At 36.6% G+C, this 144,179-nt stretch overlaps 2 protein-coding genes, 1 long non-coding RNA gene and 3 pseudogenes across 3 annotated transcripts in view; 5 read left to right on the top strand and 1 right to left on the bottom strand.

Moving 5' to 3' along the window:
* The window catches only part of LOC148120692 (uncharacterized), a 10,223-nt gene extending 6,119 nt beyond the window's left edge, over positions 1-4,104 (top strand). The window contains 3 exon segments of the mRNA XM_087910884.1: positions 863-1,000; positions 2,980-3,044; positions 4,001-4,104. Coding sequence (XP_087767010.1) covers positions 863-1,000; positions 2,980-3,044; positions 4,001-4,104 — 307 coding nt within the window.
* A 14,431-nt stretch (positions 4,105-18,535) lies between these two features.
* LOC148120693 (uncharacterized) lies at positions 18,536-41,999 on the top strand. Its single transcript, XR_015739151.1, has 10 exons — positions 18,536-21,083; positions 21,660-21,688; positions 21,783-21,855; positions 24,552-24,621; positions 25,991-26,019; positions 26,102-26,187; positions 26,562-26,629; positions 33,011-33,081; positions 34,277-34,370; positions 41,896-41,999. It is a non-coding gene; the product is annotated as an uncharacterized LOC148120693 (long non-coding RNA).
* LOC148120694 (profilin-1 pseudogene) lies at positions 27,173-27,762 on the bottom strand (annotated as a pseudogene).
* A 4,541-nt stretch (positions 42,000-46,540) lies between the features above and the next one.
* On the top strand, positions 46,541-47,059 carry LOC148120695 (small ribosomal subunit protein uS15 pseudogene; annotated as a pseudogene).
* Positions 47,060-59,117: 12,058 nt separating this feature from the next.
* LOC148120696 (uncharacterized) lies at positions 59,118-113,835 on the top strand. Its single transcript, XM_087910885.1, has 21 exons — positions 59,118-59,174; positions 59,975-60,068; positions 63,511-63,566; positions 65,328-65,708; positions 65,959-66,287; positions 67,941-67,989; positions 68,383-68,455; positions 71,815-71,989; positions 74,032-74,212; positions 81,182-81,231; positions 81,875-81,992; positions 84,986-85,098; positions 86,907-87,033; positions 93,403-93,515; positions 95,330-95,456; positions 97,142-97,356; positions 99,062-99,203; positions 106,921-107,135; positions 108,846-108,987; positions 110,666-110,711; positions 113,510-113,835. Exons 1-21 carry the CDS (start codon positions 59,118-59,120, stop codon positions 113,536-113,538), a joined length of 2,832 nt encoding a protein of 943 aa, XP_087767011.1. The 3' UTR covers positions 113,539-113,835.
* Positions 101,052-101,581, top strand: LOC148120697 (endothelial differentiation-related factor 1 pseudogene; annotated as a pseudogene).
* Positions 113,836-144,179: the final 30,344 nt, after the last annotated feature.

The raw sequence follows: 144,179 nt of genomic DNA on the forward strand, positions 1-144,179 counted from the left end.
ATCAAAAAAGTTGACAATCATAGTCTAATGTATGACTCTAATGTATGATTTTGAAGAATAATGAGGTCAGATTACCTTTTGATGACTAAGAGTTATTATTGCAGAATGCCGCTCAACTCCACCCTCTTTTTCCCTGTGCAATTGGCATTGATATGTTTATATTTCCATAGTACCAGAAAAGGAAAGCAAATTCATTTTACTAGGAAAATGACATGAAGCTAAGTCATTGGTGTAGATTGTGTATTGGTGCTGTAAAGGAGATGCAGATTCATACCTGACTTCATTACAAGTCAGATACCTACTCGCTAGGTATGTAATCTGCTAGTGTTAGATATCACCAAATATGAAAAGGAGGATAATTCCATGGAGAAGTTTTCATGAGATCATTTATGGAGCACTTCGGGCAGTGCACAGCACATGATATTATCATTACCAACTGTAGCTACAATGAGTTTTATTATTAACAGAATATTTTATAATGCTATAGTTGCTTAAATAACGAAAAGAGTTTTCAATTATCTTGTTGGTTATGTTACACTAAACTAGAGAAAATGGAACCAGCTTAATTTACATCCTTATCTACTTAAGAAGAATAACTTTTATAGTGTTACATTCTATCAAAAGTGATGAGTCTAAGAATTCTACTGAGAATATGTGAAACAGTACCAGAGGCTTCTCATCCATTTTCTTCTTTTGTCTTTGGACACAGTGTACAGAGATGAATCCCTGTAACCATAAAATGTATGTGTGTAAAAAGGAAAATTACAAAAGCAAACAAGATACCAAATTTGTAAAATATAACAAGGTATTAACAGTTTTAATTGAAGTTCCTAATAATAAAGCTATTTCTGTGGTATTTCAGAAATACACTCTTATATGCCATAAGATGGGATGCAAAAGATATGGTCAGTCTCCTTCTGAAAGAAGGAATTGACTTTTCCTTTAAAGTTATATTCGGATGGACTGCATTACGTTTTGCTATTGAAGGCACAAGTAAAGGGTAGGTGTTTGCATAAGAATGCTAGTAAATACTAACTTGTAGTACAAATTACTACACAATTTGTAGTAAAATCACAAAGTCTTTATATTCCATTACATAATATGTCATTTCTTACTCTACATTGTCTTGGAATAGCAGTGCCTAGCCAATATGCAAAATGCATTAGAAGACTTTCTTTGTCCCATGACTTGGTTTGGTAATGCTGTAGATTGAACCAAGTAGCCCATTTATGCTGGGCAATTCTGTCACTGAACTACATTTCTGTGTAGAACTGCACCTTAAAAATTGTGGACTATAACACTTTTCCATTTCATCCAACTACAACTCTATAAGTTATATTTATACATATATTTATATATGTATATGTATATAGTGTCAGATACTTGATTTTCTAATTAGCATGGTTCTCCTGAACAGAGTCTATTTCTCTGGTGGGCTTTTTTTCTATATATTACTCTTTGAATCTTGAAGAAGATGAAGTTTCAGGGTTTCCTAAGTGCCAGGAAAGAAGTGGAGCAAAAAGAGGGCATTCTAGTCCCTCTTTTATTTCTACTGATTCTGTTCTGCAGTGTTGCTATTCACATTGTCCCAGAGACTGTAGGGGTTGACCTTGCTATCCAGGCTGCCTTTGTTGGATCAGTTCTCTGATGACTGAAGGCAGTTCACAGTGCACACTTACGTTGAAAAGTTACAATATTTTAATTGAATGGTTAGTCCCAAAGTTACATTGGTTTTCTTTGCCTTCTGGACTTTTAGTTTGTGCTACACTCTTTGTTGGTGATTAGACCATTCTCATTTATTCAGAACCTTATATGGAGCCCACCTTTTATTTTAATAATAGACCTTCATGTTTTGATAACTGTGAAGAATTTATCTGGTAGACAATATGACATGGGATCATGGTAAGCTGTCATGATTGTTCAAGTCACGTTGCAGGGAACATCACAAGTCTTTATTCATTACTGCCAGAATTTGGCCTACAGACCCCTTTGCATTCTGTGCAGCATCCTTTTCTAAGTGCTATAAGATGTGTGTCAACAGCATCCTTCTCTGAGTAGGTGTCAGTCTTAGTCTGTGTTTAAAAGAACTCATTCACATTATGCTTCATTGGAATCCATGTATCAAACAGGACAATTCATCATTCTAACAGGGATCTTCAGGTTTAGAGCTTAGTTGTACAGAGGAGGACTAATAGTAACTAAGTGAGGTTTTAGAAACTCAGTTTTCAGGTTTGGGTCATTAAGAGTTTGGTAGTGCACAATCATCATTTTATTTAATGGAAATAAATACACATTAAAAAGGGTTTATTTTCAAGTTGTTAAATAGCTCATTTGTTTCCTAAATTATAAGCCATAAAATTAGAGTGGCTAGCATTGAAATTTAGGGCTGGTGGTGGTTAATTCTAATCATCAAGTGATACAGTTTAGAGTCACCTGGAGGAGGAGTGTCAGTGAGTGATCCTCCAGACTGACCTGTAAAATGGTCAGAAGGTAACTGTCTTGATTCTTGATAGATGTGGGAAGATCCAGCCTACTCTGAGTAGCAGCATCCCCTAGGCAGGTGTCCTGACTCAGATAAGGAAAGAGTATGTGAGGAGCATGCAGGGCATTCATTTCTTTATGTTCTTGATGGTGAGCATGATGCAACTGCCTACTTCAGGTTCCTGCTGTCTCGACCTTCCTGCAATAATGATATATCATGGTGGGCAAAAGTAAGTCCTTCTTTCCCTAATTCCCTTTTGCAAGATGATTTTACCACAGCAACAGAACTGAAATTAGAAAAAGATTTCATGCTTTCTGGATAGGTACAATAACTGAATGCAAAACTGTAAAAGGAAAGAATTCATTGGGTTTTACTTGAATATGATAATTCCTTTGATATTGTCTACAAATTCTAGAAAATACAACATAATATAAAATGTTTTTCATATCAATTTTAAAATAGTAATTTTGCATTTTTCTCTTTTCATATGTCATCAGTAGTCGGAAAATTCTTATGGACTACGAGGAAAAGTTACATATTAAAAATAAAGATGGCAGTCTAGGTAAGGCTTATGAAAATGTTAAGTGAATATTAAAATCACGATTAGATCAGTGCCAAAATATACTAGCACTTTTAAAATTTGTTTTATAAGCATGTACAATTGAAACTGCTTCCCATATTTTCAATATTTTAATTTAGGCAATAATACTCATATTCTGTTGCCATAATTTTTAGTTATTTCAAATTAAAATTGTCTCTTATAGTAATTTCAATGAATATTTTTTGTCTATGTTGAGGCATTATTTCAACTATCCTATATGGCATCCATCTTACTGTGTAGTTGAGATTGGCTTTGAACTCTTGATCTAAGTTGCCATAATTTCTCAGTTGTTGAGGTTTGGGGTATGCAGCTTTCTTTATTAAAATCAATAATTTTTGAGGCTATGGATTGAACCTAGAAACTCATACCTTGAAAGCAAACTCTGCAGCCATCACCTTCTCTCTTAGCTCATTTCTGCCTCTCGTTCCTGATCAAAAGCATAAAATATTTTGGAAAAAACTTTATTTTTCTAGCAATTTTCCACTTAAGGAATAAGGTTGAAAGAATTACCCTCTGTACTAACATTACTGTTTAGCCCATTTTCTTCATGTTTGATATCATGTCTAACAATCTCAGGAGGTTGTTTATTTTAAAAGTGCATGTCCTATTTGTTACGTAGGTTCTCTGGAGCTGTGGATTGTAGTCTGGCTATCCTTTGTTTCACAGCTAAAGAGGGCACAAAGAGGGATGCATGGATTTCCCTAGGAAATGGGGAAATAAAAGAGATCTCCTGGGTAATATAGAGGCTGGTGTTGGGAGGTTGGGTAGTGAGAGGTTGATGGGAGGGTGGAAAAGGGAAGGATGGCTTTGGATGGCTTGGGATCTGAATATATATATAAAGGACATGTCAAAAAGATTTCCCTAGAAGATTCCTGCTAGTTGTAAGTTCTTTTAAGCTTAAAAGTCTCTTTATTCAGCCCAGCTCAAGACTGTGAAATCCTTAAGGGCTGATCTTGCAGTAATACTTGCTACTGCAGGAACTGTATCAGACAAATCTAAGGCTATGTTGCACCAGATATAAGAACACGGAAACAGAAATAGCTGTCATTGAAATAATTTTTTAACATCATTCCTGGAAGATATTGACTTGTATAGAGCTTGCTTTGTACCTGAAATGTCTTTGCTTGGTCTTGGTCTAGCTCCATGTTTATCATGCTTTGAAGTACAATGTTAATAGGTTGACCTTCCTTAAGATAATATTTCTTATCATAAACAGAAATTTGCATCAAATATTTGATATAATTCTTTCTGTAGTAACATAATAAAGAAACTCACTTAGAATGTTGCTAATGTCGCACTGCACATATATTCTACTGTCTGTTCAGCACTGAAAGCTCAAGATTCCATTTAAGTCAGTCTCCTAGAAGTGAGTTACCATACATGCCATTGGATATTGCATCTTATGGCAAATTATTGAAGAATTTAGTGTTCCTCCTTTGGGCCTAGTAAATAAGAAACAGGAAGACAGTCACATTGACTATATAGACATTTGGGCTTCTATCTCTCTGTCATCTATGTATCTATCTATCTATCATCCATCTATTTATTCACATATCTATTTAATTCTTAAAATTAGATTTAAGACATTTAAGATGTTTGAAGGAAATTCTTTTACCATTTTTAGATAAACAGAAATTAATTATTTTTTTCATAGTTGTCCTCATAATAGAACATCATGACTTCCATGTTTTATTTAAACAACTTAAGTTTTTAAGCAGGCTTTCTTTTGGATTAGAGTAACAAATTTCCAACCTTTTTTATTTAACGTGCATTTATCTATTTTTGTTATTCATTTGCTCTGTAGGAACCCCAGTGATCCTACTTCTGTGTTTACCTTGCCCAAACCAAATGAGGATGATGATGATTTTAATGACAAGGTAAAATTTTCCTTCTTGAACTTAATATGTTTGTACAGAAATGTGTTTCCATGGTATTTCCTCTTGAAATTCTGAAGTGGTCTACCTCTTGCCATTCTGTTGACAACAACAGACAATAGTCAATTGGTGAGAAAAAGACTTTTCCCTAAACTGTGACCCGTGACTAATTGGATAGTTTTTTTAGTTTGATAAACAACAAAGGTCAAGGAACTGTTCTGAAGTAAAAGGGAAAAGTGTAAAATGTACAATTTAAGAGATTTGTATTAGGAATACAATTTCCATAGAAGAGGAGATTTTAATTATGGCAAATAATATTTGATTAAATGTCACTTACTATGACTTATGAACCGTACTAATAAGATAATGTTTCAGAATTACAATGAAGAACAGATTCCCACCAGGGGACACAGAATCTTTATGGAAGATTGATAACTGCCTTTAGAAATATCTCCAGCTAGGATATCTCATGTCATGTTAGCAAAACTATTCACCTTAGCATTGATAGTCTTTCATAGCAGCTGTAGGCTTTATTTTTATTTTTAATTATTTAGTGCCTCTTGTGGGTTTATAGCTTGAGCCCAGGTTGTAAAGTACATATCAAAAGTGTTCTATTGCACAGTTGCCGGCCCAACTTCAACATTCAGAGCTGTTTTATAGTATACTCTAATTCCCAATCATCTGTTAGCTGTTTGAAACTGGTTTTTAAAAAAAGCACTAATCAAGATTTTAGTCATATTTCTCCTTCCTGATGTGAATACTGAATACAAAATTACAAACATTTGAATAGTATTTGAAAAGGACTAGTTCAAAATCATCTGGAAGAGCAATGAAAGCTTTTGCATAATGAATTTTTTCTTCAACCATGAAGTACCATTTTATATGACATATTAGAAAAAAGAATTATTATTATGTGTTTATAGATTGATAGAAAATTTGTTTTAGCTTTTATATGAGAATGTACCTTTTTTCTTACATAATATTAGTAGTTATAAAGACCTAAATATAGAGTCACATGAAGTTTCTCTTCTAGAATTGAAAACTTTTATTTGATGATGAAAAATTTCTACGTAGCAAACGTCACCCAGGGTGAGGTAGTATGCTTTATTTGGCATGCTCCAAATCAAGCTTACAATTTATTATTTTTTTCAAGAGAGGATTTCTCTGTGTAGTGTTGGCTATACAAGAACTAGTTCTGTATGCCACACTGGCCTTGAAATCAGTGAGATCTGCCTGCCTCGACCTCCTGAGTGCTGAGGTTAAAGGTGTGTACCACCACCCTCTGGCAAATTTAAATATTTTTAGTTTAATTTTAAAAAAATTTCATGTATGAGTATTCTGCTTACATTACTTTCAGCCTGTCTTCTCTCCATTCCAGCAACTTATGTATATGTCCCTCTCTGCTCTCAAATTCATGACCTTTTATTGTTTTATTATTTTTACATATGTAAATTTGCAGATACATACACTGTATATATAATATACATTATCTATTGAGTACATTTAGTCTTTTTTCACACAGAGTAGGCTTTAAGTTAATCTAGACGGCTATTGATTACCACTAAGAAGAAAGTACTGCTATTGCATCCCCCTGATCTCTTGCTCCACCAGCAACTGTTACGGTTCTAATGCTCTGCAACTAGGAGAAGCTTTTGGTTGCTTTTCTCTTCTAGGATCTTGCATAGTGTGTTTAATTGCAATGAAACAGTTCTCATGGAAAAGCATTCCAGGCAGTCCCTGCCAGAATTTTTTCAAGTTCCATATCTAATGTGTGTGGTGTCTCCAGTAACAGTCTTATCTCCAAGTTCATGAAAGAGACCAAGAGCAACCTGAAGAACCTGTATTTCTTTGGCGGGGGTGGGGGATCTCTTGGAATTCACTGTCAAACAAAATAAAGACAAGTGTTCCTTGCCTGGAGCTGAAGATTTCCTTAGCCAGCCTATGGCTTTTAGGGAAGTAGCATCTCCTACAGTGGTATAACTTCTTTTAATTTATTTATATATGTGCACACATATATCACATATGCTTTTATGTAAACATAAAATACCATTTTTCCTGATGATTTTCAAGGATCCATAGTCTTATTTAGCACTCTGTCCTCTCTATGTGTTATTATTCTCCTTATCCGATAATTAAAATCTCTTTGTCGCATTTTCCACCTTCTAGAAACCTGAATCATAGTTTCTGTCTCACTCTAGAGTTCATCCCTGGACTTCCTTTATATTTTTTCTTCTATGTTTAAAAACCATATGCTTGTTACATCTAGAATTACTGTTTTGAAATTGAGGTTTTAATAAAAAAATAAATATTTGGGAAATATTCCAGAGAGGGGGAAACACATATTTCTCGTGAAAGCATAGTTATGCTTTGAGTGCCATAAGGGGAAATAGAAAAGTCTGGGGTTAGAAATAGTTTTTGTAGTAACATTTCATTTGTGTTTTAATTAAAAAAATTCTTGCCTAAAGTTCAGAGAGTAAAATAGCCTTACTGGTCAACCTTAAAGACCAGGCAGTGGTGACACACATCTTTAATCCCAATAGCCACACTATCTTACCTAGTGTGGCAAACCTGGTGGTAGTGGTACACCCCCTTAATCCTAGCCCTAGAGAGGAATATAAAACAGGAGGGGAAAGCTCTCAGTCTCAGTTTGATTCTGAGATTCCTGGAGGCAGGATCTCCAATTCAGCCTGAGGTAAAGGTAAGAGCCAGCAGCTGACTGCTTTATTTTTCTAAAGTTCATGTTGAACCCCAGTTAATGTTGTCATTAATCATGCAACAAGTTTTATTTTTTCTGGAGGTTTAAAGAGAAGTCATTTAAAAAAGGGATACTCATTTTAAATATGGAATGTAAGAGTTAGATAGCATAAGGTTAACTTTTTTTATAAAATATCTACAAGTAAGCAGTTTATTTATGATTATGTCTCTTCTATTTTTGTTTTACAAAATGGTGAGAGATAGATTTAATCTAGAAAGCATGTATAAAGTTTGGTATCAAAATAACTGTGTTTTTAGACATATTCTTTTTGTTTTATGTGTAGTTTCTTTTAAATTGGGAAAATCATGTATCTTAAAATGAGTAAGAAAATATTAATTGCTTTATTTTCTATGAATTTTAGCTGAGTTCTTTAAAGTGTGGTCCTGCTAAATATATCAGTAACATACATGGGCCTGGAGGTCAGAGAGACAAAAATGAAGCAAAAGAAACAATGGAAGGTAACATTTTTGTTCTTTAAAAATGTTATTTGACAGAATGTTGGTTTATGACATGAATACTGATGAAATCTCGTAGCCAAAGAGCTTTTCTTTTAGTGGATAACCATAAAAAGTGTAAGATAAATGGCAACAATTGTAACTCTTACCAATGTTTAACAACATGTAAAGCTGAGACTGTCACGAAAGGAGTTTTATTGCAAATACCAGTTCATGCCATTCTTACATGAAAGGGGAAATAAGGAAGAAATGAGTCCAGAGAATGAGTAATATTAAATGCAGAAAAAGTGAGGAAATAAAGAAAAAAGGATAAAGATCTTAATGCACAGAGTATGGAAGCTAGGATGTAAAGGGTTTAGAATATGGATCAAAAAGAAAAACATTTCCCACTTTTATTCATCATCTCACTGTTGCAAAATATCGCTCATGTATGATGAGCTGTATCATACATAAAATGGTAGACTTACTTTACTTTAGATAACCATAAACACTACAGGGTCAGTTATACAAGTGAACTAATGGTACAGGGTTATGTGTTATCAGGTAAAATATAAGGTTTGAACAAAGATAATTAATAGTTTTACTTATAGGAAGTTCAGGAAGTCATCACCAGACATGATCTGAAGAAGTACAGGACAGATTCCATACATGCACTGAGGCAAAGAAATATTGAAGCAGACAACATAAAAACTATTCTTTCTCAAAGTTATAGAAATTCGGGGTCAATCATAAAAACAATATGCTCAGGTTGCTAAAAACTATGCATTTTTTTACAATATTTTCTCAGGCAATTGTGTCTCTTCTGTGTATCCATATTGTTCTTATTTTTCGGTAAACATAGAGAGGGCTTTTGATTGTTAGTGGTGGTGGGATCACATCAAGAGAGAGAATACATCCTCTTTTCATGAGCATAAAAATAAAAATCAAGGAAGAAGCAAAGAAAGGAAGAATAGGAACTAAATTTTATAAGACAATAATGACAATTCATGGCAGGAATAAACCAGTAGATGGAATATATAGTAATTTGAATTTGGATTCAATCTCATGTACTCTGTAATGACAGCAAATTTCCCAATGACATTATTGCTTGTGTGAAAATGCTTTGTTGATCACAAAATGCAATATCTTTGGAGAGAAAGATATGTTTAACTCATTTATGATATATCACAATGTGTCAAAATTGTGTCTTAAAATAAATGTTTTTAATGGTCATATGTAGCTTGTAAAGATTTTGTAATTTTTCCATGAATAGTCATTTTAAAGCACTGACAATCAAATTTCAGAAGTTCATTTGCAGTAATTTCATTTTTAAGTTCACATACCTCATAAAAATGCTTACTAAAATTTTAGAGTATGTCTTATTTTGGAAATGTTTTATTTTAACTTCATGATTTTACTTTTTCAACTCGATCCCAAACATATTTATCTAATTGGACCAAAACAAAATAAGCAAAAACAAAATCTAACATTCTCAAAATTTAAATTACCATTTCTAAAGCTACCCATGAGCATTTAGTTGCACACAGATTCTGCTTGTGTGGTCAATGTTGTGATAAAATATTACTGTTTCTCTGTCTCTTTCATGTTTCAGACTCCTTTAAAAAGCATCGTGCATCAAAGGTAATAAGTGAAATATTTTACATCATTAATTTTATACTATATGAAATACAGAAATTATTAATTATCATTTCCAATGCCACACAGTCTGTGATTGGAAAGACAGTTGTTCTTGCATATAAAGAATCACTGGCAAATCAGGAGGAGTCAATGCATGCAGGTAAATCTTGCAGTATTGGTGTCTATGGAAATTTATTTCAGCGTACTTGAAACATTCCCAATGTTCTCTGTTGACTGAAGTTTCCTGTTCAGTCATGTCCCTGCAGTCCTTAAGTCCCAAAGAAATTACACAGAGGTCTACATTAGTTATAAACTGATTGGCCCACTAGTTCAGGCTTCTTAGTAACTCTTATAACTTACATTAGCCCATTATTCTTGTCTATGTTAGCCATGTGGCTCAATCAGGCTTATTCAGTGAGGCAGTCACATCATGGTTTTTCTGTGATTGGGTCAGGACTGCCAAGGAATGTGCTTCCTTCTTCCCAGAATTCTCCTGTTCTCATTGACCCACCTCTATATCCTGCTTGGCTACTGGCCAACCAGCATTTATTTAAAATACAACTGACAGAATACAGACCATTGTTCCGCACCAGTTCTCATTTCTTTTGCTCCTTCCCCAAGTATCATTGGTGAATTTTCTATTAGTGCAAAGATTTTGGCTAGTTGTTTGTACAGTTCTTGTTTGTCACCTGCCCTCTGGAAGAACTAAACTAATAGTGGTTTTCCTGATATTTTAGCGTATTTCTAGACAAATCCCAATATTAAAAGAATCATCTCATTTTCTTACCGCAGATATGCCATATTCTCATAGTTTGTGTCCTGTGTCTGACTAAACTTACCATTTAATTGCCAAAGCAGATATGTATTCAGTACAAACAATCATAAGATATCTACACAATTCCTTATCTCATGGCAATACATCTAAGTACTAATAATTCTGTTATCAAATAAAGAGAATGGCTAGCCTCTTCATATGTGATTTCAAACATTACTGCTAGTTTGAGAGTAAGAAGGAGAGACATTGAACAGGTATTTCCTTCTAGGAGATGTTTTGATTAAGGAAGCAATCAGGTTAAAAAGAATCCAGATCTTTTCTTTAGGTAAAGAGAAGATTAATATAGGAAGACTTCACATATTATAATCAATATTGAATGAGGACAGTTCTGATAGTGGATGATTGTTTTCCACATATGAGAAAGAGTATCCCATATATAAATAAATTACTAGTTATTTTTGTAAAGCAAATGTTTAACACTTAGGTTAATTTTAGTTGTATATTAGTGTTCAATGTGAAGACATCCCTTTTTATCATGATTGAAACTTTTATTTCTTAAGGTTTGTTCACTTAGGTTGGATAGCTGTATTTATGAATGAATCTTTGAGATGTGTGTGTATGTTTGTATCTTGAACACGGTGCCATCTACTGCCTGTGTAAGTGAACTACTGAATATTTAGATGATTAGAAATAACTTAGGGAACAAATTATCCAGCTCCATGTTATATTTAAATGGAGCAATCATTTGAAAACTCATTATTTTCAATGTTTTTTACAAAATTTTATAAAAATAATTATATATATATCAATAATTTCTTCATGACTTAATTAAATAATACATATATTTTCTAACAGGATCATATATATTTACCCCTGAATCACTGGGAGACAATATCTCAGATGACAGTGAAAATATTCAGCTGTTGGTATAAAGGTATTTCAGTTCTTTTTTTCAATAATGCTTGCTGTTGTTTACTTGCATAGCCTGGGCAATAAGGAATTAGTATTAGGTCTTTAGTTACCTGTCAATGTTTGAAGCAATTTAACCAATTAAAATAACTTAGAATATTATTAAAATCTAAACTGCTTTAAAGTTAAAATCTAACTTTAGACTGTAATAAAATTTGTTCAAGTACAATCTCTGCCATTTAAAGTATATCATTTCAGTAGAATGAATATATAAGATCTAATTTCAGCTTAATGACCAAACAGCTACAATTTTGAAAATAACTGTATTTGGTTCACAGTAAAGGAATAGGTTTCTCATCATTTCAAGTATGTGATTACATATTGGCCATCTATAGTGTATTCAGTCTCTTTAATTGAGGGAAAAAATAGAGTTGCATAATCAATCCCAGTGCATTTTAGGAATGTCCCTCCTTCTACTATCAGGCTTCTGGTGACAGAGGGCTGCCTCCCAACAGTTTTGCTTATTAATCTTTATTGTCAGCTCTACAAAATTTGGAAACCCATTAAGATATTTATGTTTGACTTGTATGAGAATATGTTCTCTGGAAAGATTGATTGTGTAATGTAGAACAAGAGCAAATATGAGCATCAGCCCAGGTGTTACCTGTTACCACCACAGATTGAGGAAAGGAGGAGAAAGTAAGTTGAGCACCAGTCTTCTGTGTCTTGTCTGCTGTCTGTCTGTCCATCCATCCATCCATTCATCTGTGCATCCATTGGTCTGTCTGCCTATCTATCTATCTATCTATCTATCTATCTATCTATCTATCTATCTATCTATCTATCTATCTACCTACCTACCTACCTACCTACCTACCTACCTACCTACCTACCTACCTACCTATCTATCTATCTATCTATCTATCTATCTATCTATCTATCTATCTATCTATCTATCTATCTATCTATCTCTTCTCTCTATTTCTTGGCTTTGTTTTTTATTATTTTTTGTTTTATGGGAGAGGTTTTTCTCTATATCTCTGAATGTTCTGTAACTCATTCTGTAGACCAGGCTAGCCTCAATTTCACAGGTCCCCTTATGTCTGAGTAATTGGATAAAGGTTTGCACCACCGGGACTAGAAAGCACATCTGCTCTGGCTTCATGTTTCATTCTTCTTCCTCTTTTATATATTTACCATAGCACTGAGATGAAGATACAGTCCATATGAGGGCAATTCAGAAAGTCAGATTTAGTACTTTATTAACCCATGTATCAACTTCTCCTTAGAATACCAACTATATCCCAAGACTTAGACTTTGCCTTGCTTTTATCATCAGATGTGTTAAAAGAAACTTCACTTGCAATTGTCTTTGAACCACAATCTTTACATATGTAAGATATGACTACTCCATGAAAAGAATTAGTATACTAGAAATAAAAAATATGTTTTAGACCCTACATTTATTATACTTAATATCTATTTAAAAAAACCTTTTTGAGGAGAATGTCCCTGACTTTTCTGGTATAACTGGGTGTCCAAGAACACCCAGATGTCCATGTGCCTCATCATCTTGAATGCTATAAATAAGTATATAACATCACTACAAGATTGAGGGTATTTTGATATATTTCTCTATGTATGGAGTTTTTATTTTATATTCCTTTCAAACAATCTCCCTTGTCTTGTTTCTTGTGAACTGTTCTAGTACTTGTTATTATTCTACAATAATTTTGCTAATGTTCACTCTCTTTCTTGTTTTTCATTTCTTTCTTACTAAACATTATTTCTGATGACTAAATATTTAGCGTTTTGATGTGAAAGTAGCAAAACCACAAAGGATTTAAGGATTTTATAGATTCATAAAGACTAGTCAAAATGCTATTCACTCCATGAACTTACATTTAATATCTTTGGGAAAATGATTGTTTTGATGTAAAATATTTAACTGAAGACATTCAATAGGCCTCTGTGAACATAAAAGGCATGCCCAAGTTTTATTCTAACATTCTTTAATATAGGACAGATTTCTTTATGTGTTTTAATAAGAGATTGATCAATTTCTTTCATGTATTGCAATGAGAAAAGGATCAGAATGTTTTTAGAAACTGAACCAAAAAAAGTGAATTAATGAAAGAATTGGAAATTTAAAAGACTGGGTAGGGTAAAAAAAGTTTTTTTGAAGGAGACTTGTAATTGGAACTTTTGAGGAGTTGTATACATAGTAAATAAAATAAGGACTCAAGATACTGAAACTTACCTGTAAATGAATATTAAATTTGAGTGTTTGAATGATTCTAACAAATATTTTGTTTTTTATCTTTGTAGGAACTGACAACCAACTGTATTTCTATGGGCAAATAATAAACAATTTGAAACAATTGGAGGAGTTTCTATAGCAGATAAGAATATGGATTATTTACTGTTTAACAAGTTCTCTCATGTACATGTGTGTGTGTGCATGTGTCTGTATGTCTGTCTCTCCCCACCTATCTCTAATTGTATTTATGACATATATATATATATATATATATGTATATATATATATAATCAGTTTACAAAGGATATGACATAGATCCTTATAAATAGGGTTCTAAGTGAAGTTGAATATATGTTTTTGTTACTCGGCTAAGGTGAGATTTTTCCTATACCTCCTTGCCATCTCACCAACATTTTTATAATAGGGTCAGGGAGGTGCCATTCAGCCACCAAAGGAGAAAGATGTGCCAGAATGCTGGAAAGTTACTAGTATGCCACAGCCTCATGGTCATACATGATTTAATAGCAATTGGTTAATTTAAGTAATAAGATTAGCCAGGAATATGCCTAAGCAACAGACCAGGTAGTGTTGTAATTAATATAGTTTCTGTGTGATTATTTGGGTCTAGGTAACCAGGAATGAAAAAACAGTCTCCAGTTACAAAGTGGTACCCAATGTGAGGTATGGATCTACATAAGAACTAAAAAAGAGAGAGAGAGAGAGAGAGAGAGAGAGAGAGAGAGAGAGAGAGAGAGAGAGGGCTTTTAGACACACAAATACAGGAGTCAAACAGAGCTTCTTGGAGCTGCATCTTTTTAATAGATAGGCTCTGTTTGCTGACAGCGAGCAGAGATGCAGCTCTTTTCAAAGAAGACTTCTTGACTGAGCATTGGCAGCCAAAATTCCTTGACTTCTTTAGGAGCAGGGAGGGGAGCAAAGAAAAATGTAGAGCTCAATAAAAATCAATAAAGAAGAGCCAGCTTCCTGGTTTGTGCTGTCAGCACAGATGGACAGACAACTCTGATTCTGTTGGGAGGTCTTGCATTTAAATGGGGTTCGTGAGCAGAGTGCTACAAATTGCTTGATGGCAGCATAGACCTGTTGTATCCCTGGAGCTGGGACAGTAAGCATGGCTCACAAAGTTGGTGAACATGGCTTTGCTATGTTGGATGGGGTAGAGCCAACAGACAGAACCCTGGAGTTGGTCCTAAAAATACCTCTCTGCCTTTAGAAAGAAAAAAGGCTCTCCTTGTCAGAAAATGTAATGTATAATTTAAAATAAAAGATTAATATATAATCATTTATAATAGTCAAAATTATAGTCATGTTACTTAGGTTTTCTAGATATGTAGAGATATATTTCAGTTAGATAGACTCTCTTCAAAACTTTCAAAGACCTACAGAAGATGGCATTTAAAATATTTTAAGAACTTATGCTTTTCTCAATAGTGAGACATGTCTGCTTCTGGCAGAACCAATTACTTCAGAGAGGTTGGTGGGCATTGAAGAAACTTGTTATGGAATTTGCCTTCAATGTGACAAGGCTACTCATTTGGACAAGAAACTTTCTTCCCTGGACTGCTTAAATGTATGCTGTGTGAACTGTACATGCAGAACCCACAGAAAACCAGCTGCTGAACTTTCCAAAGGACAAGATGGTCCATCAGGGCTCCTGCTTCACAGTAGAAACTACCATACATTCTGTAGCACACAGAAGAAAGCAACTGATGAATTTTGTAATTATAAGGCAGAACAGATCTTCAAATTTCCTGGTTCTTGGAAAAGTTTGCCAGACACTCTGGATCTGTAGGCTAAAGGTGGATGCCCCAAAGATACAGAGGAACTTTTGGTGACTGTCAGACAACAAAATGTCTCTGTCAATTCTAGATCATTGGAAGTTGTTTACAATGTACTTCCTGTTTCCTTAGGTTATATTGTATGCTTCTAGGGTCTTTGGCGGGGTTGAAGACAGATAATTATAGTTTTCTTAGTTATGATAAAAGATAGATTAAATATAAAACTTTAGGCTCACAATATATTGGAATTTTAATTGGTGCTAGATACTTGTTTTGTATATGTAACTTCACAATGTTAGAGTTAAAACCTTATTTTTATTTAGACAGAAAAGAAAAGATGATGTTGAATTCCTTCTTCTATGCTGTGAATGTTTTATTATCATTGGTTAATAAATAAGCTGCTTTAGCCAATGGCAGGACAGAATATAACTAGACAGGAAACCAAACTGAATGCATAGAGAAAGAAAGTAGAGTCAGGGAGATGCCATGTAGCTGCTGAAGGATAAAGATGCCAGAACACTATAACCTTACTGATAGACCACAGCTTAAGACACAGATAGAAATGAATTGATTTAAGATATAAGAATTAGCCAGGAAGATGCCTAAGATATTGGCCATGTAGTTTTGTAATTAACATAGTTTCTATGTGATTATTTGGGTCTGGGTGAGCAGGAATGAAAGAACAGTCTTCAGCTACAAGCAAGTTTCTAAAACTTCTGATTTTAAACTCACTTCTAGGTTATTTTAATGCCTAGACCCTCAAAGTTCTTGTTGCATATACCCACATTTGTTAGGATTTTCTGTTTTGAATTGGAATGACAAAATGTATACCCTTGACTCTGTGAGATGCTGAAACAAAAAGTTTCTTTGAGAATGGAGTTGTGGTTTGATCCCATTTATGTGACTGTTTTCTGTGTAGTAAAGATACAAAATATACCCATGAGACTATACTTACTTACCTCTATCACCTAGACCTTAACAATCACACAGAAACTCTATTAATTACAACAGTGTTTGTCTAATGACTAAGGCATATTCCTAACTAGCTCTTATATTTTGAATTAACCCATTTCTATAATTTTGCAGCTTACCACAAGTCTTGTAGTTTAAAGGTAATGTTCTAGCATCTTTCTTCTTCGGCAGTTACATGGTGTCTGCCTGACTCTTCTTTATCCCTGCATTCAGTTTAGTTTTTCCACTTACCTATATATTCTGCCCTGCCAAAGGCTAGAACAGCTTCTTTACTAACCAATGGTAATAAAACATTTTTGTAGAATCCAACAAAACCCATGAATTGTATGACACTGATGATTATCTACAGATTATTTACATTTTAATTTATATTTTAGTTAAAACTCTCAATCAATGATAATACTAGATCTGTAGTACAAAAATCATAAGAACATGAAATAGAAAAACTGTGTTTTCATTATTTTTCTTAATCTGTCAAGCTCTCATTCCTATAAAAAACTATAATAGTTTCAAAGATATATATTCCAGGCTCTAAATATAAATTAATATGCTTACATGTCTTATTCTCTTCTTTTTACATGTAATTCTGGTATGTATGCATGTATTTATTTGCATAAATTTGATGTGTGATCTAACTTAGGACCTCATATATGTTCTTTATACTTCCTGGCAAGAAATTAAAAACTGATGAGCCTGGTATATACTAGAAGCAGAGAATCATTGAATATTCAAAATGAGTCATTTCAACATAGAATGCTATGGGAGGGAAAAAGGTTCAGCATGTGACAAGCAACTGTGCTGGGGTCAGAACTTAGGTCTGTGAAGTGTTTGTTGTGGAAACTTGAGGATATGTGTTTGACCACTAGATCCTATAAAACAGTATGTCTTGGATTATGCTAGTAATTCCAGGATTTAGTCCACCTGGCACATATGCACCACCCTACACGTGAGCATACACATGCACATACACACACACAAACACAAGCACAAAGAGAGAGCAGAATGATTTAATGCGATCCATTTCAAATATCCCTCAGTATCACATATATAAGTTCTCTCTATATAAAATGCTTACATGCTTAAGTAATTATGAGTACTTTATATATTTTTTATATTGGAATAATTCATATTTGAATACATGTAGTATCACAGCAACATCCACTGCCTTCTGAACTATGTCACATATTTTATATTTTAAATAATTTCTCATTATATGTGCTTGTACTATTCACATTCATGCCATGACTATTGACAGTGCTATCTAAGTTTCAAATGAGAATGTCTTTTATTGCATTGAGACACATCTGCTCCTGGCAGCACCAATTACTTCAAGAAGATGATGGGCATCAAAGAGGCTCCTTATGGCATTGGTTAGTCATTTGGGCAAGTCTTGCCTGAACTGCTTGATGAACTGGACATGCAGGACCCACAGAGAAATGACTGCTGAACTTGCCTAAAGGTGAGATGATCCTTTGGAATTCCTGCTTCATGAAAGAGTCTATGAGACATTCTGCAAGACGCAGAAGAAAGTGACTGAAATTTCCTTCTTCATGGAAAAGTTTGTCAGATACTATAGGCTTCAAGCCTGAAGATGGATGCCCCAATGGTACAGAAGAACTTTGGGTGACTGTCCAGGCAGTAAGATGTTTCTGTCATCTCTAGTGTTTTGGAAGTTGCTTACAATGTACTTCCTGTTTACTTATGTAATACTATATTCTTCTGGAGTCTTTGATGGAGTTGAAGAATTTATAGTGATAGTTATAGTTTTCCTTAGTTATGATAAAAGCTAAAGTAGATATAAATGTTATAACTGTTTGATACCTGTTTTGTTATATGTAATTTTAGTATGTTAAAATTAAAGCCCTCCTTTTTACTTAAAAAAATAAAATTCAAACATTCCAATTTTTTGTATGCATATTATTTATGGAAATGGTAGTTCCATGATGTGGAGACCTGGAATTATGAGCCTATTTCCACTTTGACCAAATGTTAGAGAGCTGGAATTTATATCTAGTTCCTTAAAGGTGATTGTGCTTCTACATCAAACAAAGGTCCCACCTAGTTGTTGGTCAGAGAGCTCTGCTCTCTCAAGGTTATTGTCAACAGGTGTGGTTAATGGCCAGACCTTGTACTTCAGGAATAGAGAAGTAGATCTGTTCCCACCTCAAGCAAAAGTCTAAGAATCCAAATAAGTTCCAGTTCCCTATATGCTAATAACTTGGGATTCCATCCAAGAATTGGTTTTGCCTACAGAAAGCTTTGGTCTAGGGTGTGAGCATGACTTGGTGACTTGTTTTATCCTAGCAACAGAATGATTAACTATGATTGTAGCCCATGACTTACAATTGGTATTGATATGTTCGGGTTTTTTTGTTTGTTTGTTTGTTTTTGTATCGTGTTAATGCAATCTTTTGTCTTACTCCTACCTTTTGGGGTCAGGGTATTTTAAGCATTGGAAATTAAAAGACGGCAAATTTTCAGTACTCACTGGAATTTCCTCCTGATTTTATCCTATATGTTTCTGTTTTATTATTTCCATTTGTGTCTTCATATTCTTTACTACATTTCTAATCTCTATGCCTTTACCATGATTACAGGCATTTTTGTTGTGACTGGTTCCTGACACCATCATGAGTATGTACGTCACAAGAAAACCGATGTTGTATTTATTTACTTCTACTATGCTTGAGGCAAATTCTCTCATTCACTACTGCACATGCCGGGCTCATTGGCCATGAACTTTCAGGTAGTCTTTTGTTTTTCCTTGCTGTCTCACCATAGACGTCTTGTGATTGCAGATACACTGCCATACCCAGCTGGTCATGGATTATGGAGGTAAAGTTGCTTGTGCAATTTTCTATATATCCACCCTCCATTACCTTTATCTGAAATTTCTTTTGGTCCTAGAAGCAGATGTCCTCCTCAAATACCTCTATACGCCTACTATGTTTTATGCTTTTGGCCTTTATTGCACCAGACTTTATATGAATATGATTTTTTTCCCAATTCATCTCCATAATGTGACTGTCTAAGAAACATAACAGCCATTCCTTCGGAAGGCCACCACTGACACAATTATAATATTCTTTGAATTACAGGACCAGAACATAGAAACACAGAGAAGATGTAGGAAAATGTGTTACAGTTATAGACTTACAGAAATATCCTTACTTATCAGGAAGACAGGCTATACTTAAAGCAGCAATAGGACAGCTCTGTAGAGGGTAGAGCTACAATAGGACAGCTCTGGAGGTTAGAGTCGCAGTAGGACAGCTTTGGAAGCTAGAACTGCAATAGAACAGTTCAGCCCTGGAGGACAGAGCTGCAATAGGACAGCTTTGGAAACTGGAGCCGCAATAGAACAACTCAGCTTTGGAGGACAGAGCTGTAATAGGGACAGCTCTAGAGGCTAGAACCTCAATAGGACAGCTCAGTCCTGGAGGATGGAGCTGCAATAGGACAGCTGAGGCCTGCATGAAAGGTATCCTTCCTATCCAGAAGCCAGGCTACCTGAAGCTGAGGTGCATTGGGGAATGGTCTCCCCACAGATTATAGCAAGCATGCTCTTCTCCTGGAAGCTGCTACAGCTGAGCTCTGCTCTGTTAACTTTAAGGGAGGCTCCTAGCAGCGCTATCTGCTTCTTCTCTGGCCCAAGATATTTCTCCTTTGGCTAATACTCTGCTAAAAGGGAAGCCTTGGCAGAAATGTAGCAATCTCCACGGGCTATGGGGAAAAGTTGTTTCTTTTTCTACTCAGTCTTGCTCAGCCCCCCTTAAGGAGTGTCCTAACAAGGTTCTTCTGTTCTGCTTCACCTTTCTCAGGCTCCCCTAAGGAATTTCTCAACTATGATTTTTAGCACAGTCCACTAAAAGACGTCCCAGCACTCTGTGTCTGCTAATGAAGATCGTCACCCAAGACTCTTTTGAGAAAGAGATATATTTTGGAAGGAGTAGTCCAGCAGAGTGACTGCCTCTGCCAGGAAGAGATAAAGGCAGCCCTTAACCGACCAGGCAGAGGGGCCTTTATAGGGTTTCATATGGGAGTCCTCCCCCCCCCCCCGAAAGAAGAGGGATTGGTTATTTTTCCCTGCTCAGGGATTGGTCAGTTTAGTTGGTCAGGGCAGAAATGACTCTGACTTGGTGGCCAAATTATGCTTCTTTCAGTTGCCTTTTTTAGCTTTTTTGACTAAAATCTTAAGCTCATGGCATGCTTCTTTCACTGGCTCTGATTCTAAGAGTAAAGTGTGTTTCTTTGACATTAGTTTCAGAATCATGGCATGTTTCTTTGGTCCTGGGCTCAGAGATAAAGATCTTTCTTTCCCTGGTTTAGGTCTCAAATTCAGTGTGTGTCTTTCACTGACTCTGGGTTCAGAGTCACGGTATGCAGTGATTGGTTTGTTTCCTGCTCAAGTTGTCCTTTTTACCCTACAGAAGATCGTTCAGGCAGTCAGTAAGACATCGCACAATAAGGGAGAACGAAAGAGTTTACTTTTATTTTGGCCATGCTTCCAGCATCATGGAGAAAACACAGAGAGGCTGGGACTGCAATTATTTCATGATAATTTTGCTAAATAACTGGAAATTCAAGGTAGATATAATACACTAATCAAAATGTAAAGTTTTATCGATTTCTTTAGCAAATAATGATTTTAGCAAGATACTTTCATGCATAAATCCTGTACTTTGTTCATACTGAGCCCTATTGAATTCTCCCTCCTGTCTTACTCTTCCCACAAGTTGCTACCTATCAACCTATTGTATTCTTATCTCTGCTTTCATATCTTTTATAAAACTTGATACCCATAGAATATGCTCCTATGAATTTGTTTTGTTTTTCTTAACATTTAGAACTTGCTATTCATATTATGAAATTCTTCAGAGTAAAACAATATACCAAATCAGTCTCATTTAGTTAACAACTAACATTAAAGATATAATTTATTTCATGCGCAAACTATGATTTTTATAAAATATTACTTTGATTTCAGGTGTATATTTTCATTGCTATATTTCTGTCATATGGTTGTTCAGAATAGGAAAGCAACCTCCAAATGTTTGAAACTGAAATTTGCAAATGAGAATTTATTTTCTTCTAAATTTAATACAGATATATGAGTGATGGTTTGTTTATAACACATTGATTATATTCATTTTTACTTTTAAGCACAAGTTTGGATATATCCTGCCTTGAAGGTAACTACTTCACTTTTGTTTGTTTCTGTAATTTTTTTTTATATGTTGTCTGACGAATACAAAATCCTAATGACCTCTTTTCAAATTAACTCAGTCATCCAGTGAAGGGCAAGTGTTCATTATGAATGACGTAGAAAAGACAGCAGAATCACATAACTTCATAATAGGTAAATAAAATGATACAAATAATTTTTCATAAAGGCCAGTTAAAAATCTTGAAATTTTTGCATTCTTTCTGAATTTAAAGGTGTTTTCCCCCTGTGGTGTTGATGTTATCTCTTGATATAAATTGTGATAAGGTCAATGTTGAAATGTAACTTCTAAAGAGGGGCATTATAAGAACTTGATACAAATTTTAAAATGTGAGGTTCTTTGCTAATGTTTCTACTTAGTTCTTCAGTACCTGAAACATCTACATGTATACTTTGTGTATTTAAAAATTATAAGGCTAATTCCACTACTTATAACTTCTTTGGGTGAGCTGGGGGCTGTGATAACTGCTACAATCTCACATACCTGGGGGTTTCTAGCTAGGTATTGATATTTGTCAGAAGTAAATGACTGTTAGTTAACAACGAAAGGTACTGTCTCTAAACCTGTCTATGCTGTCCGCACAGCAGTTCCAGATAAAACCACATTGCATTTCCTGCCTCTGATATTTCCTATGCTCAGCTTTTCTGCCTTTCATCTGTCTAACCTCAACACTAAATTGCCAAATCAGATATTAACTATTACAAGCCACCCAATACATTTTATTTACTTTGCCATTTAATGTCAAAACATTTCAATTCAGTTATAAATAACTATTTAGCAAAAACAGGAGAAACAGCTTGCAAGGAGATGATTTAAAACACCATTAGTGCAGGAATAAGAGGAAGAAATATATAAAAATTATATAATTCTAGAAAGGATTAAAAATAAATAAAGTTAGGCATATTACAGAAAATAATTACTTGTCTACCGAGAGAGAGAGGATGAGATCAAGAAAGTCTTTCAACAGCAAAGTGAGTGTTAAAGGGTAAAACTTTCATGATAGTAAATGTAAATCTTTCAAATGTGAGGAGAAGATAGGTTAAATTATCAGATACTTGGACAGAAATTTATTAATAGGCTGCTTAAAATGTAATAATTTGAATTAAAATTTACTATAGAGTATGAAATGCTTAATTTAATGCTGTTATGGGATATGTTTTTCTGTATGTTTGTTCATTTAGTTAGATAGGATGAATTATAAACATCCAGATCAATATTATACTTAGCTTAAATTATTAATTTAAAACATTATTAATAACTGTATACACTTATGTTGTTATAAAAAAGTTTTTGAAATATAATAGTTCTTCACAAGTTAATTTAAATTATCATATTTATCTGTAGAATAAGACTTAGAAATTGAATAACTAAAAGAAACAATTTCAGATGACAGTGAAGATAATCAGTCTTTGGTATGAAGATATTTTATTTATTTTTGTTTACTACTGATTGCTTTTATTAAGTTTTATAACATGGGATTAAAATGGAATTTTAGGATATCCATTATAACCTTTATTGGTCAAATATTTAACTAGTTATAAAACAGAATATTCATAAAATATACACTAGTATATAGTAAAATATTATCTTTAGATTGTTATGAAATTAGATTGTTACAAAGACAGCCTGTGCTTTTTCCTATATATCATTCTTGTAAATGAAAATGCATGATCAAATTTCATGTTGCTAACTAAATAGCTGCAATTGTAAATAAGGCAACAGCATTTAGTTTATGCTAGAAGATTGATTCTCAGTCATTTCAAATATGTGGTAACAAGCACATCAATATTAAGTTACAATTATTGCTTGTCATCTATAGCTTATTGATTCTCCCTATTGAGAGAGAGAATGAGGTTATAGGACCAATCTCATTATCTCTTGGGGTAATTCTTCTTCCTACAATAAGGCTTTCAAGGTTTGAGTGGCCTCAGCAGCTATCAACTCTATGGGATTTGGAATTCCCTTGAAGACTTACGTTTGAATTGTCTGAGAAGGTGTTTTGGGAAGGAATTGAATGAGTAGTGTAGAACCAAGTGAATGTCAGAAGCACTTGCCCAGAGAATGTCACAGTAGACTGAAAAAAATGAAAGGGAGAAGGCATGTTGGGTATCAGCTTTCAAATGACAAGGGGGATTGAAACAAAAGCAGCCCAACCTATCTTCATCTGAATGAGGAAAAGCAGAAATTCTGAGAATATTGTTTACTCTTTTCAGTATATATTAGATTGCATTGTGCCAGAACTTGGTATAGACCATTCACATAGATGTATAACAGTCTGTAGAGTTCTGTTTATTAAAGACTTCTAATTGACATATTGTAAGTAAATATTGTAATTTGTAGTTGAATTTCAAGGTTTATTCTCCAATATTTTGACCTTGTTTAGTTTTCCATCAGCATTTATAATGTTCTTTACAATTAAACATGGAAAATGCCAGAGGAGAGGACATGTAACAGAGAAGGGATGTAAGACCAAGTAACAAACACAAATCAGTTCATGGGGTTCATATGAAAAGCATAGTATTTTTATGTAGATAATACTGAAGCAGTTTGAGATCATGATGAGGCTAGGAGTGAGCATTGAGTTCTCTTATTTTTTTTTTGAGACCAGGTTCAAGAGTCATTGGCCTTATGACCTGAAAACATGTATTCATCCAGAGAGTAATAACAAATTGTCTCAAAATGTTTTCCTTTAAACAAATTTCTTCTTAATTTTCTATTCTAAGTACTTTTAAAATTGGAATTTTAAATATCTTGTAGCAATCAAAAGACATTTGTGAAACTTACAATTGATGCTAATGCTAACAGCGTTATCTCTGACTTTCTTCCACAGATTGACGATGGGAATTTTTCTGGGACTTGAGATAAACAGGGTCAAAAAGATCCAATTAGACGAATTACAGGTAGGAATGGAATGCTATATAAAAAAACAAACTCACAAATTGGTACAATGAATTAAAACAAGTGACTAAGGAGCATTACTAAGCAACAAATATTATTCATTAAATATGCAATAAGAAATATCTTCAATAATATTTGAATACCTTGTTTAATATATCATATTAGTAGGTGTCAAAAATGAATTGCTTTGTCATATTACAAAATATTTTAGTACCAACAAGTGATAATGCATAAAGAAATTAATAAAGGTGAGATGAAGAATAAGCAAAACAGTTTTATAGAGATGAAATACATGGAAATGAAGAAGATGTGTATAAAAGGTAGCAAAAACTTTAAAGTGCTTTTAAATTAAACATGGCATGGTGATATAATATTGGATAAATATAAGATGTGTATTTAGTACCTTAACTTTTCTAAGAAATACTATAAAATTCCTATTCTTGATCACTTTGGGAAGGCATTAACTATGCCATTAGGCAAAGTTTTATTTATAAACCACAGATAAATAAAATCATGTGTTATGAGGTAAATGAAAACATGTGTATATATGTGGTGTGTGTGTGCGTGTGTGTGTGTGTGCATGTGTGTGTGTGTGTGTGTGTGTGTGTGTGTGTGTGTATGTGTGCATGGTCCCATGGTTTTAACTTTATGATCCTTAAATACTGATGCCAAATAAGGAAGAGTGAATTATTCATAGTATTTCCTAAAATATTTCTGAAAACAGAAATAAACAAGGCTGTTTATCGGTAGAATTTTATGAAGAGAATATTCTTCGTACAATTAGGAAAGAGATGTTCCCAAGGAAACTTGAGGGGTATGTATGATCAGAGGACTTCAGAGAATTTTCCTTGTGTGGCTCCTAAGTGTGCACTAAAAACAAAGACTTTTTCTTCATAGACTTTAGCAAGCAGGAGGAACTCAGAGATTTGACAAACTGCAGTCAATCAATTCTTTGGATACTTTCAAGCATCAAAGTGATACAAATAAGTTTTATAGATCTTAGGCAGATGGATGGAAATAATTTGAATAAAATATCTTTAGATTTAACTAGAGATTGTACAATTTAGATAATGTGATTATCTAGGAAATACTATCTTTGGAAGACCAGCATGATATATCAAAGCAATGAACCATTGTAATAAAGACATTAGAATTCATGCTGGGAATATCAAATCATGAATTAAAACATGTGATGATTGGTTTCATATGTACAGTGTTCCTGTTATATTTTTTGCTGAATTTTCAGTTTACATTTTTGATGATAATTTTCATTGCTGATGGACATTTATAATCTTGCCACACAAACTTACTGTAAATATATGATTGACATTCTGTTTTTATATTCTGATACTATTCCCTTTTGTTTCGTAGGTCAAGTTTAGATGTTTTCTAACCTGAAGGTAATTACTCCTATAATTTTGCCTTTTATTTTCAATTATCAATTGCCTGAAGTATACAAAATTTAAATATCTTGTTTTTAAGTCAACCCAGTCTTCCATTGAGAAGAAAATGCCTGTTGTCAATACAGCAAGAAAAATGGTTGACTCACATTTATTGTTTCATAACAGGTAAATCTTTTATTAGAGGTTATATTAAATATATATTAAATATATATTACATATAATATATATAAGTATATATTAAATAAAGTACTCAAGATGCTTGCTTTCTTTCCAATATTAATGCTTATTTTCCCAGCTAGAGATGAATTTGTCTCAGGAGTAATTGACTAGCCAGTTAAGAGAGCAAGATGCTATCCACCAAAAGTAAAATAAAGAATTGCTGTAGGTCTTTCAATATATTTTTTTAATCTGACCCCATTTAAAATTGATTGAAAAATATATTATTTCTTATCAATGGATTTACGTACATATAGTATAATAAAAATATTGTCTTTGTATATATTTTTCACAATTTAACTTAATAAATATATTTGCCACAGAATCAGATTTGGAAATTCAATCTTTGAAGGAAACTCTCTCAAGTGAAAGTGAAGACAAACAGCCACTGGTATGAAGATATTTCAGTTGTTTAGTTCAATACTGCTTATTCTTATTTAATTGAATGGCACAAGTAATAAGAAATCATATTTTAGATTATCCCATCCTAACTTAATATATTTTATTTTATTTAATTATTATCTTTACTAATTTAACATTTTCTTAATTTTTGAAAAGTTCACACAATAATTTTTTTCCATATTGACCCTCACTATTGCTCGAATTCTCCCAAAGCAACACCTCCGCTCTTACTCCTTTCACTTCCTGCCCTCTTTTATTTTTCATTCTTTTTTTTTACTTTTAGAAGAGAGCATTTCTCACAGCAAATATTCTGGTCCTCTATCTCTCACAGGCCTTTCTGCTTCTTCTTCCACAATGTTCCCTAAGCATTGATCTAGAGGTTTTGTGCCAAATGTAGTAATTGGGGAGAGAACCAGTTGTACTTTTTCTTTCTTTCTTTCTTTTTTTTTTTTTTTGTTAGTAGAATCTTTTTTATTCAGAAAAAAAAAAAAAACAATTTTTTTCCAAACACACACAGGAGGGGGTATGGGTAAGGGGACGTATCTGTCTGTCCAGCCCTAGCCCCCGGCCCATGTGGTTTTGGCAGCAATAAGGGAAATGGGGTAATGGCCCAAAAAATAATGGTATGTGTGTGTATGGAAAGAAAGGGTGCAAAAGCTGAAGGGAGCGGTGGGGGAGGGGACAGATGAGGTCAGTACTGGGAACGCCGCAGGTGGGAGGCCATTTCATAACATTTCTTGTTGAGCCAAACACCGTGGACACCTTCTTTGCCCATCAGCAGGACTAGCGTCTTGGCAGTCATGGTGACAGTGACATTGAAGGTGGGGGCTCCTCCAGTGCTCTTGGTACGAAGATCCATTGTAAATTCCCCATCCTGCAGCAGTGAGTCCCGGATCACAGAACATTTCTGGCCCCCAAGTGTCAACCCATTCACGAAAAAACTTGACCGGTCTTTGCCTACCAGGACACCAACCTCAGCTGGCGTAATGCTAACGAAGGTCTTCCCGGGGACGCGGCCCAGACCAGATACAAGGAGGGCGAGTCCTTGTATCCTACGATGGCCGCGTCCTGACAGGTCCCGTCAGCCATGAGGCTGTCGATGTAGGCTTTCCACCCGGCCATGGCGCTGCTGCTGCTGGGGCTGCTCTGCGGGCTGCTGCTGGGGCCGCGGGCTGGGCTCGGGCTGGCGGGCGGGGGTGGGGGGTTGTTTTGGGTTGGGGGGGGCAGAGAGCTCGGGGCACGCGCTGCTGTCCGGAAAGCAGCTCTGTTAGCTGTGCAGCAGCCCTCGCACCGCCCCTTCCTCTGTACTTTTCTTTAATGGTCACTGGGTGCTGAAAAAAAAAAAGTTGCTTTGATGTTAGTGAGAGCCACACTTGTCTCTGGCTATAAGGATAAGCACTAGAATGCAATTAGAGATTGTACTGGTTTAGGAAATTGGCAGTGATTCTCCTTTGGGTTCTATAGCCTCACCAGCCACAGCTTGTTAGATAAGTTTATTGTACCAGACGTGGATCCCTGACTGTTGAGCGGGCTTTAAGTCCAAGTAGGAGGCTATTTGCTACTGGTTACTCCCAGGATATTTGTGCTACTGTTGAACCTTCCAGAACATCTTGCTATTCTCATTCAGATTAAAGAATAGTACTTATCAGCCATTTTAAATATATGTTTACATATTATCATATTATGAAAGTCAGTGTCTCTCAGGACCAGTCTTTTTTCCATGATTGTCTTTTTGGTATTTGAGTGCCCCAAATAACTGTAGTTGTTGTTATTGTCAGTTCTAACGAAATTGAGATCCCCTTGGCGGTATTTGATTGAAATTATCTGTGGGGATGCTTTCAGAGAAGACTGACTGTGTAGTACAGAACCAGAATGAACATCATGAATATCATCTCAGGGGTTTCTAGTACAGAATGAAGAAAGAAAAGGGAGAAAGCAAGTTGAACACTTGCTTTCAATAAAGAAAAGTGATTCAAACAATAACAATTCAACTTATCTTCATTGGGGTGAGGCAAAGCAGAAATATAGTCTCTTCAATTTATGTTAGACTATATTCTATGTTAATACTGGATTTAGTGTTGTAGTGGAGATAGGTGATATAGATGCACAACAGTAAATATACTTCTATTTGTAGAACTAATTCAGAATAAAATTCTAGTTGGTATTTGTGAGTTGTGAAAACACTCTTTAAGTATTTTAACAATGGAATATTTGTCATTAGGATAAACACTGTGTTTAACAGGCATTGAATACACCAGATAAGGTCACTGTGGACATACTAGGACAGAGAACTCAGTAGCAAACACAAGTCTACGTGAATAATAAACAGGAAACCAAAGATGATCTTAATGGAAGTGATACTGAGGTTGATAAAATCATGATGGCATTCAAAGAGGATTTTGAATTCTAAATCCAGATAGGTTAGTTATGACGATGGAGCAATTGAGGGGCATTACCCCAAAACAATAGCTTGGAAACAATCTGAACAAAAACAAAAGTTTGTCATATATGTTCCTCATTTGATTCTTTGACTTCTCAGATGACCAGCAACTAAGGAGAAGATAGCATCACAGTGGCACTATTTATTCACATATGTATGGGCAAGAAAATGTGCTTATAAATGCCTGGTGTAGTTTAGATAGTCAATAAAAATGTAGCTTCTCTTCTACTAAGCATTGTTATACACTTCTTAAGTCACTTTGGCATTATAACATATTTTCATCCTATTTATTCAAACAAAATAATAATTTTAATCCCTTCATTTATTTAAATAACTCTTTATTAGTAAACAATTTAATATATATGTGTGAGTGTGTGTGTGTGTGTGTGTGTGTGTGTGTGTGTGTGTGTATGGATGTATGTATATTAGAACCCTGAAGCTACACTTACAATAGATTATATGCCACCTGATTTATGTGCTGGGATTTGACCTGGAGTTGTCTGAAGGGCAGGAAGTGTTTTCAGTCACTGAATTATCCTTCCTGCCTTGACTTTTTTTGTTTAAAAACATTTTTTCCTATAATCATGATCTTTTTTTCTGTTCATTCTCAATATTACACAGTTTAAATTCTCTACACCGTGTATTTTGTGACTTTTGTTTCTTAAACAATTTCAGTTCAGTTTCATCTTAACATTAAATGATATGTTTTACCAATTGAACTTAAAATTTTAAAACAATGGGTATTCTTTTAAATCCTACTTTTAAAAGAAAACAAAGGAGAGTTACACAGAGTCAATTCTTACTTAAATATTTAGGAAGCTCTGCTATTTGCAGCTCCTATGTTTTGTCTCACCTTCTAGGATGAACTGGCATATTCTATTCCTACAATCTTGCCTCTCAGCACCTTCTCCTTTGGTAGCTATGTGACCTCTCCCTGAATCACCCTACATTCAGTTTAATTTTCCAGAACAAGGTCTATTCTGCCCTGCCATAAACCAAGTAGCTTCTTTGTTAACCAATGGTAATGAAACATTCACAGCATACAGTGGGAAATCCCACATAATCTTCTCATTCTGTCTAAATACAAAGGAAGATTTTTATCTTTAGTATAGTAAAATTATATAATATATAACAGAATAGGTATCAAGCAAAAATTACAGATAAAATAATTTTTGTGATTGTACAGTTTATCATAACTAAGGAAAACTATAGCTATAACCATCTATCTTCAACTCCATAAAAGACCCCAGAAGGATATCATATTACTTAAGTAAACAGAAAGCGCATTGTAAGCGACTTCCAAAGTTCTAGAAATGCCATAGACATCTCGCTGCCTGGACAGTCACCCAAAGATCTTCTGTAACTTTGGAGCATCCATCTTCAGCCTATAGTATCTGGCAGACTTTTCCATGAAGCATGAAATATTAAGATCTGTTTTGCCTTGTACTGGCTGAGTTTGTCAGTTACCTTCTTCTTTATCCTGCAAAATGTCTGGCAGTCTCTTTCATGAAGCCTGTCTCTGAAAGCTTGTCTCACCTTCTTTAGACAAGTTCAGAAGACATTTTCCTATGAGTTCTACATGTCCACTTTATTCAGCATACCATCAAGTAATCCAGGCAAGAGCAGTTACTTGTCCAAATGACTAGGCTTGTCACATTGAAGGCAAATTTCATAATGTGTTTATTCGATGTCCATCAATCTCTCTGAAGTTATTGGTTAAATACCATATCATATGGTGCAAACCTATGCAAGCCCATGTAGACCCATACAGACCTGATACATAAGTACCTTGTTCAGTTGTCATCAAAGTAGGTTCCTCCAGCAGCAGATGGCAGTAGGTACAAGGACCCACAGTCAGGCATTATGCAAACAGAGAGGCTAAATAAAGTTTCTCTATCTTGTACTTCTCCTTTGAAATCCTGGGAACCTGGTAGAAGAGACACGGGTAGGGGTTAAGAGGCAAGATTGTATGAATTAGAGAGATAAAGTACACGAGTAGAGCATGGCCCAATGAAACAACTAAGTAGACAGTATTTTTTTAACTGAGAATTTCAAGATACATGTATTTGGAAAGGAGATGGGAAATGAAGATTAAAATAATAGAAAGGAAAAGATATGGAGCCAGTATTTAAAGTACAATATGTGAAAATGACTTTTTTTTTGGAAATAGAGTTTTGACCTGTGGGTGAACTTTGCTGTTAATTAATAGAATGGAAACAGAACTAAGGGTTCTAGTCTTCTCATCTTTATTTGTAGAAAGTTATAGAAGTCTACAGTCTATGTCTTAACAGAATATTCTTAAGTATATAACAATAGGAATAAATATTTCTATAACCCATATGTGCAATATTTAATGTCACATATAGTGTTATGCTTTCCCATACACTGTCATTTTGGTTAAAATATGAATATGACAAAGAAGTGAGAACTGATCAGGACTGGCACCTGCAGATTCTAGTCTGTTTAATGGCTTCATCATAATTTCAAAATAACTTATTGTTTTAAAATTTTAAAATATTAGGCATAACTAAGATATTTAAACATTTTCTATATGTGCAAGTATTCCCATTTAGGAAACATAGTTTCTTATGATTATTATTTCTTATAATTAAAGGGCAGAACTTAGTAAGTAAGGAGAGATATCACATTTGAGAGTTTAAAAATGTTTATGATGTTTGTGCATCATCTGTGCCTATGCATTCAGTTTCCTGGAAGGGTGAGGAAAGTAATTCTTTTCTATAAGGAGTCTTTATGGACACTGGTTATATAAAAAGACCTTGTGTATTCAGGTATATGTGTGTTCCATATGAAAATCCATTCATTCAGTTGACTCCATGGGATTTGAGTTCTAATTTTTGGTCTACCAATTCTGTTGCCTTTTAATTTTTATTGAGTCTTCTATGTAAGAGATTTGTGTATGGAAATATAATGAATCATGTTTCTTGTCTTTTTCTAACCTCTGAAAGAATGCCCAAGATTAATAAAATATCCTATTTCTTTCAGAAATATTAACAACCATCACTAAAGCCATATTCTTATATTTGATTTATTATTTTTGTCAGTTTATGTTTAGTATTATCTTTCCAATTTACTTTTAGTTAAACTATGATGTGGGATTCCCCTCGGTATGCCTTGAATACCATTGGTGAATAAAGAAACAGCCTTGGCCTGTTGAAAGGGCAGAACTTAGGTAGGCAGGGAAAACTAAATTGAATTCTGGGAGAAAGTAGGCAGAGTTAGGAAAACACTGAAACTTTGCCACAACATTGTGGTGAAGCACAGATTATTTGAGATGGGTTAAATTAAGATGTAAGAGTTAGCAAATAAGAAGCTAGAGCTAATGGGCCAAGAAGTGATTTATATAATATAGTTTCTGTGACTATTTTAGGTCTGAGCTGCCGGGCAACTGGGAAACAAACAAGCAGACTTATTACTACAATACTAGTTACATGTTTTTCTTTTTTGTTGATATGTGACTATGGAGGTGAACATTGACTATATATGCACGATTGAAAATGGAATGCTTTATTATGCAGCTTGTGTGTGAAAGTTCTTATTTATTGTGGGTTTTTATATACATCAGTAAATATTCATAGGAAGGATATCATTAACTGAGCCTCAAAATAAGAAAATTAAAAATGTAATTTTTTTCTTTTTCTTTCTTTTTTTTTTTTCTTTTGGTTTTTCGAGACAGGGATTCACTGTAGCTATCAAGCCTGTCCTGGAACTACTTCTTGTAGACCAGGCTGGGCTCAAAATCACAGCGATCCATCTGTCTCTGCCTCCCGAGTGCTGGGATTAAAGGTGTGTGCCACCACCACCTGGCTTGTAATTTTCATAATAATGTTTTATCTGTGGTTGCAAAGACTTCTATTGTAGGATGTTCTCCTAGTTTACTTTAACTTTATAAATGTTGATTGATTGCAACAGAAATGGACTTACAGATGAAAGCAGACAACAGCATTGAAAATCTCGATGGAAATGAGAGTACTCAGTCATCTGTATGTAGTGTGAAATATAAATTTCCATTTAATATATATTTTACAGACAATGTACCACAGGCTAAATTAAGTCTTCGTCTAGGCTGTATTATCATGAATAGTATTAAGATTTAAATTTGATTTTAAAACATTTAACTATTTATGAATATTGAATTTTCTTAAAATCTACATCATATCAGTACTAAAATTTCTCTGATATTTGCTTCTAATATTTTTCCTTACTATCCTCTGTGTGTAACTTCTTTTTTACCTCTTACATTATAGAAACACTGGGAATATTCTTTAACATGTGAGACCATGAAAAATGTGTCCTGTTCTTTTACTCCTTACAGGCATCCAGATTTAATTTTTATTTTACTAAAAGAAAACAAATAGATTAAAACAAAATGATAGCACTGGCATAAGCAACTTTATAGTATAATAGATCTGACTCTAGCTAAAACACACCATGTAGAAATCTGACCCTGAACTTAGACTTTGCAGAAAATGAGTGGAAGACATATCTTGTCAGAATTGAATGAGCTGAGCTTGAGGCCCCATCAAAGCCATTTAATTCATTTGAGTTAGAATAGCTTTTTTAGAAATCCTTGCCATCAAACCAGACACAGTATTCACGATCAAGTTCTGCTCATTTTTTAGCCTTGACTCATTTTTTTCTATATGGAATATCGATGCAGTGTCAGAAAGTAAAGCAATGAGTATTACAGACGTGACTGTGTGCTTTTCTTTGACAAAAATAACCAAATAACAAGAAAAAATACTTTAAAGAATTAAAATAATACTAAAAAATAAAGCTAGAGCATTATTGAATACTGCTGAACATTATTAAAGTTTTCTATTGTAATGGAAATCAGTAAGAGTGTAAACTTATATTCAGAAAAAAAAATCTCAAGTGTAGTTGCGAAGTTCCCAAACATATGAGGAAAAATTTGGAAACAAAATGGTGTCATATGGAAAAGAAATGAGAAATAGTGCCTGATTGTAATCAGTCTTTATAATCCAAGATGTATGAAGGAGCATGCACTCAGAGAACCAAGTCTATTGGCAGCACACTTAAAAACAGACTTCGTCAGGAAAGATCATGTGATTTCTTAATTTTAAGATCTGCTTTTATAATATGAAATAAATTTATTTTACTGAATCATGTTTGTAAATCTACATGGAACCAATCCACTGCTGATATTTGTTTTACAAGGATACTGTGCATGATCTTCAACAGTGCCGTGATCCTCACTTGCCAGTACAACTAACTCCAAGATCCATGAATGTTCTGAATGAAGGACAGAAAGGTAAAGAGTATGTTACGAGCAAGTCAGTTCAAAGAAATTTTATTAAAATTGGGGGAGTAATATTTCTACTAGACCAAAAAGTTTCACATGAAATATTTAGTAAGGAATACATCTTATTAGTTATAGAATGAATAATAATACAGCAATCAATTGTTGTGTAACTATTAATAATGCAACTTATTAATGCTGTATAATGCTGTATTGATCTTGTGAAGTTTGCATTCAATTTTAAGTTGAGACTCTCAAGATGAAAGCTCAAATGTGATTACCTGGTGGAGGGTTTATTATCCAGGAATTCCAAAGAATAATCTAGAGGTATGGAACCTTGGCTGAGAGGTAGGAAAAGAGTGTTATTCTTTTGTCTTCATCACTAATAGAAAGACATGAATGATTGGAGGGCTGGGTCTTATACTGGCATAGCTTCTTTTATTTATAATAGGTTATCATACATATCTTTATCAGCCAAACACACTCACAATTCAATATCACATATACTGTTGCTTCTTCCAGGATACTGACATATAAACCAATATGAAAACATCAGGTAGGAGCAAGGAATGTTATGCAATGTCATCAGCATTTTAGTTTATTGAAGTTCCATTTGTTAATTGTTAGGGGTAGAGCCTGTGCTATAGCAGTGCTATTCAGAAAGTGTGTCAATGAGTCTGAGTATATTCCATACTTTCTCCTCTTGTCATATTCAGGGTATCAGGTTTTAAGATGGGGTCTGTGATCCATTTTCAGTTGAGTTTAGGCAGATTGAGACAAAAGAATGTCATTTCATTCTTCTAAATATAGCTATAAAATTTAACCAGCACTTCTTGTCAAAGATGCTGCCTTTTTTCCAGTGTGCATTATTGGGATCTTTATCAAAAACAGATGAATGTAGGAGCATGGGCTTAGACCTTGTTCCTCAATTCTGTTTTTTTGACCAACATGCCATGATGTTTTGATTACTATAACTCAGTAGCATAACTTGCAATCTAGAATGGCGATGCCTTCTGATATTTATTTATTGTTTAGGATCATTTTAGCTCTACTGGATGTTTTGTAAATCAGTGTATAAATAAAGATTAATTTTCTCAACTGCTATGAGAATTTATTTTTTTTAATTCGGTTATTTAGACTTTTAATGTCTATTTTCTTGAGTTCTTTATATATTTTAGAGATCACACCTTTGTCTGATACAGGGGTGGTGAAGATCTTCTCCCAGTCAGTAGGTTGCCTTTTTGTCTTAATGACAGTGTCCTTTGCTTTACAGAAGCTTCTCAGTTTTAGGAAGTCCCATTTATTCATTGTTGATCTTATTGTCTGTGCTACTGGGTTTGTACGTAGTAAGTGGTCTCCTGTGCCCATGTGTTGCAGACTTCTTCTCAATTTCTCTTCTATAAGGATCAGTGTGGTCAGATTTATATTGAAGTTTTTAATCCATTTGGACTTGAGTTTTATGCATGGTGATAGATATGGATCTATTTTCATTCTTCTACAGGATGACATCCAGTTATGGCAGCACCATTTGTTTATGATGCTTCCTTTTTTCCATTGTATACTTTTAGCTCCTTTGTCCAAAAGGACAACTTTGTCAGGTGTTCATAGGTTTGTGGGTTAATATATGGGTCTTCAATTCGATTCCCTTGGTCAGTGTCTCTGTTTTTATGCCAATATCAAGCTGCATTCATTACTGTAGCTCTATAATAGAGTTTGAAGTCAGGAATGGTAAGTCTCTGGAAGTACCTTTATTGTTTATGATTGTTTCGGCTATCCTGGGTTTTTTGTTTTTCTATATAAAGTTGAATATTGTTCTTTCAAGGTCTGTGAAGAATTTTGTTGAGATTTTGATGGGGATTGCATTGAAATTATAGATTACCTTTTGTAGAATTGCCATTTTTACTATGTTGATCCTACCAATCCAAGAGCATGAGAGATTCTTCCATTTTCTGGTATCCTCTTCAATTTCTTTCTTCAATGTCTTAAAGTTCTTGTAAAATAAATCTTTCACTTCTTTGGTTAGAGTTACCCCAAGATACTTTATGCTATTTGTGGCTATTGTGAAAGGTGAAGTTTCTCTGATTTCCCTCTCTGCTTCTTTATCCTTTGAGTATAGGAGGGCAACTGATTTTTTTTGAGTTGATCTTGTATCCTGCCTAATCACCGAAGTGATTTATCAGCTGAAGGAGTTCTTTGGTAGAGTTTTGGGGGTCACTTATGTACACTACCTTGTAATCTGCAAATAACAAAACTTTGACTTCTTCTTTTCCAATTTGAGTTTCCTTGATCTCCTTATTCTGTCTTATTGCTGTTGCTAGAACCTTAAGCACTATGTTGAAGGGATATGGAGAGAGGGGACAGCCTTGTCCTGTTCCTGATTTTAGTGGAATGGCTTTGAGTTTCTCTCCATTTAATTTGATGTTAGCTGTTGACTTGCTGTATATTGCTTGTACTATATTTAAGTATGATCCTTGTATCCCTAATCTCTCCAAGACCTTTATCATAAAGGGGTGTTGAATTTTGTCAAATGCTTTTTCAGCATCTAATGAAATGATCGAATATTTTTTCATTCAGTTTATTTATATGATGGATTACATTGATAAATTTTCATATGTTGAACTACCCTGCATCTCTGGGATGAAGCTTACTTGATCGTAATGGATAATTTTTTTTTTGATGTGTTCTTGGATTCGTTTTGCCAGTATTTTATTGAGAATTTTTGCATCGATGTTCATGAGTGAGATTGGTCTGTAATTCTCTTTATTGGTTAGGTCTTTGTGTGGTTTTGGCATCAGGGTAACTGTAGCTTCATAAAGAGAGTTTGAAAATGACTTTTCTGTTTTTATTATGTGAAACACATTAAGGAGTATATATATCAGCTCTTTGTCCTGGGGCTTTTTTTTTCTTTTGGTTGGGAGTGTTTTTTATGACAGCTTCTTTTTCCACATGACTTATAGGTCTATTTAAATTGTTCACCTGGTCTTGATTTAGTTTTGGTATTAGGTACTTATATAAAAAAATGTCCATTTCTTTTACATTTTCTAACTTTGTGGCATACAGGCTTTTGTAGTATTACCTAATGATTCTCTGAGTTGCTTCGGTGTCTGTTGTTATGTCCCCTTTTTCATTTCTGATCTTGTTGATTTGCATGTTCTCTCTCTACCTTTGATTAATTTGGATAGGGGCTTGTCAATCTTGTTGATTTTCTCAAAGAACCAGCTCTTTGTATCATTGATTCTTTGGATTGCTTTCTGTGTTTCTATTTTGTTGATTTCAGCCCTCAGCTTGATTATTTCCAGACCTCTACCCCTCCTGGGTGAGTCTGTTTCTTTTTTTTTTTTTTTATCTAGTGCTTTCAACTGAACTGTTTAGTCTTCAATGTGAGCTTTCTCCATTTTTTTTTAATGTGGGCACTTAGTGCTATGAACTTTCCTCTTAACACTGCTTTCATATGTCCCATAGGTTTGGGTATGTTGTGTCTTTATTTTCGTTGAATTCAAGGAAGACTTTAATTTCTTTCTTTCTTTCTTGACCCAGGAATGGTTCAGTAGCTGACTGTTCAGTTTCCATGAGTTTGTAGGCTTTCTGTGGGTAGAATTGTTGTTAAATTCTAACTTTATTCCATGGTGATCCAAAAAGTGTTAACTAAAATTTTTTTGTATATGTGGAAGTTTACTTTGTTACTGAGTGTGTGATCAGTTTTCTAGAAGTTTCCATGAGATGCTGAGAAGAAGGTATATTCTTTCCTATTGGGGTGGAATGTTCCATAGATGTCAGTTAAGTTCATTTGATTCATTAAATCTGTTAGTTCTCTTATTTCTCTGTTAAGTTACTGTCTTGTTGACCTGTCCATTGGTGGGAGATGGGTGTTGAATTTTCCTACTATTAGGGTGTGAGGTTTGATGTGTGCTTTGAGTTCCAGTAATGTTTATTTTTTTCCAGTAATGTTTCTTTTACATTTTTGGGTGATTTTATATTAGGGGCATAGATATTAAGGATTGAGACTTCAGTGTCCAACTCCATCTCTTCTGATTGATTTTAGTTTGAAGTCAATTTTGTTAGACATTGCTATAGCCACACCTGCTTGTTTCTTACATCTGTTTGATTGAAAAACCTTTTCCCAAATCTTAACTCTAAGGTGTTGTCTGTCTTTGTGGTTGAGGTGTGTTTCTTGTAAGGAGCCAAATGTTGGATTCTGTTTTCGTATCCTTTCTCTTAACCTGTGCTTTGTTATAGGTGAATTGAGTTCATTGATATTAAGTGATATTAATGACCAGTGGTTGTTAACACCAGTTATTTTTTTTTTGTTGGTAGTGTTTGTGTATTTCCCTTCCTTGAGTTGTACTGGTGAAGGGCTGTTAAATGTTCGTATTATTATGGGTGTTGTTGGCTTCCTAGGTTTGTGGTTTTCCTCCTAGTACTCTCTGTAAGGCTGGGTTTGTGGCTACGTATTGTTTAAATTTGTTTTTGTTATGGAATATCTTGTTTTCTCCATCAATGGTGAAAGAAGGCCTTGCTGGGTTTAGTAGTCTGGGCTTGCATCCATGATCTCTTAGTGTCCACAGCACATCTATCTAAGACCTTCTGGCTTTCATGGTTTCCATAGAGAAGTCAGGTGTAATTCTGATAGGTTTAGCTTTATATGTTACTTGACCTTTTTCCTTTGCATCTCTTGATATTCTTTCTTTATTCTGTATGTTTTGTGTTTTGATTATTTTATGGTCAGGGAAGTCTTTTTTTTTATTCAGTCTATTCAGCGTTCTGTATGCTTCTTTTACGTTCATAGGAGTATCCTATGAAGAATAAAGTTTCCTTCTATAATTTTGTTGATTATAATTTCTGGGCCTTTGAGTTGTAATTCTTCTCCTTCTTCTACTCCTAATATTCTTAGGTTTGGTCTTTTCATGGTGTCCCAGGTTTCCTGGATGTTTTGTGTTAAGAATTTGTTGGATTTGCTTTTTTTTGGTCAATGAGTTTATTTCCTCTATAGTATATTCAGCATCTGAGATTCTTTCTTCTATTTTTTGTATTCTGTAGGTTATACTTGTCTCTGTAGTTCCTATTCATTTACCCAGATTTTCCATATCCATCTGTCCCTCAGTTTGTGTTTACTTCATTACCTCCATTTCAGTTTTCAAGTCTTGAATTGTTTCCATTACCTGTTTGATTGCTTTTTCTTGGTTTTCTGGGGTGTCTTTGAGGGATTTATTCATTTCTTCTCACTTTTTGTTAGTCTTCTCATCCATTTCTTTAAGGGAGTTTTTTCACATCCTGTTTGAGGGGCTCTATCACTTTCATAATGTTACGTTTAAAGTCGATCTCTTCTCCTTCTTTTGGACTAGGGTGTTCAGGTCTTCCACTTGTATGTTCACTGGATTCTGGTGTTATGTTGCTTTTCAGGTTGTTGGAGAAATTCTTGCACTGGCACCTGCCCATCTCTTCCTTCAAATGCTGTTAGGATAGTCTTGGCAGTTTGGTCTGATCTTTGCTGTGGCTAACTGTGTACTTGGGGTTTTTCTTGGTCTGCCCTCTCTTAGGTACCCTCAGCACTGGAGTTGGTTCTCAGATCCCTTCCACTGAAGTAGGTTGTGGTGGTGGTGGATCTAAGGATCCCATAGATGAATATGAGTTCTTGGTGGCTAGATGGGATGGGGTAAATAGCAAAAGCCAATAGCAGTGGAGACACCCTGCTGAATAGCCCGGAATATTTAAAGAAATGGATGGGACCTGTAATCCATTCCTAGGGCGTTTGGCCAGGAAGGCATGTACACACTTACCCCTCTGGATGGATCTCCTGATACAAGAGCAGGCCTCTTGCTGGACAAAGACCTCTCAGACAAAAGGGTGAAGTTGGTAGGTGCAGGGTTGTATGGAACAAAGAAACCCCTGCACCAGTAGCATTTACCACTGGGTTCTCAGACCCCCAGCCCTGAAACAGGCTGAGTTGGGGGATCCTAGGACCCCGCAGATGGAAAGGGGTGCTTCGGGGCAAGCTGGGATGGGATAAATGGAGAAAAACAATAGCCAGGGAGAAGCCCCACAGAATGGCCAGAAAGTTTAGGGAATTGAAGGGTACCTGTACTCTGTTTCCAGAGCATCCAGTCAACCAGTCGGGCACACACTTACCCCTCCTGATGGATCTCCTTGTACAGGAGCAGGGCCTCTTGCTGTCCAAGGAACTCACAGACGAAAGGGTGGGCTTGTTTTTCTTTTCAAATAACTAGGTTATTTCTTTGTATTTTTAGATTCTATTTTGTTAATTTCAACCCTTATATTTTGTCTTCTCATTTAACTTTTTGAGTGTTGCTTGCTTGAAGTTTAAGATAGGCTTCAAGATACATCATTAATTCATTAAGTTGAGATCCCTCAAATATTTGCATGTCCTCTTAGGACTGCCATCATCATGCCTTCTATGTGTACTATCTTGTGCCTTAATTTTCCATCATGTCTAAGAATTTTACACTTTCTTATTGAACTTAATTATGCTCAGTAGAATCATAACCTTGGATTCAATTACTCATTGACTTAGTTTTATTTTTACATGATTATTATGCATATTTATGATACAGCCTGGCTAAAGCACAACCAATATGTTAATTGATCATATTTTCAAATTCCAGTAACCTTTCCCTCATAGATATCCTACATAAATTTACCATTTTAGGTCTATGGAATTCTGTCTTATTTAGGGATATAAACATATAGTTGAGTGTTATATTTTTAGGTTTTTGTATGCAATACTCTAAATGGCAGGTACTATGGAATGAACATCTGACATATATATTTGCGTCTTCAGTATAGAACCTTTAGTGATATAAATCATTGATATCCTTGCAAATATGATATCTTCAAATATGAGTAGAAACTTAAGCTCAATAGAGCACTCAAGTAAAAAAGACCAACATTTTTTTTTCCATAATAACAAATTTTAAACATTATTCTTTGGATATAATGATTCCTTTCCAATATCATTCCCCATTTTGTTTTCTGGGTTTTTTTTTTCAAATTCATAAATTCTCAACAAGGGCTGAATTACAAAGGAAATCAGTGAAAAATCAAAATTATCTTGAGAGGAATAAAAATAATCAACTATCTGTAAGTCAATGTTAAATTTGAGTTACTTCTTAGGTATTTTTTGTAAAACAATTTACTATAGTTAAATTGAAATTTTCTTAAGTATATACCTTTATATTGACTAGTCCATTTTGAAATTTATTTTAAAAATATTAGGTTGTTAGAAATTTAGAACTTTCTAGAATGACAGTTCCTAACTAAGAACCTCTCAGATTTGTATTTAAGCTTTAGCCTATGTATTTCCTTTCTTGGGAAATTTTTAACTGAGGACATGAACATATGAACAATGATGTTCTTATCATACAGTTATTCTAATTTTTATTTTGTAACATTTTGTATACCTATATTTACCTAAGGTTGAAAAATATATTTCTTTTGGTTTAAAGAAAAGGAAATCTTTTTGTGGTATGATAAATCCTTGGAGATTGTTCATGGACTTCACTATTTATATTGAATTTCCCAGGATAATATTATGGATCATCAGTCCAGGCCTATTCCAAATTCATTAATGGGATTAAGTCCAGGTTTCACAAATCTTCTTAATGAAGGAGAAGAAGGTAAGAATTATATGTAATCAGTAAGTCATTCAAATAAAGGTTCATTAAAATCAGGGAGAGCAATATGTTTTACTACCCCAGCAGTTGCATCTTGGGTAGCACTGGTTAAGATTTATTCAGTGGTATTGCACTATATAGCTAATGAAATTTCAGTAACCTTTAGGTTGTGATTTTCAAGATGAGAGCTGCATATGAACTACATGGTAAATTATTTTTGTTTGAGTAATTTCGAGGAGTAAGAATTTGGATATAATATGGGAAGTGAAGATTAAAATGATAGTATGCAGTCATTGAGTTATACTAATCCTTGAATAGATTTTTTTGTACTGTTCATTGATAATTTTGTTCAATATATCATTTGAAAATTCCATGAATTCCAGTTTCCTTCATTGTTACACACATCTATCTTGGAAGCACGTCTATTTTATTAATACCATTACTACTCATTCTTCTCTCATATTTAGATAGCTTTTATTTCCAAAAAGAATAATTTCAATGTATTGTATATACTTTGAAAGTTACACACAAATCTTTATTATATTCATGACTTGCCAGGTTTTACAATTTTAACCTATTGGTTCACACTATTAAATAATATTTTAGGTATTATGCAAAGTAGTTCTGTTATTAAGGAAGTTCCATACATAAGTCATCCTCTATATTATTTTATTGCCCTACTCACCATCCCGTGATTTTCCCTCTGCTCGTTTTAGTCATGTCTTCTTGACAAATAACTATTCTTTATGATTGTATTGTCACACCTATAATATTTTCTATTATCGTCCATCTCCTTTCCTTCTCATACCTGTCTTTTTCTCTTAAAGTCATCACCTTTCTACACTCATATCTTACAAAAACACAGATACAAGCCACCCCCAATTACAAACACAAATACATATCTTGATACACATTTATGGATTCCCTAGGCAAATACACTCTAGATCTACATATGAACATAAGAGCAAAAAAAGATGATTTAAAAAAAATTTAGTCTAATTCTGGCTTAATTGGATAAGGAGAGTAATCTCTACTTTCATTTATTTTGCTATATTTTCCATATATAAAATAAAAAAGATTTATTTTTATTGTGACTAAATTTTTACAGTGGTTCTATTACACATTTCTTTACCAGTTCTTATTTCTGGAATTTCAAAATGACTGCAATGGGAATAATATTTGATGTGAGAATATCTCTGTGGTATGTTGAGCTAGACATCATACTATTCTCAATTGTTAGTTTCTGGTTTTCCATTTTACTTGAATTCAGTAATCTCCTCCTGCTCTCTCTTTTTCCCTATGTTTTAGAGCTAATATATTTCCTATTTAACCTTGCTACTTTGCTCATTCATTTTTAACTTCTATCTTTACTATCTTCTATATTTCTAAATTATTTCTTTAAGAGATTAAAAAATACTACAACATAATTGTAAATCAGTTACTAGAACCAGTACAAATTTAGTCAGGGTGTTTGGTTGGTTTTGGTTTTGGTTGATTTTTGTTGCTTTATTTTTCTGGAATAGACAACAGTTTGTACAAAGATGAAAAAACTTTTTTTCTTAATTCCACTAATGAGCATATGATGTATATAATGGGAAATCTCACCCTTAAAGTGGAAAAAGACTGAAATATTAGCAAAATTGACATTTTAAAAAGAGGGATAATCAAAGAAGGTTCCAAATGCTGTGCTTTATCAAAGAAGAAATCTTTGTGATAATAAATTTAGTCACATTATATTTAAGTAATATAATAGTATTTCCAAGCGATGAAGTGTAAGCTGCTGATAACAATTAAATTAAGAAAGGGTTTGGATTTTCATCCTTATTAATTTACAATTATGACATATAAGACAGAATTTGAATCCTGTTTTCCTGTTTCTAAATATCTGTGTATTTGAATTAGGTGCATGAATATTTAATTAAACTGTAAATGTGAACATAAAAATAATTTTCACTATAATATTTTAAACAGTATTTTTATTTATTTATTGAAAAACTACCTTTTTTCAGTTTACATGACTAATCTAGTTCCCCACTCTCTCCTCCCCTGCTGCTCCCTCTACCTCTCGCCCCACTGCACCCCTCATCTACTCCTCAGAGAAGGTAAGTCTTCCTGTGGGAGTCAACAAAGTCTAGCACTTTGCTTTGAGGTAGGAACAAGGCCCTTCCCACTATATCTAGATAGAGCAATGTAATCCTCCAAGGAGAATAGTTTCCAAAATCCAGATCAAGCAGTGCAGATAAATACTGGTCTCATTGCCAGTGGTCACAGAGTCTTCACAGCAAGATAACCATCACCCACATTCAGAGGGCCTAGTTAGGTCCTATGCTGGTTCCCTCACTATCAGGCCAGACTTCGTAGTTTCCGTGAGTATCCACGTCATGGTCTTGGCCTCTTTGCTCATAGTCTCACTCCTGCTATTCTTCATATGGACTTTGGGCACTCATCCCAGTGCTCTGTTGTGTATCTCTAAAGCTGCTTATATTAGTTGTTGCATGTAGGTTCTATGATGACATTAAAGATACTCATCAATCTGACTACAGAGCAAGGTCAGTTCAGGCACACTTTCTACTACTGCTTAGGGTCTTAGCTGGTGTCATCCTTGTTTCCTGCGAATTTTTTAGTTCCAGGTTTCTTGCTAGCCCAACAATGGCTCCCTCAATCAAGATAACTCTTTAATTGTTCTCAGTCTCTGTACTTCCTTCAGCTCAACCATCACATCCTTTCAAATTCTCCCCTCCCCTGTATAATGGAAAAATTAAAAATACGGAGAGATCCCTGGTTGCAGCAAGCAGCAGAAATGCTGTAGGTCCCTAAGTGGTGGTAGTAGGCCATGTGGTGACAGGCAGTGGGGTCCTGAGAGCACCCAGTCCAGGCAGACATGGCTGCCTGTCCCCAAGCAGTGGCTGGTCCCTGGCAGGGGACACGTATGGGCAGGCAAGAGACAGAGACATGGATAGGCATACCATGCAGAGTGAGGTCAGCACTTGGCAGTTGAAGTGATTTGCATGTGGATGTTGTTCTGTGTCCATTTGTCTTCTGTCTTCTTTGGAGGAAATGGAGTGCTGCTGCTAGGAGCCAATCTGTCTTTTTTTATATAGAAAGTTTTTTGAATAATTAAATGTTTAAATGCCATATTCCTAGATCTCTGAGCAATTGAGGGTTGTCTATCAGGTAAAACTACAGTATAGAATCTGCCTGGGGAGCTGGGTCTGAGCTTGACTGTACTGGCTCTTACCAGGTAATATTTAGACTGATAAAAAGACAGAAAGAAGAAAAAACTGCTTGCAATAGGAGGTTAACACAGAACTGACAATAGTAGAGAACAGCTCAATATGTTTTAAATGAGGGTCGGATTAAATATAAAGTATTTTTGTAAGAGACTTAAAAGTACATACCAGTTCAAAACAAGAGACTTATTATTTTATTGTTTTTGTAGTCTGAAATGAGATGCAATGAACAATTATAAGATTAAGCATAGGTGCATTTAAGTTACATATATGAACACACACACACAGAGACACACAGAGGAAACAGGAATTGAGGAAAGTGGATGCTCTTGGAAGGCCCTACAAAAGGCATGCCACTGCACAAAACACACATGTAACAGTGTCAACAAGAGGAATTTAGTGAAAAAAATAAGTAAATCGGGGGACAAGGCAGGGCATACTTCAGTAAAGATGGGAGAACTTGGTCACCTGACCTGGCTCTCTGTTAAGATGGCAGTAAGGTAACTCATGCAACAAGTTAACACTGGGGAACCAGGCAGGGAATACCTCAGTAAAGATGGCAGAACTTGGTCACCTGACCTGGCTCTCAATCAAGATGGTGGCTAAGTTACCTGACCTCAGTCAAAATAGCAACAGTAACATGTTGTATGGAGAAGTCATTCAGTTAAGATGGCAGTGAAGTCACTTGACCTTAGTTAAGAGTGTGGTGAGGTCACATGACCTCAGTCAAAATGGCAACAATCACTTGCTACATGAAAAAAGCCACTCAGTTAAGATGGTAGTGAAGTCACTTGACTTCAGCTAAGATGGTGGTAAGGTCACATGACCTTAGTCAAACTGGCAGCAGTCATTGTTGTATGGAAAAGTGAAAATTTTTGAGCTGCAGGTTAATAATAAGAGAGATCAAAGTTATGATCTGACCTGTTGCTGCCATGCCACACTACAAGCCATAGAGGGGAGCAAAAGGCTGGAACTGAAAAAGCCACGCCATGCCACAAGCCATGGAGGGGAGCAAAAGGCTTGAATTGAAAAAGGCCACAGTGTGGATTCAACCAATCTTGGTGGTGGTAACCATGGCAGGGTCCATTTGCCTGTGAAGTGACAGTAGTTAGAAAGCTCCTGCTGACAGTAGTCAGAAAGCTCCCATAAAAGTGGAGCTGGCAGGACACAGGACACTGGCAGAGTGAGGGTAGGAGCTGAAGAAGTAGGTTATTAAGGCTTGTAGTTTTGGGGACTCTAAAAGGCTTCCATCCCAGGTGGTGACAGACATGGATGGCTTGCTATCCACAGCTGAAATTGTAAAAAACACTACAAGGGCTTTTTGCTGCCAGACCTCCGCCATCATGGGTCGCATGCACGCTCCCAGGAAGGGCCTGTCCCAGTCGGCGTTGCCCTACCGCCGTAGCGTCCCCACGTGGCTGAAGCTGACGTCTGACGACGTGAAGGAACAGATTTACAAACTGGCCAAGAAAGGCCTCACTCCCTCCCAAATAGGTGTGATCCTGAGGGACTCTCACGGTGTGGCCCAGGTCCGTTTTGTGACTGGTAATAAAATCTTGAGAATCCTTAAATCCAAAGGCCTTGCCCCTGATCTTCCTGAGGATCTCTACCATTTGATTAAAAAGGCAGTCGCTGTCCGAAAGCATCTTGAGAGGAACAGAAAGGATAAGGATGCTAAATTCCGCCTCATTCTGATAGAGAGCAGAATTCACCGACTGGCTCGTTACTATAAAACCAAGCGGGTCCTCCCACCCAACTGGAAATATGAGTCATCCACAGCCTCTGCTTTAGTGGCATAAGTTCCCTTGTGTACACGAGCAATAAAATCACTTTGAATTAAAAAAAAAAAAACAAAACAAAACAAAAAACACTACAAGGCCTATAATGGGACATTGCCCCCTATAGGCGAGGTACAAATCAGTGCAAACACTGCAGGACCAGTGGCCGAGTGTCCCCTGATCCCAGGTGGGGTGCTATGGCCTGGCTGGATTTGATCGGGATGACTCAGAAGCCAGAGAGGCCAGTGGCCACTCCAAGCAACCTTTTACTGTTAGGGGAAAAAGAAGAAAAGAAAAGAAACAGAAAAAAAGAGAGAAAGAAGAATCTGAGGGATCCTGGGCCCCCAGTAGAAATGTACCACACAGAGTATGCAGTACTATCATGGGTGGACTGATCCCAGGTCAATCCAATCACAATTTTAGCTAAGAGAAGCAGAATGGAGGAAACTCACCAATTGAAGCCAGTGGTGTGAGTAGAAATCACACTGTAGAAATCATGCTCAGGCACATAGAACACATTGTTGTGGAAACAAATATCTTGCTCAGAATCCTGACCCCCAGTGAGGGACTAGGACTGGAGAGCCTCTCGAGTCTCTGCACCAGTGTAATGGAAAAATTAAAAATGCTGTGAGATCCCTGATGGCAGTAGGCAGTAGAAATGCTGTAGGTCCGCTACTGGTGGTAGCAGGCCACATGGTGGCAGGCAGTGGGCCCTGAAAGCAGCCAGTCCCAGGCAGAGATGACTGCCGGTCTCCAAGTGGTGGCTAGACCCTGGCATGGAGACACATGGCGGGCCATGCAGCCTGAGGTTGGATATTTATTAGGTGGGTTATGGAGGGGAAAAATGGGGGGAGAAGAGGAGAGAGAGAGAGAGAGAGAGAGAGAGAGAGAGAGAGAGAGAGAGGAGAGAAAGAGAGGAGAGACTGAAGCTGCCTCTCCAAGAGAAAGCTGGAAAAGAGAGAGAGTCTAAGGCTGCAAGCAGGAAGGAAGACCTGTCTTCCTCAGTGGATGAGGGAGGGAGTGGGTATAGCTTGTCTCTTAAAGAGACAGATTATTACATCCTGCATTCTCCCTTCCTTTTCCCCCTTTGGCCTTATCTTCTCCCCCAAGTCACATAATTCCAATTTTTCAGGAGATCTTATCTATTTTCCATTCCCAGGGGGATCTTTTATTCTCTTAGAGTTCTCCTTGTTATTTAGCTTCTCTAAGGTCATGGATTTAAGGCTCTTTATCCTTTGCTTTACAGCTAGTAGTCACCTATGAGTGGTCCATACCATGTTCATCTTTCTGGGTCTGGGTAATCACACTCAGGATGGCCTTTTCTATTACCATCCAGTTGCATGCAACTTTCAAGAAGTAATGGGTTTTGTTTGTTTGTTTGTTTTTACTGCTGAGTAGTATTCCATTATATAAATATAACTACATTTTCTTTATTCATTCTTTGGTTAAGGGGCATCTAGGTTGTTTGCAGGTTCTGGCTTATCCAAATAATGCTGCTATGAACATAGCTGAACAAATGTCCTTCTAATATGGTTGAGCACACTTTGTTTGAACGTATGGTCAAGTTTTGTGGCATTGCTGGGTTTTGTGGTTGGTTGCTTCCCAATATTCTGAGAAACTGCCAAAATGATCTCCAGAGTGGTTTATAAGTTTCTACTCTCACCAGCAATGGAGGAATATTCCCCTTATCTGCATCTTCTCCAGTGTAGGTATCATTGGTGTTTTATATCTTAGCCATTCTGACTGTTGTAAGTTGATACCTTAGAGTTAGTTTGACTTGAATTTTTCTGATAGCTAAGGATGTTGAACATTTCCTTAAGTGTCTTCTGTTGAGAATTCTCATTTAGTTCTGTACCCCATTTTTAAAATTGGATTATTTGGTATTTTGGTATCTAATTATTGAGTTCTTTATATATTTTGGAGATCAGTCCTATGTCTGGTGTGGGGTTGGTGCAGGTCTTTTCCCATTCAGTAGACTGCCTATTTGTCTTATTCTCTGCATTCTTTGCTTTACAGACGTGTCTCCGTTTCTGAATGTCCCATTTATTTATTGCTGCTCTCAGTGTCTGTACTACTGGCATGTGTTTAGGAAGTGGTTTCCTTTGCCCATGCATTGAAGGCTACTTCCCAATTTCTGTCCTATCAGGTTCAGTGTGGTCGAATGTATATTGAGGTCTTTAATCCATTTGAACTTGAGTTTTGTGCATGGGGATAAGTTTGTATCTATTTTCCTTCTTCTACATGGTGACATCTGTTTATGCCAGGACTACTTGTTGAAGATGCTTCCTTTCTTTCCATTATATAATATTAGCTCCTTTGTCAAAAATCAGGTGTTCATAGCTGTGTGGATTAATATCTGGGTCTTTCATTCAATTATGTTGGTCGACCAGTCTGTTTTCATGCAAATACCAAGGTTTGTTTTGTTTTGTTTTGTTTTGTTGTTTTTTCTTTACTATTGCAGGTCTGTAATAGAGCTTGATGTCAGGAATGGTGATGCCTCTGAAACTTGCCTTATTTTACAGGATTGTTTTGACTATCATCTTTCTTGTTGTTGTTGTTGTTTTTCCCTAACAAATTGAGTATTGTTCTTGCAAGGTGTCAGAAGAATTGTGTTGGGATTTTGACAGAGATTGCATTGAATCTGTAGATTGCCATTTTTATTATGTTGATCCTATGTATCCCAGCGCATGGGAGATATTTCTATTTTCTGTTATAGTCTTCAATTTCTTTCTTCAAAGAGTGCATCACAAAAGAGTACTGATTTTTTTTTTTTTTTTGGCTGCTGCTGAGTCAGAAAAACCTTTCTCAAAGGAGTTGCTGCACACTGCCAGCAAACAGTTAGAAGCTATGTTAACCTCTGTATATTTTTCTTATCAAGAATTCCTTTTCAAGCCTTCTCAGGTTTTATGTGGATTTGGTTAGCCACATTGGGGCCAATCTGTTGGAGGGAGGGAGAGTTGCATGTATATCCCAGCTGCCCAGAACCGAAATAATCACACAGAAAATTTATTGATTAAATCACTGCTCGGACAATTAGCTATTGCTTCTTATTGACTAACTCTCATATTAATTTCACCCATTTCTATTAATCTGTATATTGTCACTTAGCACTGGTTTACCGGCAAGGATTCAGCATGTCTGACCCTGTTGGCTCCATGACATCTCTCTCAATCTGCCATCTTCCTCCCAGTATTCAGTTGGGTCTTCTCCATCTACGTAATTCTGCCCTATCAACTGGCCAAGGCAGTTTCTTTATTCATTAACCAAAAATACAACACACAGACAAAAGGACCTCCCACACCAGTGAATGAGTTTTCTATGTTTTCTTGGTATGATTCACCAGTGTTTGATTATTTTTAAAACAGTGTTCATGAGGAAGATTGGTCTGTAATTCCTTGTCTTGGTTGAGTCTTTGTGTGAGTTTGGCAATGTTCTTTCTGTTTCTATCATTTGGAACAATTTGAAGAGTATAGGTATTAGCTCTTCTATAAAGTTCTGGTCGACTTCTGAGCTGAAATTATTATGCCCTGAGGCATTTTGGTTGGGAGTCTTTTGATGACAGCTTCTATTTCCTTGCAGGTTATAGGCTTATTTAATTTGCTCATCTGGTCTTGATTTAATTTTGTTATGTGTTACCTATCCAGAAAATTGCTCATTTCTTTTATATTTTCCAATTTGTGGAGGACAGGATTTTGTACTATGACCTAATGATTCTCTGGATTTCCTCAGTGCCTGTTGCTTTGTCCCTTTTTGTTTATGATTTTGTTTATTTGAATGTTCTCTCTCTGCCTTTTGATTAGTATAGATATGGATGTGTTCTTCTTGTTAATTTTCTCAAAAAAAACAGCTCATTGTTTCACTGATTCTTTATATTGCTTTCTTTGTTGCTATTTTATTGATTTCAGCCCTTAATATGACTATTTCCTGTCATCTACTCCTCTGGGGTGAGTCTGTATCTTTTGGTTCTATAGCTTTCATGTGTGCTATTAAGTTGGTAGGATGAGAATTCTTCACTCTTTTTATGTAGGCACTTAGTACTCTGAACTTTCCTCTTAGCATTGCTTTCATAGTGTTCCCTAGGTTTGGATACATTGTTCCTTCATTTTTGTTGAATTCTAGGAAGTCTTTATTTCTTCCATGACCCAGGGGTGATTTAATTGAGCATTATTCAACTTGCATAAGTTTGTAGGCTTTCTGCAATTAATGTTGTTGTTGAATTCTAACTTTAAACCATTGTGATTATATGAAATACAGGGAGGTATGTCATTTTTTTTTTTAATCTCGTGAGGTTTGCTTTGCTACCAAGAATGTGGTCAATTTTACAGAAGGTTTCATGAGGTGCTGAGAAGAAGATATATTCTTTTTGGTGGGGGAGGTTAAATGTTTTATAGATGTCTGTTAAGTCCATTTGAGTCAAACATCTGTTAATTCTCATTTCTCTGTTAATTTTCTGTTTGATTGAACTGTTCATTGGAAAAAGTGGGTTGTTAAAATCTCCTACTATTAATGTGTAGGGCTTCATCTAAGATTTAAACTTTTGCAGTTTCTTTTACATATGTGGGTGCTCTCGTACTTGGGGCATAGATATTCAGGATTGAGACATCATCTTGGTAGATTTTTTTTTCCTGTGATAAGTATAAAACATCCTTCTCCAATTCTTCTCATAGATTTTAGTTTTAAGTCTAATTTGTTAGATATTAGGATAGCTAATATCTTGTTTCTTGGGTCCATTTGATTGGAAAATCTTTTCACATCCCTTTATTCTGAGGCAATGCCTGCCTTTGTGGGTGAGGTGTATTTTTTGTATACAGCAGAAGGATGGATCCTGCTTTCATGTTGATAATGTTAGTCTGTGTATTTTTATAGGTGAATTGAATCTGTTGTTATCATGAGATATAAATGACCAGTGATTGTTAATTCCTGTTAATTTTGATGGAAGTGTTTGTGTGTTTCCCATTGTTGGAGTTTCCTTATTTCATCTATAAGGATCTCTATCATCTTCATAAAGTTATATTTAAGGTCATTTTTTATGCTCTTTCTTAGTTAGGATCATCAGGTCTTTCTGTTGTATGTCTACTGGCTTCTGGTGTTACCATATTTCTTTTTTGGTTGTTGAATGAATTTTTCCCTTGTCACCTAACATCTCTTTCTCCAATTTGTGTCAGAAGTTTCTTTGCTCTCTGTGTCTCAGAGAGTTTCTTTTAGTCTGCTCTCTGCAGACTAAATCCTTACAGTTGCTCTCTGTGTCTCAGAGAGTTTCTTTTAGTCTGCTCTCTGCAGTTGCTGTCTGTGTCTCAGGGAGCCACTGAGATCTTTCTTGTCCCCCTCTCTTTTTCTGCTCTGTGCTTCAGAGTTCCTCTGAGGTCTTGAGGCTTACAGGGTAGTTGAAGGGGATAAGGGCGTTAGAGCAGCCTACCTACAGAAAGTTTACATGCTGACTGGCTAGTGAAGTTGCAGCAGTTTGGAGAGTGGCCTGGAATTTCTCAACAATAATGAAGACCTAGAGAGTGGGGTGTCCTGCCTGCTGGCTGATCATCCACTGAGGTCATAGAGGATAGAAGGCTTTGGGGGTGGGTGTGGTCCTTGCAGCTTAAAGGGTACAATCCAAGGTGGATTGTTGGTTCAGCTTACCTGCAGCAAGCTTGATACTGGCTGGCTGGTGGTGGAGAAGCCTGGGATTTTGCCCCTCTACTGAGGACCTAGAGATTTTATTTATAATTTTTTTAAAGTAAATTTTATTACATTATAAAAGTTTCCATTTCCGCCCCTCTTCCCAACACCCTCCCACTTCCCCCACTCCCTCTCCTCCTCCCTCTTCGTCCCCCAGGGCAGTCAGGGTTTCCTGCCCTGTGGGAAGTTCAAGTTCCTCCCCCCTCCCTCCAGGTCCAGGAAGGTGAGTATCCAAACAGACTGGATCCCCAAAATCCAGAATATGCAGAGGAAACAGGTCCCAGTATCATAGTCAATGGCTTTTCAGAAAGACTTCGGGCCAGCCACATTCAGAGAATCCGGCCAAATTCCGAGAATCTGGTTAGATCACATCCTCGTTCAGTCCCAGTCCAACTGGCCTTGGTAAACTCTCATTAGATCCCTTTCCTTGTATCAGTGGGTGATAGCATCCCTCGCAGTACTGATTTCGTTTTTCATGTTCTTCCTCCTTCTGCTCCTCATTTGGACCTCGGGGGGCACAGTCCAGTGCTCCAATGTGGGTCTCCGACTTTATCGCCATTCTTCGCCAGATGAAGGATCTATGGTGATAAGCAAAATATACATCAGTATGGTTATGGGCCACGGCCGATTCAGGCACCCTCTTCTCTGTCCAGAGAACAATCTGGGGGATCTCTCCTTGGACCTGGGATCCCATATATAATCAAGTCTCCTGTAATCCCTAAAATGACTCCCTTAGTTGAAATATATTCTTCCCTGATCCCATATTCATTCTTCCTCCCTCCCACCCCATTCCAAGCCACCGAGATTTCCCCATTCCTCCCCTACTCCCTTCTCTCTAACCCTCTCCCCTTCCATCAACCCTCCCACCACCCCATGCACCCGATGTTACCTGGGACTCTTGTCTATTTCCTACCTCCTGGTGGATAGCTAAATAATCTTCATCAGGTTCATCTTCTTATTTAGCTTCTCTAGGATCACAAATAATAGGCTCAAAGACCTTTAATTATGGTTAGAATCCACTTATGAGTGAATACATACCGTGTTCCTCTTTTTGGGTCTGGCTTACCTCACTCAGTAAAGCGTTTTCTATTTCCATCCATTTGCATGCAAAATTCAAGATGTCATTGTTTTTGACCGTTGAGTAAAACTCTAATGTGTATATGTTCCACACCTTTTTTAACCATTCTTCTATTGAGGGGCACCTAGGCTGTTTCCAGGTTCTGGCTATTACAAATAGTGCTGCTATGAACATAGTAGAACAAATGCTTTTGTAGTATGTTAGGGAATCTTTAGGGTATATTCCCAAGAGTGGAATTGCTGGGTCCTGAGGGAGGTTGACTCCCAGTTTCCTGAGAAACCGCCACACTGATTTCCACAGTGGCTGCACGAGTTTGCATTCCCACCAACAATGGATGAGTGTTCCCCTCACCCCACATCCTCTCCAGCATAGGCTATCGTTGGTGTTTTTGACTTTAGCTATTCTGACAGGTGTAAGATGGTATCTCAAAGTGGTTTTGATTTGCATTTCCCTGATCGCTAAGGAGGTTAAGCATGACCTTAAGTGTCTTCTGGCCATTCGAAGTTCATCTGTTGTGAATTCTCTGTTAAGTTCAGTGCCCCATTTTTTAATTGGGTTAATTAGAGTTTTAGTGCCTAGTTTCTTGAGTTCTTTGTATATTTTGGAGATCAGACCTTTGTCTGATGAGGGTTGGTGAAGATCTTCTCCCAGTCAGAAGTCAACCTTTTTGTCCTACTGACAGTGTCCTTTGCTTTACAGAAGCTTCTCAGTTTCAGTAGATCCCATTTATTCATTGATTCTCTTATTGTCTGTGCTACTGGGGTCCTACTTAGGAAGAGGCCTCCTGTGCCTATATCTTGTAGACTACTTCCCACTTTCTCTTCTATCAGGTTCAAAGTGGATGGATTAATGTTGATGTCTTTAATCCATTTGGACTTGATTTTTGTGCATGGTGATAGATATGGATCTACTTTCATTTTTTTACAGGTTGACATCCAGTTATGCCAGCACCATTTGTTAAAGATGCTTTCCTTCTTCCATTGTATACCTTTAGCTCCCTTGTCGAAAATTAGGTGTTCATAAGTTTGTGGGTTAATATCTGGGTCTTCTATTCGATTCCATAAGTCGACTTCTCTGTTCTTATGCCAATACCAAGCTGTTTTCAATACTGTAGCTCTATAATAGAGTTTGAAGTCAGGGATGGTAATGCCTCCAGAAGTTCTTTTATTGTATAAGATTGTTTTGGCTATCCTGGGTTTTTTGTTTTGCCATATAAACTTGATTATTGTTCTCTCAAGGTCTGTGAAGAAGTTTGATGGGATTTTGATGGGAATTGCATTGAATCTATAGATTGCTTTTGGTAGAATTGCCATTTTTACTATGTTGATTCTCCCAATCCAAGAGCAGGGGAGGTCTTTCCATTTTCTGATATCCTCCTCAATTTCTTTCTTCAAAGACTTAAAGTTTTTGTCAAATAGGTCTTTCACTTCCTTGGTTAGAGTAACCCCAAGATATTTTATGCTATTTGTGGCTATCATGAAAGGTGATGTTTCTCTGATTTCCCTCTCTGCTTCTTTATCCTTTGTGTATAGGAGGGCCACTGGTTTTTTGGAGTTGATCTTGTATTCTGCCACGTTACTAAAGGTGTTTATCAGCTGTAGGAGTTCTTTGGTAGAGTTTTTGGGGTCACTTATGTAAACTATCATATCGTCAGCAAATAACGAAAGTTTAATTTCATCCTTTCCAATACGAATCCCCTTGATCTCCTTATATTGTCTTATTGCTATTGCAATAAGTATTGCTAGAACTTCAAGCACTATATTGAAGAGGTATGGAGAGAGTGGACAGCCTTGTTGCGTTCCTGATTTTAGTGGAAAGGCTTTGAGTTTCTCTCCATTCAGTTTGATGTTAGCTGTTGGCTTGCTGTATATTGCTTTTATTATATTTAGGTATGATCCTTGTATCCCCAGTCTCTCCAACACCTTTATCATAAATGGGTGTTGAATTTTGTCAAATTATTTTTCAGCATCTAGTGAGATGATCATATACTTTTTTTCTTTCCGTTTATTTATATGATGGATTACATTGATAGATTTGCGTATGTTGAACCAGCCCTGCATCTCTGGAATGAAGCCGACTTGATCATAATGGATAATTTTTCTAATGTGCTCTTGGATTCGGTTTGCCAGTATTTTATTGAGAATTTTCGCGTCGATGTTCATGAGTGAGATTGGCCTGTAATTCTCTTTCTTGGTTGTGTCTTTGTGTGGTTTTGGTATTAGGGTAACTGTAGCTTCATAAAAGGAGTTAGGCAATGACTCTTCTGTTTCTATATTGCGGAATACGTTAAGGAGTATAGGTATTAGCTCTTCCTGGAAGTTCTGGTAGAATTCTGCATTGAAACCATCTGGTCCTGGGCTTTTTTTGGTAGGGAGATTTTTGATAACAGCTTCTAATTCTTTGCGACTAACAGATCTATTTAGATTGTTCACCTGGTCTTGGTTCAACTTTGGTATATGGTACTTATCTAAAAAAAATGTCCATTTCTTTTACATTTTCCAACTTTGTGGCATATAAACTTTCATAGTAAGATCTAATGATTCTCTGAATTTCCTCTGTGTCTGTGGTTATGTCCCCCATTTCATTTCTGATCTTATTAATTTGCATGTTCTCTCTCTGCCGTTTGATTAATTTGGATAGGGGTTTGTCAATCTTGTTGATTTTCTCCAAGAACCAGCTTTTTGATTCATTGATTCTTTGGATTGTTTTCTATGTTTCTATTTTGTTGATTTCAGCCCTCAGTTTGATTATTTCCAGTCTTCTAGACCTCCTGGGTGAATCAGCTTCTTTTTTTTCTAGAGCTTTCAAGTGTGCTGTTAATTCTCCAATGTGTGCTTTCTCCGCTTTCTTTAATTGGGCACTTAGTGCTATGAACTTTCCTCTTAGCACTGCTTTCATAGTGTCCCATAGGTTTGAGTATGTTGTGTCTTTGTTTTCATTAAATTCAAGGAAGAGTTTAATTTCTTTCTTTATTTCTTCCTTGACCCAGGGGTGATTTAGTAGTTGACTGTTCAGTTTCCATGAGTTTGTTGGCTTCCTGGGGGAAGCATTGTTGTTGAATTCTAATTTTAGTTCATGGTGATCTGACAAGACACAGGTAGTTACTAATATTTTTTTGTATCTGTGGAAGTTTGCTTTGTTACCGAGTATGTGGTCAATTTTCGAGAAGGTTCCATGAGCTGCAGAGAAAAAGGTATATTCTTTCCTATTTGGGTGGAGTGTTCTATAGATGTCTGTTAAGTCCATTTGATTCAATACCTCCAATAAATCTCTCAATTCTCTGTTTGGTTCTGTCTGATTGACCTGTCCATTGGTGAGAGAGGAGTGTTGAAGTCTCCTACTATTAGTGTGTGTGGTTTGATGACCGCCTTGAGTTCTAGAAGAGTTTCTTTTACATATGTGGGTGCCTTTATATTAGGAGCATAGATATTCAGGATTGAGACTTCCTCCTGATGAATTGTTCCTGTTATGAGTATAAAATGTCCATCTCCATCTCTTCTGATTGATTTTAGTTTGAAGTCAATTTTGTTGGAAATTAAAATGGCCACACCTGCTTGTTTCTTAGGTCCATTTGCTTGGAAAACCTTTTCCCAACCCTTTACTCTGAGTAGGTGTCTGTCTTTGTGGTTGAGGTGTGTTTCTTGTAAACAGCAGAATGTTGGATCCTGTTTTCGTATCCAATCTCTAAGTCTGTGCCTCTTTATAGGTGAATTGAGTCCATTGATATTAAGTGATATTAATGACCAGTGGTTGTTGACTCTGGTCATTTTTTTTTTTAGGTAGTAGAGTGTATGTGTTTTTCTTCTTTTATTTGTGCTTGTGAATGGTCGCTAGATGTTCAAGTTATTGTAGGCCGTGTTGGGAATGTTGGATTCCTTCAGTAGTGATTTTCCTTCTAATATTCTCTGTAAGGCTGGATTAGTAGCTACGTATTGTTTAAATTTGTTTTTATCCTGGAATATTTTGTTTTCTCCGTTGATAGTGAACAATAGCTTGGCTGGGTATAGTAGTCTGGGTTTGCATCCATGGTCTCTTAGTTTCTGCAGTACCTCTATCCAGGATCTTCTTGCTTTCATGGTTTCCATAGAGAAATCCGGTGTAAGCTTGATAGGTTTACCTTTATAAGTTACTTGACCTTTTTCCTTTGCAGCTCTTAAAATTTTTTCTTTAATATTTATGTTTTGTGTTTTGATTATTATATGGCGAGGGCATGTTTTTTTCTGATCCAGTCTATTCGGTGTTCTGTATGCTTCTTGAACCTTCATAGGAATATCATTCTTTAGGTTGGGAAAGTTTTCTTCTATAATTTTGTTGAATATATTTCCTGGGCCTTTGATCTGCAGTTCTTCTCCTTCTTCAATCCCTATTATTCTTAGATTTGGTTTTTTTATTGTGTCCCAGATTTCCTGAATGTTTTGTGAAGAGAATTTGTTGGATTTGCCGTTTTCTTTGACCAGAGCATTTATTTTCTCTATGGTATCTTCAGGTTCTGAGATTTGTTCTTCTATCTCTTGTATTCTATTGGTTATGCTTGATTCTGTAGTCTCCGTTCGTTTACCTAGGTTTTCCATATCCAGCCGGTTCTCCGTTTGTGTTTTCTTCATTGCCTCCATTTCAGTTTTCAATTCTTGCACTGTTTCCTTTACTTGTTTGATTGTTTTTTCTTGGTTTCTCAGGGTCTCATTCACGGATTTACTTATTTCTTCAAACTTTTTGTTATATTTCTCATCAATTTCTATAGTCATTTCTTCAAACTTTTTGTTATATTTCTCATCCAATTCTTTAAGGGAGTTATTCATATCCTGTTTAAGGGACTCTATTGCTTTCATAATGGCACTTTTTTCCACTTCTTCTGGGTTAAGGTGTTCAAGCCCTTCTGTTGTAGGGTCCTTGGGATCTGGTGTTTTCATGTTGTTTTTCAGATTGTTGGATGAGGTCTTGCCTTGGCGTCTGCCCATCTCTTACTTCAAATGTTCTCTATTGGAACTTCTGTTACCGGGTCAGGTTCCCTTCTTGGGCAGGGACTTCACTGACAGAATGCCCACCTTTCCTCAGGCAGGCTATTGAAGCACAGGTACTCCCTCTTTCCAGGATGAACTTACAATGCAGGCTCAGCTTGCAGGGCAGCTGAGCTGGGGAAATTTTATGGACCCAGGGGGAAGGGAGAAATATAGGAATTCGTACCTGGATGGGAGCTGGGATGGCAGGCGGGAGGGGGTAGCCAGCACTGCAGGGCGACCTGGGCTTCTATGGGGTCGGGGAACACCCAAGCTCCTCCTCACCGGGACCCTGCCACGGCCTGAAGCAAACTCTTTATTTATAATTTATTGGAATTAAAAAAATACTAAATTCTTTCAACAGAAGTAGACTTGGAAATGGAATCAAAGAAAAAGAAGCAACTTATTGTCGACAACGATAGGAATCAATCATCGGTATGTAAAAGTTTAGTTCCTAAATTTAATAAATATTATTTTCTAGAGTAAACAAGCATGTATATGCTACATGCAGTCTTTTTATTCATAGATATTTGGGGTGACTATTTCATAACTTACAGTTCAATTTTAAATATATTTAGTTAGAAATTTTGAACCCTCTTAGAATGCACAGAAACCCATATTAGTTTCACTTTATTTCCCTTATTTTTTCACTTACTTCCTTATTTTATTCATCAATTGTAAAAATATAAGGTAAACTATGAAAACATGTTATTAAAAATGTCTGAAATATGAAGAGTGATACAGAAATATTTCTGTTATTTTGTAAAGAAACGACAACTTAAACTTTTGATTTACTTTCGAAGGCCAGAAAAAAATAATGGGAATAGTGGCCACTGATATTGTATAGTCATTGGAATATATTGGATCTTTACTAATACAGACACTTTGAGTTTGCACTTTGCAGGTAACTGTACACTATTATACTGATAGGCTGCTCCATGCCTTAGTTCTCCCTGAAAAATTATAATTTTTTTGATGCTGAATAATCTTTGGACCAAGCATTGTCATCAATGTGATGTTTGTCATCAATGTGATGTTTACATTTCCCTTAACATACCAGTTTAATCATGTACTTGATGTAGATAGCATATATTATTTTTGAATATATTTTGAAATAATATACTTACATTTAACTAAGAAATATTGAAATACTTGTTTTTAAAATAGTAGTTTACTTTTTCCTATAAAGTAATGAGAAAATCTTGTGTAACTCATTTTGGTATTTTTTTTTCTAGGATAGTGTGAAGCATCTTCCACAGAGGGGAATATATAAGTTTTTGAAGGGACTAGTTCCAAAACGAGGAACTACTATAAGGAAACACGGGAAAAGTAAGAGTTGCATGTTGTCAGTATTTCAAAAATGAATTTTTATGGTTTGTTTGCTTTTTTTCCTTTTTTTGTTTTGTTTTAAAATCAGGGTGAACTATATATTTATGAGCCAAGAGATGGCTATCAAATGCATGGTAAAAAAATAGTGTGTATAATATGATAACAAGTTAAGTACGTTATACAGTTTCAGCGACATTCCAAATGTATAAGATTGAAATAAGATCTGAAATGTAACTCTGTAACGAAGTAGTATTTATCTGCAAGATTTAATGAACTAAGTAGTTAGAAAAAAGAAAGAAAAATGGAGAATAAGAAAACAGAGGGTACTGGGAGACCATGAAAGGTAGTTTGACAAATATAAACAATGGAAAGTTGAAAATAAACAGTGCTTCTTTTTCTTGAAAAAATGATGGTAGCAATAAATGTACAAAGTATATACATCATGTTTTAAAGCGCAGATTTAAAAAAAATATTGTTCTGAATTTTCCTCTCTTCTATATATTGTTCTTTTGGAGCCTTGCTAAGCACTGAGATCATGGTCTTGCACGGCTGTGCTGTACTATAGGCATATGGTAGCATGTTGAGTCGGCCATGCACATAGAAATGTTATTTAAAAGTCTGCTATTTCAAAAGATAGCATCATATACATCAAAATAACAGAGTTGGAAATAATTTCATGGTGTAGTTATGGAGAGACTCAGAAATATTGAGACACCAGGGAGTTTTTATACTTCAGCTGCAGTGTATGGTAAGGGTGAGCACGAGGTTATATTCCAAGAAGTATAGTAAGTACAGCTGAATAAGGAGAGGAGCTGAGGCTGTTACAAATTCTTACTGGCAATGTAGACCCACTGTGGCCCTGGTACTTGAGCTTGTAAACCAAGTATATGCTGGTGAAGGTCTTGTACTTGGAATGCTCCTTATGGATAGCCACATTGTGTATCCCGTTCTCCAGAAACACCTTCAGCACCCTGCAGGTCTCACATCGTGAATCCAGTCATTGTTAAACAAATTTGAAATGTCAGCAAACAGCCTGTGTGAACCATGATAACTATGTTCATGCCAATCTCATCCTTGGGACTCATTAGCTCTGTAAACTGGTGGATGAGTGGGTTCCTGCAGGTGTCACCGCAGGAAGGGAAGCCATCCACAAAGAGGCAAGAATAAAAACCTGCTCAGTCTGACTTAGGTACCATTACCACCTCTCTCTTGTGGTCTTTAAAATTGGTGGGAGTCTCACCAACGTGGCTACCTAAACATTATCAGCACATGAATGACAACTGAAGACATACTAAATTACGTGCGGAAAAAGACTTATCATAAGTGATTTTGAGTATAAAAATGTTACTCCAAGCTAATGTATAATAATTTTAAAAATTATTATAGAAGATCTTCTTTGAATACTAGCAGAACTGCTTAATCTGTAGAAAGTTAATAGGCAATATTTAATTAGAAATGCAATTTGTGTTTGCTTTAAATAACTCTGCATCAATACTAGAGGATAATGTTACACCTAGTTTATAGTTTATATTCCTTCTCATTCAAGTTAATCAAAAAGAATACATGAGAATATATATTATATATACATAATTTCTTTGTATAAATATAGGATAGTCGTCTTTACATGTAAATTACTATATTTTTTTTCTTGATTTGTTTTAGGATCTAACAAGATATATGCTCTAAAAGAGGTAGGTAATTTCATTTCCCCCATAAAACTTTTATCATATTTTGTGAAATATGAATCAATTACTGAGAGTTTTGTTTCAAATTCCTTCCAGGATGCCACTGAAATTACAGAAAACGAAGGAAATACAAAATTTGACCAAAAAGAAACCCAAATATACAAATCAGGTAACTTCACAAATTATTCTAGAAAAAAAGCATTTCAAAATGCCTGAAATGGATGTGGTGTTATTGGTTTTACTTCATTTTAACCCAGTGTGACAGAAGGATTCATCCTAATTAATGAAAATATCACAGTTTTACCAAAATTTAAAGAAACATTTAGAATATTGTGCAAATGTTGAATAAATGAATGGTTCTTTAGGTATTTCTGCATCTATGTTTCTGCACCCTAACATTCCCACAAAAAATTTCACATTTGTTCAGAGGTATAGTGGGGTTAATTATAAAAAACGTAGTATTTCCCATACTTTCAAAATGATAATAGAAAAGATGGTCACCATCTCACACATTTTTACTTCTGTGCACTTATTATACTGAGGACAGACCTTTACAGGTGTTTGAAGACAACCTGAAGTGCATAGCAAGATCCCTTCATGTTCTTTATTTTTTATTGAAATAGATTTATCAATAATTTATTCTGATTAGGATTATCCTCACCCCAACTATTCCCAGACTTCCCCATAAAGCTAAATTGGCATCCTTTCTTATTCTCTCTCTCTCTCTCTCTCTCTCTCTCTCTCTCTCTCTCTCTCTCTCTGTCCCTTTTTCTGAGACAGGGTTTCTCTGTAGCTCTGGAACCTGTCCTGGAAACTAGCTTGTAGGCCAAACTGAGCTCGAACTGAGAGAGACCCACCTGCCTTTTCCACCTGAGAGCTGGGATTAAAGGTGTGCACCAAGTTTAGGGTGAGGGTTAGAAAAACCAGTATTTTTTATTACTATTCAGTTTTCTATATTAAAAAAGCATCTAGAAAATATAGAAAACTAGATAGTATTAAAATAATATAAAAGCAAAACAAACAACATGAACAGGACAAAACAAGGAAGAATCAAAGCACAAGGAATACATAAAGACACAGAGACAACAACAGCAAAATGTGCCGGCCATCCTGATCTGAGTGGACAGAACTACCACTTGAATCTAGGATATTGACCAAGCAGATTTTCTACCTGAGGGTGTGACCTATATTCATCTGAGGTCAGTGTTGATATTGGTGACCCAGGTTGCCACTAAGGCCTCTACAGAGGGACAGGATCTTGACTGGAGCCTGCGGCTATGTTGGAGTGTGAGAGTCATGCCACAGCAGGAGCCATAGAAATATGGGTGTCATGTTCTCTCCTATGGGATGTGGGTTTCATTTGTGCCCAGAATGCTGGGTCCGTCTCCCTAGAGCAGCCAGGGTGGGGATTGACACCCATGGTTTCTGTGGCTCGGAGTGCCTTTAAGATACCCAGCGTCAGATCAGCTACCTGAGCCCTGGTATGTGTCTTAAGGATCAGAATGCAATTGTGACTAAACCTTCTAAGTCTTTTGCCTAAACACTAAAAAATATTTGCTATCTGTCAAAAGATTATATTGAAGTTTAAGTACCTCTTAAAATTTCCAGGTAAAGATAAATAAGCTGAATTAAAAATTCTCAAATGGGAAAATGAAAAAAATAGTATTTATTGTAGATTTTTTGGCCATTATACATACAATCTGTGTTTTTCTTTAATGTTTGTGGTATAACTAAGTACATTTATTTGTGATGAACAGTGGTATTGGAAGATCATCAAGAGCAGTGTGAGGACAACAAAACGAAGCAGCCGTTGGTATGTAAATACTATTATGACAAATTTTTTTTAAAAAAACAATTTAGCTGGCTGGAGAGATGGCTTAGAGGTTAAGAGCACTGACTGCTCTTTCAGAGGTCCTGAGTTCAATTCACAGCAACAACATGGTGGCTCACAACCATCTGTAATGAGATCTGGTCTCTCATGGGATCCAAGCATACATGTAGTCAGAATTTTGTATATATAATAAAAAGATTTGCAAAAAAAATGTACATAGAGCTAATAGCATTATGTTTTTAAACTTCTTTTTTGAATAAATAGGTAATAATCCCATACTCTACTACAAATACCCTTAAATGACAAATGTTTTCTTCTAGAAGATCTATAATTAATGTTAGGTTTGAAGCAACAAACCTTAAGTTAGGTAACATGTAATTGTTATCAAATAGATTTAATTCACCTTTTTAACTGTGTATCATGTTTATAAATTAATAAGTCCAAAACTGAGTTGTGAGGCATATTGAATTAAGGCCAGTGAAAAATATAGAGGCATTCTTTTTTATAATTAATTAATTAATTTTGCAATCTGGCTACAGTTTTCTCTCCTTTCTCTCCTCCCAGTCCTTTCCCTACCTCTCCTTTTGCCTGTATCTCCTAATCCACTCCTACCCTGTTTCTGTTCAGGAAAAGGCAGGTCTCCCATTGATATCCACAAACATGGCATATCAAGTTGCAGTAAGACTAAGCACCACCCTCCCCCTCACCACGTGTTATGCTGGGCAGAGGAATAGAGTCCCAAAAGCCAGTAAAAGAGTCAGAGAGAGCCCTTGATCCCACTATTAGAGATTGCACATGAGGATCAAGTACACAACTTAACATATGCAGTGTGCCTAGGTCAATTCCCTCTTTGAGCCCCTGGGATCCCAGGTTAGTTGCTTCTGTGGTTGTTCTTGTGGTGTCCTTGACCCCTCTGGCTCCTACTGTCCTTTCTCCTCCTCTTCTCTGGGATTCCATGAGCTCCAGTTGGTCTTTGCCTGTGGATTTCAGAGACACTCCTAAAAGTAAAATTTTGTTAGGTTCAACACTTTCCTCAAAGACATCCACTTTGTCAACTCCAGTGTTTCAATAAAGTGGATACGTTGCTGAATTTCATAAGTGAATCTGAAGACGTGTGATAACATTTCTTATAGATGCCAAATTTTATGGTGGATGAATGTGAAATTTGGAAATCGTCTTACATTTTCCAATTATTCCAAGTTACCATACTCAGAGCTCTGAAGTTCCACTGTGTTCCTTTCTTTGGGCAAACCTGGTTTCATTTTTGTGAGCACCTTCACATTTAAGTTGCCCAAGAAAAAGGAAGGATCACAAAAGGCTGTGTGAGAACTATCTTAGTGCGGATAAGGAGCCCCCCTCCCATCGCCATGTTGTAAAAGAACCAAAAGTCATAATTCTAAAAGTGACTTTCAATACTATATGTCACTAGCAGAGTGTTTCTTTTATAACAGCTATATAGAAATTAGAAATATGAGTTAGAAAAGCATGTATAAAAGAAAAAGCTCAAAATGAAGAGTGTCCCGTTTAAAAATTTAAAAAATAAAAGAAAAAATATCTTTTCACATAGAAATAAATGCAGCAGAATTCTCCAAACTTTCCATGACCTCTTAAGACAACCTGAGCACATAAAAATTTTATGAAGTAAATTCTTAATATGCAAGAGTCAACTCATAAAGACCATTGGGGAAAACAGCTTTGTATTATTAAAAATAGTGAACTTTGATATTCAACTCTCAATTAAAGGTTACAGCCAACAGGAAGGTGCATACAAGCGATGAAAGAGAAGATGCAGTCCACGCCTCTGAAGATACAGAAGCATTTGCGACTCCTGATGTTTCTGGTGCTACTATTGTGGCTTCTACTGTTTCTGCCGCAGTTGTTGCTGCCGCTACTTCCACTGCAGCAGACACTGGTGCCTCTGCTGCGGTAGCTGCCATTGTGGCTGCTCTTGCTCCTGCTGTTGCAGCCTCTACCTCTGCCGCTGCAAATGTTAATGCTCTTGCTGCTGTTGCTCCTGGTGCTGCGCCTGACAGTTCTTCTGTTCCTGTGGCTACTGCCACGGTAGCTGCTGTTCCTGCTGCTGCTGCGGCGGCCCCGACTGCTCCAGACACCGGCGCTGCTGCTGTTGCTACTGCCGCAGCTGCCGCTGCCGCTGCCGCTGCCACTGCCACTGCCACTGGTACTTCTGTGACTTCTACTTCTATTAGTATTGATTCTGCTTCTGTTGCAGCAGTGGTTGCTGCTGCTGTTACTGCAGCAGCTGGTTCTGATGCTCCCACTGTTGCTCCTGTTGCTTCTGCTGTTGCTGCCGTTGCTGTTGCTACTGGTCCTGCTGCAGCAGCTGCCTTCGTTGTTTCTGTTGCTGCTACTGTAGCTCCTTGTGTTGCTCCTCCTTTTATCACACAAGCTGCAGCCCCTTCTACTGTTGCTGCAGCTACTGATGCTGCGGTTGCTACTCATGCTGCTGTGTCTCTTGTTGCTGCTGCGGCTGCCGCCGCAGCTACTGCTAACTGCTGCTTTTGTTTTTCCAGGCACTCCTGCTGTAACTACTGCAGCTAGATCTCTTGCAGTAGCAGATCTTCCCGATGCTCCTTCTCCTGTACCCACTACTCCTGTTTCAAACAGATTTATTCTAATGACAATAAAGTGTGTAGAAGATAGAAAACCACATCCTGCTGTTGAGGAGACAGAGAAACATGATGGGTAAGGCTAGGAAGAACTGAACCGAGGTATTGTTCCTGCCCTGTACATTAATTCTACTTCTTGATAATGTTCATGTCCAACATGAGGTTTGTCTAGGGATAATCTTGGACAGCCAACAAGCAAACCAAGACAAATAGCATTAGGTAATATTGTATACCATTAACATTGATGAATTTTGTTTAAAATATTATAACCTGGGTGTCAAATGTGAGGCAAAAGAAACTTGGAAACCAGTATATATATCAGTTTTAAGCCATAATATGGTAACAATGATTCATTTAAAAAATATCACAACTTTGATCTAACAATTTCACTTTGAGGATGGGCTCTTTTGGAATAGGAAAAAATGTTTTTAAGCATAACCATAAACACTCTAATAATATATCATAGGTAAATTAGACAAGATGCACATAAATGTGATACATATTAAACATAATTGAAGAATGTTTAATATACAGGCTTTGAATGTGTGTGTAGATGCATGCACAAGAAACAAGGAAATTTTTTCTGAATACTTGTCCTAAGGGTGAGGTGTCTCCAGATTAAGGGCCCATGTATGTTCCCTCCCATCTGGGGTTCAGGTGTGAGTATACACCCTAGAGTAACTTCAGAAACCTGAAAGTAAATTAGGACTGTCAGCTGTGTAGGTGGATTGGGGAGCAGTAATGAAGAGAATAATGGAATATAAGATATCAGATCAGGACAATGAGAAAGAGGGGACCTCTAATTAAGGAAGGTAAAGAGAAATACAGCAAAAGAAAAGCGGCAGTAAAATAACAGTAAGGATTCTAAAAAAAATAATAAGGAATTAACTATATATCTGAAAAACTATATTACACATAAGTTTGTGTATAAATATATAAAGAGTTAAAATGAACTTTTTTCATCTGAGATGATAATTACCTTCCATGAGCCAAAGAATTCCTAACAAAACCCCCAAGATCACGCATGAGAAGCCCTCTTTTAAGGTGTTGATCAGAATTGTCCAAGGAATCTTAGTCTTTTAAATATTAACATGACTAGTGCTGTTGCATTTGGCTGCTGCCCAGAGGTAAGTTTCTAGTGCTGAAGGTACCATGCACTTCAAGATGCAGGACCCAGAGGCTTCTGAGCTGGAACTCATTGATAAGTAGTTCCCATGATACCATGCAATCTTTCAAAAATTATATATTAAAAATAAATGCATATATATGCATGAACAATAACAAAAAAGATGCATTGAATTTGTAACAATACAAAAAGAGCCATAGGGGAGGATTTGAAAGGATATTGAAGGGTTAAATGATGTACATATGTAAACTCAAAAATAAGATCATTAAAAATAAAATAAGAATAAACTTGGTGTGGTAATTCATATTCCATAGTATACATACTACTATGATTTCTTTGTTTTGACTGTCAGAAAATTTATCAAAATTATTTTTTTTAAATTTTATTAACACTGAAATTATTTTCCATTTTCTATTCTATTTATTACTAAATTGTACTTATAGAAGATATTATGTGATAGTGTATATGTATATATATATATATATATATAAACTTTACAAATTGGCATAAACAGTTATAAGGCATATTCTATGAATACATAATCATTTTAGATATTAGTTTTTTATGTGTTAATTTTATCTAAAAATATGTTTTCTATTGTAGGGACAAAAAGAGCAAACCTAAGAAAAAATTTAAGGTGCTGTTTAAACAGGTATTAATTTGTTCAATATATTTATGAAACACAGGAATGTATTACAAAATTATAACAATATTTAATTGAAAAATTAGGTAATACTGATTGTAATAGCGCTTACCTGGAGTCTCAGCAGTCACGAGACTAAAGCTGGAGGATTGCCATTAGATCCTGACTAACCTAACTCATTTATAGGTTCCAGGCAAGGCTAAAAGACAGAAAAAGAAGGGTCTGAAAAAGAAGGGTAAAATCTGTAGAACTTTTTTGTTGTTTAAATATAGTATATTTGAATGTTTAAGAAGGTAGCTATTGTAAAATGCCTTGCAAATTGGTAATTTCAAGAGGTATGTTTTTCTCTGATGATAAAAAAATGAATTATCCCCTTTGTAGACAGTATTGTTTATCTTATAGGTCCCAAAGTCGGCAAAAGACATACATGATCTTATTGACTCGACTCAAATAATTGGATCCTGTTCAGAAGAATGTGAGTTTCCAATAACATTGCATGAATATAAAGTTGTTTATGTATTGCAATACATGTACACACACTGCTTGGAACTGCCTGTGGAACCCATGCTCTTCATACAAGAATTATCCTTGAGCTAACCTAAATGAAAGCACTGTATACTCTTTGTCAGATGCTATGGCCATGACCAATGCCTCCTCTTTACTGACTCTGATTATTCCCTGTGCCTTCACACTTTTGAGTCTTGTTTCCATTATCTCCACATAAACCAGCAGTAAATCTAGAACCATCTTTCTTGCTACCAAATCTTCTGAAATCTCTGTCACATGTCTATGTACTACTATATATTTATTTAAAAGAATGAAATTTGATTTTTCTTGTCTCTCATTTAAAAATCAACTGTCACTTCTAAGTGCTAGATTAGGAAACATTTCACTCTTCTATCTTCATCCCAGGCAGGTGACTACTGACTCCAACTTCCCTAACCCCAATATCTTTAGTTTGGTTACTTCCTGCCTGCCTACTGGCAAATCAAGAGTTTTTAAAAGCCAATTTGAAAGATAAATCTTTATAATGTACAAGAGGATCATTTCACAGCACTTGCCCCTTTCTGTCTAATTAAAATTTTTACCTTTAACAAAGTAAAATTTTATATAACAAAAACAGTTATCAAGTAAGAATTACAGTTAGAGTATCCAGTATATTTGTATTTTGCAAATTAGAGAAAATATTCTATTATCTGTATTGTCTTAGTGAGTCTAAAGTTTTGAATTTAAATTACTTTATATTATAAATAAGGAAAACTATTATAACTATTTAGTCTTCAACTCCATCAAAGACCCCAGAAGGGTGAAAATTTACCTAACAACAGGGACATCTCATTACCTGAACAATCACCCAAAGTTCTTCAGTAATGTTCAGTCATGTATCTTTGGCCTACAGGCCTAGTATATCTGACAGACTTTCCTGTGAAGTAGTAAATTCTAAAGGGCTATTCTACCTTGGTAAAGTTTTGCAGTTCCTTTTTTTTGTTATGCTTGTCCAGTTTGTACAATAGCTGTCATCAATTAGAGTAAAGGCAGTTTCTTTGATCATATGGCTATATTTTGCCATAAAGAAAATAAACTCCACATGGAGTTTCTTTGATGCTCATTATCTCTGAAGTACATTGGTGCTACCAGACATAGAAGTGTCTCACTGTCATGAAATCCTTAAGTTGTTAAACATATTAAATGTCACATTATGTATATCATTGAAATGTTTTAAGACCATCTATCTAAACATATCTATGTATGATCTTGCAAACATGCCTAACATGACTATAATTTTGACTATTATAGATTACTATTAACCTGTATTTCTTAATTATATATTCATTTTTAAATGAGATGTATAAACATAAACTTTAAACAAGAGTGTAATATACATACAGTATAATGAAATTATCTTTAAATTTTATCAATAAGTCAAAATCCATATCAATGCAAAATATTTAAGATTAATAGCTGTTTTTGGATTAGATTCAGTAATCTACCCATTTATTCTACAATTTCCATACCACCTTGTTCAGCTTTTTTCAATTTCCAATAACAACCTGTAACCAACCCCTTAAAGAATAACAAACATCTATAGCCAATTTTAGGCAATGTGGATGTAGTTTTTGAGACTATTTTCTGCTTATTGGTGTCACTGGTAATCTTTTTGGGACCCCATGAAAATTTAGAATTTTAGTCCAACCCTGACTGGAGTACTCTGTGAATCTAGATCATATCAGCCAGCAGTCTTGAAGCTGTTCTGCATGTAGAACACAGAGGAAAATGCAACAGAGGTGCTCTAAAACATTGGATCATCAGTGTCATTCGTTTCCATCAGAGATTTTTCAGGGAGTCATTCTCAATCAAATCATATTTTTCTTAACACAGAAAGAACCCACAGTCTCTCATTCCCTGTGGGAACAAAGGCAAAACATTTTGTCCAAAGTAATATATCTATTGACTTAAATTTTGAGGTCAAGATATTTTTAAAATATACATGCTGGTTTAATATAGCAGCTTTCATAACGAAATGACTCTCAGCACACATCCAATTAAAATATAGAGTTATAGACCTTAGTCCAAAAAGGTACACCTATAGAACAATTGAGAAAGAGGGGACATAAATGGTTTAAGAGTCAAATAATTACGTTGTTTGCTGTGATACTGATTCTCCTAGTTATATCAGAAGCTGCACCATACAGTCTCACAAACATTACATTACAACATAACATTCAACGAGAATTTAATGGAACTAATTTTTGAATTATGATCACCACAGGTTCCCTTGTGGTTTACAGAATTAATGTTCATGCAGAACATAGCTAATTTATCAGAAAGTACAGCTGATTGCAGTAAAGGTCTGTCCGAGGCTTGTACCTAGTTCAGGCTATAACTGTCAATTCAAATTTATATTTGAATTTCACTGTCCTCAGTTTCCTTGTCTAACTTACAAAATCTGCCAAATATCCTGTAAATTATGAACTTCTCTAGCTCAGCAAATAGGATTCTTCCTGCTACTATGTGAGCATGGCTGTAGCTTTATGTGAACATCTCAGGTGCTTTCACCTCAGACCCAGGAACACTTGTGGTCATTTCTGTGCTAAATGTTTGAGGACCCTTTGCAAATATGCAGAATTCTTTCTCTGCATTGTTCTTTTCTCTGTTAGTTTAATTCCCTTGGCCAAAACTTCATTAGTTTTAAGGTATGATCAGCTTCATCGTCTTAGAGCTGGGAGCCTGAGCAAATGTTTGGTTTGGTATCCAGGGCTGTGGGAGAGTTGGGAAAATGCCCTGGCAATAATTTTAACCACAAACCCAGAAGTTTGTTTTTTTTTTTTTTCATTTGTGACATGCCCATGCCATGTAGTTCCAGAAGAATGAAAACTGAAAATGTTTCAGTCTTAGCCTCCTATGTGCTGAGTCTATAGACAGGGAGCATAATTTCTTTCTCTTTGTTCCCTGACCTGCAATGGTCCATTTTTCTCTATCATAGACAGAAATACATTGCTCAAACTTCAGTATGTACTCTATATTGGCATAGATGTGTCTTACTTGCTGTGTGTCTTTTTTTATGCCCTCGTTTTTGTTTCCATATTCAGCCCTCTTTCCCCCTGGAATTAGTGATGGAGCTCAGTGCACATTAATTCTGTTAGTTGATATGAAAACTCAGCTTTATTACAATGCTTATCAGGAGTCATAATGGATATTTATCTGCTCTATTGCTAGACTTTGAGTAATGTTAGAGATCTAGTTTGTTTCTTCTCCAGAACTTAGTATAATGAGTGCTGTTTTATCATAGAATATGTTTATTTATTTTATTTTTATGTTTTCTTTTTTGTACAGATCCTGGGAGCTCCTTAAAAAGTACACCTGCATATTTAGAAGAACTTAAGGAAACCTATGTTCAACTACTCTTTAAAAAAGCTAAATTGAAAAAGAAATTATCTAAAGCAAAAGAAGAAAACTCACGGTTAGAGGAAAAGCTTGTAGGAAAGAAAGAAAGAATTTGTAATCTGAGGTATAACACTATAGTCCTTTGTAGTACACTTACTCTATTTATACTGAAGACTGGCAAAGGATTTTGGAAATTTCTGAGTTTCCTTTTGGCATCTTGCAATAGAGATGGTAAATGGATTTTGACAATTTCTTAGTTTCCTTTGGCATTTTGCAACAGAAAATTTCTATTTTTAAAGGGCAGAAGAAATTTTTAGAAATAATAAATCCACTAAATAATCATTAATATTTTTAATTTCTTTGTCTCGTACATTGATAACTGAATTCATACGCCTTTTAAAATACCAATGCAATATGTATATGGAGCCAGCCTACCACAATTACACATTTGTATTGGATAAGTAGGATTTTATGTGGCATTTTGTTATGTATCATAAATTTTTCTATAAGAAACAAAATTGAGGTGAATAATTTCCACTATTTCGAACTTTTTATAATTAATATGTTTCCCATGCAGAAATTTGTTGAAATACTTAGAAGCTCAAAATTATTTTGATTAATATTTTTGAATTTTTCTCCTGAAAAATTATGATCATTCTTTTTTTTAATTTATAAAAGTTTATTAATTTATAAAAGTTTCCATTTCCGCCCCTCCTCCCAACACCCTCCCACTCCCCCCACTCTCTCTGCTCCTCCCTCTCCATCCCTAAGAGCAGTCAGGGTTTCCTGCCTTGTGGGAAGTTCAAGTTCCTCCCCCCTCCCTCCAGGTCTAGGAAGGTGAGCTTCCAAAGAGACTGGATCCCAAAAATCCAGTATATGCAGAGGAAACAAGTCCCAGTGTCATTGTCAATGGCTTCTCAGAAAGACCCCGTGCCAGCCACATTCAGAGAATCTGGTTGGATCATGTGCTCGTTCAGTTCCAATCCAACTGGCCTTGGTGAACTCTCATTAGATCAGTCCCCTTGTATCAGTGGGTGAACTGCACTCCTCACGGTCCTGCCTTTCTTGTTCATGTTCTCCCTCCTTCTGCTCCTCATTTAGACCTTGGGGGCTCAGTCCAGTGCTCCAGTGTGGGTCTCTGTCTCAATCTCTATCCATCAACGGGTGAAGGTTCCCTCTGATCTTGCCTTCTTTGCTCAAGTTCTCTTTCCTTCTGCTTCTCGTTTGGACCTAGGGAGTTAAGTCCAGTGTTCCAATGTGGGTCTCTGTCTCTATCTCCGTCCATCGCCAGATGAATTCTTATTAAGTGGTGTCCTGGGTTTTCTATTGCTATGAGAGACACCATGACCAAAGGAGCTTGCTTACCATTTCAAAGTCTTAGTCCATTATCATCATGGCTTGGAACATGGTGACAGGGAGCATGGTGTCATGCAAACAGATGCTAAAGCTGTATCTGAGAACTGTACTTCCTGTTATGGGGGCAGAAAAAAGAAAGTAAAACTGGGTCTGGCACAGGCTTTTGAAACCTCAAAGCCTACCCTCTGTGACACACTTCCTCCAATAAAGCCACACCAATTTGAACAAGGCCACCCCTTAAGCATTCGAATCCTCAAACAATTCCACTGCATTCAAGTATATGAGCCTATGGGACCCATTCTTGTTCACATCATTACTAGTAATTATTTTAATCTGTTAACAAATTTAATACATATTTTGGGTGATGCTTTGTATCAAACTTAGTACCTTACATGTAGTAGACATCTCTCTGTTTAGGCGTATTCAAGTAATGGTTAAATTAACCAATTAAATTATATCAATTAAAGAGAAAAAAGAGTAATTTAAGTCATTTTCTTTTAAAAGCATATTGGTGTTTATTATTATGATCACCATTACTTGCTATTAAAATTACCCAAATGGATTTTTAAATTGTTCATAAAATACATAACAGCAAAGTAAGTAGAAATTGTGTAAAATGGATACATGAAAAGCATGCTCATAGATATTAGGTTGTGTATTTTTCTTTAAAGTTTAGAATATAGAGTAAAATGAAAACTCAGTGTATAAACTTTTGGAAATGTTATAAGCAACTTATGAGCATCCAATTTATAAAATGAACATTTTGTTTTCTGACTAGAGTAATTCTAAGATTAGCTTATTTAACCACAGATCAGTCATAAAAGAGCAAGTAAAGTTGATAAGCAAAATAATTTGTGATTATAATGAGTCTGAAGAGGATCTGAGAGAGGAAGAAGAGATGACTGAGAAAAGAGAGCAATGCAACAGACAAGTTACATGGACACATGAACTTGAAATATGTCAAAAAACAAGAGATGTGGTGTTAAAGCAGGTAATTAATCTTTAAGGAAAATAGTATTGCAACATTTGCCCACTAATATGTTAATATGCCTTGATTTAATAATATTTGAATTTTTAACAGATATGTAAACAAAAAAATTTTTCTTTGTCAGTTTCATCACTATGTAAACTGATGTAGGATGGTCTTCTATCTATCTGTTGTTTTCATTAGTTAATTAATAAAGAAAACTGCTTGGCCTGATAGGTCAGAACATAGGTAGGTAGAGTAGACAGAACAGAATGCTGGGAGAAAGAAAGTAGAGTCAGGCAGATGCCATGGCTTTCCTCTCTAAGACGGAATTGGGTTAGAACCTTCCCAGTAAACCAAGACCTTGTGGTGATATACAGATTATTAGAAATGGGTTAATTAATCTGTGAGAGTTAGCCAATTAGAGGCTGGAGGTAATGGGCCAGGCAGTGTTTAAAATAATACAGTTTCCGTGTAATTATTTTAGGGGTAAGCTATCTGGGATCCAGGTGGGAACACAGCCCTCTGTTCCGTCTATAGCAAACAATTAGTATATACACCGAAAACCTTGGGAAATCTACCATGCTGGTATCTTTGTTTCTGGCTTCCCAGACCCAAAATAACCACACACAAACTATATTATTAAAATCACTGTTTTGTCTATTAGCTCTAAATCTTACTGGCTACCTCTTATATCTTAATTTAACCCATTCCATTAATCTGTGTATCTCTACATGGCTGTGGCTTGCTGGATAAAGTTCCATATTGCATCTGACATTTGTCTGTGACAGGACTACATGACTTCTCCTAAGTCTGCCTTCTTTCTCCCAGCGTACAATTTAGTTTTCCCTGCCTACTTCTATTCGGCCCTTTCAGGCACAAGTCAGATTCTTGATTAACCAGTGGTATTCACAACATACAGAAGGGAATCCCACCTTTGCTTTTCTGTCTAAATAAAAACGGTTTTAACATTAATGTAGTAAAATTACATATAACAAAACAAGTATTAAGCAAGAATGACAACTACAATATTTACATATACTTTATCTTTTTTCATAACTAAGGAAAACTATAATTATATCTATTCAACTCCATCAAAGATTCCAAAAGGATAGAATATTACCTAAGTTAACAGAAAATATATTGTAAGAAACTTCCAAAACTCTAGAATTGACAGAGACATCTTGCTACCTGGACAGTCACTTAAAGTTCTTCTGTATCATTGCTAGCCCCTATCTTCAGAGTACTGACGTATAGTATCAGGCAGACTTTTTCATGAACCAGGAAATTTTAAACATACTTCTGCCTATACTGGCAGTTTGTCAGTCACTTTCTTCAGTGTTCTTCAGAATGTCTAGCAGAATCTTTCATGAAGCAGGAACCCCGATGAATCATCTCACATTTATGCAAGTTCAGCAGTCATTTTTCTCTTGGTCCTGCATGTTCAGTTTATACAGCATAATATCAAGCAGTCCAGGCAAAACCAGTTTCTTGCCCAAATGGCTAACCAATGCCATAAGGAGCCCCTTCAGTGTCTATCATCCTCTTAAAGTAGATTGATTACCGCCAGGAGCAGATGTGTCTCATTGTCATGAAAGGTCTAAGTTTTTAAAACATTTTACAATATTCTGTAGTCTTTGAAAGGTTTGAAGAATATCTAACTGAAGTATATCTCTATATATCTAGACATGACTACAAGCTAGACTATTATAGATGTTTATTAACCTATATTCCTTAATTATACATTACATTATTAAGTGACCTGTACAAATCAATAACTTAATCAAGAACAGAAATATACATATAAAAATTGACCTAAAATTTGTATCAATAAACCAAGATCCATACCAATGTAAAGTATTGATCTGTATAACACATTCTCCTTTAAATGTAAACAAACATTTATAAGCAATATTTGGGGATTTGGGCATAGTTCTTTTCAAACTGTTTCCTGCTTTTTGTTGGGCAAAGTAATTTTGGGGGGAGTATACAGAAACATTTTGGGGGATCTTGGTCAATCAAACCACACTAGCTTGGATTGAATCCACAGGCTCTCATCTTCTGTGGGAATAGAATCATGTTTGATGCCTCTGATACTGCATGGTGGGAGCCATTCTCACCACATCATATCTGGGAAGCACTGTGCAGCATATAAACCATGTTTATCTGAGTAAAAGCTAAATCTGCCATGCAACACATAGCATGGCCTGGAAATATCTCTGTGTATTGCATTGGGAATCTGCTACACTCTCTTGCCTTTGTATGCCTAGCAAACCTGATTCTGCTGCCTGCCCAGGTGGTGAGTGCTGAGCTGTGGACATGGTTTCAGCTTGTTTCCTACTGATGCCAAGTGGGCTCATACACATCTAGACCCAAAGTGGGCGCCTGGGATCAGCTCCAAACTTTTCAGATAACATTGGTGTGCCAATCTGTTGAAGTTAAAACCTTCCATTTTATTTAAACAGAAAAGGGGAAATGATGTGGGAATTTCTTCTGTATATGTGTTGGTTTTATTGGTTAATGAATAAAAAAGCGGCTTTCTGCCAATGGCTTAACAGAATATATCCAGGCTGGAAGTGAAATATATATAAAGGGAATAGACAGAGTCAAGGAGAGGCCATGTAACTGCCAGAGGAAAAAGACGTGAGCCATTGGTTTGAACCTTGCCAGTAGGCCATGAACCTTGTCATAAAATATAAAATATGAATGGGTTAACTAAAAATATAAGAGCTAGTTAGCCATAAGATTAAGTGATTGGCCAAGCAGTTATTTAATTGACATAGATTCTGAGTAGTTATTTCAAGTCTGGGAATTTGGAAACAAACAAGTGGCCTCCGTACAACAAGAGACCAATTTGTTCACACACTCAAGAATCTCATAAAAACACTGAAAGACATATTAAATAACCAGAGGACGTGGACAGGCCTTGCCCATACTGCCTCAGTTTATGTGAGTTCATATGAGATTTGGTCAAGTTGATATACAGGGTCTTGTTTTCTTTATTTCCTCCATCCTCTTGGCTCTTGTACCATTTTTTCTTTCTCTTCCATGGGATTTCCTGAACCTTGAGTGGAGAGAACTGATGGAGACACCACATTCAGGACTGTCTGTTCTAATGTCTGTCACTCTATGCATAATGTCTGACTGTGGATCTCTGCATTTGTTCCCATTTTTCACACTAGGAAGCTTCTCAGATGATGTCTGTGCAAGACACCAATAACTTGTCCTTCTGGGTCTGGGATATTTCACCCAGAATGATTTTTTTTTGTTTAGTACATTTACTAGGTTTGTTTATCCCCTAATTCTTATGGAAACACAAAATACCCAAAGTTATTCAAAGCATTAATATCAGTGCTTGAAAAAATATATCTGGTTTTAGATTATAATAAAGGACATAGTAACAAAATGATGTGATTGTCACACAAAAAGGCATGTAGAAAAGTGTAATCAAATAGGAGACACGGAACTGTAGAAGGAGATTACTCGTTCATTTTCCAGCCACCCAGACAGAAAAAAAAATCACACAGAAACTATATTAATTCCAACACTGCTTTGGCAATGACTTTAGTGTATTTTACTATGAAACAAAGAACTGTCTCTGTCTACAGAGAACTGGTAGACAGAACCCTGTGTTTACTATAACAACCTGTTTAGACTTTTTGTTGTTTTAACTGAGAGATCCCACAACCATGCTTTTGAGATGGCGAATGTTTTCAAACACAATGTTCTGTCTGCATAAAGTGGACATCTGCATGAAGGGAAATGAAAATCTCTTCATTTTCCTCTCCCTGTAAATGAATCAATTAAACAGACCGATCACCACAATGTCAAATATGAACCTCTGGGCTTTGAATGCCCCAATTCTAATAGGTCAAAAAATGTTAGAGAGAATTGACAACAGGATTAGCACAAAGGAGCAGAATACAGGAACAACAAATGAGCTAGAAAAAGTGTGAACTAAATATATAAGAGGGAGATAGTTTATTGAAAATATAAGAAGTTTGGAATTTTAATACTAAGTGAGTAAAAAAATCCAGCTCAGTTTTCAAAACCAGAACCACAAGGGAAAAATATGACTCAGCTTTTACATATTTCCAAAGATATCTAAATTAGTACTCCCCAGCAATACTTGAACACCCATCTTTCTTTCAGTACTACTCACAATTGCCAAGATATGAACAAAGACGACACATCCATCAACAAAGAAATGGACAAGTAAAACAGTATTGTGTTCACAGGAGCTTTATCCAGATGTAAAATACAAGGATCTACCATTTCAAGGAAAAATGCACGAAACTGGTTATTATTATGTAAAATGAAATAAACAAATTACAAAGAAAACATTAATACTTTCTAATGTACAGAATACACCTCTAAATAATATATATTGGGCTTGGTGTAGGGGGTATGTGCATAAGAAGTATAGCACCTAAAGATAAGGAGAACATCAAAGAAGCTTCTTTTCACAGTGCATGGTAATTAACAAAGAGCCCCAACTGGAAAATGTACAGGGAATGAGGTTTTAGGGCACTCAGTCATTAACTGATGTGGGATGTCAATCTGTATATGTGTTGTTTTATTTGGTTAATGAATAAAGATATTTTGGTCAATGGCATAGAAGAAGAAAAGCAGGTAGGAAATCTGAACAGAGAGAGAAAGAATAGGCAGGGTTGAAAGAGACTCCATATAGCCGCTGAGGGAGTAACATACCACACAGGTAAGCAACAGCTTCATGGTAATTCACAGTTTAACAAAAACTGGATAATTTAATAGTTAAAGCTAGCCAATAAGAAGTCTAAGACATGGGCCAGACAATTGTAACAATAATAAACCTCACAGTGGCTATTTCATAAGCGGTTTTGGAAACAGGTAAGCAGAGAAATAATAGTTCAGGGAAACCAGTGGGACAGAAAATGCTTCTAGCTACAATAAATGGGATGTCTTCATCAAACCCCTCCACCAACACTGGGGACCTATGCAGAAGAGGAGGCAGAATGAGGTGGTGGATAAACTACAATATTTTCCAGACAGAACACAGGTTATGCACATATGATGAACTCACAGAGACTGTAACTGCATGCACAAGACTGCTCAGGTTCTAACCAGAAAAAAATTCTGACACTTAAGAGTTGGAAGCACACATTCTCACCATCGTCAAAAAGATTTTAATGATTGACACATAGTTGGGAAGAGAAAATAATTTCTCTCCTGTAGAATGTCACTGAGTATATCAAACAGTCTACATGCCCAGCCAAAGTTCAAAGTTGCCAACACAAAATGGACTCTGTGTGTGTGTGTGTGTGTGTATGTGTGTTCACTTTCTGTTTTAGTTTGGTATTTTTCATCACATTGATTTTATTTTCCTTTATGTGTTTTGAGTTCCATTTCTTTTGTCTGCAGTTTTTCTTGTGTTCTTTGCTTTGAGTGAATGAGGAAAAGATGAAGTTGGGTAAATGGTAGAGTAGGATGTAATATGGGATTATTTGGGGAAGGGGAAAGAATATGATTGAAATATATTGTATTAAAGAAATTATACAAAATGATAAAAATAAAACTGATATGACAGAATAAGAGTGCAAAGTAAACTAGTAAATAATTAAGATAGTCACGTATTTTTCTCATGTAAAGAGTCAAGAGAAACTTGTTTTGTAGTGTGCTTGCAATGCTTTCCTATGAGTGGCTTTAGCTACCTCTGAAGGTCATTCCATCTACACACAAGTTAATAAATGACATAGTATGCAGCTTTTATTTAGGGAAACTTATTTTGGATAGCTGATACCTAGATCCCTATGTTGTGATACATGTACTAGAAAATAAAGGAATGAAGCTTCCATCGGCTAGTGGAATTAGTGAAAATTGCATGCAGAGCTGGACACGTATCTTCCTCACTATTCTAATGGTATTAAGAATGAATCAGTTTGCTTAGATAGAGGAATTCCGTCACTGTATCACACGAAAATAAAAATGTGTGTATTGCATGTAAAACTTCTCAATACTGAAGAGCTGTAGATATGGTTACCATTTGCATTTTACTGATTAATAAAACCTGAGACAGGACCTAAACTTGTTTCAGAATGAACATCTTGTAGTAATTGAAGATGGGATTAAGGCTCACACATTCACATTCAGGCATCAGTGTTTAAACACCTCGCTCACATCCTTCAATAAAATATCTAATTATTGCAAAGAAATCTCATGTCAGGCACTAGAAAGACAGCACAAAATGTTTACAAGCAGGCAGAAAGACTTATGTTCAGTCCCCTGTACCCATTAAAAAAAGACATGATGGTGCCTGCTGTGATCACGGCTCTGGAGAGGCAGCAACGGATTGCTCTTGAGAGCTTACCAACCAGCCTCACCTACTTTTTCAGTTCCATACTTGATATAAAGAAAATAAAAGACAAAAGCTCCCAAAGAACACTTCAGATAGTCTTCATTTACAACTGTGATCTTGCCACCTAAATACACCCATGCATTACACAATGTTATGTCAATATTTACCATTGCTGGTATAGCTTTGGTCATATGTATGTATTTGTGTGTATACATACATACATACATATATATGTATATATGTATATATATACACACATTTTTTTTTAAATTAAAATGACTGTGTAACCCTTGTAAGTCAAAATCACAAAGGCCACAAGGGCCTTTCCCCTTTCATTTTTGTCAGCCTCAATATTTGATTAAAGCTGAAATAGAAATGTAAGGAACTGTAGTCCTTTAGCAGCATTAGTTCATTTTTATGAACAGTGAGGCCATATTACTTCCTGCTCTGTGGGTTGGGAGAATCCTGTTGCAACAACTAAATTAAACCTGTAGTGGTAGCATCAAAACATCCATAAAGTATGTGTATAAAAGGGTCTTCCCTTATTTTTATAAAAAGCCTCATCACATAAATAGATGATAGCTCAGTTTATATCAAAGTATTTGATGGCTCAATTTGTATCAAAGTATTAATTAAATTATTTTTTATCTTTCATTCAGCTACAAAAAGAAAAAGAATATGTACAGAGGATGGAAGATCACATACACAAGTAAACTTTAAATTGGCATATATTTATATAGAAAATAAATAATATGAAACTTGTATTAACTTACAGTTAATATAAAAACACCGTAAAACTGTTCAATGTTTCTCAAAATTCACAACACAGAGTTTGGGAAGTAACTCAATAGTATATCATGGCGCTGCATCCATGATATACTATGTGGAATATTAGTTCCAGAATAGTACCAACCATAAAAATATGTAATTTTTATGTACCTACATCCTGTTTATTTTTTTATAAAAAGCTCAAAAGTGGTACAATTTCTTCATCGTGGACATTTGATATATTTCTTTTATAAAGTCACTGTTTCATATGAGAATACAAATGTTATGTGTTGGTTTGTGTGTGTAAGAATGAGTGTGTGAGCAATTAGAAAAGGGACTGAAAGAAGGACTAGAGAGTTCTAATGGGAAATAAGAAGGAATTAACACAGGATTAGGGAAAGGGGGGAAGGAGATGGTTTTTGAATGGCAAATAAGAATAAAGTATAATAGACTTCTGTGAAAATCTTGCAATGAAACACATTGTTTGACATGTATGACATCTAAAACTTAAAAAGTAAAAATAACGTGGCATTTAAAATTGGTGTGTGAAAAAATATTCCAAAATATAGTTGAATATCTTTTAGGTTAAAACTAGAAAATACCTCATTAATGGATACAGCGAAGAACCAAAAGGAGGAAATAGAACATCTGCAGAGACATCTGCAAGACAAACACGAAGGCCTGGAACCCAGTCCCAGTTTGGTATGTCAGTTTTATGTTAATCCCTTTCTGGCAATGAAAAGAAATACTTTAGGAAACATATGAAATATCTCCCTAAAAATATTTTAATGTTAAACAATTTTGTGCATAGAGAATGTTTTAATCTGCCTTCTAATACCTTCACTTTAATTCTTTTCTCATTACCTTTACACTTTCATTACTTTTTTTCCCTCAAAGTATATTAAAATACAAAAGTCTCCATTTCCGCCCCTCCTCCCAACACCCTCCCACTCCCCCCACTCCCTCCCCTCCTCCCTCTCCATCCCCAATAGCTATCAGGGTCTCTTGCCCTGCAGGCAGTCCAAGCTCCTCCCCCCTCCCTCCAGGTCCAGGAAGGTGAGTATCCAAACAGACTGGATCCCAAAAATCCAGTATATGCAGAGGAAACAAGTCCCAGTGTCATTGTCGATGGCTTTTCAGAAAGACTCCGGGCCAGCCACATTCAGAGGATCCGACCTCAATCAGAGAATCTGGCTGGATTACGTGCTAGCTCAGTCCCAGACAACTGGCCTTGGTGAACTCTCATTAGATCAGTCCCCTTGGATCAGTGGGTGATTGCACCCCTCGCGGTCCCGATCTCCTTCCTCACCTTCTTCCTCCTTACTGCTCCTCGTTTGGACCTTTGGGGACTCAGTCCGGTGCTCCAATGTGGGTCTCCATTTGTATCGCAATCCCTCTTCAGATGAAGGTTCCCTCTGATCTTACCTTACTTGCTCACTTTCTCATTCCTTCTGCTTCTCGTTTGGACCTAGGGAGTTAAGTCCAGTGTTCCAATGTGGGTCTCCATCTCCATCTCCATCCATCGCCAGATGAAGGATCTATGGTGATAAGCAAAATATACATCAGCATGGTTATGGGCCAAGGCCAGTTCAGGCACCCTCTCCTCTATCCAGAAAACAATCTGGGGATCTCTCCTTGGACCTGGGATCCTATTTATATTCAAGTCTCTAGTAAACCCTAAACTGACTCCCTTAGTTGAGATATATTCTTCCCTGATCCCATATCTATCCTTCCTCCCTCCCCCACTCCCAGTCCCCCGAGCATTCCCCATTCCTCCCCTGCTCCCTTCTCTCTAACCCTCTCCCCTTCCAGCAACCCTCCCACCCCCCTAAGCACCCAAGGTTACCTGGGACTCTTGTCTATTTCCAATCTCCAGGAGGAAAATTACCTGAATTTTCTTCAGGTTCACCCTCCTATCCAGCTTCTGTAGGATCACGAATAATAGGCACAAAGACCTTTAATTATGGCTAGAATCCACTTATGAGTGAATACATACCATATTCCTCATTTGGGTCTGGCTAACCTGACTCAGTAAAGCGTTTTCTTTTTATTTTTTTATTATTATTTTTTTATTTTTTTTATTTTTTTATTTAATTTTTACTGGGAACCCCTCCAGAATCAAGTCTCCTGCAAACCCTAAAATGGCTCCCTTAGCTGAGATATAAACCTCCCTGCTCCCACAGCCATCCTTCCTCCTTCCCTCCCTCCCATTCCCCCAAGCCATCCCCAATCCTCCCCCTCTCCAGTCTCCCTGAACATCTTCCCTTACTACCACTCCCCCACCCCCATGCACCCGAGTTTGCCTGGCAATCTTGCCTAGTTCCACTATCCAGGGGGATAACTATATGATTTTCTTCAGGTGCACCTTCTTATTTAGCTTCTCTAGGATCACAAATTCTAGACTCAAAGACCTTTAACTATGACTAGAAACCACTTATGAGTGAGTACATATCATATTCTTCTTTTTGGGTCTGGGTTACCTCACTCAGTAAAGCGTTTTCTATTTCCATCCATAAAATGCTCCATTAACTTTAAAATGTTAATTTTGAAAATGAAAGTCACGTGTACCACTCTATTGTGCCTTCCTTGGGTGCCGTGATGTACCTCTCTATTGTGTCTTCCGTGGATGGTGTGATGTACCTCTCTATTGTGCCTTCCTTGGGTGCCATGATGTACCTCTCTATTGTGCCTTCCTTGAGTGTCATGATGGCGAAGGCAGAAATGACACAAATAGCTTCAAATAGCACCTAACGCGATATCGTTTGGGCAATCCTGCTTGGAGATGTATATGAAGACACATATTTTCCTATTTATAGTGGACACTAAAGAACAACATTCCATTTAACGGTGACAGCTTTCATAGAAAGCAATCATTATCTGCAGAGGGAAAGGAAGTAAGAGTTAAGGATGACTGAAACAATCAACTACTTATCTATAGTTTTATCATAGTTTCTCCCAGGGGAAATTATACAAAGTCTTCTTTTGAGTAAAACTTAAATGCATACTCATATCCTTGTTAAGAAAATACACATTTCAATCTATGTACATTGGCTTATAGCTTTCTTAGAGTTTTATCATGCTTCCCTACTTTCCTCGAGCTTTACATCCTTTAGGAGAGTTCCTCATGTTCTTGTTACCCCCAACCATAAGATGATTTTGTTGCTATGTCAGAACTGTAATTTTGCTATTGTTATGAATCATAAGGCAAATATGATTTTTGGAGACAGATGTTTGGCAAAACACTTGCAACTCACAAGTTAAGGATATTTAGAGTACTTTAGATTATAAGTATTTATTAGGGTCAGAGAAAAGCCTACTTAATGAAAGTTCTAGGGAACTGGAGAAATTGTTTCTTATAATAAACTTAGTAGTTAAAAAGTACCTATAGTTTCCTTATGAGATATGTGTTTGCCCTAATGGTAAACTTTGCTTTAATATTTTCAGTAATGCTTATTACTAAAACCTTGCAGCTTTATAAAATTAATGTTGGCAATTTAACAAAATAGACAATGTACATATAAATCAATTTGAGTGCTTTGAAGAAAGTGATTTTGTGTTCTTTACTGTTTCCATCAAGTTTCTAATTTAGCCCAAGTCCTATCTATCCACATCCCTCATAAACACATGAGTACTAAGATTTCAGGAAAGATGACTGAGTCTCTAGGATTTTAAAATTATATTCTGTCTTTTAATAGTCTGGAAATGATATGCAAGAACTAAGCGGGGAACTCAGTGACTTAAGAAAACCCATGCAACTTAGTTTGGGGATGCAGAACAAACAAAAGAGTGATATGGGAGAACTACCTGGGTAAGTTCCTAATCCTTCCGATAATTTCGGGGATTTGACTCTAATTCTTGTAATACCTAAATAAAAATTCAATTTACACTTAGTTGTTAGGATTTGAATGACAATATTGTAAGATTTACTAAAGAAACTCATACAGAAACCTTTTTTGAGGCAGTATTTTGCATTGTTAGGCCATCTTGGCTTCAAATTCTGAGCTTTCATCCTCAACCTGCCAAACACTGACTATGTACCCATATACGTTGTTAGTGTGCGTGTGTCTGTGTGTGTGTCTGCGCATGTGTGTGTGTGTGTATGTGTGTTGTGTTTCAACAAGGAAAGCAATTTTTCTGAACAGCAAAATAACAAATGTATTCTGTGTTTTCTTCAAGAATTTTGACACCAAATGAAGCATTGCCTTTGGCATGAAGCATCAATTGCATTCTACTTTGTCACAAATATTTATTTTTTATATGACTTCTCTTTCTTTTTTGTATTTCATTGTCTTGAGGATTAAAAAAAATTATACGTAGACCTAATCTTCTAACACTCACAATCATCTGAATTCAGTTTACTTACTTTCTGCATCTTTCCTTCTAAAACATGTGGAATATATGATGGATATGAACACCCTACTGCTGGCAATACCCGCATGCAAAAGCACATATGTTAGCAAAGATTTGGATATATTTGTATATTGATATTTTAAGAAAAATATTAGTTTGCTTGAAGAAAGCGACGGCCATTGTTGAGTGTGGGATGATTCAGATGTTTGTGTAGCTCTGTATTTTTCATGGTGAGCATTAGTTCCAGAATCCCTTGAACGCTCAAAACTCCATAGTTATACAAGTCCCTAAAAAAAAAAATGAAATGATTTAGACAACTGTATTTCCTAGTAACCACACATGATTATTGTTTAATCCTGAGCTATTTTGATATTGTTCATAAATTTCATCACTTTCATTTTTTTCTTCTTATTTTCAAACTTATTTTTAAAGTTAAAATATAATTATGTTGTTTCCCTTTCCTTTCCTCCCTCCAAATCTCTTTCGTGGAAATACTCGCCATGGTTTCTCAAATTAATAGCTTTGATTTCTATTATTATTGTTTGTGTGTATGTGTGTACTACTCATCCTATTTTCTTTTTTACATTTAAACAAGTTTTATTCTTTGGGAATTTCATACCTTTTCTTTAAGCATATTTATCCCTATATTATAATTTATAAATATGAGTATTAGTATTCTTCATTCTATTTTCCTAAGTAAGCTGAATAGTTTACCCTGTGCACAAACTGTATAAATCTGTTTGATCAATCTGTTTGATCATTGATTTGTATGTTTTATAAAGTAAATATTTTCAAAAGAACATGGTCATGATTAAATTCATTTCAAACAATAGTGTGTGGTACGCTCCTTACATTTTTCACTGTTTTTATCAAATTTAATTACTTTATTATCTATGGCGACATGCCTACTATAGTCAAAATTGCATATATGAGCATATTACTTGACAAATATTTCTGTATAATTTTTCTTTTCCTTTTAAAAATTTTTAACTGTCCTCTGGTGACAAATGATAATGACTTAATGTCTTATGTACACATACTGATGGAAGTAGTAATGCCTGTTATTTAAATGGATCACAAAATACACTAATTCCTTTCTTGCTGTCTACAGTTGATTATCATTTATTAGAATTATCTGAGGAAAAAAATGAAAAGGAGGAGAACAATTTATAGATTTTTATTTATGATAAAACATAAGAGTTATAAGTATTTACCCTTAACAATTATTAAGCAGTTATTGCTAATGCACATTCATTTATTTCATAGTCACATTATTGGGAAGCCCTTTAAGAAGATACCTCTGGCACATAAAATTGAAGAGTGTGACATTTGCAGAGATTATGAAGCCTGCGTATCCGGCATGAGCACTGCAGATTCACTGCCGCAGCTCTCGGTAAGGCTTAATAAGTTTTGGGAGCAGAATTCATTTAATTGGAGAAAATATTTTAAAAAAATAAAAATATAATTCTTTCAGTACTTTGAGCAGTGAAATAAATACATTTGTTAGTGTGAGAGACTTGATAGCAAAGGAAATATTTTTCTTTTTCTATTGAAACTATATCCTTTGATTCTTCTGTAACTTGATACTTCTCCAGAGTTTGAAGGCAAGCAATACGTGAGCCTAGGTTATGACCAAAAAGGTATTTTTTGTTAAATTTATTGATACACAATTATCATCCATGAAATGCAATCATTTCAATTGTAAAATTAGACGTTTTCAATGTATGTATGTCTCTCTATCATACAATAATTTTATAATCATATTTAGTTTCAAAATAAATTCTGTACTTGTCATCCATCATATAGTCCTCCCCTGCCCAGTCTTAGGGAGACATCAAGCTCTGTTTTCTCTTCAGATTTGCCTGTTCTGGCGTCACAGATGAATGGCTTCTTTCTAGATCGGCTTCTTTTACCTAACATGAGGTTTCCAAAGTTCATTCCTGTTGTAGCTGGTGATGTTGTCTTGTATTCCTACACCATGCATTCTATTTATTGATCCATTAGTTGGTGTTTCCACTTACAGTGTAGACATGAATGCACACATTCACATGCGTTCCTTTCTCTTGGATGAATATTCACTGGTAAAATGTTGAGTCGTGATAACGCTGCATAAACGTTTGAGGAGCTGCAAGTGCAGGCTGTTTCCCCAGTAGGGTCTAGTACAGGCTGATGAGAGTGACCATCCCATCCTGTCCTGCTTGTGCATTGCTGACATCAAGGTATGGTTTACTGTTGAACTTACAAGGATGAACTATTATTGCTCTTTTCTTCATTGATGTCTTTGCTCCCTCTTCCAGAACTTCAGTTTCCATCTTGTCTTTGTTACAGAATCTGCTGATTCAGTCTGCAAGCTGGTAGGCTGTGGTTAATTAGCTCATTAAAATGTACATAGTTTACAAGATAGGAAAGGGAAGATTAGTCTGCGGAAGCTGGCTTCTCCTGTTAAAGTACAACTGATCTTGGAGTTCACATTTCGGTCTTGTTCCTGCATATAACACTGAAACTATCCATTTATGTTGCACCAAATGTATATCCTTGAAAATGAAACTTCCCTGCTGTTTCATTTCCCTTTAGTTTAAAACATCTATATAATTGCATGTATATAGATAGATAGATAGATAGATAGATAGATATTTTCAGGATTAATAGAATAAATATTTTAATCACTCCAAACAAAAAAGTATTTCAGCCAGATACCATTTAAAAAGTCTGTCAGTGTTTAAGCAATTTCTGAAAGAAAATGATTAAAAAACAGCAATTGAAATAAAAGAATCAAAGCACATTTTCATAATAAGTGAAGCATTTCAGGCTAATATGGGTTATGGTTTAATGATGTACATTAAGAACTACATAATATCATTTTTGGTTTTTTTGTTTTGTTTTGTATTGTTTTGTTTTGTTTTGTTTTGCTTTTTGAGACAGGGTTTCTCTGTAGCTTTGGAACCTGTCGTGGAACTAGATCTTTTTTTTTTTTTTGTAATTTTATTAAATTATAAAAAGTTTCCATTTACGCCCCTCCTCCCAACGCCCTCCCACTCCCCCCCTCCCTCTCCTCCTCCCTCTTTGTCCCCTAGGGAAGTCAGGGTCTCCTGCCCTGTGGGAAGTCCAAGTTCCTCCCCCCTCACTCCAGGTCCAGGAAGGTGAGCATCCAAACAGACTGGATCCCAAAAATCCAGTTTATGCAGAGGAAACCAGTCCCAGTGTCATTGTCAATGGCTTCTCGGAAAGACTGCAGGCCAGCCACATTCAGAAAATCCGGCCACATTCAGAGAATCTGGTTGGATCACATGCTCGTTCAGTCACGGTCCATCTGGCCTTGGTAAACTCTCATTAGATCCGACCCCTTGTATCAGTGGGTGATAGTATCCCTCGCAGTCCTTCGTCATTTTCTTCCTCCTTTTGCTCCTCGTTTGGATCTTGGGGGGCTCAGTTCGGTGCTCGGAACTAGATCTTATAGACCAGGCTGACCTTGAAATTACAGAGATCCGCCTGCCTCTGCCTCCCTAGTGCTGGGCTTAAAGGCATGTGCCACCATAGCCTGGCCAGAACTAGCATAAAATCATCTTAATTAGAAATGGCCATGACTGAGATCAATGGGGCCATCGTGTTGGTCCCGTGCAAGAAGGGTTCCACGGTCGCACAGACCAAGTCTAAGCAGGCCATTTTAGCAGCTCAGGAGACAAGGAGAAGATGTAGAGACATCCAAGAAATGGGTTGCAGGCCAGAACAAGCAGCATTCTACCACTTAAGAACACAGCCAAGCAAGACAGGGAGACATGGGAGCTGTATCAAGACAGGGCGACCTTGGAGGTGGGCCAAGTGATTCAGTGGGGCCTGCAGAGCAAGGGCCTGAAGCAGAAGGACCTGGCCATGAAAATCAATGAAAAGCCACAAGTCATCTCAGACTGTGAAAGTGGACGGGCCATTGCGAATAACTAGGCTTTGGGCAAAATTGAAGGCCATCGGCCTCAAGCTCCAGGGGAAGGACATCGGGAAGCCTATCGAGCAGGGGCCAAAGGCGATATGAGCACAAAGCCTCGAAGCCAGTGGTTCTGGCTGAGCTCTTCTGGATCCAGGACCACCAGCACTGTCGTGGGTCTCCTCACATAGTCAAACGGAACACAGGCCTGGGTGCCCTCTCAACCCACACCTGCTGTCAAAGCAAAACCTTGCAAAGTGAAAAAAATCGGCATTTAATGAATTTAGGATGAAAACACACTACATTTATTTACCATTTTGCAGACTAACAATGATTCCAGAATGGTCTTTTGTAAAATCTCACAAAGAAATGGAAGTTGAAACTACAATATTAGATCTATCAAACCTTACTCAAAGTTAGTTCATTCTTTGAATTAACTGCCAAAAGCAGACTAGATATCTGAATTTGGTTGTTATCTAGTATTTCCAGGATTTTGGTTTTTTGTCTGCTTTCTCCTGTAGTACTTCAAATCATGATTTTCATTCTTTTCCATGTACTAATTATAAATACTATTCTGGAGGCAAACTTACTTTATTATAAGGAATTGCAGCTGAAGGGAACTGGGCATAAATTTTTTCCATAGTAGTTCCAGTGTTCTCCTCCTGGCTTTCTGCTGTTTCTCAAAGACAGCGTGTGCTACCATTAAATTGATATTACTACACAGTGCACTCTCTGTAAAGGAGAATAACTTCTACAGTGGGACTTGGTGTTTGCTAATTCCTATTAAAGCCAATCTGTCTTTTTTTACTATTTAAAAAAATTGATTGATTTGTGTATATGGATGATTTGTCTGCATATGTGTCTGAGTACTAGAGATGGTTGTGAGACTCCATGCAGACACCAGGAATGAAATCAGGATTTTTGGAAAAGCAGCCAATACTCTGAACTCCTAAGCCATCTTTCCAACCTTTGTCTTTTTAGTTTTAACTTTAGTTGCATAGACAACATATTTTTTCTTTTCTCAATATCTTAATTGAGAAGAGTCTAGAAATGAAAAATTGTTTCCAACTCCCTCCTGTTCAGGTAAGGCAGGTTTAAGACTGGGGGGGGGGGGGGTGTGCAATCGTTTGGAGTAATGGAACAGTGCTCTGTCCTGTATGTAGATGTTGCTTCCAACCCAACGGACCAAACATGCTCCCCGTGCATGGTGTGTTTGAGAATCATTTTACTTTGAGTTTTTTGTCTGTGATATAATTCTTGTTTTTAACTTAATACACAATTAAGTTATTTGATTTACATATGCAAGGTAACATCTTAATAATATGTATTTTTTATTTGATTTGTATTTTGATAAGAGAAAGCAAATTTTGCATTTGGGGAGGATTTATTTTTCCCTTTTATTATTCATAGACTCTTTTCTAAGTCCATATAATCCCCATACAGTTTCCTGTCCCTCAAGTCATCTCAGTTCCTCTCTCATGCACAAGTCTGTGCCAGGTATCTGCATATATACTATGGCTTTCAGTTTAGCACTTTTATGGGACTCCTTTATGTGTAAATAAGTGAGTATCTTATTCATATGCCTTTTCTTGGGACTCTTAATTTTCTGTTGGTCTGTCTTGTTCAACTTTGATATGATGATTTTCATGTCTAATATTATATTTTATTTTGTGCTGCACAAATAATAAAAATCCAGAGTCAGATATTGGAGTTCAACAGAAAAGCAAAGCTACTAGAGAAGTCTTATCTCTGCCAAGGCTGAGCGTCCACACACTAAGCAGACTAAGCCTCTCTCATTTTATGTGCCTTCTAGTGCTGAAATTAAAGGAGTAGGATTCTCTAGTACTGATATCAAGCCTAGATCCCAGTAGCCTTAAACTCACAGAGATCCATCTGTCTCTGTCTCCCAACTGCTGGGATTAAAAGTATGTGCCACCCCTGCCTGACCTCTCATAGTCTAGCTTTTCCCTTCTGATATTGAGGCTAGCTTTATTTATTCAAATGCAAATAAAATATCATTAAAGGTTTTTTTTTATCTCTTAGAAGCCTATCCTTTTCTAATGTGAGAAAGAAAGGGAGCAGATCTAGAACAGAAATTTTGTCTTTTTTAAGGCATCCCTAAAGTTCTGATTTTTCAAAAGACACAAATTAGCCTCATTGAATAAATATGAATAAATACGAAACAATTGCATTTTACATTTTGTCAAAAGCCTCATATATGTCACATCTTATTGTGTAAATATAGCCCCAGTGGCACTTGGTCACTCTGAGGCAACACTTCTGTTATTCTGTCTCTGCTGCACCTGACAGGACTTAAAGGATTCCTCAGAGTCCCAAATGTGCTGCCCTAAATTTTAAGAGAGTGATTGGCATTTAAACACTTATGGATATGTAAGTTTTAATGACATCTGAAAGGAACTCTTAATATGATTTAAATAAACATGTGAAAGAAACAAAAATATAGCTACTTCTGGCAATATTTAAAATGCTCCATTAACTTTAAAATATTAATTTTGAAAATGAAAGTCACTTGTACCTATCTTTTGTGCCTTCCTTGGGTGCCGTGATGTACCTCTCTATTGTGTTTTCCGTGGATGTTGTGATGTACCTCTCTATTGTGCCTTCCTTGGGTGCCGTGATGTACCTCTCTATTGTGCCTTCCTTGGGTGCCGTGAAGTACCTCTCTATTGTGTCTTCCGTGGATGTTGTGATGTACCTCTCTATTATGCCTTCCTTGGGAGCCGTGATGTTCCTCTCTATTGTGCCTTCCTTGGGTGCCGTGATGCACCTCTCTATTGTGCCTTCCTTGGGTGCCGTGATGTACCTCTCTATTGTACCTTCCTTGAGTGCCATGATGGCGAAGGCAGAAATGACACAAATAGCTTCAAATAGCACCTAACGCGATATCGTTTGGGTAATCCTGCTTGGAGATGTATATGAAGACACATATTTTCCTATTTATAGTGGACACTAAAGAACAACATTCCATTTAACGGTGACAGCTTTCATAGAAAGCAATCATTATTTGCAGAGGGAAAGGAAGTAAGAGTTGAGGATGACTGAAACAATCAACTACTTATCTATAGTTTTATCATAGTTTCTCCCAGGGGAAATTATACAAAGTCTTCTTTTGAGTAAAACTTAAATGCATACTCATATCCTTGTTAAGAAAATACACATTTCAATCTATGTACATTGGCTTATAGCTTTCTTAGAGTTTTATCATGCTTCCCTACTTTCCTCGAGCTTTACATCCTTTAGGAGAGTTCCTCATGTTCTTGTTACCCCCAACCATAAGATGATTTTGTTGCTATGTCAGAACTGTAATTTTGCTATTGTTATGAATCATAAGGCAAATATGATTTTTGGAGACAGATGTTTGGCAAAACACTTGCAACTCACAAGTTAAGGATATTTAGAGTACTTTAGATTATAAGTATTTATTAGGGTCAGAGAAAAGCCTACTTAATGAAAGTTCTAGGGAACTGGAGAAATTGTTTCTTATAATAAACTTAGTAGTTAAAAAGTACCTATAGTTTCCTTATGAGATATGTGTTTGCCCTAATGGTAAACTTTGCTTTAATATTTTCAGTAATGCTTATTACTAAAACCTTGCAGCTTTATAAAATTAATGTTGGCAATTTAACAAAATAGACAATGTACATATAAATCAATTTGAGTGCTTTGAAGAAAGTGATTTTGTGTTCTTTACTGTTTCCATCAAGTTTCTAATTTAGCCCAAGTCCTATCTATCCACATCCCTCATAAACACATGAGTACTAAGATTTCAGGAAAGATGACTGAGTCTCTAGGATTTTAAAATTATATTCTGTCTTTTAATAGTCTGGAAATGATATGCAAGAACTAAGCGGGGAACTCAGTGACTTAAGAAAACCCATGCAACTTAGTTTGGGGATGCAGAACAAACAAAAGAGTGATATGGGAGAACTACCTGGGTAAGTTCCTAATCCTTCCGATAATTTCGGGGATTTGACTCTAATTCTTGTAATACCTAAATAAAAATTCAATTTACACTTAGTTGTTAGGATTTGAATGACAATATTGTAAGATTTACTAAAGAAACTCATACAGAAACTTTTTTTGAGGCAGTATTTTGCATTGTTAGGCCATCTTGGCTTCAAATTCTGAGCTTTCATCCTCAACCTGCCAAACACTAACTATGCACCCATGTACGTTGTTAGTGTGCGTGTGTCTGTGTGTGTGTCTGCGCATGTGTGTGTGTGTGTGTGTGTATGTGTGTTGTGTTTCAACAAGGAAAGCAATTTTTCTGAACAGCAAAATAACAAATGTATTCTGTGTTTTCTTCAAGAATTTTGACACCAAATGAAGCATTGCCTTTGGCATGAAGCATCAACTGCATTCTACTTTGTCACAAATATTTATTTTTTATATGACTTCTCTTTCTTTTTTGTATTTCATTGTCTTGAGGATTAAAAAAAATTATACATAGACTTTATCTTCTAACACTCACAATCATCTGAATTCAGTTTACTTACTTTCTGCATCTTTCCTTCTAAAACATGTGGAATATATGATGGATATGAACACCCTACTGCTGGCAATACCCGCATGCAAAAGCACATATGTTAGCAAAGATTTGGATATATTTGTATATTGATATTTTAAGAAAAATATTAGTTTGCTTGAAGAAAGCGACGGCCATTGTTGAGTGTGGGATGATTCAGATGTTTGTGTAGCTCTGTATTTTTCATGGTGAGAATTAGTTCCAGAATCCCTTGAACGCTCAAAACTCCATAGTTATACAAGTCCCTAAAAAAAAAATGAAATGATTTAGACAACTGTATTTCCTAGTAACCACACATGATTATTGTTTAATCCTGAGCTATTTTGATATTGTTCATAAATTTCATCACTTTCATTTTTTTCTTCTTATTTTCAAACTTATTTTTAAAGTTAAAATATAATTATGTTGTTTCCCTTTCCTTTCCTCCCTCCAAATCTCTTTCGTGGAAATACTCGCCATGGTTTCTCAAATTAATAGCTTTGATTTCTATTATTATTGTTTGTGTGTATGTGTGTACTACTCATCCTATTTTCTTTTTTACATTTAAACAAGTTTTATTCTTTGGGAATTTCATACCTTTTCTTTAAGCATATTTATCCCTATATTATAATTTATAAATATGAGTATTAGTATTCTTCATTCTATTTTCCTAAGTAAGCTGAATAGTTTACCCTGTGCACAAACTGTATAAATCTGTTTGATCAATCTGTTTGATCATTGATTTGTATGTTTTATAAAGTAAATATTTTCAAAAGAACATGGTCATGATTAAATTCATTTCAAACAATAGTGTGTGGTACGCTCCTTACATTTTTCACTGTTTTTATCAAATTTAATTACTTTATTATCTATGGCGACATGCCTACTATAGTCAAAATTGCATATATGAGCATATTACTTGACAAATATTTCTGTATAATTTTTCTTTTCCTTTTAAAAATTTTTAACTGTCCTCTGGTGACAAATGATAATGACTTAATGTCTTATGTACACATACATGGATGGAAGTAGTAATGCCTGTTATTTAAATGGATCACAAAATACACTAATTCCTTTCTTGCTGTCTACAGTTGATTATCATTTATTAGAATTATCTGAGGAAAAAAATGAAAAGGAGGAGAACAATTTATAGATTTTTATTTATGATAAAACATAGAGTTATAAGTATTTACCCTTAACAATTATTAAGCAGTTATTGCTAATGCACATTCATTTATTTCATAGTCACATTATTGGGAAGCCCTTTAAGAAGATACCTCTGGCACATAAAATTGAAGAGTGTGACATTTGCAGAGATTATGAAGCCTGCGTATCCGGCATGAGCACTGCAGATTCACTGCCGCAGCTCTCGGTAAGGCTTAATAAGTTTTGGGAGCAGAATTCATTTAATTGGAGAAAATATTTTAAAAAAATAAAAATATAATTCTTTCAGTACTTTGAGCAGTGAAATAAATACATTTGTTAGTGTGAGAGACTTGATAGCAAAGGAAATATTTTTCTTTTTCTATTGAAACTATATCCTTTGATTCTTCTGTAACTTGATACTTCTCCAGAGTTTGAAGGCAAGCAATACGTGAGCCTAGGTTATGACCAAAAAGGTATTTTTTGTTAAATTTATTGATACACAATTATCATCCATGAAATGCAATCATTTCAATTGTAAAATTAGACGTTTTCAATGTATGTATGTCTCTCTATCATACAATAATTTTATAATCATATTTAGTTTCAAAATAAATTCTGTACTTGTATTTTAAGGTCAAGACACCGAGGTCCATTAGAAAATCCGTGACACTGGCTCAGCATTTTCTGAATAATTGGATCTATGGTCCTGTGTCGAGTGTGGATTTACAGTGACACCCACGTTTGATCTCATTAGAGGTCATTTACACTCCCATTTTTGACAGTTTCTATGTGGATAATATATAAACTAGATATTCATAGATTTTTTTTAGCTTATATATCAAGTAAATCCAATATTGACCTAATATATAGCAATAGTCTCTTCCTCCAAGTTTCATTACCGTTATAATTTCCAGTTTCTTTGTGGTCCATGGGTTTCCACTAATAATGCCTTTGTACCCTTTATGTCTCTTTCTTTTATAAATACAGGACAGACCACATTTTAATACTGACGATGTAGTGCATGTCTTAGAGCATGTACCTAGCATATGGCAAGATCTGGGTTTGATGTCCTGTGCCTCACAAACAACTGAACAAGTCCATCTTTGTGATGATTTGAGGGAGGGGGGGTTCGAGACAAGGTTTCTCCATATTACAGCCCTAGCTGTCCTTGAGCTAGTTCTTTAAACCATGCTGGCCTGGAACTCACAGAAGTTCGTCTGTCTCTGCCTTCTGAGTCTGGGATTAATGGCATGCGCCACCACCGCCCAACTTTGCTGATTTTATACAGCTGATATGGATGAAGACTTGAGATTCTGTTTTTCTTAAGTTGAGACCCCCAGAGAGACCACCAGAATCCAGTCAAGTCCAGAATGCAAAACCAAGGTTTAATTCTTATGCCAGCTAGCTGGGAGTTCCCCCATGTGATGCAGTGCTGTAAGGAGAGCTCCCATTCCTCATTTGAGGTTGATATATAAAGGCAAAAACTGCAAGCCAGGTTGGTTTTGCTGAGTACAGGGTATGGACCACTTCTGTTTCTGTGCATGCTTCCCCCCACCCCCCGCCAACCCCTCCAGTTATTTCTGCTCTTGTCTAGATCACAAAGCTGGGTGATGACAGGTGGCAAGCTTCTAAGAACATTTTGTGGTTTATACTTTTGCAGAGGTTTCTGTTTTCAAATAGTTCTTGAAGCTGCAAAGAGATTAAAGCCAATGTCTTAACCATCTCCTGACCAAGCAAAGCTTTTTGAAAATTTTATGTCCTTAGAATTCTAGCATCTCTTCCTTACTGTATGTTTGAATTTTCTCTGACTCACTAGCTTAAAGCTATAGTCATCAAGCACCTTGTATTAGCTGAGTACAATTGATTTTGACATACAAAATAGAGTTTTAATATCAGCATTTAATGTTTCAGGCACAAGCAACAGCTAAACCATATTCGGAATTCTTAAGAGAGAACGGCACAACTTCAATAATAAATGCGATGGAAGCCAATGTTAGATACCTAAAATCTATGCTTCCTTACCTGAAAGCTAGCAGAGAACTAAATTTATTCAAACTGGAGCGATATAAATACCTCTATCAAGAAGAACAAAACTTCAGAAAATCACTTCAGTGTTACCTAAACGAGTAAGGAACATACATATATGTAGAAAGCCTATAGTTCAGCAATTTGTCTAAAACGTAATTTTAGCAAAATACTATTTGTGAAATTCTTATAAGATTAATATTAATTTGCTGATATAATTTTGGGAAATAATATTACAGAAAGTTAATTTTACGTGGTAAAAGATTATGATGCTTTCTGCTTTTTATTATACATGATAATTTGATATACTTAGTCAAATCAAATATATTTTCAGCTATGTAGTTTTGAAACAATCTAATTAAGAAAGAAATATTTACATAAAACTTTCTGTTAGCATTACCATAAAAATAAATATGGAATGTTGAACTATCTTTAGGATAGTGTATCTTAAAGCCAAGGGTAAAAGTACCACCACCTCTGCTTCCCCAGGCATAGTCTGGGAATCGCTAAATAATTTTCTTTGCTGTGAACTTTGACCTTACCACTAGAGGGAGCCATAAGACATAATATTCTTTTGAGTTTCTATGGTCTCCATAAATGCATAGTGTGCTACAGGAAAAGATTAATATGAGGAGAAAAGCCTAGATTATAAACAATGGTTTAAAATTGTTAGATGAAGGTTTTTGGAGAATATATAGACAACTTCCACCTGTGTTGCCTTGGTGATGTAACTATGTCTTATGCTTCTTTGAGTCTTTTTATTATTATTATTATTAACAGTTCCACTATCACATTCTCCCGCAGTTTGTTATGTATTATTCCCCATGTAAAATGTTTAATTATAATACTCATGTCTTAACATGAGGTGCACATAAGGGGAAGGCAAATATTTTCCCATGTTTTCAAAAGATGATATTTGTAAAATCCACTAACTGGTCTGCAAATGACTGACCTCATTCATGGAAAGCATGAAGATTGTCACTTGCAGTGCTGACACACAGACCACTCTGCTCATCCTGGCTTTGTATGGCAGTGAGTGGAATCAGTGAAAGTTACAAGAACTTGGGTGAACACTTACTCATAGGAACAGGGAGAACTGACGGGGAGCTAAAGGAAACACAAAAGAAGATTCTTTCCTTTTGTGCAACAATTAGTTATCAATATGTCCTCATGGATAAGTACGGACCCATGAAGTCCCAATTCCATATAAAGATAAGAGGCCCAGTGTTCTTAACAATTCTCTGCAGATAATTACAATATCTAAAAGTTTAGAGGACAAAAGCCATATCTTGTCAAGAGGACAGAAATTCCACAGTAATGAAATCCACATATTCCTAGATGTTTCATTTTAGCTTATCAAGCATCACAATCTAATGCTAAAATGAATTTTCATGTAATAAATCTCTCTAATCAAGAAAGTGAACATCCAGGATCATATGTATCATATTTTACTATTCATATAGCCTACTGCATAGTCCAATATCATCGTGAAGAATATTATAAATATGTCCACTCTTAATTGAAGTAGTTTTATTGGTCAAGCTGCACACCTCTAATAGCTGTACCTAGCCCTCCTCCTTTAAAAATCTAATTTCATTTGGAATACCTCTACAATTACGTGAACTGCCTTTGGAGAAATTGTGTGCCCTCAAACGCATACAGCTGGAAAACTCACAGACACTTTTAATATGCCATTCCATGAAAATTTCATTTATTCTCATGGCAGTATTGTTAAAATGCAGGTAACTTACTAGACATTCAGGAGGAAGTGACCGCTTTAGACTTTACCCTTTCCAATCTTTGCAGGAGTAACAAGAATTTGGAGATGAGCAGAACAAAACTTAACATGGAAATGCAGCCCAGCAGATCCGCAGTAAATGCACAAAACTCAAGGCCTTTCACCGGGTGCTCTTCTGCTGGCTATTTTGATAGCAACCCAGGACCCAGAGTAAGTCTTCTTCCAAGAGAATACATGTCAGCATTGCCCTCAAACTCTCAGCTATCAACCAGTGGCCTAGAACCCTGCCTAGGCATGGTCGGTTATGCTTTCAGTTTTACAGTTCTGGTGTAGTTCTTGTTTTCAACTTTGTTAACTACTAGGCTTTGTAGTCTACAATTCCTAGGTTAAGGTCAGAGTGAAACATGATAAAAAAACAAAGTAGAGTGATTAGAGAGAGGCCTCCACTGGGAAACTGTGCTACTGTGCCATTGCACGGGCATGAGTTCAGAAGCACAGCATCCACCTGAAAGCTTGGCATAGTGACTGTCACTGTAGTGATGGGGAGTGCGTGAGAAGAGGGGAATCCCATAGTTCTCAGTCAGGCTGGTCTAGAATAAGAATAAAGTGTGAGCTCTAGGTTCAGTGTGGACCCTTGTTTCAAAAACACAAAGTGGAAAAGAGAGAGAAAAATACTGGAAGTAAGTTTTCCCAACATAAGTGTGTTCTCCAACACGTTATTACTACACCCCCATCAAACACACACACACACACACACACACACACACACTACATGGGCAAAGAGAGAGTAAACAAAACCAGAAATTTTATAAACTTGGAAAGTTCCTGGTGTTCTTAGTTTTATGAGACATCATTTACAAATTTTACAAGTATGTAAGTGAATTTATTCTTTTGAAATTCATTTGAAATCTGAATGCAAAGTGCCTTTTAGGAAATGATCACTCCTGAACAGACAAGGTGGCTCCGTGTTTAGGTTTTGTTGTGAAGCCGAACAACTTCAGTTCAATTTCCAGAACCCACATGTGAAAGGAGAGAACAAGTTGTCTCAGTATTTGTCAGCTGACATAGACAAATGCTCCATGACATGTATATGTGTACATCCTGACACAGACCTACACCAGATAAACACATAGATTGGTGTGTAGGGGGAAACTACTTGTTTGTTTCTGACTGCCCAGACATGAAATAATCACACACAAATCTATTCCAATTGTAATACTGTTTGCCCAATAGCTTAAGCGTACTTTTGGCTAACTCTTATATCCTAAACTAATCCACCTCCATTAATTCGTCTATTGCCATATGTCTGTGACTTACCAGATAAAGTCCCATTCCTTGAATCTGTCTCTGGCAGGGCTACATGACTTCTCATTGACTCTGCTTTCTTTCTCCCAGCATTCAGTTTATTTTTCCCTCCTGACTCTACTCTGCTAAACCACTGACTGAAACAGTTTCATTCATTAACCAATAAAAGCAAAACATATACAGAAGGACTTTCACACCATGGGTGCATAAATAAAAATGATTATTCCTACACAGAACTCTAAGTCGACATTGACATGCTTTGGCTTTTTTTTAAGCAACTTTAAGCTTGGCAGTATACATATTTTACTCAATCTTATTTTTAGGTTCCACATTGTGTCCCACGTACTAGGAGACATTGTATACTTTTGTCCCTACTGGAAGTTATTATTTTGCAATTACAAGTGATGTAACTAAGATGAGGAGATAGAACTTTTAGGTTCATTTTGTGATCACTTAAAGAACAGATTTGGTGTTAAGGACTGAAGATGTGGTCTGTATTTACAAAAATATTTTCTGCCCATGAACTAGAAATCTTTAATTAATATAGAGGTTAAATAATATCTGACTTTTTTGAGACAGGGTTTCTCTGTAGCTTTGGAACCTGTCGTGGAATTAGATCTTATAGACCAGGCTGACCTTGAAATTACAGAGATCTGCCTGCCTCTGCCTCCCTAGTGCTCCCTTGGGCTTAAAGGCGTGTGCCACCATAGCCTGGCCAGAACTAGCATAAAATCATTTTAATTAGAAATAGCCATGGCTGAGATCAATGGGGCCATCGTGTTGGTCCCGTGCAAGAAGGGCTCCACGGTCGCACAGACCAAGTCTAAGCAGGCCATTTTAGCAGCTCAGGAGACGAGGAGAAGATGTAGAGACATCCAAGAAATGGGTTGCAGGCCAGAACAAGCAGCATTCTACCACTTAAGAACACAGCCAAGCAAGACAGGGAGACATAGGAGCTGTATCAAGACAGGGCGACCTTGGAGGTGGGCCAAGTGATTCAGTGGGGCCTGCAGAGCAAGGGCCTGAAGCAGAAGGACCTGGCCATGAAAATCAATGAAAAGCCACAAGTCATCTCAGACTGTGAAAGTGGACGGGCCATTGCGAATAACTAGGCTTTGGGCAAAATTGAAGGCCATCGGCCTCAAGCTCCAGGGGAAGGACATCGGGAAGCCTATCGAGCAGGGGCCAAAGGCGATATGAGCACAAAGCCTCGAAGCCAGTGGTTCTGGCTGAGCTCTTCTGGATCCAGGACCACCAGCACTGTCGTGGGTCTCCTCACATAGTCAAACGGAACACAGGCCTGGGTGCCCTCTCAACCCACACCTGCTGTCAAAGCAAAACCTTGCAAAGTGAAAAAAAAATCGGCGTTTAATGAATTTAGGATGAAAACACACTACATTTATTTAGCATTTTGCAGACTAACAATGATTCCAGAATTGTCTTTTTTAAAATCTCACGAAGAAATGGAAGTTGAAATTACGATATTAGAACTATCAAACCTTACTCAAAGTTAGTTCATTCTTTGAATTAACTGCCAAAAGCAGACTAGATATCTGAATTTGGTTGTTATCTAGTATTTCCAGGATTTTGGTTTTTTGTCTGCTTTCTCCTGTAGTACTTCAAATCATGATTTTCATTCTTTTCCATGTACTAATTATAAATACTATTCTGGAGGCAAACTTACTTTATTATAAGGAATTGCAGCTGAAGGGAACTGGGCATAAATTTTTTCCATAGTAGTTCCAGTGTTCTCCTCCTGGCTTTCTGCTGTTTCTCAAAGACAGCGTGTGCTACCATTAAATTGATATTACTACACAGTGCACTCTCTGTAAAGGAGAATAACTTCTACAGTGGGACTTGGTGTTTGCTAATTCCTATTAAAGCCAATCTGTCTTTTTTTACTATTTAAAAAAATTGATTGATTTGTGTATATGGATGATTTGTCTGCATATGTGTCTGAGTACTAGAGATGGTTGTGAGACTCCATGCAGACACCAGGAATGAAATCAGGATTTTTGGAAAAGCAGCCAATACTCTGAACTCCTAAGCCATCTTTCCAACCTTTGTCTTTTTAGTTTTAACTTTAGTTGCATAGACAACATATTTTTTCTTTTCTCAATATCTTAATTGAGAAGAGTCTAGAAATGAAAAATTGTTTCCAACTCCCTCCTGTTCAGGTAGGGCAGGTTTAAGACTTGGGAGGGTGTGCAATCGTTTGGAGTAATGGAACAGTGCTCTGTCCTGTATGTAGTTGTTGCTTCCGACCCAACGGGACCAAACAGCTCTACTGGAAAGTGTAGACTCTCTGCCTTGTTATCTCATAACATAGCCACTGATTTGTGCCAAAATTATCTCAGGGACTGTACCTTGAGGCCTTTAAGATAGAAAACGGCCTGGCACATGTTCCAGACCTGTACTTTGAGGCCTGTAGGACAGAGATAAGCCTGGCTTGAGTCTGCGTGAGATTGAGACAGCAAAAATGAGGGAGACACCACTCCAGTCAGAGGGATGGTTTGGCTGTCTCTCACTGAATACAGTTACCCCCATACCACATAGTGTCACTTAACCTATATAAGCTGACACTCACAGTAATAAACTGAGTTCCTGCTTTGACTTGACTCCCTATGGCCTCTGATTGTTCTCCATTGTGGGCCTTTAGAATTGGCAAATAGTGCACTGACCTTGCCTTTGGGAATAAGGAGGCCTAGCAACATTGGCTGGGGGAATAAGAAGACTCAGGAAGCCTAACACAGTGAGTTTAAGGAGTTGGTACTGTGAAATGGAAATTTTGTCTTAGTATTGACTGTCACATTTTTGATGTTTGGCCTACAGTATATCATCTTATCTAATGAAAATTAGACAATTAAATGTACACACACCCACAGCCAGGCACAGTGGTGGTACAAGTCTTTAACACCCAGCAGAATCAGTTGGACCTCAGTGAGTTTAAGGCCAGCCCAGTCTACAAAGTAAGTTCCAAAATAACCAGAACTGTTACACAGAAAAACCCTGTCTCAACAAACCAAAATAAATAAAGAAATAAATAAAAACCCACCCACTCACACCGCTAGCCATGTTTCATAGTCTTCCCAGTTGAAAACTAAATTATTTTAATCAATAACAGCTACAAGGCTCATTAACTGCTGAATCATCTCTCTAGCCCTGATGCTAAGATCTTATAGAAACCTGAGCTGGCTCAGTCATCTTCCAGAAGACATGAGTTCAGTTCCAAGAATATGCTTTAAATAAGTCAACAGTACCTGCACCTCTGACTCCAGGCAATCCAACACCTTCACTGGTCCCCAAGGACACCATTTCTCTGCCTTATGCAACACAAAAGTAAATTTTTAAACCACCTTACCATATGTGATACCTAGGTCATGGTTATTAGAGTTTCATACCTTCATATATAATTTCCCTTCATATAGAGACTCCATATGAAGTGATGCCATTTCCAATTCACCTGCCCAACTGTTCATTCACTTGTTCTCCCCACCATTCCAAAGTGAACAGTGCGAGGCTGTAAGAGGGGGCTAGCAAGAAGGAACAGTGCAACTTGCAAGATAACGCTGAGAAATTAGTGCTCAATACTGAAATCATTCTTTGTGTCTCTTTGCTATACCCTAGATCCTCTACCTTTTCCTTAGAAATAGGCCGTGTTTGAGCAATTGAATCATTTTCTCATTCTGTTTCTAGCTATACATCTTAAGTTCTGTGCCTCTTTGAATAATACAGTTTTTGTCTTTCTCTGTTTTTAACATAATCTTTTCTTTTAATTTTTATAAAGAATTTTATAATACAATCTTTTCCTATTTTATATAACTATCCCAGTTCCCACTCTCTTCCCTCCTGCTGCTTCTTTCACATTTCCCCACCCCACCTTCCTATCCACTCTTCAGAATGGGTAAAGCTTCCCATGTAGGGGTCAATAAAGTCTGACATTTCACTTCAAGGAAAGACTAAGGTCCTCACCCCTGTATCTAGGTTAAGCAAGGTATCCATCCAAAGAGAATGTGATGCTAGATGCCAGTTCAAGCATTAGGGATAAATCCTGCTCCCACTGATAGTGACCCCACAGACTGCCCAACTGTCACAACTGTCCCCCATAATCAGTGGGCCTAATTTGGTCCTATGCAGGTTCACCCACTATCAGTCCAGAGTCAGTGAGCTCTCACTAGCTAAGGTCAGCAGTTTATATGGGTATCACCATTATGTTCTTAACCCCTTTATTCATGTTATCACTCCACCCTCTCGTGGACTGTTCTGAGGTGCTTCCCTGTAGATTTCTGTATCTGCTTCCGTTAGTTGCTAGTTGAAGGTTCTATGATGACAATTAGGGTATTCATCAGTCTGATTACAAGGGAAGGCCAATTTAGATGTCCTCTCCACTTTGCTAGAGTCCTAGCTAGAGTCATCCTTGTGAATTCCTGAGAATTTCTTTAGTACTATGGTTTCTCTCTAGCCCTTTAATGGCTCTCTCAATCAAGATATCTTTTTCCTTTCTCTCCCTCACTGTCTTTATCCCTTATTGGGCATCCCATTCCCTCATGTTTTCCTTCCCCTTTCCCTTCTCTCCTCCCCATCTCCGCCCACCTTTTCTTTTCTCTCCCTCCTAATTTTCTCAGGAGGTCCTGTCTGTTTCTCCTTCTTAGGAATGTCCATATGTGTCTGTTTTATGGTTCTCCTTGTTGCCTAGCTTCTTTGGGATCATGGACTATAAACTTGTTATACTATACATCTAATACACACAACTGAGTACATAAAATGTTTCTCTATCTGGGTCTGAGTTACCTCACTCAGGATGGTTTTTTCTAGTTCCATCCATTTGCATGCAAATTTCAACATGTTATTGTTTTTTACTGCTGAGTAGTACTCCATTGTGTATAGGTACTGCATTTTCTTTATTCACTCTTCAGTTGATGGGCATCTATGTTGTTTCTAGGTTCTGGCTATTAAGAATAATGTTGGTATGAACACAGTTGAGCAAATGAACATAATCTTAAATGAAATAAATTACATTACTCTTCACCTTTTTTTTATCCCTTCTTCCCTTCCTAGCAACCCTACCTCAAACCCCTCCTATCTTCTCCTTAAGTTGATAACATCTTTTTTACTGCTATTGTTATACACAAATATGTGTTTGTTTGTTTGTATGTATTTATGCAAACTTGTATTGGTCTCCCTTCAACCAAGTGAGCAAGCAACTGCCACATTTCTCTTAAGAGCTTTAAATCTCCTAGGAATTGTGTTGGAATTCATGTCATTCTAAAAGAAACTTTTAGAAATCCTTTTATGCTGAACTCATTATCTTGGCTTCCCATTCAGTCCAACGATGACCATGTTTTAAGGTCAAGACACCGAGGTCCATTAGATAATCCGTGACACTGGCTCAGCATTTTCTGAATAATTGGATCTATGGTCCTGTGTCGAGTGTGGATTTACAGTGACACCCACGTTTGATCTCATTAGAGGTCATTTACACTCCCATTTTTGACAGTTTCTATGTGGATAATATATAAACTAGATATTCATAGATTTTTTTAGCTTATATATCAAGTAAATCCAATATTGACCTAATATGTAGCAATAGTCTCTTCCTCCAAGTTTCATTACCGTTATAATTTCCAGTTTCTTTGTGGTCCATGGGTTTCCACTAATAATGCCTTTGTACCCTTTATGTCTCTTTCTTTTATAAATACAGGACAGACCACATTTTAATACTGATGATGTAGTGCATGTCTTAGAGCATGTACCTAGCATATGGCAAGATCTGGGTTTGATGTCCTGTGCCTCACAAACAACTGAACAAGTCCATCTTTGTGATGATTTGGGGGGAGGGGGTTCGAGACAAGGTTTCTCCATATTACAGCCCTAGCTGTCCTTGAACTAGTTCTTTAAACCATGCTGGCCTGGAACTCACAGAAGTTCATCTGTCTCTGCCTTCTGAGTCTGGGATTAATGGCATGCGCCACCACCGCCCAACTTTGCTGATTTTATACAGCTGATATGGATGAAGATTTGAGATTCTGTTTTTCTTAAGTTGAGACCCCCAGAGAGACCACCAGAATCCAGTCAAGTCCAGAATGCAAAACCAAGGTTTAATTCTTATGCCAGCTAGCTGGGAGTTCCCCCATGTGATGCAGTGCTGTAAGGAGAGCTCCCATTCCTCATTTGAGGTTGATATATAAAGGCAAAAACTGCAAGCCAGGTTGGTTTTGCTGAGTACAGGGTATGGACCACTTCTGTTTCTGTGCATGCTCCCCCCCCCTCGCCAACCCCTCCAGTTATTTCTGCTCTTGTCTAGATCACAAAGCTGGGTGATGAAAGGTGGCAAGCTTCTAGGAACATTTTGTGGTTTATACTTTTGCAGAGGTTTCTGTTTTCAAATAGTTCTTGAAGCTGCAAAGAGATTAAAGCCAATGTCTTAACCATCTCCTGACCAAGCAAAGCTTTTTGAAAATTTTTATGTCCTTAGAATTCTAGCATCTCTTCCTTACTGTATGTTTGAATTTTCTCTGACTCACTAGCTTAAAGCTATAGTCATCAAGCACCTTGTATTAGCTGAGTACAATTGATTTTGACATACAAAATAGAGTTTTAATATCAGCATTTAATGTTTCAGGCACAAGCAACAGCTAAACCATATTCGGAATTCTTAAGAGAGAACGGCACAACTTCAATAATAAATGCGATGGAAGCCAATGTTAGATACCTAAAATCTATGCTCCCTTACCTGAAAGCTAGCAGAGAACTAAATTTATTCAAACTGGAGCGATATAAATACCTCTATCAAGAAGAACAAAACTTCAGAAAATCACTTCAGTGTTACCTAAACGAGTAAGGAACTTACATATATGTAGAAAGCCTATAGTTCAGCAATTTGTCTAAAACGTAATTTTAGCAAAATACTATTTGTGAAATTCTTATAAGATTAATATTAATTTGCTGATATAATTTTGGGAAATAATATTACAGAAAGTTAATTTTACGTGGTAAAAGATTATGATGCTTTCTGCTTTTTATTATACATGATAATTTGATATACTTAGTCAAATCAAATATATTTTCAGCTATGTAGTTTTAAAACAATCTAATTAAGAAAGAAATATTTACATAAAACTTTCTGTTAGCATTACCATAAAAGTAAATATGGAATGTTGAACTATCTTTAGGATAGTGTATCTTAAAGCCAAGGGTAAAAGTACCACCACCTCTGCTTCCCCAGGCATAGTCTGGGAATCGCTAAATAATTTTCTTTGCTGTGAACTTTGACCTTACCACTAGAGGGAGCCAGAAGACAAAATATTCCTTTGAGTTTCTATGGTCTCCATAAATGCATAGTGTGCTACAGGAAAAGATTAATATGAGGAGAAAAGCCTAGATTATAAACAATGGTTTAAAATTGTTAAATGTGAAGGTTTTTGGAGAATATATAGACAATTTCCACCTGTGTTGCCTTGGTGATGTAACTATGTCTTATGCTTCTTTGAGTCTTTTTATTATTATTATTATTATTAACAGTTCCACTATCACATTCTCCCGCAGTTTGTTATGTATTATTCCCCATGTAAAATGTTTAATTATAATACTCATGTCTTAACATGAGGTGCACATAAGGGGAAGGCAAATATTTTCCCATGTTTTCAAAAGATGATATTTGTAAAATCCACTAACTGGTCTGCAAATGACTGACCTCATTCATGGAAAGCATGAAGATTGTCACTTGCAGTGCTGACACACAGACCACTCTGCTCATCCTGGCTTTGTATGGCAGTGAGTGGAATCAGTGAAAGTTACAAGAACTTGGGTGAACACTTACTCATAGGAACAGGGAGAACTGACGGGGAGCTAAAGGAAACACAAAAGAAGATTCTTTCCTTTTGTGCAACAATTAGTTATCAATATGTCCTCATGGATAAGTACGGACCCATGAAGTCCCAATTCCATATAAAGATAAGAGGCCCAGTGTTCTTAACAATTCTCTGCAGATAATTACAATGTCTAAAAGTTTAGAGGACAAAAGCCATATCTTGTCAAGAGGACAGAAATTCCACAGTAATGAAATCCACATATTCCTAGATGTTTCATTTTAGCTTATCAAGCATCACAATCTAATGCTAAAATGAATTTTCATGTAATAAATCTCTCTAATCAAGAAAGTGAACATCCAGGATCATATGTATCATATTTTACTATTCATATAGCCTACTGCATAGTCCAATAACATCGTGAAGAATATTATAAATATGTCCACTCTTAATTGAAGTAGTTTTATTGGTCAAGCTGCACACCTCTAATAGCTGTACCTAGCCCTCCTCCTTTAAAAATCTAATTTCATTTGGAATACCTCTACAATTACGTGAACTGCCTTTGGAGAAATTGTGTGCCCTCAAACGCATACAGCTGGAAAACTCACAGACACTTTTAATATGCCATTCCATGAAAATTTCATTTATTCTCATGGCAGTATTGTTAAAATGCAGGTAACTTACTAGACATTCAGGAGGAAGTGACCGCTTTAGACTTTACCCTTTCCAATCTTTGCAGGAGTAACAAGAATTTGGAGATGAGCAGAACAAAACTTAACATGGAAATGCAGCCCAGCAGATCCGCAGTAAATGCACAAAACTCAAGGCCTTTCACCGGGTGCTCTTCTGCTGGCTATTTTGATAGCAACCCAGGACCCAGAGTAAGTCTTCTTCCAAGAGAATACATGTCAGCATTGCCCTCAAACTCTCAGCTATCAACCAGTGGCCTAGAACCCTGCCTAGGCATGGTCGGTTATGCTTTCAGTTTTACAGTTCTGGTGTAGTTCTTGTTTTCAACTTTGTTAACTACTAGGCTTTGTAGTCTATAATTCCTAGGTTAAGGTCAGAGTGAAACATGATAAAAAAACAAAGTAGAGTGATTAGAGAGAGGCCTTCACTGGGAAACTGTGCTACTGTGCCATTGCACGGGCATGAGTTCAGAAGCACAGCATCCACCTGAAAGCTTGGCATAGTGACTGTCACTGTAGTGATGGGGAGTGTGTGAGAAGAGGGGAATCCCATAGTTCTCAGTCAGGCTGGTCTAGAATAAGAATAAAGTGTGAGCTCTAGGTTCAGTGTGGACCCTTGTTTCAAAAACACAAAGTGGAAAAGAGAGAGAAAAATACTGGAAGTAAGTTTTCCCAACATAAGTGTGTTCTCCAACACGTTATTACTACACCCCCATCAAACACACACACACACACACACACACACACACACACACTACATGGGCAAAGAGAGAGTAAACAAAACCAGAAATTTTATAAACTTGGAAAGTTCCTGGTGTTCTTAGTTTTATGAGACATCATTTACAAATTTTACAAGTATGTAAGTGAATTTATTCTTTTGAAATTCATTTGAAATCTGAATGCAAAGTGCCTTTTAGGAAATGATCACTCCTGAACAGACAAGGTGGCTCCGTGTTTAGAAGGTTTTGTTGTGAAGCCTAACAACTTCAGTTCAATTTCCAGAACCCACATGTGAAAGGAGAGAACAAGTTGTCTCAGTATTTGTCAGCTGACATAGACAAATGCTCCATGACATGTATATGTGTACATCCTGACACAGACCTACACCAGATAAACACATAGATTGGTGTGTAGGGGGAAACTACTAGTTTGTTTCTGCCTGCCCAGACATGAAATAATCACACACAAATCTATTCCAATTGTAATACTGTTTGGCCAATAGCTTAAGCGTACTTTTGGCTAACTCTTATATCCTAAACTAATCCACCTCCATTAATTCGTCTATTGCCATATGTCTGTGACTTACCAGATAAAGTCCCATTCCTTGAATCTGTCTCTGGCAGGGCTACATGACTTCTCATTGACTCTGCTTTCTTTCTCCCAGCATTCAGTTTATTTTTCCCGCCTGACTCTATTCTGCTAAACCACTGACTGAAACAGTTTCATTCATTAACCAATAAAAGCAAAACATATACAGAAGGACTTTCACACCATGGGTGCATAAATAAAAATGATTATTCCTACACAGAACTCTAGGTCGACATTGACATGCTTTGGCTTACTTTTTAAGCAACTTTAAGCTTGGCAGTATACATATTTTACTCAGTCTTATTTTTAGGTTCCACATTGTGTCCCACGTACTAGGAGACATTGTATACTTTTGTCCCTACTGGAAGTTATTATTTTGCAATTACAAGTGATGTAACTGAGATGAGGAGATAGATCTTTTAGGTTCATTTTGTGATCACTTAAAGAACAGATTTGGTGTTGAGGACTGAAGATGTGGTCTGTATTTACAAAAATATTTTCTGCCCATGAACTAGAAATCTTTAATTAATATAGAGGTTAAATAATATCTGACTTTTTTCAGATGCAGCAACAGTCCCAATTTAATTATAAATGGAGAAGCAATAGAGGTATGCTGTCAAAATACATGTATTTAATTAAAGTTAATAGACTTATGAAACAAATTTTAAATAGTCACTGACCTCTTTATCTTGTTATATTAACTAGTGTAAACATTCACAACTTCATCATTATTATTCTTCTACAACTTTTCAAAACTTTTGGAAAAAGACACAAAGACATAATCACTAAATACAAGGTACTACATAGAATATAAACAACACTGAAAATCAGCAACACAATGCCTGCAAGTAACACAAAGAAATTCTAATCATAATTTTAAATATTAATAGCCTCAAGGCCCGGGGTCTTTCTGAAAAGCCATTGACTATGACACTGGGACCTGTTTCCTCTGCATATGCTGTATTTTGGGGATCCAGTCTGGACGCTCGCCTCCCTGGACCTGGAGGGAGGGGGAGGGAGCTGGAGCTTCCCACAGGGCAGGAAACCCTGACTGCCCTGGGGGACGGAGGGGAAGGAGGGGGGGAGTGGGGGGAGTGGGAGGGTGTTGGGAGGGGGGGCGGAAATGGAAACTTTTATAATTTAATAAAATTTACTAAAAAAAAAATTCTCTAATCAAAAGACATGGACTAACTTAATGGATCAAGGAACAAAGTCCATCTATTTGTTACTTGCATGAAATACATCTTATCTTTAATGATAAAGTAAAAGTATGGAAAAATGCCCTGATCACATGGGACCAGGAAGCAGCCAGTCATCATTGTCTATCCCAATATCTGACAAATGAGACTTTTGTCACACACACACACACACACACACACACACACACACACACACACACACACACTGATTCTATAGGCTATTTCTTAATGGACCTAGGCTAATTTTACTGTGACTAAAACAGTATCGCTAACATAATATGAATAGGCAAGAGATGAATGAAATGGTCTTGTTTGTTTGATGCTGAATTGGACTGTGAATGTGAATACACTTTGAATTTTTATTTAAAGTGGTTATCATTAATCAATAATTTGGGGAGTTTGATGATCCTTTGTTTTCTGAACAGCCCATCATTACAAATGATTGATGGAAACCGGCTTGGACAAAATTACCACTTACCAGGGTAGAGGCATGCAGATTAGAAGAGAAGTAAAGGGCATGTATATGCGAGGAAAATTAATAGTACCAGGAGGGCATTCCAGTGAATACTAAAATCCCAATGTTTAATTTTCCATACACTTTTTCACCCCAACACAACTGAGGAAAGAAGACAAACGACTGCTTTAACATTATACAAATAACAACTCAAGCAATTGCTTGCTTCAATGCTTAGAGACTTCAAGTCATTAATGTTTAGTTGTTCAGGCAATGAACCCACCCAAGACCAGGTATCCTGAAAGCAGCCACTCCCAAGGTCAAACCTCCTATTTCAAAAGAAGGAGCAGAAGTCTGCTTGAATATCCTGACCATTGATCTACCTGTGTGGGTCATCATAATGTCAAAAGAATACACTTAGGTCAGGGTGTGTAGTCACACTTGTTGTCAACAACTTTGAACAAGTTGAAACTCTTTGACCTTCAGGCAAGGTGGAAATATGCTCACATTTTTGCTCTCTGCAAAGTAGAAAGGAAGAGATACATGAGTTGACTATGAGCCCATCTGACTCCATGTTCCATTCTCCTTCCTCTTTTGTATATTTACCATAGCAATGGGATCAAAATGCAGGCCATATGAGGGCAATTCAGAAAGTCAGATTTAGTATGTTTTTAACCCATGTATCAACTTTTCCTTTGAATACCAACTATAACCCAAGACTTAGACATTACTTTGCTTTTATCATCAGATGTGTTAGAGGAAACTTCACTTGCATTTGTCTTTGAACCAGAATCTTTACATATGTAAGATAAGACTACTTCATGAAAAGAATTAGTATGCTGAAAATGAATAATATGTTTTAGACCCTGCATTTATTATACTTAATATCTATATAAAGGACTTTTTTGAGGAGAATGCTCCTGACTGCTCTGGTATAATGGGGTGGCCATGAACACCCAGATGTCCACATGCCTCTTCATCTTGAATTCTATAATTAAATGTGTAACACTACTTCAAGCTTGAGGGTATTTTGATAAATTTCTCTATGTATGGAGTTTTCTATTTCATATTTCTTCAAATAATATCCCTACACCTGTTCCTTGTGGGTTGTTTTAGGATTTGTTATTTTTTCTATAATAATTTTGCTAATATTATTCTCTTTCCTGCTTTCCATTTGTTTCCTACTAAATATTACTTCTGTTGATCAAATATTTAGTGCTTTGAAGTGAAAGTAGCAAAACCACAAAGAATTTCAGGATTTTATAGATTCTTTAAGACTAGTCAAAATGCTATTCACTCCATGAACCTATATTTAACATCCTGGGGAAAATGGTTGTTTTGATGTAAAATGTTAAAATCAAGACATTCAGTGGGCCTCTATGAACATAATAGGCATACACAAGGTTTATTCTAACATTTCTTAATATAGGACAGATTTCTTCGGGTGTTTCAATAAGAGATTGAATGATTTCTTCTATGTATTGCAATGAGAAAATGATCAGAACGTATTTAGAAACTGAACCCAATGGTACAAGCTAAAAGTGAATTAATTAGAGAATGGGAGATTAAAAGAACAAGATTGGGTAGGGTGAAGATGTTTTTTTGGAAAGAGACTTGTAATTGGGATTTTTTAAGGAGCTGTGTGCACAGTATATAAAATAAGGACTCAAGATATTGAAACTTAGGTGTAAATGAATATTAAATTTAAGTGCTTGAATGAGTCTAACAAATATTTTGTTTTTTATCTTTGTAGGAACTGACACCCAACCGTATTTCTATTGACAAATAATGAACAATTTGAAACTATTGGAGGAATTTCTGTAGCAGATAAGAAAATGGATTATCTACTGATTATACTTTATATTTCAGTATTGAGAGATTATTATCTATCATTTATTAGATGTGGCTTATAGAAATTTTTATATAAATAAACAAATAAAATGTATATGAGTAAAGCAAGAATTGTAGGCATGCCAATATTCTGAAAATTGAAAAGAATTTTAAGGAATGTTTTCCAAAACTGTATATGTTCAATATAGCACACTCAGTTATAAATAAAATGCTTTATTAAATATTCCATGATCGTGTCTCCAAGCTGCTTGAAATCAGTAGTCTGTCTTTGGTAAAAATAAGTAAATAAGTAAATAAATAAATCCCACATTTTACTAATGAGTTGAAATTTTATACTCGTCATCTCCTGATCTATATAAAATCCTAACATCTCGGATAATCATTTCAAAAGTTATTGCAACAATTCAGTTCTATCCTAATACTTCATGAATTTGCAGTTACTGTAGAAATAGACTGAATTTCTGGGAATTCTGTAAGCAATAGAGGAGAGGGTGCCCGAAATAGCCTTGCCATGTAGTCAGACTGATGATTATCTTAAATATCACCATAGAACCTTCATCCAACAACAGATGGAAATAGAGGTGGAGACCCACACTGGACTACTGGATTGAGCTCCAAGGTTCAGTTGAAGAGTGAAAGGAATGAGAGTATGGGCAAAGAGGTCAAGACCATGAGAGATTCACCCACTGAGACAGTTTGCCTGAGCTAATGGGAGCTCACCAACTCCAACTGGACTGGGAGTGAACGGCATGGGATCAGACTAATCCCTCTGAATGTGGTTGACAGCTGGAGCAGATTGGAAGGCCATTGACAGTGGCACTGGGAGTTGTCTCTGCTGCATGTACTGGCTTATGGGGATCCTATTCTCTTTGGATGTATACCTTGCTCAACCTAGATGTAGGAGGGAGGGTCTTTGACTTGCCACAGGAAGGGTGCCTTGCACTCTGTAAGGATAGAATGGGGTTGAAGTGGGAGGATGTGTGGAGGCAGTAGGAGCAGGAGGGAATTTGGATTGGTATTTTATAAGTAATAAAATAAAATAATAAAAAAAGAAACAGACTGAATTTCTTCTATTCCTTTGTGTTCTTTAATTGATTTTATTGACTTATACATTTTTCTCTTCTCCCCTCCCTGCTTCTCCCTTCCCCTTCAACCCTCTCCCATGGTCCCCATGTTCTCAATTTACTCAGGAGATCTTGTCTTTTACTATTTTCCATGTCGGTTAGATCCATGTATGTCTCTCTTAGGGTCCTCTTTGTTGTTTAGGTTTTCTGAGATTGTGATTTGTGGGCTTGTTTTCTTTGCTTTACGTTTAAAAACCACTTATGAGTGAGTACATGTGATAATTGTCTTTCTGGATCTGGGTTACCACACTCAATATGATGTTTTCTAGCTCCATCCATTTGCCTACAAATTTCAAGATGTCTTTATTTTGTTCTGTTGTGTAGTACTTCATTGTGTAAATGTACCATGTTTTCCTTATCCATTCTTCAGTCTAGGGGCATTTAGGTTGCTTCCAGGTTCTGATTGTGACAAACAATGCTACTATGAACATAATTGAGAACATGCCCTTGTGCTATGATTGAGCATTCCTTGGATATATACCCTGTAGAACTTTAAGACAATTCTGAAGACATTTCTGACAACTCTCAGTACTTCCCCTCCCCTGGGAACCAAGGACATAACAGCTATGCATGCACATACTGAGATGTTGGGAACTTTCCATCTCCCTGAATAGGGGCAAGATAACCTGTAGGTGTTAACTCAGTTACTGATGTTTTGACATAGTCCCTGGGAAGGGGCAAAGTGACCCTCAGAAGTTTCCCCTTACCTCATCTGATCTGGCAACCACTCTCCAGCCAATTATTGCTAATCGCCTTTTTGAATAAGCCAATCATAATAGTTAAAGAACAACCCCCAGACACCCCTTCCTTCTGTGGCTTTTCTCTTTAAAAATAGCCTGTACCAGACATGCAGTGTCTTCTAGCCTCCCGACTGCTGGAAGACCCTGTCATGACAGAATTAATAAAATCTTCATGCTTTTACATCAGCTGTGATATGAGAGATGGTCTCTTGGGGTGACTCCTCCTCCTCGGTGATTGGACGCTAGGGTCCAACAACCCAAATGTGGTAAACTGGGAAGCTGGGTGTTAAGGAAGGTTTTTTCCTAATTTTCTGAGAAATCGCCATACTGATATTTAAAGGGGCTGTAGCAGCTAACACTCCCATCAGCAATGTAGAAGTGTTCTCTTTACCCCACATCCTCTCCAGCACAAGTTATCAATGTTTTTGACCTTGGCCATTCTTACAGGTGTAAGCTTGAATCTCAGAGTTGTTTTTAAAAAGTCTGAAAAATGTACTCCCTTAAAATTCAAAGGTTTTACATTTTTTACTCAAAATTTTAAGTAATACATGTACTATCTAATTTCAAAACCCTTCCAGACTACCACTGAAGTGAAAGAGTCTAAAGGAGAAATGACAGCACCTCAAGGAAAAACATTGCTTAAGGGAATAAAACACAAAACAAGGAAGAATATGTACTTGATGGAAACATCACATTCAGAAGGAAAGTGTCAGGATAGTTGACGAAAAATGCTATAGAAAGAACCTGAATTCACAGGTAATAGTATACAAGGCAGCAAGAATTTAATAATGAATGTGCTGAGTGACTTGATTTAATTTACTATTTTGTTATGAAAAAGGCAGTAGTGTTTAGGAAGGATGTATTTATGGCTTATTCTAATTTTGTTTCTGAGTGTTATTTGTTTTAGAAAAATCTTTGAAATGTTTTTATGCAATAAACTTCATGCATTCTAATTTTTGCCTAAGGTATATTTGAAGTAATTAAAAGTATTTTAAAAATTATAAATTGACTTAGTGTTTTTGCTTAAGTGAAAATTTTATTGAGGATTTTAAAACACAACTTTTAGTATCAACATTTTAGATATTTCCTATCAATGCTTATAGATAGTATATTTTTCTAACAATTATGTTAAATGGTTTATCTTAACTATATATATGGATTTTTATCAAAAGAACTAAATTTTAGGTGTCACCAGAGGAAGAGAAAATATGTTTTGCTGACAGGCATTGGTAAATAAAAAAGTAAATTTCTCATTTAATGTTTCCTGTTTAAGAATGTATCACAGACTCAATAAAATAACTCTTCATGCTACACAGATAACCAAATGGTCATAATTTAATATTTGATTTTACCATTCACAAAATGTTACAAAACTCAATTATTTGTACATACAATCAAACATATGCATAAATCAATTTTAAATAGGGATTTGTGGCATAATAGTTTTACATTATTGAATGTATATCCATATTATAAAGTAAAGATCAAAAATAACAGTAATAATATAGCATATGGAAAAGTGAAAAAGGAGAAACTAACCACTCCTGAATATAATTCTTATTAAAAGGTTCCCACGGAATTGACAACGGATGTTTCAAACTATAGTCCTAATATATATATACATATATATATTATACATGTTGAAGAGACCCACAGTTAATATAGTCATATATATATTATTATTTTTTGATGATTTTTTTCAAAGTTTATTAAATTATAAAAGTTTCCATTTCCGCCACTCCTCCCAACACCCTCCCATTCCCCCCACTCCCTCTCCTCCTCCCTCTCCATGCCTAAGAGCAGTCAGGGTTTCCTGCCCTGTGGGAAGTTCAAGTTCCTCCCCTCTTCCTCCAGGTCCAGGAAGGTGAGTATCCAAACAGACTGGATCCCAAAAATCCAGTATATGCAGAGGAAACAAGTCCCAGTGTCATTGTCAATGGCTTTTCAGAAAGACTCCGGGCCAGTCACATTCAGAGAATACGGCCACATTCAGAGAATCTGGTTGGATCATGTGCTTGTTCAGTCCCAGTCCTACTGGCCTTGGTGAACTCTCAATAGATCAGTCCGCTTGTATCAGCGGGTGATTGCACCCCTCACGGTCCTGATTTCCTTTTTCATGTTCTTCCTCCTTCTGATCCTCATTTGGACCTTTGGGGGCTCAGTCCTGTGCTCCAATGTGGGTCTCTGTCTCAATCTCCATCCATCAATAGGTGAAGGTTCCCTCTGATCTTGCCTTCTTTGCTCACGTTCTCTTTCCTTCTGCTTCTCATTTGGACCTAGGGAGTTAAGTCCAGTGTTCCAATGTGGGTCTCTGTCTCTATCTCCATCCATCGCCAGAGGAAGGTTCTGGCACTCTTGTCTATTTCCAATCTCCAGGCGGATAACTACATGATTTTCTTCAAGTTCACCTTATTTAGCTTCTCTAGGATCACAAATAATAGGCTCAAAGACCTTTAATTATGACTAGAATCCACTTATGAATGAATACATACCATATTCCTCTTTTTGGGTCTGGCTTACCTCACTCAGTAAAGCATTTTCTATTTCCATCCATTTGCATGCAAAATTCAAGATGTCATTGTTTTAATAACCGCTGAGTAAAACTCTAATGTATATATGTTCCACACCTTCTTTAACCATTCTTCTATTGAGGGGCACCTAGGTTGTTTCCAGGTTCTGGCTATTACAAATAGTGCTGCTATGAACATAGTTGAACAAATGCTTTCGTGGTATGATAGCACATCTCTTGGGTATATTCCAAAGAGTTGAATTGCTGGGTCTTGAGGGAGGTTGACTCCCAGTTTCCTGAGAAACCGCCACACTGATTTCCACAGTGGCTCCACAAGTTTGGATTCCCAGCAACAATGGATGAGAATTCTCCTCTCTCCACATCCTCTCCAGCATAGGCTATCATTGGTGTTTTTGACTTTAGCTAATCTGACCGGTGTAAAATGGTATCTCATAGTTGTTTTGATTTGCATTTCCCTGATTGCTAAGGATGTTGAGCATGACCTTAAGTGTCTTTTGGCCATTCGAAGTTCTTCTGTTGAGAATTCTCTGTTCAGATCAGCACCCCATTTTTTAATTGGGTTTATTAGAGTTTTAGTGTCTAGTTTCTTGAGTACTTTGTATATTTTGGAGATTAGGCCTTTATCCGATGAGGGGTTGGTGAAGATCTTCTCCCAGTCAGAAGGTAGCCTTTTTGTCTTACTGACGGTGTCCTTTGCTTTACAGAAGCTTCTCAGTTTCAGGAGGTCCCATTTATTCATTGATTCTCTTATTGTCTGTGCTACTGGGGTTCTACCTAGGAAGTGGTCTCCTGTGCCTATGTCTTGTAGACTACTTTCCACTTTCTCTTCTATCTGGTTCAAAGTGGTCAGATTAATGTTGAGGTCTTTAATCCATTTGGACTTGATTTTTGTGCATAGTGATATATATGGATCTACTTTCATTCTTCTACAGGTTGACATCCAGTTATGCCAGCACCATTTGTTAAAGATGCTTTCCTTCTTCCATTGCATACCTTTAGCCCCCTTGTCGAAAATCAAGTGTTCATAGGTTTGTGGGTTAATATCTGGGTCTTCTATTCGATTCCATAGGTCTACTTCTCTGTTCTTATGCCAGTACCAAGCTGTTTTCAATACTGTAGCTGTGTAATAGAGCTTGAAGTCAGGGATGGTTATACCTCCAGAAGTTCCTTTATTATATAAGACTGTTTTGGCTATCCTGGGTTTTTTGTTTTTCCATATAAAATTAATTATTATTCTCTCAAGGTCTGTGAAGAAGTTTGATGGGATTTTGATGGGGATTGCATTGAATCTATAGATTGCTCTTGGTAGAATTGCCATTTTTACTATGTTGATCCTCCCAATCCAAGAGCAGGGGAGGTCTTTCCATTTTCTGGTATCCTCCTCAATTTCTTTCTTCAGAGACTTAAAATTCTTGTCAAATAGGTCTTTCACTTCCTTGGTCAGAGTTATCCCACGATATGTTATGCTATTTGTGACTATCGTGAAAGGTGATGTTTCTCTGATTTCCCTCTCTGCTTCTTTATCCTTTGTGTAATGGAGGGCAACCGATTTTTTGGAGTTGATCTTGTACCCTGCCACATTACTAAAGGGGTTTATCAACTGTAGGAGTTCTTTGGTAGAGTTTTTGGGGTCGCTCATGTATACTATCATATCGTCTGCAAATAACGAGAGTTTAACTTCTTCCTTTCCAATTTGAATCCCCTTGATCCCCTTATGTTGTCGTATTGCTATTGCTAGAACTTCTAGCACTATATTGAAAAGGTATGGGGAGAGTGGACAGCCTTGTCTTGTTCCTGATTTCAATGAATGGCTTTGAGTTTCTCTCCGTTCAGTTTGATGTTAGCTGTCGACTTGCTGTAATTAGCTTTTATTATATTTAGGTATGATCCTTGTATCCCCAATCTCTTCAACACTTTTATCATAAAGGGATGTTGGAGTTTGTCAAATGCTTTTTCAGCATCTAACGAGATGATCATATGGTTTTTTTCTTTCAGTTTATTTATATGATGGATTACATTCATAGATTTGCGTATGCTGAACCAGCCCTGCATCTCTGGAATGAAGCCTACTTGATCATAATGGATAATTTTTCTAAGGTGTTCTTGGATTCGGTTTGCCAGGATTTTGTTGAGAATTTTTGCGTCAATGTTCATGAGTGAGATTGGCCTATAATTCTCTTTCTTGGTTGTGTCTTTATGTGGTTTTTGCTATCAGGGTAACTGCAGCTTCATGAAAAGAGTCTGGCAATGACTCTTCTCTTTCTATATTGTGAAATACCTTAAGGAGTATAGGTATCAGCTCTTCTTGGAAGTTCTGGTAGAATTTCGCATTGAAACCATCTGGCCCTGGGCTTTTTTTGGTCAGGAGGTTTTTGATAACAGCTTCTAATTCTTCGCGACTAACAGGTCTATTTAGATTGTTCACCTGGTCTTGATTTAACTTTGGTAAATGGTATTTATCTAAAAACCAATCCATTTCTTGTACATTTTCCAACTTTGTGGCATATAAACTTTTGTAGAAAGATCTAATGATTCTCTGAATTTCCTCTGTGTCTGTTGTTATGTCCCCTTTTTCATTTCTGATCTTATTAATTTGAGTGTTCTCTCTCTGCCGTTCGATTAGTATGGCTAGGGGTTTGTCAATCTTGTTGATTTTCTCCAAGAACCAATTTTTGTTTCGTTGATTTTTGGATTGTTTTTTGTGTTTCTATTTTGTTGATTTCAGCCCTCGGTTTGATTATTTCCAGTCTTCTACTCCTCCTGGGAGAGTCTGCTTCTTTTTTTTCCAGAGCTTTCAGGTGTGCTGTTAAGTCTCCAATATGTGCTTTCTCTGTTTTCTTTAATTGGGCACTTAGTGCTATGAACTTTCCTCTTAGCACTGCTTTCATAGTGTCCCATAGGTTTGAGTATGTTGTGTCTTTATTTTCATTAAATTCAAGGAAGAGTTTAATTTCTTTATTTCTTCCTTGACCCAGGGATGATTCAGTAGTTGACTGTTCAACTTCCATGCGTTTGTAGGCTTTCTGGTGTTCGAATTGTTATTGAATTCTAACTTTATTCCGTGGTGATCCGACAAGACACAGGTGGTTACTAATATTTTTTTGTATCTGTGGAAGTTTGCTTTGTTACGAGTATGTGGTCAATTTTCGAGAAGGTTCCATGAGCTGCAGATAAGAAGGTATATTCTTTCCTATTTGGGTGGAATGTTCTATAGATATCTGTTAAGTCCATTTGATTCAATACCTCCAATAATTCTCTTATTTCTCTGTTAGGTTTCTGTCTGATTGACCTGTCCATTGGTGAGAGAGGAGTGTTAAAGTCTCCTACTATTAGTGTGTGTGGTTTGATGACTGCCTTGAGTTTTAGAAGTGTTTCTTTTACATAAGTAGGAGGCTTTATATTAGGGGCGTAGATATTCAGGATTGAGACTTCCTCCTGATGAATTGTTCCTGTTATGAGTATAAAATGTCCATCTCCATCTCTTCTGATTGATTTTAGTTTGAAGTCAATTTTGTTGGAAATTAGAATGACCACACCTGCTTGTTTCTTAGGTCCGTTTGCTTGAAAAACCTTTTCCCAACCCTTTACTCTGAGTAGATGTCTGTCTTTGTGGTTGGGTTGTGTTTCTTGTAAACAGCAGAATGTTGGATCCTGTTTTCGTATCCAGTCTCTTAGTCTGTGCCTTTTTATAGGTGAATTGAGTCCATTAATATTAAGTGATATTAATGACCAGTGGTTGTTGACTCCGGTTATTATTATTTTTTGTTTGTTTTTTTAATAGAGTTTGTATGTGTCCCTTCTTTGAGTTAAGCTTGTGAAGGGTCGCTAGATGTCTGAGTTATTGTAAGCAGTGCTGATAATGTTGGATTCCTTGGGTTGCGATTTTCCTTCTATTACTTTCTGTAAGGCTGGGTTTGTGGCTACGAATTGTTTAAATTTGTTCTTATCCTGGAATATTTTGTTTTCTCCATTGATAGTGAACGATAGCTTGGCTGGGTATAGTAGTCTGGGTTTGCATCCATGCTCTCTTAGTTTCTGCAGTACCTCTATCCAGGACCTTCTGGCTTTCATGGTTTCCATAGAGAAATCTGGTGTGAGCCTGATAGGTTTACCTTTATAAGTTACTTGAACTTTTTCCTTTGCAGCTCTTAATATTCTTTCTTTAATCTGTATGTTTTGTGTTTTGATTATTATATGACGAGGGGATTTTTTTTTGATCCAGTCTATTCGGTGTTCTGTAAGCTTCTTGAACCTTCATAGGAATATCGTTCTTTAGATTGGGAAAGTTTTCTTCTATAATTTTGTTGAATATATTTTCTGGGACTTTGATCTGCAGTTCTTCTCCTTCTTCAATCCCTATTATTCTTAGATTTGGTTGTTTTATTGTGTCCCAGATTTCTTGAATGTTTTGTGAAGAGAATTTGTTGGATTTGCCATTTTCCTTGACCAGAGCGATTATTTTCTCTATGGTATCTTCAGAATCTGAGATTCGTTCTTCTATCTCTTGTATTCTATTGGGTATGCTTGATTCTGTAGTCTCTGTTCATTTACCTAGGTTTTCCATATCCAGTCAGTTCTCAGTTTGTGTTTTCTTCATTGCCTCCATTTCAGTTTTCAATTCTTGAACTGTTTCTTTTACCTGTTTGATTGTTTTTTCTTGGTTTCTCGGAGTATCATTCACGGATTTACTTATTTATTCAAACTTTTTGTTATACTTCTCATCCAATTCTTTAAGGGAGTTTTTCATATCCTGTTTAAGGGACTCTATTGCTTTCATAATGGCACTTTCTTCCACTTCTTCTGGATTAAGGTGTTCAAGTCCTTCTATTGTAGGGTCATTGGGATCTTTTGTTTTCATGTTGTTTTTCAGATTATTGGACGAGGTCTTGCCTTGGCGTCTGCCCATCTCTTTCTTCAAATGCTCTCTATTGGATCTTCTGGTACCGGGTCAGGTTCCCTGGATGGAAGCCCTTCTGATGGCCCTCTGCTGGGTGGAAGCTGGGATGGCAGGCGGGAGATCTTAGCAGAGTGGAGCCAGCACTGCAGGGTGACCTGGGAGTCTATGGGGTCGGGGAAAGTCTGAGCTCCTCCTCGCCGGGTCCCTGCCGCCGCATATATATATTATATCATACATGTATATGTATACATGTATACGTCGCATATATATTTGTAAATAAGTTTAGTTACTGGTTCTAGAAGACATAATGTAGGTATCTGAAATGTTTAAACCTAAAAATTCTCTCACGTATTACCCATGCACACTTCACTTCAAACTTTCTGGCCCCTCCTGTGACTTCCTTTAGTTTCCAATCAAGTTCACTTCTAATTCCACGTAATACATACCTACATGATTACTTGTACTTACATTAAATCTTAGATCCTCAAATTAGAGCAAATGTGACTGCTGTCTTTCAGAGACTGGTTTCATTCAACTACTTTAATATTCTCCAGAGAAATTCTTATTCCTATTTGCCTAGTATTGTTATAATGGTATTTAAACATAAATTCATATAATTGGTTTTACTTTGTAATTACACTTACTCTCCTTCACAGGAAATTGAGAAATACTACATTTATATTAAATATCACATATAATAAAGTTGTTTATTTCATGTGTCCCTCTTTGAAAATATATTATGACAAAGGTTGAAGAGACCCACAGTTAAGAGTATATTCTACTCTTTAAGAGGACCAAAGTTCATTTCCCAGCACAATGCTGTGTGACTCAAAACTCCTTGTAACTCTCTCTTCAGGAGACCTGACATTCGCTTTTGGCCTATTCAAGTGCCTGCACAAACATGAACAAATACCCCCTACAAGAAAACAGGCATGCCTGCATACAAGTAATTACAAATGTTTAAAAATCTTCAAATATTTACTATCATTGGATGTTTCTTGGATATCAAATACTATATAGCACAACTTGCATATTTATTTAATTATTTGCATTAATATTTCATATTCTTAATTATATAAATAATGTAACAAAGGCTTAGAAACACTGAGGTGGAACTGCTTATTCAACTCTGCACCCTCACTTCTCTTCTGTCTATAAGTATATTTTCTCTGGATGTCCATGACCAGAATACAAAGTCAGAGGTCATGAGACCATAATAGATGTGAAATAGTGAACATATTTGATTATCTTCTACCAAAGGAAATTAATATATTTAGAGCCACCTCGTCAGCCTTTGACACAATATTTTTAATTGCCAAAGAAGGACACATGGAATAAAAAACTTTATTATTTGTGATTTTAATACAAACTTAGTATTTCTTAATTTCTTGAATACTTGCTTTCTAGCTGTGTCTAATATTCATTATAAAAATAGTAAACAGATATTTGCTCGAATGGTATTCAGAAGCTATATAAACCTTATTATTGACACTAATTTTCACAAAGTATCCTTGAGCATCTTTAATTGACTCACACTGGACTTTTTTTTATTTGCAGTTTGAGATCCTGAGATTAAATGACAAAATGGGGAAGAAAATGTAGGAACTGAGTCTGGCGGTGCTGGCGTTTTTCTTTAATCTCCGCACTTGGTGGTGCTGGCGCTTTTCTTTAATCTCAGCACTTGGTAGGCAGAGGCAGGTGGATCTCTGTGAGTTCAAGGCCAGTCTGGTGTAGAAGAGCTAGTTCCAGGGGAGGTTCCAAAGCTACAGAGAAACCCTGTCTCAAAAAACAAACCAAAAAAAAAAAAAGAAGGAAAAAAGAAAACAAAAGAAAAATGTAGCAACTGTATTTGAGGAAATGTTACTCTCCACCCAGGGCTTGGCTATGGGTCTCTTTCTCTGCTCACAGCAGCCCCCAGCAGTAGCCTCTTTGATGGCAATTCAGGTAAGCACTGATTTATGAGTGACAAAGGATATCATTATTACTAATCTCATTGATTTTTTTTTTCTTTCACAGGTCTCTGTGCTAGCTAGTGTCTTATTCCTGGTCATCCAGGCAATGTTCAGAACGGGCTCCCTCTCCTGGCATTGGCCTCAAATTAGACCCATCACTGATTGGTCACTATTTTGAGAAAAGATATATATCAGAACATGCTTCTGAGGACTAACACTATAGCGCAAGCCAAATAATTTTTTTTCTTCACAAAAAGACAGAGTTCCTTACTTGAAATGACTAGAAAAGATCAAAATACATTGTATTGATTTCATTTATAGCATGTCAGTTTCTTCTCATAAAACTGGAATTTATATTTCTTTTTTCAAGTTTCTTTTTTTTAAGTAATTTTATTAAATTATAAAAGATTCCATTTACGCCCCTCTTCCCAACACCCTCCCACTCCCCCCCCTCCCTCTCCTCCTCCCTCTTTGTCCCTAAGGGCAGTCAGGGTTTCAAGCCCTGTGGGAAGTTCAAGTTCGTCCCCCCTCCCTCCAGGTCCAGGAAGGTGAGTATCCAAACAGACTGGATCCCAAAAATCCAGTATATGCAGAGGAAACTAGTCCCAGTGTCATTGTCAATGGTTTCTCAGAAAGACTCCGGGCCAGCCACATTCAGAGAATCCGGCCACATTCAGAGAATCTGGTTGGATCACGTGCTCGTTCAGTCGCAGTCCAACTGCCCTTGGTAAACTCTCATTAGATCCGACCCCTTGTATCAGTGGGTGATAGCATCTTTCGCAGTCCTTCGTCATTTTCTTCCTCTTCTGCTCCTGATTTGGACCTTGGGGGGCTCAGTCCGGTGCTCCAATGTGGGACTCCGTCTGTATCACCATCCATCGCCAGATGAAGGATCTATGGTGATAAGCAAAATATTCATCAGTATGGTTATGGGCCAAGGCCGGTTCAGGCACCCTCTCCTCTGTCCAGAGAACAGTCTGGGGATCTCTCCTTGGACCTGGGATCCCATATATAATCAAGTTTCCTATAAACCCTAAAATGACTCCCTTAGTTGAAATATATTCTTCCCTGATCCCATATTTATCCTTCCTCCCTTCCCCCCATCCCGGTCAACCGAGCTTTCTCCATTCCTCCCCTACTCCCTTCTCTCTAACCCTCTCCCCTTCCAACAACCCTCCCACCCACCCCCCATGCACCCAAGGTTACCTGGGACTCTTGACTATTTCCTACCTCCTGACGGATAGCTAAATAATCTTCATCAGGTTCGTCTTCTTATTTAGCTTCTCTAGGATCACGAATAATAGGCTCAAAGACCTTTAAAATTATGGTTAGAATCCACTTATGAGTGAATACATACCGTGTTCCTCTTTTTGGGTCTGGCTTACCTCACTCAGTAAAGCGTTTTCTATGTCCATCCATTTGCATGCAAAATTCAAGATGTCATTATTTTTTACTGCTGAGTAAAAAAAACTCTAATGTGTATATGTTCCACACCTTTTTTAACCATTCTTCTATTGAGGGACCTAGGCTGTTTCCAGGTTCTGGCTATTACAAATAGTGCTGCTATGAACATAGTTGAACAAATGCTTTTATTTCAATATTGAAAACTATTCATAATGATTTCTCAGCTAAAGGTCATAGAACTTCTCAATGATGTATGCTACTAAATTTTAAAACATGAAATCCAAATGAGAAACATTATAATGTTTTACAGTTCTTAGTGTACTAGATATGCATTTGTGTGTTATTCCAAAATTTTACACTTTTAATTCTTAAATACAACTGGTGGAAAAACATATTAAAAATCCATAAAATGTATAAAATACAAGATTTTGGATTATAAACATGGAGATTATTTTGGAAAGACAGACAATTTCTGAAAGAAAAAGATGTAGAAAAATTAGCTAAGGATTGATACAAAAATGGTAAGGGAAGTTCATAGACTGCACTGAGCACAAAGGCGGATTCATTGTGTCCACATAATTAGAAGTAGGAGGTAACAGTAGAATTGGTGGGAACAGCAGTCCGTCATTGTTCCACATTAGTCTGTGGCTTAGGAATGTAGGTCATGCATCGTACAGGTAGCTGATAAAGTTAATATGAATAGAGAATACAGAAGAACTTGGCATGTTTTAAAGTAGCACATTTTAATGATTTGTTTTATACAAGTTCTTGATGATGACCATTGAATATAAAATCCATGAAATTTTAGAGCAATGGTAAAATACATTTGTGAATGGCAGTTCACATTCACATGCAAAGGTTCTTGATATATGTGAATGTTCATCCCATATTTTCTTTATATAATCATGTTTCATTATTAAATGTAGGTTTTATGTTATTTTTAAACATGAATTATCTAACTTCTCACATCATTGGATTAAAAATACATAAATGTACTAAATATGGAATAGAGGGAAGAAATATTTATGACAGTAGCTTACATGGGTATCACAAAATTAATATTTTATAATTATTTTCTGTAAGTGTATTTCAAAGTTAATCATATCAGAATATACAGTACACTTTCCAGAATGGTTCAAATGTTTCAGAGTGTTTCATTAAACTTATATCTTTGATTCCATGAATGTATTCAGCAATCTAAATACCCCACAAGACCATGACTTTCTCCCTTGCTTAGAGACTGTTTTCTATCCTTCAGACAGCATGTTCAACATTGATTTATATATATTTTTTCATCATTGTTTTCACTGGAATGATAATATCCTTTCAAACCTTTACCTCTGTATTTTTTAGTTAATATGCTATTCTTTGTTGACACCAATATTATGTCTGCTCTTTTCTAAACAGAAACAGAGAAGGAGAGGATTCTGAAGGACAAGCAAGATGAAGAAAGGGAATGGGATTAGAAGAGAGAGGGAAAACTAGATCAGGTTGTAAAATAAATGATTCCATTTAATTATTAAAATGCAATTCCCTATTTTCTTTTTTTCAGTTTATTTATTTTCTTTTTATTAAAAATTTCCAGCTCCTCCCCTCCTCCCATTTCCCTCCCCCTCCCCCCACTCCCCCTTTCCCTCCCTCTCCAGTCCAAAGAGTAGTCTGTTTTTCCTGCCCTGTGGGAAATCCAAGGTCCTCCCTGCTCCAACCAGGTCTAGGAAGGTGAGCATCCAAACAACCAGACTCCCACAAAGCCAGTACATGCAGTAGAATCAAAACCCAGTGCCATTGTCCTTGGCTTCTCAGTCAGCTCTCATTGCCAGCCACATTCAGAGAGTCCGGTTTGATCACAAGCTCCATCAGTCCAGTCCAGCTGGCCTTGGTTAGCTCCCATGAGATCAGCCCCATCGTCTTAGTGGGTGGGCGCACCCCTCGTGGTTCTGACTTCCTTGCTCAAGCTCTCCCTCCTTCTGCTCCTCATTTGGACCTTGGGAGCCCAGTCCAGTGTTCCAATGTGGGTCTCTGTCTCTATCTCCATCCATCGCCAGATGAACGAACGTTCTATGGTGATATGCAAGATTCATCAGTGTGGCTATAGGATAGGGCCAGTTCAGGCTCCCTCTCCTCAGCTGCCCAAGGAACAAGCTGGGGACATCTCCTTGGACACCTGGGAACCCCTCTAGAGTCAAGTCTCTTGCCATCCCTAAAATGGCTCCCTTAATTAAGATATATACTTCCCTGCTCCCATATCCACCCTTCCTCCATCCCAACCACCCCATTCCCCCAAGCTCTCCCCATCCTTCCCTTATTTTCTTTAGTTTCTTTAATATCACACTTAACCAGAATGCAATAAGACAAATAATAAACCACCCAAACCTAACGTCTGAAGTAATCATTCTGTTTCTTCTTAAAAATATAGTTAACCTTTTAATACCTACATATAATTAATTCCATGTGGTTGGTTTCCTAGAATCTGCCCAGGAAAAGCTTCAGTTGATGGTAATAATTTTAAAACACTTATTTGAGAGTATTGTCTCCACTGTGTGAAATATACAATAGTAACTCGTAGTAGCATTTCATTTGGATTTTAATAAATAAAGTCATCCTGAAGATCAGAAAAGTAAAACAGACACAGTGGTCACCCTTACAGACCAGACAGAGGTGACATTCACCTTTAATCCCAGCAGTCACATTAGTTTGTCATAAAACAACAGGTAGTTATGGTGTTTGTCCTTAAGCCCAAAAGTAGAGAGGATTATAAAACGGGAGAAGACAGCTCTCAGTCTCATTGTGAAGCTTCCTGGAGGCAGGATCACCATTTTTGGACTGAGGTCTAAATGTCTTTTTTCATAATTATTACAGATCACCACTGAACAGTGAAGAAAAAGTCAAGATTCAAATCAGGGAAATTTTTCAATTAAAATTACGTTGAAAAAATAATTAATAGTACTTGAAATTCAGTCTTCACAACCCTACTTTCTTTTCATTAAAATGTACTTTTGAGCATTGGTCTAAATACCTCAAAGATCACTACTGGCAGGCATGTCTGAGTGTAAAGAGATTTACATGGTTAGAAAAGTTTTTAGAAAAGTAAGACTGAAGGTATATACTTCTGCATTCATGTGTCTGAATACTGAAGTTCTCTGTTCTCAACAGATAAATAAGAAATTCACCAGGAGCAAGGCACAGTCACAGTTAATCTATGGAATTCAATCTGATCCTCACTGAAAAAGTAACAGAAGTGCTCTCAATCATTAGTTATTCAAATGTTTGTAATCAAACAAAAAATCTGCTCTATAGAAATAAATCATATGATGTTGATATGGTAGACATCATGACTCCAATTTAGAAATATTATTATGCATTCTAGAGATAGCAAGATTCTATCAATAATATCACAGATGCATACAGCTGCCCTAACTTTAATTTTTATTACATTCTAGTGTAATTATTGATGTGGGATTTCCCCTCTGTATGCTGTGAATATGATTTATTACCATTTGTTAATAAAGAAACTTCTTTGGGCCTATGGTTGCCAGGCTAGAAGAAGGTGAGAATTCAAGCAGAGATGAGAAAAGAAGGTAGAGTCAGAGAGACAATGTGTAGCCCCTGAAGGAGACAGAGGCCCCAGAACCTTACCATGAGCCTTATGGTAAAATATAAAAATAATAGGAATGGGTCAATTTAAGATGTAAGAACTAGCTAGAAATACGCTTAAGCTGTTGGCCAAGCAATGTTATAATAAATATAGTTTTGTGTGATTATTCTGGTTCTAGTTGGGCAGGGATGAATGAGCAGCCTCTGCCTACAAGTTTTGTTCTTGGTTTATTCATTTCTGTTTTAAAAGTAGGAATTTTATGGTTCACTTTCAATTTACCCTCATACATGTAAGAGTGAATATAATACATATTTAAAAAGAAAGATTGATAGCTTGATAACACTTTATTTATAACAAATGCATTTCACCTAAAACAAGTATTTTGACACATTTGAAAACTTTATTTTTTTTTTTAACAAGAGTAGAAGCAACACAACTCCTACATCGAAAGCTCAGGGAATATGACAGAACAGGGGACAAAAATTTGTATGAACCAGAGGCCTAAGAAGTCAGGTGTGAGACTGTGCTACTAGCTGTAACATGAGAGCAATAGCTATGTAATTTCAAAAACAAGGCTGCCTAAACAAGGCCTGAAAAATTACATCATCAGTTGACATTGCAAGATGATGGAAGAAATCTTATGTGGCTATGCCCTTATGAGATTTGAGGTATGAGAAAGGATGAATTAGTCTTTTTCAACGATGGATAATACCTGATTGATTATCCAATAACAAGTGATCAGCCCTAGAAACGTATACATGCAGGCAATATTGAATAAACTCAGAAGGTTGTGTTATATATAATTGTGTGTGTGTATGTGTGCATATGCATTTTAAAGAGTAGAGGCTATTAAATTTTTCAAGTGTGAAGTGCAGGGACATGGTAAGAGTAAGAGGGAGTGGGGAGAAGGAGGGAGAAATACTCTAATGATATTTTAATGAAATTTAAATTTCACATTGTAAGACACAACTCTGAAACTGCTAGGGGAAATGAATTGCAAGATGCACACATTGCCAAGGATATTTTTAAGAGGATTATTCCTGTTCAGAAAATAATATCAAGAATTAATGTGTAGCATGAGACTTAAAGGTATCAGTACAATGAAGGAAATAGGAAGAACAATGAGTGGTCCTACAGAACAGGAAAGGATTGGCAGCTCTCCTTTGATAATGTGTTTCTAACTAAACTCTTAAAAACACATTAAACATTGAGTTCCACAAGTCACCTAATTGTTAACCTTTCTTTTTGCTTCAAATTAAGTGTATGTAGAATCAGTTAGGAGGCACATCTCTGTGAGAGTGTCTGTGCCTGTGGTGTGCATGTCTGTGTGTCATCCATTTTTTTTTTTATAATGAGGATTAACTGCAGAGAAGTGACTTGCTCTGAAATGAGTGGCACCACACTGTGTTTTAAAGGACGAGAGTGAGTGAATCAAAGGTGAAAAAGAAGACAGATGAGTGCCAATATTAATCTTTCTGATTCCTGATCAACATAGCATCACATCCCATAAAAGTGTAGTATTATGTGAATCAGACATGGCAAAATAAACCTAATCAAAAAACCCCATTCGACTGCATTCCTTTTCCTCAAGTAACAAGGAAAGTCCATGTCTCTGTAATTTGTCATTTGTATTCATTCTGTAAAGAGTATCTCAGATAGGCACTAAAAATTGTATGACTAAAATATTTCTGGATACTTTTCTTTAGTTAATTCTCATGCTGTACAGATGTTTTTTTTCTCTGATTTTTCCTTAATCTTCTCACTACAATTATTCCTATCTGAGTCAGCTCATTATTCTATACTGGAAAGATTTACTTGAGGTAGGATTTAAAATGCTAATGATATTTTAAGACAAAAATAAACTAAAGAAATTCATGACCAAAAATCTAGCTCTACATGACTGTTATGAAGTAAGGAAGTGTTTTCTGATGTTTTTGAGGTTTGTTCCACGAGAGATAATTTCATCTTGGTACTGCTGACATGATTTTTGAAGCCTGGTTGGGTAGTTGAGACGTTAGTGGGAATCTATTTATGATATGACCCTTTGATTATTTGTATTTATTCCTATAGAATAATGTCACCTTCATCCTACATCATTGACATTTCTACTTATTTTCTACAATGATGGCAATGACTGCTGAGAAATCAACTTCACATCAGACATATATATCACCTTCCCCAGGACTCAGGAGACATTGTGAAGAGAAGGGTAAAAAGAAAATACAAACTATAAGATTGAAAGTGGTGCTGTTACTATAATTTTATTATATTATTATAATATATTATTTTATTACTATGTGTGTGTATACGCATGTGTGTGTGTTTGAAAGTAGATGAAGGCAATATTAGGGGAATGAATGGAACCAGCAAAGGGAATGGGCAACAGGAGAGAAGTGGGTCAGAAAAGAAAGAACAAAGTTTTTATGTATGAATATCACAATAAAACCCAATTTTGTATGTTAGCTAAAATGTTAAATAAAGATATTTCATTAAATTTTGACTCTAAATTTTATGATATTTTAGCAGCATATTTCCAGCAGTCAAGAATGTTATTGGTAATAAAGCATTTTATTCTTTAATAACAACAGAAGAATAAGCAATATATGTTGAGAATTAAAATGCTGTAGCAGTTTTAACCACAATCACTCTCCTGCTAGCGTTGCTTTTGTTTGTGTATGCGTATGTGTGCATGTGTCTGTGTGGAGTATCAGTGTTTGTCTTAAAGGAAGTTCTTTAGGGATTACTCACCATCTAATATGAGCTATATGATGGAAAATGTGTCAATTTCTTACTATTTTACCACTCACATTAAGATAAAAGAGTCTTCATTTATTTCAACTGTATTACATGAGAAAGCATAAGGAATAAACCTGGGAGTTGGAGTCATGTTAAAAGTAGTATTCATTATTGCATGCAGCGTTAGAGATAGTAGAGTATCTTAGACAAAGAGAGTTTATTACTTTGCTTCTATTTGTAAAATTGTATGGAATGACCTATAAAATATCAATAAGTATAAAAAACAAGTATACTATTCTTGTTTCAAAAAGTAGTGGACTTCCCACAGGGCAGGAATCCTGACTGCTCTTAGGACTGGAGAGGGAGGGGAAGAGGGAGTGGGAGGAGTGGGAGGGTATTGGGAGGAGGGGAGGAGGTGGAAATTTTTAATAGATAAATAAAAAATAAAAAAAATAGTTTCTGTCTCCTTAAAGTTTAAGTTATTTACAAAGTTTAACTATGTTAAAATGGTATAAATAACATAAAATACTCTTGACTTTTCAGCAGTGCAACAGATTGTCTAAATTTAGCATGCCAAAGGAGAGTTTGCAATTCAAGTTAAGTTTATAAATGATAGAAGAAAAAAAGGTCAGAATTTATGGGACCTACTAACAAGTGAATGATTACTGTAGTAACAGAGATAAACTGACCCACATTGAGAGAAACATAGCTGTGGCCTGCTTAACTAAACAGATTTGTGTGACATTCATCACCACATTCTGTTTGTACCATAAGAAGAAACACTTGAAGGGACTGTGGACACCAAGAAAAGGATATTGGTACATTCACACTAACGTTTCCTGAAACTATTCTAAATAAAAGTTTTAGGTGTGGTATCTTAGTTTCCTTTCCTGTTCCTGTGACAAGATACCCTGGAAAAAGAAAGTTAAGAGAGAAAGATTTTATTCTGGCCCTCTGTTCAAAACTGCAGTACATCATGATGAAAAGGTGAAAAGACTTGGAGCTTGGAATAGCTGGTTTCCCTATAGCCATAGGAAAGCAGAGACATGATTGCAAATTTGTGTTTATCTAGTTTTCTCCATTTTATACAAGTACCCTGACCAGTGTATGCTCCCACCACAATGAAGATGGATCTTTCCACATCGATATAATTCATCACAAGCATTCCCACAGGCAAATAATCCATTAGACAGAGGGGATTAAAAGGGTCTCCCAATGTCACAAACTTGACAGTTAAAATTAACTATCACATTAAGTAATGGAAAATGCCCAGCGAAGAATACAGGATCATTTGAAGGTAGATGGAAGGCTCTAAGACCAAGGAATAGAAAAATTCTGAGTGTCTGATTCTTGAGTATCCATAGCAACTAAAAGTTCTTTGTTTCAAATATTCTAAAAATTTCTTAGAATGTTTGCATCTAGGATTTCAGTAGAAAAATGTGGTATGCTTAAGTGAATTGTTTAAGTGAATTTCATCTAGATTATGCCCATCAATAAAATCATATACATTATATACCATAGAAAAATCATTTTCAATTTATGGATATATGTATTATTACCAAATCAACAACTTACATGAGTTATAAATTCATATGTGCTAAAAAATGTCATGGAGCAAATTAGTAGCATGTGTCATACACACACATGAGCAAACTTGCTAAAGTATATAGATGTGATTTATAAAATTTAATGCTTAGTGGCAGGATTTATTCCTCAGATAATGGATGGATTTGAATATTCTTCATGAAAGCCAGGTAAAGACAGGGATAAATTTAAAAATTAGATTTATTCGAATAGAGAAACACAGGAAGAGATTTGGAAATGTAAAAAGAAACCAGAAATACCAGTAAGATATATATGGAAGCAAGGCAATCTGATCAAAGCTGTCATGGGCTTCCATGGTTAGAAGTGAGGTCTCAGAATCCACCTCCAAAAGGTAAGTCAGAGAATGGCAAGGCAGTGTTACCTAGAACCGACTTCTCTCAATAGAATCCAGCTATGGGTGTTTGTGAGACACTGGTGACTCCTGGGAATAAGCAACAGCAGAAAGAAGTCTCATTTTATCACTCACTGTGACTTTAGAGCAGAAGCCAGAGGCCAGCTTGAGAACCTATTATTAAAAATAAACTACCCTAAAGGTAAGGGTGTGAGATTGAGATCAGGGAACTTCTGAAGGCTAAAGAAACTCAATTTGAATCACTGTAGTTTCCAGGTGAGAGAAAATGGGGAGAATTAGTAGTTGGGGGGGGGCTAGAGGACTGCATACTGGTATGCTAAAATGCACAGTTGGGAGAGGAGGGGGAAGGATGACTCTGATTGGGAAGAACACAGAGAAAGAGGGCTTTACCTTTAGCAGCTGAGAATAGATATCATCTGTAAATTAAAATACCCTGGAATTCGTAAGCTCTGTGGCTGTGCTAGCTAATTTTTTATCATGGTGGCAAGCTAATATCATCTAAGAGTAGGGAATCTCAATTAAAAAAAATGTCTCCATAAGATGAGGTTGTAGAAAGGCCTGTAGGGCATTTTCTTAATTAGGGACTGATGGTGTAGGGTCCAGAGGGACTAAGTCAGTAAGCAGCACTCCTCCAGAGCCTCTGATATCAATTCTTGCTTCCTAGTTCCTGCACTCTGAATTTCTGTCCCGACTTTCTTTGATGATGGGCAGTGATACAGAAGCACAGACCAAATGAACCTCCCCCAACCCCCAAACTGCTTTGGACATGGTGTTTCATCACAACAATAATAACCTCGACTTAATAATATGTCAGAGGCCTAGAAAAGATCAGATTATGATTCTATTTAATATCTCTCACTGCCATTGAGAGAGCTCTGAAGATCCAATGGTGTACATTTCTCTCACAATGTCAATCCTTCAGCAGGGTGATTAACACACAGGAGGCCTTGGAAATATTAAGGCAGGTCTTCTACTTATACTCCTCAGAGTCCTGTGATTGCTATACAGACTCCAGACACATTTGAAAGTTTGTCACCTCTCAAGTAAAATAGTCATCACAGAAGCACAACCCTGGGGAGTCTTGGGATAGTGAGAAAATCTTTCCTAGCCAATCATAAAGAAAATGATCAAGAAATCCCACTTCAATGAAAAGAAGATAACGGGCACTGTATATAGATGCCTGAAAGATTAAGGCTATTGTCCAAGAGAGATTCAGCAACGACATAAGAGGGAAGTTCACGATTAAACCTGGCCCCTCGTCTTTCCATGAGTATCCCTAGTTGTCCCCAATTTCAAGAACCCACAAAGCCATCATAGTGAGGTTGGAAAGATAAGCTAACAGAAAATAAAAGAGTGCCAAGAGCAGGCACAAGAATCAGAGAACCACTCACTCACACATTCAGGAGTTCCATAAGAGTCCTAAAGTGAACTCTATAGAACACATTCATAAGACATGGTAGACCCATGTAGGCCTTGTGGCTGCTGCTTCGGTTTCTGTGAGTTCATATGACCTGTGCTCAGCTGCTTTAGAGGGCCTTGTTCTCCCGGCATCCTCAGTGCCCTCTGTCTTCCCAGCTCCTTCTGCCTTCTCTTCTGTGGCATTCCTGGAGCACTTAGGGGAGGGATTTGATGGCGACATCTCACCTAGAACTGTGTATTACGGGGTATCTCTGGCTGACTGGCTGTAGATCTCTGTATTTTTTCTGATCTGCTGCAGAAAAAAACAAAACCTCTCTGATAGTGACTGAATGAGGCACTGATCTATGAGTGCTGCAGAATATCATTAGGAATCATTTTACTATTTTCTTATTTATTTTTCTTTTAGATCAACAGTATTTAGTGTTACCCTAGTTCTCTGGGCTATAAAATCTCTTGTTCTTGGCAATGAAAGCAGTGAGAAGTATAGTTTAATATTATGGAAAGGGCCTTAAGTCAAATCAGACATTGGTTGGTTACTCCCACAAGGTTTGTGCTACCAGTACCCTATCATATTTCCGGCAGAACAGATTGTAGATTAAAGACTTGTGATTAGGTTGGTGTTTACACTTCTTTTTTGGTAGTCTGAGTAGTACCATGTTAAAGACACTGGAATATGGGGAGGGGGGTGAAGAGTCTATGTACGCACCCGCTCAACCTGTCCACATTCCTGAGCTGTGTGGGTGTTGTCTTTAGCAATGAAGTCATGCTGCCACTTTGTGGCAAGCAAACTATCATCTAAGCAACAGCCTGAATTGCTTGGGGATTTTCATGGGACCCTTTGGGCCAGGAATTATGGCCAGGGTAAAACCCAGTCCCAATACTGGAAATGTCATTTGGTGACAAGAAATGAGCAGAAGTGATTCTATCTCTGTCTATTATTTGAGGACATCAGTAGGCTTATCTTCTTATACTGTAGGAAGTTATCACTGTACTAGGTTTCCACAGAGCCCTTCAAATGTCCTTCAATTTATCTACCCCTCCCCTCATTACTGCCATTATCCCATTCCTCTTTTCCCTCCCACCTGATCTTTCCATTCTTGTCACTCCCCAGTCACCCACTCTAGTACACCCATAAAATCTATCCTATTTTTTGTATTGTTTTTATTGAGCTATATATTTTCTCTGCTCCCCTCCCTTCCTTTCTTTTATCCTTCTACTCTTTCCCATGATCCCTATGCTTCCAGTTCACTCAGGAGATCATATCTTTTTCTTCTTCCCATGTAGATTATATCTATGTATGTTTCTCTTAGGGTCCTCTTTGTTGTCTAGGTTCCCTGGGATTGTGAAGTGTAAGCTGGTCTTTCTTTGCTTTACGTCTTAAAGCCACTTATGAGTGAGTGTATATGATATTTGTATTTCTGGGTGTGGGTTACCTCACTCAAAATGATGTTTTCTAGATTCATCCATTTGCCTGTGAATTCCAAGATGTCATTATCTTTTTCTGCACTCCATTGTGTAGATGTACCACATTTTCCTTATTTATTCTTCAGTCGCGGGACATTTAGGTTGTTTCCAGGTTCAATCTAAGACAAATAATAGTTGAGCACATGTCCTTGTGGTGTGATTAAGCATCCTTTAGGTATATGCCCAAAGTGGTATTGCTAGGTCATGAGGTAGGCTGTTTTCTAATTTTCTGAGAAATCACCATAGTGATATCCAAAGCAATTGTACCAATTTGCACTCCCACAAGCAATGGATGAGTGTTCCCTTTATCCCACATCCTCTCCAGCATAATGTTTTGATCTTGGCAATTCTTCCAGGTGTAAGATGGGATCTCAGGGTTGTTGTGATTTGCATTTCTCTAAGGGTTAAGAATGTTGAGTATTTCCTTAAGTGTCTTTCAGTCACTTAAGGTACAAGGGAGCAAGTCTTTCCTATTTCCAGCTTCCAGGTAGAGACATGTGTTCTCCCATGTCTCTTCCTCTATGCCAAACCTCTCCACATCCATAGATAGCAAGTTGGTTATTATTTAATGGCTAGTATCTAGATATTAGCCAATATATGACTTATTTATCTTTCTGGGACTGGGCTACCTCCCTCAGGTTTTTATTTCCAGTTCCATTGATTTGTCTGCAAATTTCATGATGTCTTTTTTTTTAACAATGAGTATTACTCTATCATTCAATTATACAACATTTTCTTTGTCCATTCTTTTGTTGAGGGACATCTAGGTTGTTTTCAGTTTCTGGCTCCTATGAACAGAGAATCAATTAATCAATGAATACTTTCAAACAAGTGTCCCTGTGGGTAGTGTCTATAGGTATATCATTAAAAGTGGTATAACTGAATCTTGAAGTAGATCAATTTCCATATTACTGAGGAGTATCCATGCTTATATTTATAGTGACTGTACAACTTTGCAGTCTCACAAACATTTGAAGAGTGTTCCCCCTGTTCCACATCCTTGCCAGCATGAGTTGTCACTTGTGTTGCTGATCTTAGTCATCCTGACAAGTGTAACATAGAATCTCAAAGTAGGTTTGATTTTAATTTTGTGATGGATAAGGTTGTAGAACATTTCTTGAAGTCTTCCTAAATCATTTGAGTTTCTTCTATTGAACATTCTCTGTTTAGACTTACAACCTGATGTGAAATTGATTCTTCTCTGTATGTTGTGAATATCATTGGTTAATAGAGGAACTGCTTTGAGCCTATAGCAGAGCTATAGTGAAACAGAGTTAGGTGGGGAAAACTAAGATAAATGCTGGGAGAAAGGAGGCAGAGTTAGAGGGAAACCATGTAGCCCCACAGGACACAGTCACCAGAACTTTACCCGTGGTGATACACAGATTACTAGAAATGGGTTAAAATGTAAGTGTTAGTCAATAAGAAGCTAGAGCTAATGGGCCAAGCAGTAATTTAATTAATACAGTTTCTATGTGATTATTTCAGGGCTAAGTGGCAGGGAACAAACAAGTGATCCTATTACAACCTATTTTTAAATTGTTTTTTTCTACCAGTCTTTGTTTTATATTGTTTTTTTTATTTTTTTTAAGTAAATTTTATTAAATTATAAAAGTTTCCATTTCCGCCCCCCCTCCCAACACCCTCCCACTCCCCCCACTCCCCCTCCTCCTCCCTCTTTGTCCCCCAGGGCAGTCAGGGTTTCCTGCCCTGTGGGAAGTTCCAGTTCCTTCCCCCTCCCTTCAGGCCCAGGAAGGTGAGTGTCCAAACAGACTGGATCCCCAAAATCCAGTATATGTAGAGGAAACAGGTCCCAGTGTCATAGTCAATGGCTTTTCAGAAAGACTTCGGGCCAGCCACAGTCATAGAATCCGGCCAAATTCCTAGAATCTGGTTAGATCACGTCCTCGTTCAGTCCCAGTCCAACTGGCCTTGGTAAACTCTCATCAGATCCGTTCCCTTGTATCAGTGGGTGATAGCATCCCTCGCAGTACTGATTTCGTTTTTCATGTTCTTCCTCCTTCTGCTCCTCATTTGGACCTCTGGGGGCTCAGTCCGGTGCTCCAATGTGGGTCTCCGACTGTATCGCCGTCCTTCGCCAGATGAAGGATCTGGGACTCTTGTCTATTTCCTACCTCCTGGTGGATAGCTAAATAATCTTCATCAGGTTCATCTTCTTATTTAGCTTCTCTAGGATCACGAATAATAGGCTCAAAGACCTTTAATTATGGTTAGAATCCACTTATGAGTGAATACATTCCGTGTTCCTCTTTTTGGGTCTGGCTTACCTCACTCAGTAAAGCGTTTTCTATTTCCATCCATTTGCATGCAAAATTCAAGATGTCATTGTTTTTTACCGCTGAGTAAAACTCTAATGTGTATATGTTCCACACCTTTTTTAACCATTCTTCTATTGAGGGGCACCTAGGCTGTTTCCAGGTTCTGGCTATTACAAATAGTGCTGCTATGAACATAGTAGAACAAATGCTTTTGTAGTATGTTAGGGAATCTTTAGGGTATATTCCCAAGAGTGGAATTGCTGGGTCCTGAGGGAGGTTGACTCCCAGTTTCCTGAGAAACCGCCACACTGATTTGGGACTCCTAAAAATGGGAGAACTGGCTGTCCCTAACTCTGGCTGGCTCTTGAAAACCTATTACTCATACTAGATTGCCTTGCCCAGACTTAGTACAAAAGGAGGTGGTTAGTCTTACTTGATATACCATGTTTTGTTGATACCCACGAAAGCCCTGCCTCTTTCTGAAGAGAATCAGAAAATGGATTAAGGGGCATCAGAGGGGCAGGAAAAGAGAGAATGAGAGAAGAGGAAATAGGAGAAACTGCATTTGGGATGTAAAATAAATAAATTTAATAAAAAAAAATCAGTCAAACAAAGAATGGTCAGTGTCCAAAATAGGCCATAAACAAACATATGAATTAAATACAGGTCCCAGAGAAGAGAAAAGTGTATAGCTATATGATCTCACAGGAAAGTTACACATACAAATATTAACAATGTCTGCCTAAATAAGACCTGAATAATGACAGCACCAACAGACATGCTCATAGTAAAGGGAGAAAATATCACAAGGTTCCGCCTCTAAACTCAAAGCTATAGGCAATTAACTATTGCCAAGAAAGAGAGAATAAGTCTGCCCTAGAGCTGAGACTTCTAATTAACTACCCAATACTAAGTGGTCAGCCCTGAAAATATACACATGCAACCGGCCTTAAAAGGACACAGCAGGTTATATTTATATATTTGTCGATTGTGTGTGTGTGTGTGTGTGTATGTGTGTGTGTGTGTGTGTGTGTGTGTGTGTGTGTGCCAATAATAAAGAGAGACCATGAAGGAGTAAGAGTGACATGAGAGTGGTTGAAGGGAGGAGAGAGAGGTGGGAAATGTTATAATTTTAGTTTAATTTAAAAATACAAACTTCTCTGTGATTCTATCTCATCCTCCAATTAGAATGGCTATGATCAGGAAATGAATGGAAAAAAATCTCTAAGATATGAAAAGTCACACAGACCTAGAAAGAAAAACACACTATGCACTCACTCAAAAGTGGATAATCAGCTTACAGTAGACAACCTGTGAAAAAGTAGGAAGTAAGTAGAACCCTAAGAGAGACATACATGGTTCTTCCTGGGAAGAGAAAATAGACAAGACCTCTTGAGTAAATTAGGAGCTTGCCGGGAGGAATGGCGAAAGTGGAAGGAAGAAAATGGGAGAGGGGAGGAAAACAGGAGGGAATGAGGTAGCCGAGTTTGGGAAAGGACAGAGAGAAAGAGCAAGGAAAGAATTATCTTGGTAGTTGAAGCCATTTTGAAGTTAACAATAATTCTGGCACTAAGTAAATTTCCTGGAATCCGCATGAATGTCCCCAGCTAGAACCCTAAGCAGTAGGGAGTGGGCATATGAACTGCCCTTCTTCTGTCATTTGATGACTATCTTAATTGCCATCATAGAACCTTCATCCTGTAACTGATGGAAGCAGTTGCAGAGATCCATGCCTAGGCACCGAACCAAGCTCCTGGAGTCCAGTACAAGAGAGGGATGAAAAATAATATAAGCAAAGGGGTCAAGACCATGATGGGGATACCCACTGAAGTAGCTGACATGAGCTGGTGGCAGTTCACTGACTCTGAACTACAGCTGGGGAACCTGCATAGGAACCGAATTAGGCCCTCTGAATATGGCTGAGAGTTGTGGGGCTTGGGCACTTTGTGGGGCCATTGGCAGTGGGACTAGTATTTATTCCTAGCACATGAATTGGCTTTTGGAGCCAATTCACTATGGAGTTATACCTTGCTCAACATAAATACAGGGGGGAAGGTCCTGGTCCCACCTCAATGTAATGGGACAGACTTATATTGACTTCTCATGTGAGGTCTCACTCTCTTTGAGGAATAGATGGGGGATGGGGTGAAGAGAAAGTGGGGGGAGAGGAGAGAGGGCACTGGGTTTGGTATATAAAATTTTTAAAAAGATTGTTTATAAATAAATAAATAAATATTAAAAAAGAAAATTTCCACTATTGGTTCAAGTATAGACAAGTATACCCATACTGGAATTATGTGTGGACAATTCCCCAAAATATTCCACTAATATTGTTTCTGAGTATATACTTAAGGGACTCTATCGCTTTCTAGAAGAATGGTTTCATGTCTCTGTTTATACTTTCTGTTTTATTTTATTCAAGCAAAGGAAAATAAAATTTTCAGGATAAAAACTGGCTGAAGCTGGAAATCATATTGGGGTAACATAGGCTCAGAAAGACAATTGCTATATTCTCTATCATTTGCGTATATTAGCATCTAATTATGGAATATTATATATGAAGACCAGAAAGCTAAAAAGGGACCCACATCACAATAGAAGAAAATAGGCTTTAAAGTAGAAAGTGGTGAAGAAGATAGAACAAAATGGGTGGTGAGCATATGAGGAGTGAGGGCAAAAGAGCAGAACTGGGGAATAAGACATGAAGATGAGGAGAAATCAGGAAAAAATAATTAATTGAAATGTAATATATAAAAGCATCACAAGGAAACATTACTTAGTTGAGAAGGATTTATTAGATTGGATATTCTAACAATGATTTCCAGCACACTGGGGAGGATGAAAACCTGGTAGCTCTCAGTCTCCATGACTGGATGCCCTAGCAGTCCTGGTACAGTGCCAAAGACCTGGAGGACTGCTGGAGAGCTGTCAGTCTTCAGACACACTGGAGCCAGAAAGAGCTAGAGTGTGATGCCAGTCAAGCATGGCAACACTGGTAGTAGCGATAAGAGTATATACTCACACAATCAAGACGTGATGGTTGGAGGCAAAGCAAACTGCCTCTCCTCACATATGTTATATCTGGGCCACCATAATGTGTTTTATTAATTTATTAAGAAAAAAACTCCAGCAACACCTTTGGGATACCACCCTATGATTTGTTGATCAGGGAGTCCCCAGTAACTTCCAAGGTATTTTTGGTTTTGTTTTTTATCCATAAGAGCTAGGTGGTAAGATTTTGTTGGTGAAAACAACACAGATTTTCAATACAGGAACACAGAAGTCAAGTTGGAAGCTCCCCCCCGCACATGGGATGGTTGCTCATAGTGTTAGTTGTAGATACTCACAGTTGACCGAAGTGTTAAGAATAAGTGACTGTTCACACACATGCATGCGCATATGCATACACACGCGCACACACATACACACCACATTTGTATATGCACACACACACCACCTCCAAGGCTAGGAACATCATAAAACAAAGAAGCAATAAATAAAGATTAGCATGTATCTCTTGTATAGTACAGGTTCCTTTATATAAATAGGAGTGGTATAAGCAGGTCGTATTTTTCTTTTTGAGAAATCTATACTGGTTTTCACAGAATCTATATCAGTTTATAATGTCATCTTCAACGAATCCCAGTCATTATTCAATAACCAGAAGGGTTAAATGCTGAGACAGGAAGTTTAATTTACAATTAACTTCTAATTAAATAATTTTTGTGGTGTAATACCCAGCAGACATACTTACATTTCTTGAATGGTCTGGGCACTGCTCATCTGATCTCTTTTCTTCAAATACATGAATGAGAGAGTCCAGAACCAAGTTGAAAGCATCTGTTGTAATTCATGGTGTTGCACACTTGGAGTCCATAATACTGTAGGTGGAGACTTAGAATTGAGGAAAGTTTGAGACCAGCCTGATTTATACAGTGAGACCGGGGCTAGCCTGAAATATGGAAAGTTTGCCTCAAAGAACAGAACAATACAAAGCAGACACAACATCTCTTACTGCAGCTTTGCAGATCTCTTCACTCGAGCCATTTTGCTTTCACTGCAGACTCCCTTGAGAAGGGCTGAGTGCTGCTATCTTTTAAAAAGCAAGAGATATATCCAAGGAAAGCAATTGTAAAAGCCATTCATCCTGTGGAAGTTACTTGCCTATGAGAGATGTCGGTATAAAAGCCTTACTCAGCCTTATAATTTTATTTCTCTTGGATTCCTGAGTAACATAATTGCAAGGAAGTCGAGTTGGTCAGGATGGTGATTTTCACTCTTTCCACTGATGTTTTAAAGCTGCAGTAGCGTGGTCCTGTTTTATGCAGCTTCTTGAAACTTCTGCAATGTCAGCTGGGAATTTTGAGCTGCGTAATTTTTCAACCAAAGTCTTCAGACATGAACGGGCTTCCAACACTGACTTTACTTCAGCCAGTCTGACTGAGCTCTTTACTGACTCTAGTCAGTGGGAACTC

Source organism: Myodes glareolus, chromosome 10 (genome assembly GCF_982192425.1).
Source record: "Myodes glareolus chromosome 10, mMyoGla1.1, whole genome shotgun sequence".
NCBI lineage: Eukaryota > Metazoa > Chordata > Mammalia > Rodentia > Cricetidae > Myodes > Myodes glareolus.

Excerpts from the sequence above, each read along its gene's own strand:
- LOC148120696 (XM_087910885.1), top strand. The coding sequence starts at position 59,118 with ATGGAATCAAAGAAAAAGAAGCAACTTATTGTCGACAACGATAGGAAT. Across the intron at positions 81,993-84,985 it reads TGGAACCCAGTCCCAGTTTG|TCTGGAAATGATATGCAAGA; the intron begins GTATGTCAGTTT and ends GTCTTTTAATAG. Across the intron at positions 110,712-113,509 it reads TAAATGGAGAAGCAATAGAG|GAACTGACACCCAACCGTAT; the intron begins GTATGCTGTCAA and ends TTATCTTTGTAG.